The sequence below is a fragment of the Chiloscyllium punctatum genome, chromosome 35 (assembly GCF_047496795.1).
Source record: "Chiloscyllium punctatum isolate Juve2018m chromosome 35, sChiPun1.3, whole genome shotgun sequence".
NCBI classification, from domain to species: domain Eukaryota; kingdom Metazoa; phylum Chordata; class Chondrichthyes; order Orectolobiformes; family Hemiscylliidae; genus Chiloscyllium; species Chiloscyllium punctatum.
In genome coordinates this window covers 9,989,896-10,111,791 of record NC_092773.1, presented here as the reverse complement: position 1 = coordinate 10,111,791, position 121,896 = coordinate 9,989,896, and the positions used below count along the sequence as shown (strand labels likewise).

General features: G+C 49.3%; 2 protein-coding genes across 3 annotated transcripts; both read left to right on the top strand.

Moving 5' to 3' along the window:
* The first annotated feature begins 1,751 nt into the window (after positions 1 to 1,751).
* On the top strand, positions 1,752 to 67,842 carry LOC140459634 (lysyl oxidase homolog 2-like). Its single transcript, XM_072553941.1, has 14 exons — positions 1,752 to 1,929; positions 11,263 to 11,641; positions 13,408 to 13,583; positions 32,583 to 32,794; positions 38,040 to 38,253; positions 41,930 to 42,113; positions 43,782 to 43,930; positions 44,945 to 45,112; positions 49,280 to 49,445; positions 50,602 to 50,845; positions 60,992 to 61,107; positions 61,587 to 61,723; positions 65,626 to 65,737; positions 66,974 to 67,842. Exons 2-14 carry the CDS (start codon positions 11,341 to 11,343, stop codon positions 67,051 to 67,053), a joined length of 2,259 nt encoding a protein of 752 aa, XP_072410042.1. The 5' UTR covers positions 1,752 to 1,929; positions 11,263 to 11,340; the 3' UTR covers positions 67,054 to 67,842.
* A 12,611-nt stretch (positions 67,843 to 80,453) lies between these two features.
* On the top strand, positions 80,454 to 104,730 carry LOC140459632 (mitoferrin-2-like). Of its 2 annotated transcripts, XM_072553938.1 has the most exons (4): positions 80,454 to 80,763; positions 98,976 to 99,204; positions 102,131 to 102,187; positions 103,155 to 104,730. In XM_072553938.1, the coding sequence occupies exons 1-4, from the start codon at positions 80,527 to 80,529 to the stop codon at positions 103,679 to 103,681; spliced, it is 1,050 nt and encodes a 349-aa protein (XP_072410039.1). In that variant the 5' UTR covers positions 80,454 to 80,526; the 3' UTR covers positions 103,682 to 104,730. The 2 variants fall into 2 exon arrangements, with proteins under 2 accessions (XP_072410039.1, XP_072410040.1); XM_072553939.1 differs by lacking the exons at positions 80,454 to 80,763; positions 98,976 to 99,204 and adding an exon at positions 99,335 to 102,030.
* The last annotated feature ends 17,166 nt before the right edge of the window (positions 104,731 to 121,896 follow it).

Here is a 121,896-nt window from a genome sequence, read left to right as displayed (position 1 = left end):
ATAGTGCTTCTCAGGAGTGACTCCAAGTACTTCATTGTGTTGAAGATACGAGAAAATGTAAGTCGTTGTTGAAATAATGTCCTGTGCCCCACCGTGTGCACACAAAGATGCCTACACGTGTATGCTCATGATACATACATACACACTATTATATGCAAACACATGCATATATACACACAGACACGTGCACATGGATATACATGTGTGCACATGTGCCCACGCACATAGAATCACATTTGGAACACAGTTCCTTTGACTTGCCTTGTTAACAAATAGAAGTGTTAGGGTCTGAGCTATCTCCATCATGTACTATCTCCTGAGCTGCTATCTCATTGGCTCTGATCCCTCTCACCCCATCATTGTTTGCCAGTGCGACCCACAGCGTGACTGCAAACAGGTCGTGAAACTTGAAAGGATTCAGAAAAGATTTACAAGGATGTTGCCAGGGTTGGAGGGTTTGAGCTACAGGGAGAGGCTGAATAGGCTGGGGCTGTTTTCCGTGGAGCGTCAGAGGCCGAGGGGTGACTCTATTGAGGTTTATAAAATCATGAGGGGCATGGATAGAATAAATACCAAAATAAATACCGACCACTGCAGTGGACAGCTGGAACTGACAACCGGAAGCGGCAGATTCAAACCACTACAAATGCCGGAGGAAAGATCACAGAAGCGCTTCACAGGAGGCTCCCAAGCACTGAGGATGTCACCTAGACAGGGGACGAAACGTCTGCAACACAAATTCCCAGCTCGGCGAACAGAGCCACAACAACGAGCACCCGAGCTACAAATCTTCGCACAAACTTTGAACACCAAGGTCTTTTTCCCAGTTTAGGGGAGTCCAAAACTAGAGGGGCATAGGTTTTGGGTGAGAGGGGAAAAATTTAAAAGGTGCACCGTTTTCACACAGAGGGTGGTGTGTGTATGGGATGAGCTGCCAGAGGAATTGGTGGAGGCTGGTACAGTTACAGCATTTAAAAGGCATCTGGATGGGTATTTGAATAGTTGAAAAGTGCGGTGCTGGAAAAGCACAGCAGGTCAGGCAGCGTCCAAGGAGCAAGAGAATCGACGTTTTGGGCATGTGCCCTTCATCAGGAATCAGTAACTTTCCTGATGAAGGGCTTATGCCTGAAACATCGATTTTCCTGCTCCTCGGATGCTGCCTGACCTGCTGTGCTTTTGCAGCGTCGCACTTTTCAACTCAGATCTCCAGCATCTTCACTTTCTCCTGGGCATGTGAATCGAGAGGGATATGGGCCAAATGCTGGCAAATGGGACTGGGTTCATGGTTAACGGTATGGAGGAGTGCTGTACATCCCAATGACTCTGTGAACAGGTCTGAGCAATGAAGGCAAGTGTGCTCAGTGCCTCATGAACCACCCTGTCTTCCTGGGACATATACCTGAACCCTGAGGTCTCTCTGCTCTCCAGAGCCCCACCATTCGTCCAGGGACTGGTTCAGAGCTACAGCATCCTTGGTATCTTTGCTTTTATTCCAGTGAGGGGCTCTCCGGACTGGACGGATGCTCTGATCAAACCAGAGTTGAAAATGAAGTTGTGAATTTTATTTTTGACGTGTGTGTTCTCAAAGTGAAATGCAACTCCACTCCCGATCGACTCCCAACAAAGCAGACAAAGGGGACGTTTTTTTTTCTGGGGCAGGAGTTTGTGTGTGTGTGGTTTTTTTTGGGGAGGGGGCTCCTCGCTATTGGTTGGCTGCTGTTTCTGATCATCTCCTGACACACCAATGGGCAAGCGGTTAAAAGTGACAGGGGAGATGGGGAAGGGGGAGGGCACGGCAAGATGCAAAGTTGGGACTGAGGCAAGTGGGCAGTATCCTCATTGAGAGTGGTGAGTTTTTGGGGGACTGATTGCTCGCCTGTCCTGGAACCTCTTTCCCGCATCCCACAGCTCGCTCGGACTTTCTTCTGGGTAAGTGACCGAACAGTTTTGTGGGGACCTGTCTTGCTCCTCTTCCCTCCCCAGCCCAGCCGAAGTTGCTGCCTCTGGTTGCCAGCAAACTTTTGCAGAAGAATTAAGCTGAAGGCTGTATGGGAATGTCTGGTTCTTTGTGTGCGTGTGTGTGTGAGAGAGAGAGAGTGTGGGTTTGTCAGAGGAGGGGAACAGGGATTGCCTTCAGCCCTTGGAATTTCCATGGCTGTTCACTGTGTCAGACAGCTCCCAGTTTAATTTTCCGCTTATCCCAGGATGGGGAGAGGGTCAGGAAAGGTGGGGGGAGGAGGGAGACGGTAAACTGCACAGCTCCTCTAGTTGGGAGTGATTTATAATGAGCTCCTCCGTCTCTTTGTGCGGGCGGATGGTTTAACCGGAGTCCCCAGCTCAGATGTGAAGGCTGCAAGTAGACTTTGCAGCCCAGCAGAGGGAGGGGGGGGGGGGGGGAGCAGTGTGAAAGCTTAACTGAGCGCTGGAGATCCCCCCACTGTGGTCTGGGGGGGGGGGGGGGAGATCGACCACCCGTGGGGCAGCCCACAGCCGTGGGGCCGAATGGCCTGCGCGCTCTCTCTCTCTCTCTCTCGCTCAGCCCAGAGTCGGAGAGGTGTTGCTGGGGAAGATGTTGAGGCTGACTACGCTGCTGTACCCAAACCTGGGGTCCTGGGGCAGAGACCGTGTTCCCTCGCCCAGCAAACGACACACACCTCCCTCACCCGCGTCTTGTCTTCACTGACCCCTGCCAGGTTTGTCCCTGTCCACACCCACCCCCCTGTCAGCCCTTAGAAGGGACCCTCACCCAGACAATGGGGGAAAGGGATCAACTGCCCCTTGTTCCCCCCACCAATGGTGTTTGTGGGATCTTACTGTGTACAGCCACCCCCCTCTTCTCCCCCCCCCCCCGCAAATCCCCAGTCCTCTCCCTTAAAGGAATGATTCCTGTGGATGGGATTGTCACAGTGCTTGAGGATGTGGCGAGCTGGCAGGAAGAGATTTTGAGATCCCAAGTCACTGAGTGTCCTTGGAGTGAGAGTGCAGTGTCTCCAGCCAGTTCCTCATGTCTAGCTGTCCAAGTGGCAGCTCTGCAAAAGGCTGAGACAGTTCAGAAACTGCAATCCTCCCTGCCTTCCCTCTCCCACTCCAGTGTCCTCTCTCTCTCTGCATTTGTCCTGAAGCAGCCACTGAATATGTCCACACTGGGAACAAACTGGGAGGGAGCTTTCCCAGATTCTGTCTCATAATCCCTGCCTCAGAAATGTGCTGTTCTCGCAGTATTGTCCTAATGTGGCATTACCCCTTTGTCTCTGTGTGTGTGTCTCTCTCTCTCTGTATCTGTCTGTTCCTGTACATCAGGGCACTTTGTGAGCTGTGAGAGTCTAGGCTATCCCCACATTTAGAAGCACAGAAAATGTGTGCAGGCTATTCAGTCCTTGGAGCCTGCACCACCATTCAGTATGATCGTGGCTGATCATGCAGTTTCAGTATCTCACTCCTGTTGTCCCTCCACGCCACAGAGAGCTTGCTCACATGCATTGAAAGCTGAGCCCATTGGATTCTTGATCAGACGGGGAAACAAGGGTGAGGGGAAAAGGGTGTGAAGTCAGCTGTGATCCTGTTGAATGGCAGAGTAGGCTTGAGAGATTCAGCCTAATCCTGTTTGTATTTTGTATGGTCTCATTTCTGTTTGATCAGGATGAGCAGTTGTGACAAAATGTAACAGTACCTGGTAATCTTTGATTTGCTTTAGTCTTGTCACATGTACCAGGGTACAGTGAAAAGTTTTGTTTGGAGTGTGATACAGGCAGATCATCCAGAGTGCATGAGGCTAATGGAACAGGGCAAGGAATGCTGTATTACAGCTGCATTGTAGGTGTACAAAGAACGAGGTCAACATTAAATTAAAAATTTGAGAGGTCCGTTCAGAATACAAATAACAGCAGAAGCTGTTCTGGAATCTTTGGTACATGTGTTTATGCCTCTGTATGTTCTGCCTGTGGAGGAGTTTGGAAGAGATCATACCTGGGGATGGAAGGGTCCATTGCTGATGCTGGCTGCCTTCCCGAGACAGTGAGAAATGTGGAGGGAGTCAGTGGATTGTGATGTTTGGAAGGGAGTTTGGATTCTAAAGTCAAGGTAAATAGGACTTTGGTTTTCAGTACCGAGAAGGTCTGATCTCGATTTTTGAAAAGGCGGTCAGAAAATCTGATAGAACAGTGACCTAAAGACGTCCTTTCCAAGAAATCACAAGACCTGAGCTCCCTGATTCAGTGTGCTGTCTGCACATTTGATCATTGCTGATTATTAGCTGTTTGAGTTTTTCTGAGGCACAGAAAAAGCAAATAGCCAGGGCACACAGGCCAGTCAAGTTCAGAGGAAAAGATTCATTTCAACAGAAAGGCGATTTCTTATTGATGGAAATCCTCAGGCTAGCAGAACTGGAAGCAAATTAGTTTACTTACAGTGTGGAAACAGGCCCTTCGGCCCAACAAGTCCACACCGCCCCGCCGAAGAGCAACCCACCCAGACCCATTCCCCTATGTTTACCCCTTCACTAAACACTACGGGCAATTTAGCATGGCCAATTCACCTAACCTGCACATCTTTGGACTGTGGGAGGAAACCGGAGCAAACCCACTCAGACACAGGGAGGATGTGCAAACTCTACACAGACAGTTGCCCAAGGTGGGAATTGAACCCGGGTCTCTGGCGCTGTGAGGCAGCAGTGCTAACTACTGTGCCGCCCCCAAATCTTAAGCTGTTTAAAGTCAGAGTAGAGAGAGGGTGTGAGCTTGTCTGCCTGACCTGGAAAAGGGACAGCAATGGAGGGGATCCTATTCGGTCAATGTGCTGGGAGTCACTGAAGAAAATCTATGCAAGTGAAGATGGGAACAATACCGAACAACCTCGATTATCCAAACAGGTCAGGCGGGGAATATTTGGATAGGGTAACTGATTGTTTACGATCAGATCAGTGAACTAAACAAAGGAAGATCTTGTATCGGATAATCCGAAATTCGCATAGTTGATGTTCGGATAACTGAGGTTCTGTACTGGGGTTGAGTCACTATCCAGCACATAGCGAGGAAAAGGGTTGATTATTTCAATTTTTTTCACTTTCTTCTGAGAACCAGCCTGGGTGGTGATGTCGCAAACGCCCGTTCCATGGCTCACAAGCCGTAGAGTGGGAGTGGGACATGGTGTTCCTGATCATGAGGCTGGAATACAGCTTACTGTGCCACCAGACCTCTGAATCCGGGGTCAGAAACAGCAGATAGTCACTGGTACATCAAGGGAGGCATTCAGGTGAAATGGCTTTCCCCAGCAGAGTGTGAAAAATGTGCAACTTGCTCACACAGGGAATGGACAGGATCAGTGCACTGAAGGGCAAGCTGGGTTAACGTGAAGCTGAAAGGGTCAAGAGGTAATGTTGATGGGGAGAGAATACAGGAGCTTCACATGGACCATCAAGATCTGTTGGAGGAAGTGGCCTGTTTCTGTGCTCTGTCTTCTGTGCGTTCGCTATTGCTTGGACAAGGGAGACAGTGACATGTCCAAGATGCAGGTTTGTAGCAGGGTGTAAGGGACAGGCTGCCATCTTCTCGCCCTCTGTGCCTTAACTGCACTGGGTAGCCTGTACATGTCTGAGTAGTGGTGGATTATCACTGAGAGCCTGTCCTAAGACATCCCAAGTACATTATGAGGCTGTGGGATTTAGAATACAACGCACAGTCTGAATGTTGACACACTGAGAGAGTTATTCTCTCATTGGACCTGAGCCTCTGGCTGGGCCCAGCATTTAGTGCCTGTCCCTATGCCCCTTGGGAAGGTGGGGGTTAGCTGCCTTCTTGAACCGCTGCAGTAGGTTTGCTGTAAGTAGACCCACAATGCCCTGAGGGAGGGAATTCCAGGACTTTGTTCCAGCAGCAGTGAAGGAACGGTGAGAGGTTTCCAAGTCAGGATGGTGAGGGGTTCAGAGGGGAACTTGTAGGGGGTGGTGTTCCCATGTATGTACTGCCCTTGACCTTCTCGATGGAAGTGGTTGTGGGTTTGGAAGGTGCTGTCTGAGGATCTTTTGTGAATTGCTGCAGTGCGTCTTGGAGATAGTACACACTGCTGCTACTGAGGGTTGGTGGGGGAGGGAGGGGATGTTTATGGATGTGGGGCCAATCAAGTGGGGACTGCTTTGTCCCTGGATGGTGTCGAGCTTCTTGAGTGTTGTTGGAGCTTCCCCCATCCAGGGGCAAGTGGGGAGTATTCCATCCCACTCCTGACTTGTGCCTTGTCGATGGTGGACAGACTTCAGGGAGTCAGGAGGGGAGTTATTCCCCACAGTATTCCCAGCCTCTGAGCTGCCCAAGTAGATGGTGGACAGGAGGCTTTAGGGCGTACACGCACACACAGATTACAGAGTGGGAGTATAGGTTGAGCAATTTTAAGTTGTTTTAAGGTACGAAGGGTGCATGTTTTTTTTTGAAGGTTGGTGATTTGGTTGGTTTGAGGTTCTCTGTGGTGACACCTCTGGAGGTTGGTTCCAAGGTAATTGAAACATGTGGATTTGTGTACCTCTGCTTATCCGATAAATTGTCCATTTACATCAATCGCTTTTCTTGGAGGTAATAGCCACTCAGCTGATCCCTTTGGAGAAATGTCTGACTCTGCAAGTGGTTGTGGACACCAAAAATCAAATGGCAGAGAAGGTTCAAAACTTGCAAGATGCCCAGACAGAGAACCATGCAAGAATTTTCAATTTTGTTGTAGTGGTCTGCAGAGATGAGAGTGGTACTCTCTCCAGGGTGTGGGGCAGCCCACACAGATGCAGGAAAGAATCTCTTTACATCGGTATACCGGGCCTGATCTCTACATCACATCTAACTGCGCATTCAGCAATACAACTCCTGGTTTCTCCATGAAAGCCTGGCAAAGAATGAGTTAGTTTAATTCCAGAGAGAAGTTCAGTCAGTGCTCTCTGGATAGGGCAGAGGACTATTGTGTATTGTGGATGAATGTAAAATTCCACGGGCTCCTACAATGGACGTCCTGCACACATGTACATATGCAGATTGAAATGTGCCTTTCACACTGTGGTTCAGTATGTGGTCACACATGCCCTCCTCCAGGTTAGAAGGTTCTTGGTGAGAGGTTAAGTCCAGAAACACGAGCACACGATCTGAACGACTGCCATCAGCAGTGGTGCTGAGGGAGTGCTGAACCGTCAGCGGTGCAGTCTTTCGTGAGATGGCACACAAAAGCCTTTTCTGGTGGGTGTCAAAGATCTCGTGCCACTCTGGTCAAGGAGAGGAAGGTAGATGTGGCTGGCTTCCTTACCCAGTCTTTATCCCACAACAGACCTCAGTGAGTCGCGTTGCTGTTTGTGAAAGAGTGCTGTGGCCCAACTGGAATGGAATAGAATTTGTTGTCGCATGTTACTTTTACATGAAAAATAGTGACCAGTTTTGTAAGTGGACAACCCCGCCCCCCCCCACCCACCCCCCGGCCCCCACCCGGCCCCCACCCGAGGCACCTACATTAATGGAAGAAGACAAATGACCGTGCTGTCACTTTTAAAAGGTTATTTTGTCCTTGGCTTTCTTTGAAGAGATGTTGCAAAGGCAGAGATGCCACGAAGTCTGGTTTAACAATGGAAGGGGAGTGGTTCGTTCTCCCAGTTCAGGTTTCTCTTGGTTTCTTTGAGCTGAAGCAGTTACACGTGATTCCAGGAGAATCTGAAGTCTCTGTCTCTGGATGCTGTTCCCTCCTGCCTGTAAGAATCTGTGTTTGAATTTACCTTTTTTGCCAAGAAGTATGTTTATAGACCAAAAATCCTTGCAGATGCTGGAATCCAAATTGGACAGGCAGGAGGCTGGAAGAACACAACAAGATGCAAAATGTACTAGTACTCCAATCCCCTCCCCTCCATCCAGGGCCCCAAACAGTCCATCCAGGTGAGACAGAGGATCACCTGCCTCTCCTCCAACCTAGTTTACTGCATCAGGTGCTCCCAATGCAGCCTTCTCTACAAGGGGGAGACCAAACGTAAACTTGGGGGACGGTTCATCAAATATCTGAGCCAGGCCCACCAGGGGCCCACCGGGCAGACCGGACCTCCCAGTCACCGGCCATTTTACTTCCCCTTCCCACTCACTCCTCCATTGCCACAATGTCCCAAACTGCAAATGGAAGGAACAACACCTCATCTTCCTCCTGGGCAGCCTACAACAATGAGTTCTCCAATTTCAAATCACCCCGCCCTCCTCCCTGCCTCCAACCAGATTCATCCCTCCCATTGACCAACCAGGTCATACCCTCTGCCTGTCTTCACCTATCCCCACTTCACCACCCTGCTCCCATCACCCCCTTTATTGCAGCTCCCTCTACACCCACCCCAAGTCCTGAAGAAGGGTCACACCCAAAATGTTGACTTCTCCCCCTCCAGGTGCTGCCTGGCCCTCTGTGTTCTTCTAGCCTCTTGCCTGTCTGTAAATGGGTATGTTTATGTCTTGTTACTATATTGGAGCAGTTAATTAGGAATAGTTACTGTATTGGGTCAGTTCAGTTTTCCATTAATGAAGTTATTCTAAATTCAGCTTTATTTTGTTCATGTTTCAAGCAAAGCGTGTAAATAAATTCTGTGTTGCTTAAAGCCGAGTGGTTTGACCAGCTGTATCTCTCCTGGACTATCCACTTCACACCTACCTTTACAATAAGAAAACATTAGGGTCTGGGCTACCTTCTGAAAATATTCTGAGATGATCTGGCCTGGTCCTGAACAGATGAAAAAGTAAAATTTCAGACCAAGTTCATGACGGTTCAGTTCACAGCTCCTGGGTTTGGGGAAAAGTGATTAAGGAACGCCACCTGAAGATGCAGCCAGGATGAGACCAGCACGCCAGGGGGCTGGAATGCTAGACCGGAAGCTTCCGCCAAAGAAGACCACATTCCAGGTGACGCCACCACTCCGGAATGAAATCACCTGCCAGGCTGCTGGAACATGCAGATGACGAAGACGAGGAGGAGCTCCGCACGGGGACGAGACCACCACCTCTCCACCTTCAGGTGTCTGGGCCCAGCCTGCGAGTCTGGGATAGGTGTGGGAGTCAGCCTGGGATCCTGCTGCAAGCTTTCTACACTGTGTCCAGCCTGCCCCTCCCTCACTGCTCTCCAGACCCAAAAGAAATGAAATACAATGAAGAGCCAAAGAAAACAAGTGCTTGTGATGTGGTCAGACTGGTGCTGAGTCCTCAGTGAGAATAAACAGAGTATTCCAGTCCACACTGTGGGTATACTTACCTTTCCACTGAACTTTGTTCTAACTTTGGAGTTTACCACAAGACCATCCACAGAATCGCTTTTCTCCAGAACCTGTTGTCATGTGATCTCCGTAACACCATTGATGTCACCTGACTGTCCACGCCTTTGGAGAATTAGCCTTTGCCCGTCTTTCCAAGTCTCTGAGTCTGCACATCAGCTGAAGAATGCTGGGTGTACCGTGGATCGTGTGGGATATTTACCGAGTCTGCTGAGGGGAGGAGACATGAGCTTCGTTGGAACACATCTAACTGTGAGCCACATCCTGCACCAGGTCTGACAGAGTTTCAGGAAGAGTTCATTGGTGACGTTTAAGGGGCCCACTTTGAACTTTGCGACGTAGTTGCTGTCTCTCGTGTGATCTGGTGTAAGATGTGCCCCACAATAAGATGTGGTCCAGTGTAGTTTGTGTGTGCTGTACCCCGGGGTGACTGCTGTAGATGTTGCCTGTGAGCTGAATAATGCTAACATCTTTACAATGGATTTGGGATGTCCTGAAAAGGCAGTTCTCATTCCTGAAGCCCCTGGGACCTGATCAATGGAATGGTGTCATTGAGTCAGAGAGGTCAACAGCCAAGAAAACGTCCCTTCGGCCCATCAATTATACGCCAGAGAAAAATATCGGCCTAACAAGTCGAATCCATTTTCCAGCTCTTGGCCCACAGCCTTGCCAGTCCGGGCATGGCAAGACATCATCTTAGTCTTTCTACCATGTCGAGAGGGTTTCCACCTTGACCACCCTGACAGGCAGTGAGTTGCAGATTCCAGTTCCTGACGAGTAAAACACTACCTCCAGGTGAATGTGAGGGAGGCTGTACTTCTCAATCTCCTCCTCAGGCTTCAGTCTTCCGTGCAACAGCTGGGACTATGTCGCCAGAAAGAGAAGATAATTTCTCACCAGCAAGCAAGGTTTGGGTCTGCTCTCTCCCTGTCTGTCCACTCTCTCGCTCCCCCCATCTGTCTGCGCTCTCTCTCTCTCTCTCTCTCTCTCTTTCTCTCACTCACTCTCTCTCACTTTGTCTGTCTTTCTCTCACATTCACTTTCACTCTCAGTCTGCCTGTCTGTCTCTTTCTCTGTGTGTGTGTGTGTCACTGTCTCTGTCTCTCTCTCTCTCTTTCTCACCCTTGTTAACATCTCAAACATTGTGAGGGGCAGGTGAGTGGAGGTATTTCAGAGTTCTTTGCCTGTGGTGGGGAGCAATAATCCAAATTGAGTCACAGGATGCTCTGTATTGGGATCTTTCTGTGCAGGAATTAAGTTCTCGATTGCTCATTGATCAAGGTCTGCCTCAGGGACGTGGAACTTGAGTTTTGAAATGTTGCTGTCTCCGTTTCAATGAAACTGCCTCCAAATCTCTCCTTCAACCTGAGGGGAACTGTTTCAGTCAAATCATTGCAGCTTGTTCCTGGCCAAAAACCACTGGGAGCATTTCCATCACTGAGACTCAGCCACCTCCTCCTCCACCCTTCTTCCTCTCATCCACTCTTCCCTCCTCACTCCCTCTTCCTTCTTCCCCTCCTCTGTCTCCTCTCCATCCTCCCTCTCCCACCTCTCCCACGATCTTTCTGTATCGGAGCCTGCAGCCCGGGACAGCTGATGGTGTGCCTCTCACATTGACATGGGCAGTTGTGGGGTGGGGGTGGGGGGGGGGGGCGCAGTTATGTTGAGTTTGTTGTCTGTCTTGACGTGGTGTGGACCCTGTTGAGATACTGGCTGGGTCAGACGGAAATGCGAAGTGTTCTCTGTTGAGCGTGTGTCTCTCTGGCGTGAAAATGTTGCAAATGGACAGCACGGGTACCTTGAACATCTTAGTGCCCATGTCAGACAAACCCAGAGTGAGTGGGGCATCCTTTCTGTCGAAACTGAGGGCACACAACTGCTGGGCTCAGTCCAGTGACAATCCCAGGTGTGAAACCTCTTCAGCAGAACATGTCTGCATTAGCAACACGCCAGTGGGTTCTGCTTTCCGCCCATATTTTCACCTTGGTTTGTGCTTCCCCTTTCTGCAGGAGACCAACAGCATTCTGAAACTCCGGATCAAAGAACACGGCCAAGATTTCCTCGGTGGTTCGCGCAAGTGACGGAGGATGAGGAGCATCCTTTGTGCTGTCCGTCACTGTTTGGCCTGCCTGGTGTTTCTCCACTGCACCTTGGAGCTCCACTGTTTGGCCGAGGTCAAAGGGCAGCAGGTTCCCAGGATTCAGCTCCGATTGGCTGGTAGGAGGAAGAAGGCCAACGAGGGGCGGGTTGAGGTCTACTACGACGGCGAGTGGGGCACTGTGTGCGATGACGATTTCTCCATATCAACGGCCACTGTCATCTGTAAGGAACTGGGCTTCCTCCACGCAGAGAGCTGGGTCCCCAAGGCCCAGTATGGCAGAGGCAAAGGTAATTGGATCTTGGGGAAGCCACATCATGGGGCATTTAGATGCAGACCCAGGTCTTTGCTCTTGGCCAATTCCAGAACCAAAGGGTCACATTCTGAGGGCATGGGGTAGGCTTTAGGAAAGGTTTCTGAAAGGGTGCAGAAAAGATTTACAAGGATGTTGCCAGCTCTTGGAGGGTTTGAGCATGAGGGTGATGCTGAATAGGCTGGGGCAGTTTTCCCTGGAGTGTCCGAGGCTGAGGGATAACCTTATAGAGGTTTACAAAATCATGAGGGACATGAAAGGGTGAATAGACAAAGTCTTTTCCCTGGAGTGGAAGAGTCCAGAACTAGAGGATATATGTTTAGGGTGAGAGGGGAAAGATATACAAGAGATCAAAGGGGCAACTTTTCACACAGAGGGTGGTACGTGTATGGAATGAGCTGCCAGAGGAAGTGGTGGAGGCTGGGACAATTACAGCATTTAAAAGGCATCTTGATGGGTATATGAATAGGAAGGGTTTGGAGGGATATAGGCCGGGAGCTGACAAATGGGACTAGATTAATGTAGGATATCTAGTCAGCATGAACGAGTTGGACTGAAGGGTCTGTTTCCCTGCTGGATGACTCTCGCAGTTGGATATTGCACATGGAGCTAAAGGGATTGAAGGATATGGGAGGAGCAGGAACGGTATACTGATTTGGATGATCAGCTGTGAAGGGCTGAATGGCCGACTCCTGTTCCTCCTATTTCCCATGTTTCCCGGGATATCATGACATTGTTCACTTTTGCAGAAAGGTTTGGGGCTCCCTCACAAGGGGCAGAAAAACCGAAACCCCAGGCTTTTCCTGGGGTGAGGCTGCGGAGCAGGAGCTGAGAAAACGGAGAGGCCATTCGCCTTCTCTAACCTGCTGCACCATTCACTGAGGACAGGGCTGAACCCACAGCACGGTAGTGTTCCCTATATACAGTACCCGCTGCTGAGTTCCATCGGTTCCCACCTCCTCTCCATCCCAGCCTCTGCTGGACTCGGTAATCCAACACATGCTCTGTGGTGGGGGTGGAGGTTTCCAAAGGTTCACAACTCTCACGTTCTCCGTCACCGACCTGAACCATCAACCTCCTTCGACTGGCCCCGAGGAAGGGAGAACGTGGTGTTGGTAAGCCCCCTACACCTCCCCTGGGGTGCCTTCCCTTTCCTCTGCTAACAACCCCGAGGGCTCTCGAGCCCATTCTAAGCTATTTCCCAACATCTGTCTGCAAGAAGAACACAACTTTCACAAAAGCAGCGAGTCCAGCTGGAAGACACCAGCGAGATGGCCTGCCAAGGAGCTGAATGTACTCCCAGTGATGAGTTCACCCTCTGTTCCACTGCCTCTGTTGTCCTGGGTTGACCGGATCTGGAAGAGATGACACTGAGTGTTGGAGAAACTTGGCAGGTCTGTGGGCGGAGGAACTGAGCGAACCTTTGCAGCGCAGCGTCGCTCCGTCCCACTGGATGGAATTTCTGAGCTCCGATTGTCAGATGTGAAGCTGTGCTGTCCGAACTGGAAGCACCAGCTAAGCTTTGCTACAGCAGGCAAGCTGCAGGCATCAGATCAGTTGTTTCTGGATCTCATGCGGTCCATTAGTGAATGGGTCTGCTCGTGCGTCGTGATGCAAGGGGAAGACTGAGCACTTCCTAAGCCCACAGGAGCTCGCCTTGGAGCCCGTTGTGTGGTGGGAGAGTGTGGGACCTGACCTCTGTGTGCTGCAGAGTAACTGGGTTGACGTTGTTTTCCAATACAGGCAGGATCTGGATCGATAATGTCCGATGCACTGGCAGTGAGAAGACTCTGGCAGCTTGTGATTTCAATGGCTGGGGCATCACCAATTGCAAGCACACAGAGGATGCTGGAGTAGTGTGCAGTGAGCAGAAAGTACCTGGCTTCAAGTTCTTCAACACCCTCCTCAACGATATTGAGGTGAGTGCAGCCTTGCCCACCCTTGCTGGGACACACGATGGCTTGGTGATGAACATCTGTGCAGCACTCACAATGTACATTCATTTACTGGTGTGAAAGCTGGTTCTAATAGCTCCCAGGTTGCCAGGAGGTCCACCTCCACTCTAAACCCATTCGAGGTGGGTGGGTTGGGGGGTGTGGTTACCAGCTGTGTCCTGGGAGCATTGCAAAAGGTGCAGCATCGGACCAGCCAATCAGTGAGGCCTCTGTGGCCCCAACATTATTTGTCTTCCCGTTCCAAGGCTGCAAGAAGCCAGTGACTGCTGCCAGTGATTGCCAGGTTTTGGTTTGTGAAGCCAGTCAATACTCACCATGGCAGATGGTGGAATAAATACATGGAGGTGATGGCCTGGCGGAATTGTCACTGGACTGTTCATCCAGAGAGCCAGGTAATGATCTGGGAACGGCAGATGGTGTAATTTGAATTCTGATGGTGCAATCTGGAATTAAGAGTCTAATGATGACCATGAATCCATTGTAGATTGTCAGTCATGTACCTTCAGGGAAGGAAACTGCAATCCTTACCTCGTCTGGCCTACGTGTGACTCCAGGCCCACAGCCAAGGTGGTTGAGTCTAAACTGCCCTCTGGGCAATTATGGATGGGGAATAAATGCTCGCTCATCCAGCGACACACACATCCCATGAATGAATAAAACCAAAGTGGGGATTTGAAAGTTCGCCAAACGATGACCAGGCTTTTACATCATTGTCAATTGTCAGCTCAACGTTCCAGGGTTTGGAGGTTTCAGGCACGATGGTGGGGGGTGGGGGTGGGGGAATGTAAGAGAGGTGGGGTTGTTATATTATTGATTGAGATGATCAAGACTGCAGGAATGAGGGAGTTTGTCTCAGGAGGATCTTCAGATGCAGCCATCTAGGTAGAGCTTAGAAATAAAAAAACAAGGGATGATCACTTTCCTGGGATTATCCTTCAGGCCTCCCAGCAGTCAGAGGGAGATATGAGAGCAAATCACAGCAGAGTGTTAGAGAAATAGGGCTATAACAGTGGGGGGTTTCAACTTTGCCAACAATAACTGGGATTGCTTGTGTGTGAAAGAATTCGATGGGGTGAACATTTTCAAATGCATCCAGGAATGTTTTTTTATGAGAGTATAGAGGTAGTTCTACCCAAGATGGGCAGTGCTACACCTAATCCTAGGGAATGAAGCTGAAATGTAGTTGAAATATCACAGAGCAAGGATTTCAGGGACAATGATCATAACTGTAAGTTTCAACGTAATTGGGGAAAGGGACAAGGATAGTGCAGAAGTTATAATTCTGAGTTGGGAGGATGCCAATTTCATTATCATTAGACAGAATCTGGCAAACGTAGGCTGGGAGCAGCTGCTGACAAGTAAATCTGCATGAGGAAAGTGGGAGTCTTTCAAAAGCATTATCGTGAGAATTCGGGATCAGTGTGTTCCTGTCAGAGGGAAAGGCAAGGGCAGCAAGCTCAGGGAACCCAGGATGTCAAAGAAATGAAGGAAGCACGTGTCAGGGACAGCACGTTAAAGACTGGGGAGGCCCACGAAAAGTACAGCGAGTGGAGGAGGTTGCTCCAAAAGGAAACTAGGGAGAGAAAAGAGGGGCAACAGCAGATAGGATGAAGGAAAACCCCCAAGGCATTTTATCAGTAAATTCAGAGCAAGAGGATTGCCAGGGATCTATTAGAAAACCAAGGGGCAGCCTAGGCTTGGAGCCAGAGGATGGGGGTGAGGCTATAAATGAATATTTCTCTGTATTTACATTGGAAAAGATATTGTAGCTGGGGATTCCAGTTCTGGTGGTGAGGTTCTAGAACATGTTCAGGTTAACGAGGAGGAGGTGATGGATGTTTTAGTGGCCTTTAAGGTGTACATATGCCCAGGGCCTGATCAGATATATCCCAGGTAGCTATGAGAGGCTGGGTTTGTTTTATCTGGATCAGAGGAGTGTGAGGAGTTATCTGATTTGAGGTGCACAATATTATCAGAGGCATAGGCAGAGGAGATCAAAAGAAACCTTTTCCCCCATGACAGACGTGCCGAAGACCACAGGGGATGCGTTTATGATGAGTAGTAAGTACTTTAGAGGGGATCCGAGGACGACGTATTTTTCACCCAGAGGATTGTGGAAATCTCGAACGTGCTGCCTGAGAGAGCAGGGGAGGCAGAGAGTCTCACAGCATTGAAGAAGCAGCTGGACAAGCATTGAAAATGGTCAGGCACAATAGGCAATGGACCAAGGGCAGGGAAATGGGATGGGTGTAGTTTGGTGTTTGTAGGTCAGCATGGACATAGTGGGCCGAAGGGCCTGTTTCCACACTGCATGACTCTAACATTGAAGGGAAAGACACTGAGTTTAACTCCGAGGCAATAGTTATTGCTCTGGGAGGGAAACCATGTGAAAGAGTGACTGTTTTCTTTTTGTTGAGAGGATGGTTTGAGATTGGGATGTTGCAGAAGGTAAACAGCTGTGATGGAAATACCACCCGATCACAGAAACCAGGCAGCGCTGGTGTTCATCCTACCTGCTTCACTGTCATCACACTCTACTTCACCCCACACCCCCTCCGTATATCTTTCTGTCCCTTTCTCCCTTCCTGTATTCCCTGGAATGCATTGAGACCTTTGGTCTTAACGATGCTGGATGGGGGCAGGTTCCATGTGCGTGCCTTCTCAGGGGAATGCTGTTCCTGCTCAAGTCTCGACTCCCATTTGTTAGTGTCCACCCTTCTGTGAGATAGTGGCTGAGGCTGGGGACCTTTCATGCTGTGAGCCATGTCCTGTACACCTTTGCATATTAGCTGCTCTGATATTCCATGCTTGCCCAAGGGCGTGTGGACAAGTGCACTTCCAGCTCTGGAAATGGGTGTGAATCCTGAGGGCTGTGGATGAATGTAGTACACTAGCTCATATAACACATACCACAGTGAGTTACATATCTGTTGAGTCACATATCATCAAATTTATTAACAACACTTGACTATGTTTACAAGATTTGAAAACCAGCCCCCTCATACCTATTGTCTGGAACCAGTACGTACATGAAATAGAAACAGCTGACCTACTCAGCACACTGTACTGACCCCATTCTGACAGGACAGTGCCTGAAAACCAGGGAGCTACCTTGGATAACAGAACATTACAGCTTGTAATGTTAGTGCCTGATCTGGGATCTGTACCCACCCAGCAAAACCCCATCCATCTCGTGCTGAAAGAATCAGCCTGTCAAAGGAGAGCAGGTTTTGGATTTCCGGGAGTGACGCATCCTGATGTCAGTCTGTGATGACCTGGATCTCGTGTGAAGATGATTCCTCAGTGTTCTGGATTTCACCCCCTTCTCCAACAGGATATACAGCCACGTTCTCTCATTGTGTTCCTTTGCCATTGTAAACAAGCTTCCTTGTCAGGTCATCCATCAGGATCAAGGATGCCTTGCTTTCCCTGAGCACCACTGACTAGTCCAGTGTTGGATCCAGCCCACACATGGTGTCTCCAGGGGGGTGGGGGGGTGGGGGAGTCAGAGCAGGGGAGGGGGTGGGGGGAGGTGTGGGTTGGATGCTCGCTGTACCTGCTGCTGGCCCAGTTGGAGACATTCTGTGGATGCTCCTTCTACAGTTTGGTCCTGATTGGGCAGGAGCTTCCCATCACCCCCACCATTGGAAGGTTACATTTCTTCAGGGAGGCTTTGAGCAGACCCTTAAAACTCACCTCTGCCCCACCTTGTGACTGTTCACCATGACCAAGCTTGAAGGAGATAGAGATAGAGAGAGAGAGAGAGAGTGTGATCTCCGAGGGTGGTGATTAGATTAGATTCCCTACGATGTGAAAACAGGTCCTTCAGTCCAACAAGTCCACACCGACCCTCCGAAGAGCAACCCACCCAAACTCATTTGCTCACCCTATAATTATCCCTTACAACTGCACCTAACAGTACAGGCAATTTAGCATGGCCAATCCACCTGACCTGTACATCTTTGGGCTGTGGGAGGAAACCGGAGCACCCGGAGGAAACCCACACAAACATGGGAAGAATGTGCAAACTCCACACAGACAGTCACTCGAGGCAGGAGTCGAACCCAGATCCCTGGTGCTGTGAGGCAGCAGTGCTAACCACTGAGCCACCGTGCCACCCCAGCAGTGTCAGGACCATCTGGTCGACCCTAATGTAGCTCATTGATCAGAACCAGTGAGTTGATGTTGGCCTGAGAGAGGACACTTATCTCCTCTCTGCTCCCATTTTCCTGTTTACTCACTGGGATCTTGTCCTTGCAGTAAGGAACTTCTTCATGACCTCTGAAGATGGTGGTTTCTCCTTGGGCAGCAATGTGTACTGACCCCCCCCCCCCAAGGACAAGCATTGCTTGCCACCCTGTTCTTGTGATTCCTTATTCACTCACCCACTCACTCCCTTGGAAGGTCATGTTTTGAAGAAGCTTCTTTTGTGGATCTGAAAGAGGTCCACCATCTCAGGAATTCTCCAAACCTTGAAATACACATGCATAAGGTGTATTATGAGATGGAGTCATTCCAATGTGAAAACAGATAGGAAGGCTTCTCTTCCTCCCATTTTCCTTGGCATTCCCATGAGAGCTAGCTGCTGGGAAATGGAACGCTGCATTGGGATAATTTCACTTGGAGCATCTTTTGGGATGTGGGTGTCACTGGCTGGCCCAGTATTTATTACCCATCTTCAACTCTCCATGAGAAGGTGGGGGTGAGCTGCAGTCCACCTACTGTAGGTAGACCCACAGTGATATGAGGGAGGAAATTCCAGGATTTCGACCTAGCGACAGTGAAGGAATATATTTCCAAATCAGAACAGTGAGTGACTTGGAGGTGAACTTGCTGGCGATGGTGTTGCCATGTATCTGCTGCCCTTGTCCTTCTTGATGGTACTTGTCATGGACTTGGAAGGTGTTCTCAGAGGAACCTTCTGTACGTAGATCTGACTTCCCTGCATGCCGAGTGTCCGTTGTGGCAAATCTTTAGACCAACACTCTGCATGGTTACTTTATTCATAGAGGAGGTCAGGAGACGACATGAGAGTCAGCAGTTTGGACTGAGGCCCAGGGAATGGGCCAGCAATGATGCATGGAGTTTCTGTCCAGCTGTTTGTCCATGAGAGGCAGTGCATGCTTATTGATGTCTTTGAAGTTTCGTTAACGTGCCTTTGGGTTCCTTTGGTCAGTTAGTTCAGAAACCGACGGTGTTGCAATCCAACATGCTCCTGATTCTTTCACTCTGTCCACTTCTGGGGAGCTGGGAATGTGGAAGTGTCTGTCCTTTTCCCACTGAAGTGGTGGGAAGAGTGAATTTCCCAAGCCGAGCTGAATAGTTTTCTGTCTGGTGTGGGCACTCAGGGCTACGCAATTCAGGCAGTTGGAGTTCAGCTTCCGATCATCAAACAGTCAAGAGAGAAGGGTGGGCTGTTTAGCTTGAGGAGCCGAATTAAGTCCCCCCCTGCCTCGTTTGAACAGACGCAAGCAGCAATCTGGATTTGTGCATCTGCACTTCCCAGTTGTTGCATTAGCTTCACTATCTGGTCAGCTTGCCAGTTTTCCACCACTATCGCAGACAGAGTGATCGACCAAAAGTCATTGTTCTCTGAGCAAACTCCGAGCACCGAGTTACACCTGGGGGGAGATTGTTTTCAGCCCCTGGTTCCGAAGCCATTCACTGGCTGTTTTCCTTTAGATGCCATTCCCGTAATGATTCCCGTGCACAAAAATGTCAGAGGCAACCGCAGCCAGAACTGCATTCCTTCCAAATTGTCTGGTTGCTGGAAGAATCTGCTGTTATGTGCGCTCCTTTTTATCCTGCTCTGCAACAGCATGACAAGTGAGGAATTGAGACAATTAACATTGAACATAATGGCCCCATTCCATGCTCAGAAGCAAAGGGGCAGCACTTGTGACCAACAAAAAACAGAAATTGCTGGAAAAGCTCAGCTGGTCTGGCAGCATCTATGGCATGAAAGCAGAGTTAACATTTTGGGTCCAGTGAACCTTCCTCAGAACTGATGGTAACGAGGAAGAAGTTGGTATTTCTGCAGAAGATAGGGTCAGGGGAAGGGGGTAAGGAGTAAATGACAGGTGGGGATAGAGCCCAAAGAGCGAGAGGAGAGAAGTTGGACAGATAAAGGAGTGGATAAAAATCATCCAAGGAAGGTGAATAGCTACGAATGGTGGCTACAATGAGTTGTGGGTAATAGCTGACCACGTGATCACAAGGCCTGGTGTGTGGGGTTTGAGTTCAAGGACATGGGAGAAGTTGTTTCAAGCTCTAAAATAGTTGAACTCGATATTGTGTCCAGAAGGTTGTAGAGTTCCCAAACAGAAACCGAGATGCTGTTCTTTCAGCTTGCGCTAAGATGTTTGTGACTAACCTTGATGGAAACAAGCCACATTGAATTCACGATCCCTGAATTTCCCTGATAACCTTTTGGAACTGGTGTCAGGTCAAGGGAATCTCAGGCTTGTAGCTGAGCAATGTAAACAGCCAATCGGATTAGAGTAACCTCACAGACAGCACACCTAGAAGTCAAAAGCAATGGTTCTGAAATAGTTTGAAACAGTTTCATTTGACTGAAATAATTTGTTGGTAAGTACAGAGGGGGGTTACAGTAGAAAAACTTGAAAAATGTTTTGAGTTGTTTGATGGGAAAGTTTGACATTGCTCAAGGTTAACATCACTCTCTCCAGCCAGTGAGACTGCTCAGAAACATGTACCTTCTTGTTAAAAAAACTCAGTCACACCTCATTTGATAAGTTCTTTAGTATCATACTGTTGGTTTCCCTCTCACCCTGTATTTGTTTAACTCCATCTGCTCTTTGATCATCATTGTGTCTCTCCCTGTTTGTTTGTCTCTCTCTCACACTCTCTCTCTCTCTCTCTCTCTCTCTCTCGCCGTCTCACTCTCTGTTTCTTTATACGTGGAATTAACCACAGGTCACAGATGCCTCCTGGACTGAAAAGCAGCTGTCTCAAACATTTCCAGTGATCCACCATTGCTTGGTATTGACACAGCTGCACGTGGCCAGGAGGATGGAGGCTCTGCATGAACAGATCTGGCCTGTCCTCTTTCTTCCCTGTGCTTTCACATTGAGTCAGCTCCTGGTTGGGTTCCATCCTCAGAATACACTCCTCCGTTCGGACGTCTCTCCCTCACCTTTCACCGCTATCCAAATCCAGGTGTGACCATGTTGGCATTTTCTCCTCGTCACATCACACTGGGACTTGAATTTCTGTGGGAGCCGAGAAGCTCAACAGATCGGCAGACGACGGTCTCTCAGACTGGAGGCTGGGATAGATGCCAGCAGTCTGAATTGGGGTCTGTATGAGCGGCGATCCACTCAGCAGATTGTTAGTTTGTTTGTGCTGTACCCTGTGACAGTTCTGGGAACAGGACATTATGATGAGAGCGGTGACCCACACACTTGGTCAGATAGGGCCTGTCTGTGACAGACGGAAGCCATCCACGTGCCCAGCCTGCGTGTGAACAGCCCTGAGGCTACAGTGCAAACAACGGTGGTGCCTCTCATCAGATCCCAGTCAGCACTCAGCACAGAAAAGACTGCTTCTTCATGGAGAACGATGTCAACGATAGATGGACATGAGGGATGGATGTGGGCAGATGTCATGAGGAATGGTGACAGAGAACCCTGGAGAAGGGACTTCTGTTAGCTCCAAGAACAGCCCCATCTCAGCATCTGTGTTCGACACTTAGACCCAGCAGAGGCTGTTGTAGTTGGCTGCTTTGTGTGGGCACAGGGAAGGAGAAATCCCCAGCTCCCCCCCGATTTCCCTTTCAACCTTTAACATTTTCCTTGTGTTTCTGGGAAGAGACTTTGACTGGCAAGGTCACTGTTCAATACCCGTCTCTAATTGCCCCTTGAGAAGGTGGGGGTAAGCTACCTCCTTGAGCCGCTGCAGTCCATGTGCTGTGGGTTGACCCACAATGCCCTTAGAGAGGGAATTCCAGGATGGTGACCCACGGGACAGTGAAGGAACGGCGATGTATTTCCAAGTCAGGATGGTGAGTGGCTCGGTGGGGAATTTCCAGGGGGTGATGGGGCATGTGCCCAGTCATTGTTGGGTGGCCTTACGTCAGTGCCCCGCTCACGAGTCAAGCTTGACATCGGCTCTGAAATCACATGTGGTCACTTGAAAAGCAGCATCCTTCCTGTCTCTGAGAGGAAGCTGTCCCCTGAATATATGGGCGCCTAGTGGAAAAGGAATCTCCGGCCGTCGGATATCTCACGGAAGTGGAGAAATGTCGAAGATGGGAGCAGGAGTAGGCCATTTGGCCCTTCCAGCCTGCTCTGCTGGTCAATAAGATCACTCAATCCCACCTCAATCCCTTGATCCCTTTCAGCCTCAAGAACTCCATGTTCCTCGTCCTTAAAAAGGTGCATTGTTTTGCCCTCACCCACCTCTCTGTGGTTGTGAATTGCACAGCCTCAGTGCTGTCCTTGGATGGAGACATTTCCCTCCATCTCAGTCTGAAATGGTTTCCCCCTTGTCCTTGGCTCCTACTTCTGGACTCCCTTCACTTTTGGGATCACCCCTCCTGTCCAGTCCTGTTCGGAGTGTGCTGGAAACACTGGGCCAGTGACCTGTCTCTGACCCTTGTGAAGCCTGGGAATGACTGGGAGAGTGTGCTTGAGGCAAGAGCGACAATCAATCTCCCCTGATGCAGGAGTGTGTCCCCCTTTGGTGTGCCTGCACAGCCGGGTGCAGTCCCTGCAGTGGGAAGCCCGCTCCCACAATGAGGAGCCCGGTGCTGAGTTTAACCTCGGGCTAACAAGCTGGGATTTTCACAGCGACCCCAGCCAGTTCGGGAATCGAACCCGTGAGGTTGGTGTATCCCAAAGTAACCACCCGGTCAGCTGGCTGAACCGAACACCATGTCATGGGCCAGACCTGTGGTGTCCCAGTGTACTGAGAGAGCACTCAGTCTGCGCTGGAAACTGCTGTGGGGGGGAATGTTTGTGCAAACGTGTTCCTGAGAAGTGCTTGGAATGTTCAGAATGACATTTGAGCTGGCTGCTGGAACGTTTCAAGGTATTCCTCACAGCACTGCACACGGTTTCTCAGGGTCAGAGGTCACAGTGTTGAGATGCATTTTTCTGAGCATTAATCATGGAGAAAATGGGCTTTTTCTCTCCATCCCCCACTTCTCCCAAAAACGTTGCACTCATGTAATCTCTTGGAGACTTGCCAGCGAGCATCTGTTTTCCATTGTACAAGGACTCTGGGCTGGTTCAGGCTCCCAGACACTTTTCCTTCATAGATTCGCAGCGATGATGAACTGGCAAATAGTTCAGTTCGAACCGCAGTCAAATCCTGCTATTCTGCAGGGAGGGTTATGTTCCTGCAAAGCTTGACAAACAGTGAATATATACTTTAAGACGGTTGTCAAGTGAAAAGGTTTGACGCTGCCTAAACACTGACTAAAAAAATAGGTGGGATCCCAACTGGTAGCTGATGGTTTAATATGACAGGAAACATTTAATATCATCAATGGCAGGATGCTAGGAAGTGAAGAGGAACAGAGGAATGTTATGGGGAGCTTGGTCACAGATCCCTGAAGGTGACAGCCTTAGGGATCCCTGTGTGCAGTTCTGGTTCCCACACTCTAGGAAGGATGGGATTGGACTGAAGGGGATGCACAGGGGATTCACCAGGATGTTAGAGTTGACATTTTGAGAACCGAATTCTGAGGAAGGGTCACTGGACTTGAAACTGATTTCTCTTCACAGATGCTGCCAGTCCTTCTGAGCTTTTCCAGCACTTTCTGTTTTTGTTTGTGATTTGCATGGGTTGGAGCCATTTAGCTGTAAAGAGAGGCTGGATAAGCTAAGGCTGTTTTCTTCAGAGCAGAGAAGGTTGACTTGATAGAGATGTAAAAGGAGCTGAAAATGTGTTGCTGGAAAAGCGCAGCAGGTCAGGCAGCATCCAAGGAGCAGGAGAATCGACGTATCGGGCATAAGCCCTTCTCCAGGAATGAGGAGGGGTGCGAAGCAGGCTAAGATAAAAGGTAGGGAGGAGGGACTTGGGAGAGGGGCGTTGGAAATGCAATAGGTGGAAGGAGGTTAAGGTGAGGGTGATAGGCCGGAGAGGGGGTGGGGGCGGAGAGGTCAGGAAGAAGATTGCAGGTTAGGAAGGCGGTGCTGAGTTCGAGGGTTGGGACTGAGACAAGGTGGAGGGAGGGGAAATGAGGAAACTGGAGAAATCTGAGTTCATCCCTTGTGGTTGGAGGGTTCCCAGGCGGAAGATGAGGCGCTCTTCCTCCAGCCGTCGTGTTGCTATGGTCTGACGATGGAGGAGTCCAAGGACCTGCATGTTCTTGGTGGAGTGGGAGGGGGAGTTGAAGTGTTGAGCCGGGGCGGTGGGGTTGGTTGGTGCGGGTGTCCCAGAGGTGTTCTGAGAAACGTTCTGCAAGTAGGCGGCCTGTCTCCCCAATATAGAGGAGGCCACCATCGGGTGCAGCGGATGCAGTAAATGATGTGTGTGGAGGTGCAGGTGAATTTGTGACGGATATGGAAGGATCCCTTGGGGGCTTGGAGGGAGATGAGGGGGGAGGTGTGGGCGCAAGTTTTGCACTTCTTGCGGTTGCAGGGGAAGGTGCCGGGAGTGGAGGTTGGGTTGGTGGGGGGTGTGGACCTGACGAGGGAGTTACAGAGGGAGTGTTCTTTTTGGAATGCTGATAGGGGAGGGGAGGGAAATATGTATTTCCTGGTGGTGGGTTCCGTTTGGAGGTGGCGGAAATGACGACGGATTACACGCTGTATATGGAGGTTGGTGGGGTGGTAGGTGAGGACCAGTGGGGTTCTGTCCTGGTGGCGATTGGAGGGGCGGGGCTCAAGGGTAGAGGAGCGGAAAGTGGAGGAGATGTGGTGGAGAGCATTGTCGATCACGTCTGAGGGGAAATTGTGGTCTTTGAAGAAGGAGGCCATCTGGGTTGTTCGGTATTGGAACTGGTCCTCCTGGGAGCAGATGCAGCGGAGGCGAAGGAATTGGGAATATGGGATTGCGTTTTTACAGGGGGCAGGGTGGGAGAAGGTGTAGTCTAGGTAGCTGTGGGAGTCAGTCGGTTTGTAGTAAATGTCCGTGTTGATTCGGTCACCAGAGATAGAAATGAAGCGATGTAGAAAATTATGAGGGGCATGGACTGTGTGTGTGTGTGTGTGTATGCAGTTCCCATTGAAACACAACTTGCTCTGGTGCAGAGGGGGAAATTAATTGGGGAAATCAAGGAGCTGAACAAATGACTTGTCTCAATATTCAGCCAAGTGTCCAATTCATCAAATATTTAGATAGATCCCCGAGTTGTTTACTTGGGAAAGAATAAAGACAAACAGAGATGTTGAGACTCATCTCGAGTTTGCGTGCAGTGTGTAGAAATTCCCACAGATTGATTTCCACCATTTACAAATTTGAATGTGAACACACTTCCCTCCTTGTTGTGCTAACAACCACAATGTTTCAGATGTTTGCCAGTGAGCTCTGGCTGTGCTTTGTAGCAGAGATCTCTGTGATTGGTGCTCAGGGACTGAGGGATCTCGGAGAGTGGTGTGGGCCAACATTCAGCAGAAAGGCTGGGGGAGGGTGGGGGTGGGGGGTGGTCCAATCTGGATGAATTCTGAGAAAGCCAGAGGCCAGATTAGGTTTTGGATTCTCGCAGCTTTTCCACTGGAGTTTCTCCAAGCCGTGTCCCGAAGAGGTAGGGAAGGCAGATTTGGGCATGTATTGCTGCCCCATGCCCCCTCCCCAGGCGAGCTATTCTCCAGGCTGGGAGGACTGCCCATACCTTTCCTGTGCCTGGTAACCCCCTCCCTGAAGCCTGCATCCTTTGTGAATTTGCAATGCTGATCTTTTCATTTGTTCCTGGGAAGTGTCTGACGCTGGCTGGGGTCAGTGTTTACTGCCCAGGGGGCACTTCCAACACTGGAGTCACCTGTAGGCCAGACCAGGTCAGGCTGGCAGATTTCCTTCATTGCAGGACAGCTGTGAACTAGATGGGTTTAAAGGTTGATTGACAGCAGTTGCCAAGTGGTCAGCTTTTGAAACGCCAGCTTTTTGCATGTCACCCTCTGCTTGGCTCAGAGGTGTGCAATCAGAGCTGCAGAGGGGGCCAACAGCGGCAGTCGATGGCTTTGTTCTGAGTGAGTGTCCTCTAACAGGCTACACGCTGACTGCTGTCCTTGTCCCCACTCTCCGAACTGTCTGCGGCTCCCAGCACTGAGTTAGTGACTGTCTGACTGAGCTTTCACCTGGTCACCGTGTGTGCAGAGTCAAGGGGAAGGAGCTTTGGTCTCGTAACAGCTCCTGAACACGTGGGCAAGCAGTGAGGGCAGACCACGTGCAAGTGTCTGCATCTTTCTGTGTCTGTGTGTGTGTGCCCTCTGACCGTTCCGTTCAGTAAATCCAATTGGTGTTTGCCACTGGGAGTGTAGGCCTTGCCTTAGTGCAGTCTATGTGGTTAGAAACGGTACAGTCCTGCGACGTCCCACTTGTGCTGAAGTGAGATCAATTGGTTTTGATCTTTAGAAGAATACGATGGGTCAAATGGCCTCTTGTTGTGCTGTGCACAGATTCCATACACCGTTTGATGTTCTATATCTGAGTAGCAGCCGTTAAAAATGTTTCCCAGCAGCATGGACTATCTGAGGTTGTTGACTTGCTCACTGAATTGATAAGTTTGTTTGCAGACATTTCACTACCATTCTAGGTAACATCATAGGGCGGCACGGTGGCACAGTGTTCAATTCCCACCTCAGGCGACTGACTGTGTGGAGTTTGTACATTCTCCCCGTGTCTGTGTGGGTTTCCTCCAGGTGCTCCGGTTTCCTCCCACAGTCCAAAGATGTGCAGGTCAGGTGAATTGGCCATGCTAAATTGTCCGTAGTGTTAGCTAAGGGGTAAATGTAGGGGTATGGGTGGGTTGTGCTTCGGCGGGGCGGTGTGGACTTGTTGGGCCGAAGGGCCTGTTTCCACCCTGTAAGTCATCTAATCAGTGTGCCTCTGGTGAAATGTTGGTGTTCTGTCCCACTTGCTATTTATCTGTCTGGGTCTGCTGGGGTTGGTGGGGTCATTTCCCATTACATTATTGGTTCTGTTTCTAATGGTTGGTAAATGGGGTCCAACTCTACATGTTTATTCATGGAGTTCTGGGTTGAGTGCCAGGCTTGGAGGAATTCCCTTGCCTATCTCTGTTTGACTTGTCTGAGGATGCCGATGCTGTCCCAGTCGAATTGGTGTCCTTCATTGTCCATGCAGATAGTCCGGCTGGCCTGTGTTAATGCTCTGGACTTGACTGTGTCTTCAAACTCATCCCGCTGTTTGTCGGGTTGGAGAGTCATGAGGCTGTGGTACTTTCAGTGTTGTTGTGTTGGCCTTCCCTGTCAGTCGTTGCTGGGATTTGTGGCCATTGCTTGAGTAAACAGGAGATTTGGCCTGAAGTGTGGTTGGTTAAGTGTGCTGGAGAGTGTGTCACTGGAGGTGAGAGAATGGAAACTCCTGCTCAGAGGATTGCTCAGGGTTAACGTACCACCATGCACATAATACTGCAGAACAGCACCACTGCAAGGCCAACTTATCACCTTTGACCTGCCAGCGTGCTGTCCCATTACATGGGTCACTCATTGCTTCACAGATACACTCACTCTCTCTCTCCCTCACAGACACACTTGCGCACACACACACACATATACTCACAAATGGACACTCAAATAGACAAGGGGAGTATGGGTGTCAGTGTCTGTCTGTCTGTCTCTCTCACACACACACACACACTCTTCCTCTCTCTTTTTTTCTCTCTCTCTCTCACTCTCTTTCTCTCTCTTTCTTTCTTTCTCTCTCTGTCACACACACACACACACACACACACACTGTCACATGCACATGCCCACCTTCTCTCTTTCCCTCTCTCACTCTCTTTCTGCTGGTGGGAGCACGCTGTATGACCCAGGCCGTGGGATTTGGTGGTGATGTTGCCCCCCTGAGCGGGGGAGTGAGATGGGGACCTCCACTAGGCTCAGCGACCCAGCCTGTCTTGGAAATGACGAGGTTGGAGATTTGATTGGAACGTGAGGGCTATTCCACCTGGTCTGAAAGCTGCCATCTCCGAGAGGACAGGTCGGTGGAGATCGTGCCTTCCAGGGAGAACCGTCTTAGTGTTAGGGGGAATGAATGGCATGTCAGAGAGGCCAGGGCAGTTTCCAGCCTTGAACAGCTGGTTTGTAATCTTTCATCACCAGAATGGAATGAGACTCGGAGTCACTGTGTCTCCCGGGTAGATGTTGTTTGTGTCCTTCAGCAGCCCACAGTTCCTGCTGTTGCTGTGAGTGTTGGAGTATTCAGCTTGTCGGTATAGTGAGCAGCACAGACTCCAGAATGTCTTGGAGCCTGTCTGACTGACCAGCTGTGGAACGTGCTGTGCTCTTGTCCAATACTCCAGTCCAGCTCACCTTGCCATTGTCAATATGGGTGGCACTTGTAAGAGTGGGGGAGAAGGAGAACAGCTGAAGCTTTGATGACTTCAACAGATTTGTTGTCAGCGAGAATCAGATAGACGGTGTGCCCACAGCTGAGGAACAGGGCCCTTTGTTTGACCACTTGATGCTTCGTTCCAATTTCTCCGTGTTTTTCTGATCAAGCACAGCCTTCTGCTCATACACAGATCCCCTGAAATGGATTTAAAGTGTTCATCTCTGCTCCTTCCTTCCTCCTTTCTGGGTCAGACAAAACATCTCACCCAGTTACCGCACATGCCCTGTACTTGAGGAGCGAGCGGGCGGGCTGTTCGGCTCTGAGAGGCATCACGGAATAGTTTTCCCCCCCACCTGAGAGGCTGCCCCTTCCTTCTCCTCCCAATGGAGCAGATCCTTGACTGGGAATGCTGCCTAGGCTCTGCCTAGCAGCCCGCTCCATCTCCCCCCGATAATGGCAAATACCAATCCACCAGCCGCCCCACCTCCCCCCCCCCCCCCCTGCTTTACACAGTCCGAATTGGCTGTTGTGAGAAACGAAGCGCACTCACTTCAATAATTCCAGTCCGAGACAAGATCTGAATCAGTAGTGTCATTTATTTCGCTCTTGCAAGAGGGGTGTGGTGTCTACTGTCCACAAGACACACACACACTGAATTCAACTAGTACACAACATTTATGTAATTTGGCTCCTATTCCCTCCTCCCATTGCTCCTCCCCTGATTATATCTCCCACCTCTCTAAGACCAGCGCCCATTACTCTTGTTCATCTCTTGCCTTATCCGGCCTTGTTTGTGACAAAATGCTTATTTCTGGCCTCACAAGGCAGTTTGACCACATCCCGCTGTGGTCCATTGTTAGGTATATCCTCCTTCACTACTATCTCTTTCCCTCACTTGTTATGACCTTATGACCTCATGACTTCTTGATTGTGGTTTGTCCTTGTTTTTACAGAAGTGGGAAACAGATGCTTATAACTATGTTTTGTACAGGTATATCTAGCTGAACCCCCTCCCCTTACAGCACCTTATCGATTTGTCTGCAACATCAACCATTGTTTGCAGTCACATTTCATTCTTGCATGCACATTTTAGCTAATACAAAAACAATTATGTATTTCCTTCACATAGTTTTCATTCTTGTTAACTCAGCTCTTGGCTGAAACAACTGTACACTGGTGTGAGTTCATTTACCTTGCATAAGTAATTATGATTGCAGAAGTAACACCACTTTACCTCTATCCCACAGCTGTGAAGCGCTGCCAGTTGCCCTGAGGTACGGGAGAGGCAGGCGCTATGCAAGTGCACTTTGCAGAATGTGGCTGACAGGTGCTCAATGTCACCGCTGTGCGATCCCACTCGCTGATGTTTGTTCTTAGCCTCCCCCAGCCAGCAGGGGGGATGGGAAACTGAATGGGGAGCTCTCCCAGCACGACCTGGGAAATGTGTGGCACAGTAATCTCAGCTGATCTGCTCCATTCCCCAAATGGCAGGTGGTTTTCCTCAAAGCTACGAGGACCTTGCAGGGCTGGGCTGGCTGCATGCTGACAGGACAGAACAGGCTTGAGGGGCCACATGACCTCCCCCCTGTTGCTCCTTTGTATGTCTCTGTGGTACTCTGGGTTTCCTTGGACACCTCTCCGTCCCTGTTGTGACTCCACTCAACATGTGAGCAGGCACAGCTCCTTGGGGGGCAGGGATTCTGAAGATCCACAAAGATTCTCCGAGGGGAGTAATCCCTCCTCCTCTCATTACTGAACAGTCGAGTCCTTACCCCACCTCTGACCCCTGGTTCCAGAGACCCTCCACCTTCCCCTGAGCCAGGCGAGGAAGCAGCCTCTCAGCACTGACCCTTCTCAAACCATGGAATAAGTATCCACATTCCAATGGGATGGTCGAGTTAGGGAATCACTGCTCTACAGGACGTGCACCCAACCAAAATGGATGAAACCTGGCACTTAACGTTTCGTTTACTTTGGGAGCCAGTCCAGGTAGGAGGCCCTTCAGCCCACTCTGATTGTGCTGGTCCTTTTTGAGAGCACCACCCCAATATTCCCTCCCACCTCTGCACTCTCTCTCTCTCTGTCTCTCTCTCTCTGTCTCTCTCTCTCTCTGTCTCTCTCTCTCTGTCTCTCTCTCTCTCTCCATCTCTCTCTCTCTCTCTCTTTCTCTCCATCTCTCCGCTTCGCTCCTTGGTCTCGTTGTAACTGAGGGTGCAGGACCCTTGCTTGTGCCTGACCCTGTGTTCCACTTTGAACAACCTAGCACTGTAGGTCAGCTCCTGCCCACAGCCCTGGCATCAGAGGATCCGCAAGGACAGGATTTGTGCCTCTCTGCGTGTTCCTGGAGCTCGATCCTTTTTTTTCTCAGAGCAGCCCAATTGCAATTGGAAATCGATAATTCCCAAATCTGGGAGCAAGCCGTTGTTTGGAAATCTGAGTGTTTTTCTCTCCCTCTGAGCAGTGACTTATTGCCCAGCTGTTGAGAAGATGAAGAAATGTTTGGCGCAACAGGAGGAACATCTGTGTGCAGGCTGAAGGACTCTGGGGGACTGGGAATTGCAAGTAAATAGGATAATGTTGGGCTTGTGTGCACAGATGACATTGATCTCTCATTCCCTTTGAAATGGTTCCAGTCCCATTTTATTCTGCATTTCCCTCCCTCTGCCTCATATTGTTTTCATTTGTTGAGTCACGTTGAGAACTACGTCAAATGTCTTCCCCATGTTCTTTTCAAAATATCGTCAACTCTGCTACAGTGTAGATTGGAAGGTTTGTAATGGACCAAGCCAGACTCCCTCAGAATATTTTCAGAAGGTAGCCCAGACCCTAACGTTTTCTTATTGTAAAGGTAGGTGTGAAGTGGATAGTCCAGGAGTGATACAGCTGGTCAAACCACTCGGCTTTAAGCAAAACAGCATTTATTTACCCACTACAGTTGAATCACAAACAAAAGAATACGGAATTTAGAATAACTTAATTATTGGAAAACTCGTCAGGCTGGATAGTTAACTGAGGAGCTGTTCCAATTCCCGTAACATCCCACAAACACACCCCTTGGCAAAAGGTAAATTCAATCATTGGTTCCTCCAGGCAGGAGAGATTTCAGAGACAGAGGCTGGAACCTGTTTGCACTGTAGCAGCTTCTGACTGCCTGCTCCCAGCACCTTCTCTGGTACGGCTAAACCAAACCAGAAATAACCTCAACTGGGAGAACTAGCCAGCGCTCCAGTCAGCTCTTTGCAGACACATTGACACCTCTGCCTTTACAACCTCTCTTTGTAAAAAAAAATCCCCAGGACAAAATAGCCTTGTTCGACTGACAGCACCATCACAGATTGCAAATGCAGGTCAGCCTGATATCCCTATTGGGAGAAATACTGGAAACTGTGACAGACATTGTGCAAATGTCTGGAAAAAAGCAAAGGCTTTTCGGAAACAGCCCTGAATAGACCTGCAGACACATTGAGTTTGGGTCCTTCTGGATAAAAACTTCATCTCAGTTGAACAGACTTGAAAAGCAAGGTCATTTTTAACCTCCAAACGATTTGAGCTACTGGACCCAAAACCTGGTTTGTCTGAAAACCAGCTGATGTTCAGGTTTCCTGGTAAGGGAATCCAGAGACCTGTCCCAATTCCTGGACACTGAGAAAATACTTGCCAGATTGGACAGAGTCACCGTGCCTCATCGGTGGCTCAGTGGTTAACACTGCTGCCTCAGGGACCCAGGTTCGATTCCACCCTGGGGTGGCTGTGTGGTGTTTGCACACTCTCTCCCCGGGTCTCTCTGTGAATTTCCTCCCGTAGCCCAAAGGTGTGCAGGTTAGATGGATTGACCGTGCTAAACTGCCCATAATATCCAGGGAGGTGTGGGTTAGCCGTGGGAATTGCATGGTTGCCAGAATCGGGTGGAATGCTCTTCAGAGGGTCATTGCAGATTTGTTGGCCTGTGTCCACACTGCAGAAGAGAAATTCATATTTGAGAAGCAAAGAGATATGGTGTATTGGCATTTTCAGGAAGGTTTTGACAAAGTCTGAGGCAGCAAGTGGGTGTGACAAATACTGAGAGGTATGGGGGTTTGAGGTTTGGTGAAGAGGCAGAAAACAGAGTGGACGGTGGGTACATGAGTCGTTCTGCACGTTGGCACACAGTGACCAGAAGGGGTATGCTCAGGGTCAGTGTTCGGACACACCACTTCTCCTCAGCTGTCTGATCGGTTGCTAGAATTCATTTGGCCAACAGTGATTCAGGTCAAAAAAACGAGAGGAATGTAAGGCAGTGGGGCTGCTGTTGGGCAGAGCCAGCATGGATTCAGTGGGCTGAATGGTCTGCCCAGATGTGATACGATTACATGTTTCTACACCTTCCCAAGCTGGGGAAGAAGTGGAGGGGGGTGATGATTTGACCCGTGCTGTGAGAGTGTCTGATCCAATTCAGGAGTCCCCTCTAACACACTCGCTCTGTCTGTCTGTCTGTGACCCCAGGACGAGCAGTTACGAGTGCAAGATGTTCGCATCAAGGGAGTCTTTGGCTCGTCCAGGAAGCGGCTGCCTGTCACAGAGGGTTATGTGCAGGTGCAGCAGGACGGAGAGTGGAAACAGATCTGTGGCGCGGACTGGACGGCCATGAACAGCAGAGTTGTCTGTGGCATGTTTGGATTTCCCGCAGAGAAAGGCTACAACATGAGGATTTACAAGTAAGGACAGAGCGTCCGGATGTGGCTGCTTTCAGAGTGGGAGGTCTGAGAATGGTGCCCTGCTGTAGGCCTGGGAGAGATCACTAGGGGTACAGGGAGAGAGGGGGAGCAGAGGAAGCATGATCCTCATGAATGGGGGAACAGCTTCAGGGGCTGACTCCTGTTTTGATCTTTGCCCTGATCTGAGATGTTATTATTTCACACCTCCTGCAGCAGATGGACTTGAACCTAGTCCTCCTTGCTCAGATATAGGCACACTACCACGGCAGTAACAAGAGCCCTGGGCATGCCTTTGATGTTGAGGTGTGACAGTGATCTGCCAAAGGATGCAGAGTCCACAGTGTCCTTCACGAGCTCGGAGGTAGCTCGCTGATGGTGCTGGAACGGAATGATGTTGTTAGATTAAAGCTGGATGCACTCATATTCTCTCTCTCTCTCTCACACTCACACACACTCTCATACACTAACACAAACTCCCCTCATGCGGATTGATCAGATTACAGCCAACATGGTGGCTCAGTGGTCAGCACTGCTGCCTCTCAGTGTTAAGGACCCGGGTTCGATTCCAGCCTCTGGGAGTGACTGTAAACTCCACACAGACACATTCTCCCCATGGCTGGGTGGATTTTCTCCCCACAGGTGTGCAGGCTCGGGTGGGTTGGCCATAGGAAATGTAGTGTTAAAGGGATGGGGTGGGTCCGGGTGGAATACTCTTCAGAGAGTCAGTATGGACTCAATGGTTTCTTTCCACCGATAGGAATTCTCGAGTGAAGTTTTGTGAGGAATGTTTCAATCCTCTTCACTTCTGAAGCTGAATGATTGGAAGGTGGAATAGTTAGATACCAGGAATTCAGGGCTGTGTGGGTAATCAGAAAGTAAACCCCTAGTCAGAATCCCAATCTGCCTCATGATATTATGTGTGTTCAATGGGATGCCATATTGTGGAAATTTCTCCTTCCCTGAAATGGTTTGGAGCTCTGCTTTTGCCCCAGTCCCCGCCCCATGCTGCCATGCAACTCTGTCATGGATTCTCCCCGATGACTCCCTCATTGATTTCCCCCTCAAACCCCTTGTCAACTCCCCTCACTGAATCCCTCATTAATTCCTCCTCCAATCCCTCCTTCACTCCCCCAGACTCCTTGTCACTTCCCCCTCAAATCACTCATTGATTACCCCTCCCACCCACATCTCCCATTTCTCTCGTCTCTCTCTCTCTCTCTCTCTCTCCCAACCCATCCGTCTGTTCCTTCTTCCCCTGCCCCCACCTTATGTTTCCCAACCCCCTCTGCTCTCTCCCTCCCCCCACCCACAGATCCAGACCACCTATCCTGCTGTTTCCCCTCTCTCCCTCATGCCCCACCACCAACTGCTTCCCAAACGTCAACTCTGGACCCCTTCTCTCATTCAGCCCCCTTGACCCCTTCCCTCCTGAGTTGCCCGGTGATGCTTTATCCAGGTTCCACCCCCACCACTCCACCATTCCCCCTTGATAATGCCACCTCACTCTATTAAGTTAGGTCCTGCTGTCGCAATACCTGATGGACTCTGTAACTTGGGAAGATGAAACTATTGCATACACGGGGAATTCCCTCCATGTCAGTCAGGAAAATGTGAATGAACATCCCCTCAGGAAGTCAGTGTTTGTTCCTGAATGGCATGAGTGTTATTCAGAATAAATTTGAGCCCCTTTCTCCACCACCACCCTGTTATGGGAACAAAGGCTGCAGGTCTGTCGGGAAGGCTGGGGGCGGGTGAGGGAATGAACATTGTCCAACAGGTCAAATAACCACTTCCTGTGCTGTGTGCTCCCAGTCTTGGCACTACCATTGTCTGATCCCATGGATTTGTCAGTCAGTTGGGAGGTGGGAATGGTCTGGTTGAGGTTCAGAGCTTTGTTTCCTGAGTAATGATTAAATGTGAGGGGGGCTGAGTCATTCCCCCAGAATGACAGTGTACTGATTGGGAAATACCAGCTTGGTCATTGAGTGTAGAAGCCAGGAGATACTATATCTCAATGTGGCAGTTCACTGGGGTGGGAAAACAAGATCTTAGCTCCATTCACCATGGCTTATCTCACTGTACAGATATCACTGGATACAATGAGCAAAACATGTTGTCCTTGTGGAAGTATACTGGTGTCTTGCTTGTGTGTTGAGTGTCCTGTCCAACTATGTGTGTGCATGTTTCCCTCACAAAGTATTCTCGTTCTGTAGTGTACCTTGTCTCTGGGTGTGTCCCCAGCGCAGTACAATGTCTGTGTGTGCACTTCTGATTGTAGTCCATGAGGCATTGCACACTCTGTACGTGTGTGCGTGTGTGTGTGTTCCTAATGGAGAACATTGTGCCTGTACTGTATCGTGCCTCTCCCAGTGTGTTCCAGCTGGTGTGCTCTTGTCCTGTTGGGTATAAACGTTTGTATGTGTCTCCTGAGTAGAGCACAACAGATCATGTTATGGACATTGCCTTTGTGTCGAAGATGCTGATGGAGTATACTCCTCCTGTATTTTGGAAACTAGCTCCCTCTTTGTATTCTGTCTGTCTTATACTGGTCCTGTACTGTGTATACTGGTTCTCTGTGTGGTGTATACTTGCTCTCCTTGTGTGTTATGCACTGGTCGTACCTTTGTATACTGGTCCTGTATTGTGTGCACTGGCAGTCTCTGTGTGTTGTATACTGGACCTGTATTGTGTGTACTGGCTGTCCCTGCATATTGTATATTCGTCCTGTATTGTGTATACTAGCTGTCACTGTGTGTTGTATACTGATCCTGTATTGTATCTACTGGCTGTCCCTCTGCATTGTATACTGGTCCTGTATTGTGTATACTGGCTGTCCCTCTGTACTGTATACTGGTCCTGTATTGTGTGTACTGGCTGTCCCTCTGTTCTGTATACTGGTCCTGTATTGTGTGTACTGCCTGTCTCTGTGTGTTGTATACTGGACCTGTATTGTGTGTACTGGCTGTCCCTGCATATTGTATATTCGTCCTGTATTGTGTATACTAGCTGTCTCTGTGTGTTGTATACTGATCCTGTATTGTATCTACTGGCTGTCCCTCTGTACTGTATACTGGTCCTGTATTGTGTGTACTGCCTGTCTCTGTGTGTTGTATACTGGTCCTGTATTGTGTGTACTGGCTGTCCCTCTGTACTGTATACTGGTCCTGTATTGTGTGTACTGCCTGTCTCTGTGTGTTGTATACTGGACCTGTATTGTGTGTACTGGCTGTCCCTGCATATTGTATATTCGTCCTGTATTGTGTATACTAGCTGTCTCTGTGTGTTGTATACTGATCCTGTATTGTATCTACTGGCTGTCCCTCTGTACTGTATACTGGTCCTGTATTGTGTGTACTGGCTGTCCCTCTGTACTGTATACTGGTCCTGTGTAGTGTGCACTGGCTGTCCCTCTGTACTGTATACTGGTCCTGTGTAGTGTGTACTGGCTGTCCCTCTGTATTGTATACTGGTCCTGTATTGTGTGTACTGGCTGTCCCTCTGTACAGTATACTGGTCCTGTATTGTGTGTACTGGCTGTCCCTTTGTGTGTTGTATACCGGTCCTGTACTGTGTGTACTGGCTGTCCCTCTGTACAGTATACTGGTCCTGTATTGTGTGTACTGCTTGTCCTTGTGTGTTGTATACTGGTCCTGTATTGTGTGTACTGGCTGTCCCTCTGTACAGTATACTGGTCCTGTATTGTGTGTACTGCTTGTCCTTGTGTGTTATATACTGGTCCTGTACTGTGTGTACTGGCTGTCCCTCTGTACTGTTTTCCGGTCCTGTACTATGTGTACTGGCTGTCCCTGTGTACTGTATACCAATCCTGTACTGTGTGTACTGGCTGTCCCTCTGTACTGTATACCAGTCCTGTACTGTGTATACTGGCTGTCCCTGTGTACTGTATACCAATCCTGTACTGTGTGTACTGGCTGTCCCTCTGTATTGTATACTGGTCCTGTATTGTGTGTACTGGCTGTCTCTGTGTGTTATATACTGGTCCTGTATTGTGTGTACTGCCTGTCCCTGTGTGTTGTATACCAGTCCTGTACTGTGTATACTGGCTGTCCCTGTGTACTGTATACCGGACCTGTACTGTGTATACTGGCTGTCCCTCTGTATTGTATACTGGTCCTGTATTGTGTGTACTGGCTGTCCCTCTGTATTGTATACTGGTCCTGTATTGTGTGTACTGCCTGTCCCTGTGTGTTGTATACTGGTCCTGTATTGTGTGTACTGGCTGTCCCTCTGTACTGTATACTGGTCCTGTATTGTGTGTACTGGCTGTCCCTCTGTATAGTATACTGGTCCTGTATTGTGTGTACTGGCTGTCCCTCTGTACTGTATACTGGTCCTGTACTGTGTGTACTGGCTGTCCCTCTGTAATGTATACCGGTCCTGTACTGTGTGTACTGGCTGTCCCTCTGTACTGTATACCGGTCCTGTACTATGTGTACTGGCTGTCCCTCTGTACTGTATACCGGTCCTGTACTGTGTGTACTGGCTGTCCATCTGTACTGTATACTGGTCCTGTACTGTGTGTACTGGCTGTCCCTCTGTACTGTATACCGGTCCTGTACTGAGTATACTGGCTGTCCCTCTGTACTGTATACTGGTCCTGTACTGTGTGTACTGGCTGTCCCTCTGTACTGTATACCGGTCCTGTACTGTGTGTACTGGCTGTCCCTCTGTACTGTATACCGGTCCTGTACTGTGTACTGGCTGTCCCTCTGTACTGTATACCGGTCCTGTACTGTGTACTGGCTGTCCCTCTGTACTGTATACCGGTCCTGTACTGTGTGTACTGGCTGTCCCTCTGTACTGTATACCGGTCCTGTACTGTGTGTACTGGCTGTCCCTCTGTATTGTATACCGGTCCTGTACTGTGTGTACTGGCTGTCCCTCTGTATTGTATACCGGTCCCGTACTGTGTACTGGCTGTCCCTCTGTACTGTATACCGGTCCTGTACTGTGTGTACTGGCTGTCCCTCTGTACTGTATACCGGTCCTGTACTGTGTGTACTGGCTGTCCCTCTGTACTGTATACCGGTCCTGTACTGTGTACTGGCTGTCCCTCTGTACTGTATACCGGTCCTGTACTGTGTACTGGCTGTCCCTCTGTACTGTATACCGGTCCTGTACTGTGTATTCTGGTTGTGCGCTGGCCATGACCCATGTGCAGCACAGAGCCTGGCCTTGTCTGGGTGCTAGCTGTGAAGTGTTGTGTTTGATGTGTTTTGTGCAGGACCTTTGTGAGCAGGAAGAAGCACACGTACTGGCCGTACAGCATTAACTGCACAGGCAGTGAGGCCCATGTGTCCAGCTGCAGCCTGGACTACTCTGAAAGCAGCACCAACAGCTCGTGTGCCAGCGAGATGCCTGTGATTGTCAGCTGTGTGGCTGGACGGCCCTTTGCTGCTCTGAGTACTACGCGGGTTCGCAAGGCCTTCCAGACTGAGGTGATCACTGCATGTCCTGTATAGCGCCCCCCCCCACCCCCCACCTTCCCCCCAAAATCCAACTCACGTGCAATGGGTCAACCTGGGTGTGTCGTTCAGGGGCAGCCTCACCACCATCTCACTGACGGGCTGAATGGCCTCCCCTGGTCACGATAACACCATTTTATTGGTAGGGGCTCAGTGGGTGATGCCTCACTTATAAGAGGCTAATGTCCCAGACCCGGTCACTAGTGTGCCTGATGACCAGGCCTGTATGCAGACATGTTCAGGAGGAAGCTACGGATGGTACCATTATTTTGTCGTTGGTTAGTATGACCCCATTACGCTCTGAGTTTTGATGCTCACCAGAACAGCGGAGACAAGCGGCAGCTGACCTCTGCGCAGCAAGATCCCACCCACAGCAGGAGAGGCTGAACTTGGAGCTTCAGCTGAGACCCTTGCAGTGGAGGCCCAAGAATGGAAGGTGTGACCCACAGCCTCCCTGACAGAGAGAGAGCTGACTGGAGTAAGGGTACCATCCAGGCAAGTCTGAAGCACCCCTCTCCTCACCACCCCCCCTCCCCTGCCCCAGGCAATTCGAGCAGTGCCCTCACTCAGTGGGAGTTCCAGCCTGGTGAATGTGGAGAAAGCATTCTCGAGTAGCCTGGGAAACTGAAGTTGTAACAGAACTCCCCGAACGTAGCACATTCCACATCATGTGTGTCACGCACATGAGATAATGAGAGCCAGCTGGCTGTGCCTGGCTGCCGAGGTCCGACACGGATCAGTTCCGAGCTACTGGAGTTAGCCCTGACCATCCTGCATCCAGGCTGCACCGAATCCACGTGAATTGGTTTTCGGAGATTGAGAAGCTACACAGCAGACTGTGGGATCCCCACCTGGTCAGGTCGCAACCTGCAAGCAACCATGAGTGGCTGCAGACACAGCGGGGAGGATAAATCAGTCAGCACACTTCTGTAACCCACTGCTGGCTGCTCCCCTTCTGCCCTTTGCTGAATACTCCCAGCATCCTTTTAGTGTTTCCCTGCCCCTTTACTGCAATCACCCCCTCTTGGGCTCCTGTCGACCTCCATTCCCCCTCATTCCCCCTTTCCTCTTCTCCACCTGCTTGCTGTTTCTCTCTTCACTTCACCTGACCCCAGCTCATTTTCTGTTTCTGTTTCTGTGAAAATGACCCCTGTTTCTGTTTCCCCTCCCCAGCCCTGCCCTCTCCATCTCCCTGCTGTCAGTTTCCCTCTGTCTCCAACCTTCCCCCACTCCTGCCACCCCCACCCCCGCTAGTCCAGTGTAACTGGTTCATTCAGTGAGCTCCCGAACCCCACCCCTGCCAACCCACCTCCCGATGTTTGTCTGCTCGTGTTGCTAGGTGTCACACAGTCCTCCTGTGTCCTCCTGTGAAGCACGTTGGAATGTTGAAGGTGCTATGGCAATGCAGGCTGTTGTGAATGCTGCCTGACTTTGCCCCGTTTGTGGGGAGGGGGAGGTGGGCTTCCCCCTGCCTCTGGTGACTTGGCGTGTGGACCCTTGAGGAAGAGTGTGGTCCACAGCGATTCCGTGTTGCTCAGCAACCAGGGGAATCACACCTCCCAGGTCCAGTCCCTTCTCGCATCTCCCTGAGCCACCTGGTGGTCACGATCAGGAATGGGTAGCCCATGCTGATGCCCAGGGAACCTGGGGACACAGTGAACATGTTCAGACACCAGGTGACGATGGGACTGGACCAGTCTGTCAGAGCCACCATCTTCCCTGCTCCCTGAACTTGCTTCCCAACATCCCACCTGAACTCCAGCCCACGTTCCAGGTGAACCCAGACTGGAGGATGGCACCTGGTCTAGTACTCGTTCTCAGGGCCGGCACGGATCCGATGGGTTGAATGACCAGCCCCGAGGGCTGTCGTGACTGAGTGAAGCCAATCTGACAGAGAAGGGGTGCTGCAGTGTCAGTGGAGCTGACTCCCCTGTCAGACGGACATAGACACACCTCACCTTTCACCCCTACCTCCCCATACCCCCTCCCCCCACTCAGTTCCTCTCGACCAAGGCCATTCTCATTTAACCCCCCCCACCCAGTTGATAGTGACGCCTCACAAACCAAAAGCACCTTGTCATGGCATTGCCATCTGTGGGATCTTGCTGTGCGCTGATGGCCTGCTGTTCATAGAGTCATAGAGATGTACAGCACAGAAACAGACTCTTCGGTCCAACCCATCCATGCCGCCCAGATATCCCAACATAATCTAGTCCCACCTGCCAGCACTCGGCCCATATCCCTCCAAACCCTTCCTATTCATATACCCATCCAGATACACTTTAAATGTTGAAATGGTGCTAGCCTCCACAACTTCCCCTGGCAGCTCATTCCATACACGTACCACCCTCTGTGTGAAAAAGTTGCCCCTTAGGTCTCTTTAATACCTTTCCCCTCTCATCCTCAATCTATACCCTCTAGTTCTGGACTCCCCTCTCCTGAGGAAAAAACTTTGTCTATTTATCCTATCCATGCCCCTCATAATTTTATAAACCTCTATAAGGTCACCCCTCAGCCTCTGACGCTCCAGGGAAAACAGCCCCAGCCTGTTCAGCCTCTCCCTATAGCTCAGATCCTCCAACCCTGGCAACATCCTTGTAAATCTTTTCTGAACCCTTTCAAGTTTCACAACATCTTTCCAATAGGAAGGAGACCAGAATTGGACGCAATATTCCAACAGTGGCCAAACCAATGTCCTGTGCAGTCCAAGCTGAGGGTTTTGTCACATCCAGAGTGAGGCCCAATGTGTCACAAAGCCATAGAGATGTACATCACTGAAACAGACCCTTCAGTCCAACTTGTCCATGCTGACCAGATATCCTAAATTAATCTAGTCCCACATGCCAGCATTTGGCCCATATCCCTCCAAACCCTTCCTATTCACATACCCATCCAGATGCCTTTTAAATGTTGTCATTGTACCAGCCTCTACCACACCCTCTGGCAGCTCATTCCATACACGTACCTCCCTCTGTGTGAAAAAGCTGCCTCTTACGTCTCTTTGATATCTTTCCCCTCTCCCCCTAAACCGATACCCTCATAATGAACGAGGTTACAGGGATGGACACCACATGATCTTGCAGCTTTGTGGTCAGATGAAACGATGGTGAGACTTTTCCTCAGTAAAGCCAGAATGTTGAGACCAAGGGTTTGTGAGTTTTGAACGTCGTTAATAAGATGAAGAAAGATCTGGATGCAGAGGTTTGCATTATTCCCAAGTGGAATCTCCCACCGTGTACTCCTGCTGCACTAATGCTGGTGACCAGGATATGGGATCCTATGCCTGGCCAAGACACCGAGGGGAGGGGAGAGGAGAGGAGGGGAAAGCAGCTTTCCAACATAGTGAGGGAGAGGTCGATACCGTGCGGGACGCAGGTCATGACAGGGTTCTGGGGGGAGGGAGAGAGAGAGAGAGAGAGAGAGAGTGTGTGTGTGTCGACACGTGCGTGCAACGGTGGACCATTCAGCCCATCGCTCCCATACCAGTTCTCGCCAAGAGCTTTGCGCTTGTTCCCATTAAGCTGCCTGCCCCCCCCCGCTCTGTTTGTGAGTGTCTGCGCGATTCTCTTCTGCGCGTTCTCCCAGCAGTGATGCCCCCCCTCCCTCTCAGTGTGTCGAGTGGAACAAACTGCTCCTTTTGTCACCACAGAGGCCTCTGATCCGGCTGCGGGGAGGAGCGAAGATCGGAGAGGGCAGAGTGGAGGTGATGAAGAATGGACAGTGGGGGACAGTCTGTGATGACCGCTGGAATCTGTTGGCAGCCAGTGTCGCCTGTCGAGAGCTGGGATTCGGCACCGCCAAGGAGGCTCTGACCGGAGCCAGAATGGGCAAAGGTGAGGCGTTGCCAGCCCGGAATATGACCGAGATACCCGGGGGATACCCAGGGGAGGCAGAAAGGAAGACTCCCCCTTGGTGCAGCGGACAGTGACCGAGGGGGGCAGAGATTAAAGGGATGGGGCAGGAGGTTTCGAGGGGATGTGAGGGAAACCTTTCTCATCCCGAGGAATCTGGAACTCCCTGCCTGTGAGGGTGGCAGAGGCAGGAACCCCCATCACATCGCGGACATATTCAGATGTGAACTTGTGATGGTCAGACAATGGGCCAAGTGCTGGGAGATGGGAATAGCAGAGTAAGCCATTGTTGTTGACGAACACTGACCCAATGGGCCCTTTATTTTGTGACCTCAGCGGCTCCCTGACCCTCTTTTCCCACCCCCCCCCCCCCCCACCCCCTCCTCAGTTCTGACCCCCACCTCTCTCTTGGTCTCTCTTGCTGTTTTCCCATCCCTCTGCCTATCCTCAAGCCTGCCCTGAGGGAGATCGTACACAGAGACAGGACGCTGAATTCAGAGTGTTCCTCTTGGCGTCACTACCATGGTCATTACGTGGGAGATACAGGAGGCAGGTTTGTTGCTATCCCTTCACAGGACATGGTGGCTCAGTGGTTCACACCGCTGCCTCACAGCGCCAGGGACCCGGGTTCGATTCCAGCCTCCGGCCACTGTCTGCATGGACTTTGCCCATTCTCCCTGTGTCTGCGGGGGTTTCCTCTGGGTGCTTCCTCCCACAGTCTAAAGATGTGCAGGTTAGATCAATTGTCCATGCTAAACTGCCCATAGTGTCTCGGGATGCATCGGGTTAATCATGGTCAATGCAGGGTTCTGGCGAGAGGGTTAGGAGTCTGGGTCTGGGTAGATGCTCTTCGGGGGAGGTTGGTGCAGACTCAATGGGCTGAATGGCCTGCTTCCACACTGCAGCAATTCTCTGACCCTGGGATGTGGGTGTCACTGGCTAGGCTCAGCATTTCCTGCCTGTCCCTAGTTGCCCCTTGAGAAGGTGGGGGTGAGGTGCCTTCTTGAACTGCAGTCCATGTGCTGTAGGTTGATCCACAATGCCCTTAGGGAGAGAATTCCAGGATTCTGACCCAGTGACAGTGAAGGAATGGTGAGAGATTTCCAAGTCAGGATGGTGAGGGGCTCGGAGGGGAACTTGCAGGGGGTGGTGTTCCCATGTGTCTGTTGCCCTTGTCCCTTGTTTGGGATGAGGGAGATTGTGTGTTTGGAAGGTCCTTGCAGCTGTCTGAGAAACAAAGAAGAGTCCATCTTGGTGTCTGGATCTGAGATTGCCATCATGCAGTGGAGCTGTTATGGTGTATTGGCAGGGTGTCACTCCCTTTGGGCCAGACACTCTTACACCAGCTCCTGTTGGTCATGGAAGCTATGTTAGCCATGTGGCCCAACTGCAACTTTCTCACATTCTCCCGTCCTTTATCGAGAGGAGATTGGAAAAGGTGAGTATCGTATTCCCAACCAAAAGCACCGGAGTCTGGATTTGTCACAATTTCACTTTGGATGGACAGTCAGTTGTTGCGGGAGAGATGGAGGGTGAGTGCACTGATCTGTGTCGGCATGGCAGCATCCTGTGTGTCGCCGAGTCTATGTTCACTGTTACCCTTCCCTTACGAGGCCCCTCGCTGGCTCCTCTGATTGTGTTTTGTCACAGGCATTGGTTTGACCCACATGAACCAGGTCTCGTGCACGGGCTTTGAGAATTCCCTCACGGCCTGCCAGTCTAACCAGGAGCAGCTGTGTGGCCATGATGAAGATGCTGCAGTTCGCTGTAACATCCCTGACATGGGCTTCAAGCAACAGGTCAGTACCTTCACCTCAACTACAGGCCCACCCGCACCCCCCAGGACGGGCACTGGCACATCACATGCCAACAACACCACAGACCCTGGCACTGCAGCTGGACATTAGCTTTGTATTCAGGAGCAGATTCATTTCATGGGCATTGGGAGATGGAGGGCATTCAGGAGAGGAGTACAGAGAGGGGTGCCAAGGATTCTGGAGAGAGAGAGAGAGAGAGAGAGAGAGAGAAAGGGGGGATTCTGGAGAGAGGGAGGCATTCTGCAGAGAGAGAGAGTGAGGAAAAGGATTCTGGAGAGAGGATTCCAGAGACTGAGAGAGTGGATTCCATAAAGAGAAAGAAATAGAGAGGATTCTAGGGAGAGAGGGGGCCAGGATTCTGGAGAGAGAGAGAGAAAGAGAGAGAGAAAGAGAAGTGCGGGGAGGGGATCAAGGAGGATTCAGAGAAAGAGAGGGGAGGGGATTCTGGAGTGATAAAGAGAGAGAGAGGGAGAGAGATGGGGGGAGAGAGAGAGAGAATTAGTGTTTCTGGTCTGGACATTGGAAGACAAGGTAAAAATGAGTAATAGGATGTGAGGGCTTCTTTTTGTTCAGTGTCTGGTCAGCTCTATCCCTGCCGGGGGAATCTGAGCCCTTCTCTCCCAATTCCCCCAACCATTTCCCCCTCCCCATCCCTGCCACCAACCATTTCTCTCTCTCCCTCTCTCTCTCTCAAACTCCACTCCCTTCTCTTCCCCCACTTTCTCACCACCCCCACTAGAATGTTCCCTCCAGCCATGAGAGAGTAGCCCCATGGCTTGGTATGATGTGGCGACCTGACCGTTTTCTCTAGGGATGGAGACAAAGGGCTGGGCTTACCAACACTGAGAACAAACATGACCCACAAACCACCGGGATAGCCTGCAGCAGGCTATTCCAGGGTAAAGCAGGGTTGTGTTGGAAATGTTGAGGGTGATGGTTGAGGCTGTATGTTTAGTTCTCGCTCATTCCCCTGTTCCGGTGTCATCCCGTGTGTAGATCCGCCTGGTCGGAGGACGTACTCCGTTTGAAGGACGTGTCGAGGTGCTGATGAAGAGGAATGGCAGGCAGCGATGGGGCACTGTCTGCAACAGCAACTGGGGTCTGATGGAAGCAATGGTGGTGTGCAGGCAGCTGGGCTTGGGATTTGCTGACCATGCAGTTCAGGTACAAGTCAGCAGCTTACAACGGCGAGATTCCTAACTCTGTATCCCTGCTCATACCTCAGCCAGGGCACCATCTCCAACTCGTCGTGCTGTAGAATTACGACTGACCCTCCACCTGACAATGGCCAGCAGTGGAACCTAGTTTTACTGTTCCACAGGAGCAGCCACAAACCCTGGCTGTCCGTCCCTAATTGCCCCTGAGCTTAGTGTCTTGCTTGGCCACTTCAGAGGGCACTTCAGGATCAACAACATTGCTGTGGGTCTGGAGTCACGTCTAGGCCACACCAGGCAAGAACCACAGATTCCCTTGACTAAAGGCCATCAGTCTGGCAGGTGCACTTGTACAGCAAGTGTGAAGAGTTGTCACAGTCAGCATGATTGAGGTGAGCTTTCCATTCTAGTGCCATTTCCACTGTGCCCCACTATCTCCCCTTCCAGAACAGGCTGCATTTTGATACCAGCCCCATGGGTAACACCCAGATGTGAGGATAGAGACGTTCCTGTTTCACAGCACTGAAAGAGGCTCTTTGGTCCATTGTGTCAGCACTGGCCCTTGACCATCCATCGATCTGACTCCCATTTTCCCGGACTTGACCCGTAGCCCTGTATGTGATGGTATTCCCAGATGCTCATCCCAACACGTCTTAAATACCTTGAGTTCCTGTCTTGACCAGCCTTTCAGTTCCAGATACATACCACTCCCTGGGTGAAAACAAATTTCACCCAATCCCCTCTCAATCTACTGTTGTTTTTATTTTATTCACTCATCACTGACTAGGCCAGCGATTGTTGTCCATCCCTAATTGCCCAGGGGGGCAGTTAAAAGTCAGCCACCTTGCTGTGGGTCTGGAGTCACATGTAGGCCAGACCAGGGAAGGATAGCAGTTTCCTTCCATAAAGGACTTCAGTGAACCAGATGGGGTTTTCCAACAATTGACAATGGTCATCATTAGACTCCTCATTCCAAAATGCTTTTTGAAACTGAAATCAAATCAAACTGAAACACCATCTGCTGTGATAGAATTTGAACCCATGTGCCCAGAACATGAGTTGTTTATAGTTTTGTGATAATATCAGCAGGCCTGATATTCCAGCAGGCTTTGATATTCCATTAGTGTCCCCTTGTTCCTGATCCTTCCCCTAAGGGGAGGAATGTATTCCTGTCACCCCTATCTATGCCCTTGAATTGTGAACACCTCAGTCAGGTCTCCCCAGCCCAGTTTCCTCTGTTCTGAGGAGAAGAATCGCAGCTGATCCAATCCCTCTTCATAGCTCAGTTCTTCCATCCTGGGAAGTATCCCGTGATTCTCCTCTGCACTGTGTCGAGAGCAGTTACAGACTTCCTGCAGTGTGGTGACCAGAAACAATACAGTGCTCTCACTGTGGTCTAACTGACATTATATACAGCTCCATTATAACCTCCCTGCTAATGTCAGCCAATCTCCCATCTGCCTTCTGAGCCATCTGAGCTATCTGAGCCACCTGTAAGGATCTGTGAACATTAACACCAAGATCCCTCTGATCCTCTGCTCAACCCTTCCAAGAAAACACATGAGCTCACACTTTTCAGGATGCCATTTCATTTGCCCCTGTTGGGCCCCATCTACATCATCCTTCAGTTTAGTCTTTCCACCTCACTATTTCCCCCACCTTCCATTTTCCCATTTCTTGCAATGTACAGATCATAGCGCATACATTCATGTCTCTATCGTCAGTGCATACTACAAACAGCAAGAGACCCAGCACCAAATCCTGTGGAATGCCACTGGACCCAGGCTTTCAATCTCCAAAACACCTTTCAACCATCACCCTCTGCTTCCCATCACAGAGCCTCTTTTGGATCCCATTTTCCAAACTGCCCTGGATCCCACTTTTTAAGCAGCCTGCCATGTGAGACTTCAGAGAGAGCCTGACTGAGGTCTGTATAGGCATCGACTGCACTATCCTCAGCTCCACACCCAGTAACTTCCTCAAAAAGTCCAGTTTGTGAGACCTGAGCTCCCTCTGACCAAGCCATGCTGACTCCCCTTGATGAATCAGTGCCTGTCCTCAATGTTTTCTGATGGTCTCCCAGCCACAGTTGTTAGACTGACAGACCTATCATTTCCTGGTTTATCCCTGGTACCTCTCTTGAATAATGGAACCACGTTAGCTGGCATCCAGTCCTCTTACATCCCTCCAATGCTGCCAGACAGACTTTGGAAATGAATGTCGGAGCCCCTTGCATTATCCTCCCTGGCGTCTGACAGCAGCGTGGGATAGATCCATTTCCAAGGTTGCTGAAACCACCAGGACCTGTCCCCTCTCCATGCTCATTTGTTTAAGTGTACCAAGGCCCTGTTCCTGGATTATTGACTCAGATCATGCTTGTCCACAGTGAATACATATGCAAAGTACTCATTTCAAACTTCAGCCATGTCTTCAGGTTCCACACAGACATTTTGGCCACTTTGCTCCCCAGAGGGTTCTCCTCTTCACCTGGATATCCTGAAACCTCTTGGGGAAATTGGGGAACCAGCTGTTGGATTTTCCTATATTTAACCTGTGCCATGATTTTTCAGGCTGTCACTTCAGTCTCCTGATTGCTTGAAGTATCTCCACTTATGTTTGTATATCATGCGCACGTCTGCTCTCCCGAGTCTAAAGAGGCAATGGAAAATATGCAGTTAGCGAGGATCTCGGGGACGTTGGTTGGAATTTCTCAATTCTTCAAAGTCTTGGACAGGATGCGTTCCATTTCTTTGTCTCAAAATACGTCAATTTTGCGGTAACTGAGAGGGACCTTTCACATGACCAAGGGGAGACTGTTTACTGTTTACTGTTATGGTGAGGCCAAACCCTCAGGTATTCAGGGCAGACAGCATTCCATTGGGGAATTCAGGACGTTCTCCCACAGGGAGTGGTGAGAATGTGGGACTCACAATCTGAGGGCGCTTGGTAGTTCTGAGATAAAAGCTTGGCTAGAATTGTCAAGACAGCAAAGATCTCCATTGATATCTATGGAATATTGGTGCAGAATAATTTAAGGCTTTCATGAAGGATGAGCAATATTTCTTTTCTCTCGGTGAGGGGGAAAACAACCGAGGAGGCTGCGATGGCAGGATCCAAACAAGAGGGTGCACAGAGGAGATTGTGTACTGAATGAAGATTGCGATGGGTGAGGATTGAGGGAGGGAGGGAGACTGAGACAGCGATAGACAGAGAGGAGATTGTGTTCTGAATGGGGATTGTGATGGGTGAGGATTGAGGGAGGGAGACTGAGACAGTGATGGACAGAGGAGATTGTGTACTGAATGAAGATTGCGATGGGTGAGGATTGAGGGAGGGAGGGAGACTGAGACAGTGATGGACAGAGGAGATTGTGTACTGAATGGGGATTGTGATGGGTGAGGATTGAGGGAGGGAGACTGAGACAGTGATGGACAGAGGAGATTGTGTACTGAATGGGGATTGTGATGGGTGAGGATTGAGGGAGGGAGGGAGACTGAGACAGTGATGGACAGAGGAGATTGTGTACTGAATGGGGATTGTGATGGGTGAGGATTGAGGGAGGGAGACTGAGACAGTGATGGACAGAGGAGATTGTGTACTGAATGGGGATTGTGATGGGTGAGGATTGAGGGAGGGAGACTGAGACAGTGATGGACAGAGGAGATTGTGTACTGAATGGGGATTGTGATGGGTGAGGATTGAGGGAGGGAGGGAGACTGAGACAGTGATGGACAGAGGAGATTGTGTACTGAATGGGGATTGTGATGGGTGAGGATTGAGGGTGGGAGGGAATCTGAGACAGTGATGGACAGACAAGATTGCTATCTGAGTGAAGAAGGGGACGATTGTAGTTGGGATTAAGTGACTGGAGAGAGAGAGAGAGAGAGAGAGAGAAACTGGACAGACCAGGTTGCTGTCTTAATGGAGATCAGGATAGTTATCAAAGATTATTGGAGGGTTTTGGGGGAGAGAACTGGACCAAGTAGATGGATAACTTATTGCAGAAAGGGATCAGATTTGGTATGAAACATTGTAATCCTGCTGAGGAGATGTGGTGGAAAGGAGATTGCTCCATTCTGGCTGTGTTCCGGTATTAGCCGTGCTGGAGTCGCTATGCTCCAGCTCCGATCAGAGGTCTCACCTGTGTTTTTCCTGATGAGTTGGTGTTTTCCTTCAGGAGACCTGGTTCTGGGGAGGGGATCCGTCAGCTGATGAAGTGGTGATGAGTGGTGTGAAGTGTTCCGGCACGGAGATGTCCCTCTTCCAGTGTCTTCACCATGGGGAGGAGCTCGATTGCCCCAATGGAGGGGGACAGTTTGCTGCTGGTATCTCCTGCACGGAAGGTATGTCCAGCTGTCTCCTGTTCCCCGGAACCAGCAGCTGCACAAAGCATTCTCTCCCCTTCCTCCTGAACCCCAATCAGCCTCCTGAGAGAGCAGGAAAGGTGGAGACATATTGGGTGGCACAGGGAACAGGAAAGGAGAGTGGGTGATGGGGATTTAGGAGGGGAGGAGAGAATGTGGACCAGAGGGTGAGGTGAAGAGAGGTGGGAATGGGGAGGCTTCGACACAGCTGGGGAAGGGATAATTGGGAGAGAGAGGGATGAAGGAGACAAGGGGGGGACAAGAGTAAAGGGAGGTGAAGGGAAGGAAGGGTTGGGGAAAGTGTGAAGGGGAATGAGAGGAATGAGGATAAGGGAGGGGGGGAAGGGGTGTAGGGAGAATGAGAGGAATGAGGATAAGGGAGGGGGGGGGAAGGGGTGTAGGGAGAATGAGAGGAATGAGGATAAGGGAGGGAGAAGGGGTGGAGGAGAGAAGGTGAAACAGAAGGGGCAAGTTGGAGGTGATGGAGAACTCGGGCAGAGATTGAGAAAGGGATGCAGAGGAGAGAGGCAAATGGAGGGGAGGGGGCAAGTGTGAGATTGAAGGGGTGAGGGAGACCTGGAAGGGGAGGTGGAGGGAGAGTGAAGAGTGGGGAAAAGGGATCGGGAGGAGGACAGTGGACAGAATGAGGTGTTAAGATAGAAAGCTGGTGCAGAAGCTTCTTTGGCCAGCTCAAGATCTCCCCTGTCCTCAGTGGGACTGAGCAGCTAATGTTCACACAGTACGTTCTGACTGGCACTCTGTGTGAGGAGTTGGAGTGAGTGAGAATGATTGGCCAGGGCTTCGGGAGGACTCAGAAACTAAAACAAAAACCGCAGATGCTGGAATCCAAGGTCCACAAGGAAGAGGCTGGAGGAACACAGGATCAGGAGGTGGAGAAGTCAATGTTTTGAGTGTAACCTTTCTTCAGGATCTGAAATGTTGCCTTCTCCAGCTGCTGCCTGGCTTGCTGTGTTCTTCCAGCCTCCTGCCTGTCTCCCTTGGGACGACTCAGGTAGGTTTGTGGGGATGGGTGTGCTGGTCCCAGACCAGTGGGAGGAGATGGAGCTGGGTGGAGTGGGCTCTGGGGTTTGACAAGCCTTAGTTGACAGTAACCCTTGTGCACTCTTGTTCCCAGCTGCTTCCGACCTGGTTCTGAACCCGCGGGTGGTTGAAGAGACCACTTACCTGGAGAATCGGCCTCTGTCCATGCTGGCCTGTGCCATGGAAGAGAACTGTCTGTCAAGCTCAGCGGTCGGATTGCCACCTCTGACCAGCTATCGCCGGCTGCTGAGATTCTCCTCCCAAATCCACAACAACGGGGAGGCTGACTTCAGGCCCAAGGCTGGTCGCCACGCGTGGGTCTGGCATGAGTGTCACAGGTAACAGTGTGTCCTGTCATCACCCTGATGGGAATACACACACACACACACACACACACACCTCTCTCTGTCTGTGCTGGGGACTGCAGCTTCTGCTCTGTCAGGGACCAAACCACAGCTGCAGGCAGAGAGAGATCCAAAGCACTGCTTTCGAGGTTGTGCAGGGAGCCCAACTGGAGAGATGACAGTTTGGACTAAAACAACCCAACTGAAATGTGTTGCGCTGAAGTGACATTGGCAGAAATATTGTGTCACGGTGAAGCAATGCTGAGGTTTCATGGGATTGGAAGCAGTCCCCTTGATCTCCCTATGTGGCCACACCCTGTACACAGGAGCTGACTGGAATTTGGTTTGAGAACACCAAATCACATTGCCTATGTTTCCCTGTCATGTCTTTCTCCATGGGACATCGAGTCATACAGTCATAGAGACATACAGCAGGGTAACCGAGCCTTTGGGTCCAACTCACCCATCCGAACCAGATATCCTAAATTAATTGAGTACCATTTGCCAGCATTTGGCCCATGTCCCTCTAAACCCTTCCTAGTTATATACTCACCTAGATGCCTTTTAAAAGTTGTCATTGTAGCAGCCTCCATCACTTCCACAGGCAGTTCAATCTATGCGTGCACCACCCTCTGTGTGAAAAAGTTGCCCCTTAGGTCCCTTTTATATCTTTCCCCTCTCACCCTAAACCTATGCCCTCTAGTTCTGGACTCCCGTTTGCTGGGGAAAATACCTTGTCTATTTATCCTATCCATGCCCCTCATGATTTTGTGAACCTTCATAAGGTCACCCCTCAGCCTCAGACGCTCCAGGGAATACAGCCCCAGCCTGTTCAGCCTCTCTGTATCGTTCAAAACCTCCAACGCCGGCAACATCTTTTCTAAACCCTTCCAACTTTAACAACATCTTTCCTACAGCAGGGAGACCAGAATTGGACACAATATTCCAACAGTGGCCTAACCAATGTCCTGTACAGCCGTAACATGACCTCCCAACTCCTGTACTCAATACTCTGACCAATAAAGGAAAGCATACCAAATGCCCTCTTCACTACCTGTCTACCTGCGACTCCACTTTCAAGGAGCTATGAACCTGCACTCCAAGGTCTCTTTGTTCGGCAACACTCCCCAGGACCTTACCATTAAGTGTATAACTCCTGCCCTGATCTGCCTTTCCGAAATGCAGCACCTTGCATTTGTCTAAATTAAACTCCATCTGCCACTCCTTGACCCATTGGCCCATCTGATCAAGATCCTGTTGTAATCTGAGGTAACCCTGTTTGCTGTCCACTGCACCTCCAATTTTGGTGTCATCTGCAAACTCACTAACTGTATCTCTTATGCTCGCATCCAAATCATTTATATAAATGATGAAACGTAGTGAACCCAGCACATATTCTTGTGGCACTCCACTGGTCACAGGCCTGAAACTACCCTCCACCACCACCCTTTGTCTTCTACCTACAAGTCAATTCTGTATCCAGGTGGCTAGTTCTCCCTGTATTCCATGTGCTCTGACCTTGCTAACCAATCTTCTATGGGGGAGCTTTGTCAAACACCTTACTGAAATTCATATAGACAATGTCCACCATTCTGCCCTTATCAATCCTCTTTGTTACTTCTTCAAAAAACACTATCAAGTTTGTGAGACATGATTTCCCACGCACAACACCATGTTGACTATCCCTAATCAGTCCTTGCCTTTCCAAATACATGTACATCCTGTCCCTCAGGATTCCATTCAACAATGGGCGGCACGGTGGCACAGTGGTTAGCACTGCTGCCTCACAGCGCCAGAGACCCGGGTTCAATTCCCGCCTCAGGCGACTGACTGTGTGGAGTTTGCACGTTCTCCCCGTGTCTGCGTGGGTTTCCTCCGGGTGCTCCGGTTTCCTCCCACACTCCAAAGATGTGCAGGTCAGGTGAATTGGCCATGCTAAATTGCCCGTAGTGTTAGGTAAGGGGTAGATGTAGATGTAGGGGTATGGGTGGGTTACGCTTCGGCGGGGCGGTGTGGACTTGTTGGACCGAAGGGCCTGTTTCCACACTGTAAGTAATCTAATCTAATCTAATCTAAAACTTGCCCACCACCGATGTCAGGCTCACCGGTCTATAGTTCCTTGGCTTTTCCTTACCATCTTTCTTAAATAATGGCACCACATTAGCCAACCTCCAGTCTTCTGGCACCTCATTCATGGCTATTAATGATACAAATATCTCAGCAAGAGGCCCAGCGGTCTCTTGCCTACCCTCCCACCAAGGTCATGGTTCCACCTGATCAGGTACCCAAGGAATTATCCACCGTTATCAGCTTAAATACCCCTCTGAAATATGGACACTTTTCAAAATATCACGATTTATTTCTCCAAGTTCTCTTACTTCTATTTCCTTCTCCATTGTAAACACTGAAGCAAAATCGTCATTTTGTATCTCATCCGCCTCTTGCAGTTCCACACACATGTGGCTTTGCTGATCTTTAAGGGGCCCAATTCTCTCCCTAGTTCCTCTTTTGCCCTTAATATATTTGTTGAATCTCTTTGGATTCTCCTTAACCCTGTTTGCCAAAGCTATCTCATGTTCCCTTTGCCCCTCCTGACTTCCCTTATAACTACACTCTTACTTCCCCACGTACTCCTGTCCCTGACATATGCTTCCTTCCTTTTTCTTGACTGGAGGCTCAATATCTCTCGTCATCCAGCATTCCCGACCCCCAGCCTTGCCCACCTAGCAGCAGAACCCTGTGTCACAGCCAGACCTGAGTGTTAGTCTGTCTGCACATGTTGGGGAGGGGATCCTTGGAAGTATGAGGGTCAGTCCTGCAGTAAACTGGTTATTGTCTTTCTGTTTCAGTCACAAACTCAAATGTTGGCAGCAGTAGGCCATGCAGCTGTTCAAGCCTGCTGCCCCACTCAGAAAGATTGTGACTGTTGTGATTGTGGTCCCCCAAGTCTGCCACCTCCCCTACCAACCTTCCCTACTCACCTTCGATTCCCTCATCAGCTATGTACCTATTTATTTCCGCCTTGAAAATATTTGGTGACCCTCCCTCTGCAGAAGAGAGTTCCAAAGCCCCAGGACTGTCTGAGACAGAAACCTTCTTCCATACCTCTGCCTGACATGGGAGTCCCACCCCGTCCATCCCTCCGTTTTTAAACCGTCTCCCCTCATTGGAGTTTGACTCCCATCCTTTCAACACTGGCTCTGTGAAGCCTCCTCAGGATCTGGGCGAAAGTGAGGACTGCAGATGCTGGAGATCAGAGTCTACATTGGAGTGATTTGGAGATGCCGGTGTTGGACTGGGGTGTACAAAGTTAAGGGCTTTTGCCTGAAACGTCAATTCTCCTGCTGCTCGGATGCTGCCTGACCTGCTGTGCTTTTCCAGCACCACTCTAATGTAGACTCCTCAGGATCTGACGTATTTCATCAAGTCATAGAAATTCTGAGGATCAGGAGGCCATTTTGGTTCTGCCTTTCTTACAGAACATGGCTGATCCTCTGTTTCAGTGTCATCGTCCCTGTTTCTCCCCATGCCTGTTGATGCCTTTAACAACCTTTTCAGATTACCAGCTTTCACTGCATCGCCCCTTGGTCAGGTGAAGTGAGAGGGAAGCACACAGACCCCAGTATTTATGGATAGAGAGATCCAGGGCAGAGATATCAGAAGATCACACCAATGATGTGATCAAATAATAATTCTCTGCAGGTGACCAAGGGTGTTCGACGGTCTGTGTAAAGTGTCAACAGCTGAATAACAAGCAAAGGGCTGAACTATAATCCAATCAAATGAGGCAGAGAGGCAATTATAAAATATTCCAAATAAGGTGAATCTGGAGACCAGCCATATGACTGGAACAACATAGAATACTAACAGAAGCTTCTGGAAACACCCAGCAGGTCTGGCAGGCAGCATCTGGGGAAAAAAAACAGATACCAAACAATAATTCTGGTCGTTAACTGAACCTCTCCCTATTATCCACTCAGCGAGGATTACAAAGGACTAAGTATAGTGGGGATAGCTCCTTGTGCCCATCTTCCCAAATGACCTCTTTTGCTGCCAGAATAGACAGCGCCCCTGACAGAGTAGCACTCCCTCATTGCACAGTAAATGCCAGCCTGGACTTTGGTGCTGACAGCTATGCTCACAGCTGCATGTTCTGTTGCTGGACAGCATCCCTGCTCCTGACTCGAGAGTCAAATCCTTCCCTGCTCTGCCTTCGATAACCTGGGCCCTTGTGTCGAGTCTGACAAACCCCCCCCGCCAAGTGCTGATGGAATTTTCCAAAGCCTGGTTGTTCCAGAAGGTTTGAGGAGCACTGAAACAGTGAATCCCAGGGTGAACAAAGTGCCTATGAACCATGCAGTGTTCCATTCACCTCCAGAAAGAGCTGACCATGTTCACTCGCAGTCAAGTGGTACATCACCTTGTTCAAAACCAGCCTGTCTGGGAGCAATGGGACTCGGTTCTGGCCGTCAGGGTCAACAGGATCGAGGCTGAGAACCTGACATCAGCTGTTGTTCACTATGTGCCCGTTTGTGATGTTAATGAGAAAGCACAGGTTGCAGACTGTGAGTTAGGGGCCCAGTGCACTCCTACTGCATCAATTTGCTCCCTTACCATGTTGTGATTTGATGTTGAAATGGTGATGATGTATTTGAAAAACACAGAGAAAATAAGAGCACAATGAGGCCATTTCACCCTTTGAACCTGTGCTGCCATTCATTGTGAATCATGACTGCTCATCCAACTCAGTCCGCTGTTCCTGCTTTCTCCTTTTACTCCCTTTCTCCCCAAACACTCTTTGTTTCTTGTGAACATTCTGTGTTTTGACGTCAGCCCCTTGTGGTGGTAGAGAATATCACAGGCTCTCCACTCTGTGGTGAAGAAACCTTTCTTCAACTCAGTTGTAACAGGTCTTATACTGAACTGGTGCCCCTTGCTTGTTGTCTCCTGCATCCACCCATCTAATACTAATTGATTTTTAGAGGTGTTTATAAGATTTCCCTCCTTAGTCACTTAAACTCCTATGAGAAGAATCAGAAGTGTTCTAGCCTCCCTTGAGACATCAGTCCAATTCCGAGATCAGCCTGGTGAATGTCCACTGTCCTCCCTTCCTTAGTTACAGATATTGAACCTGCACACATATTTCAGGGATGGTCTCACCAATACCCAGTACAACAGCAGCAAGACATTCCTGCCCCCTTACTCAAGTCCTGTCACGATGAAAGTCTACAGCATATCCTTGGGAGGTGAATGTGCATCCTTTTAGCCATCTGCCCAATAACACCCAGATCTCCAATCTATTGCCATTCAGATCACCATCGGCCTGCCTACTTTGGCATCTCCACACCTTCATCCACATCATCCTGGCATCAAGTGGCTTCCTCCCTGTTTTTCACAGAGGCAGTTTGTATCATGTACTGAGGATGGAGTGGAATTCAGATGGTGATGGTGAACCTGAAATGTGGACCACCAAGTGCAAAATACTCACGCTCCGCCTCCAAAACTTGAGGCCTTATGATTAATCTTTCATGGCAGAGTAAGACACATGCTGAGGTTTGAAAGATGCTGTGCAGAATGGGAATGTTAAGGTTAGATTCCTTGCAGCATGGAAACAGGGTCTTCAGGCAGTTTAGCACGACCAGTTCACTCAAGCCAGCACATCTTTGGACTGTGGGAGGAAACCAGAGCACCTGGAGGAAACCCACGCAGACCAGTCACCCAAGGCTGGAATCGAACCTGGGTCCCTGGTGCTGTGAGGCAGCAGAGCTAGCCACTGAGCCACTGTGCCACCCCAAATTAAGTTAAGTATGAGCCAATAGGGAGTTACCTGCCTGTCAGTGTGAATGGCTCAGAGACCAGGAGTTCAGGGTTCGCGGTGTGTGTTCTCTGGGAGACAGGAGGCTGTGAGTTGAATTCCCGGTCAGCCTTTTAACCAGTCTTGACTCGAGCAGTGGGATCTACAGGGAAAACCTCCAACAGTGAATGTTGATTGTGTGTGTGTGTGTGTGTGTTGGGGGGAGGTGATGTGGGTGGGGGTGAGACAAAAGGTGTATTTTGCAAATTGCGTGCAGGATGGAAATGTTAAGTCTGAGCCAACATGGCTGAAAGGATGCATTCTCGCATGCCTGTGATCTACCCCCAGTCAGTGGTAGGTTCAAGGCTAGGCAGAGCCACAGGGCATATAGAGGGGGTTTAGAATGAAGGATGGCTAGCGTAGGCTGCAGCGGGGAGTGAGGTAGGGAAGAGGGAGACCGAGGAGCCTAGCCTGTGCCGGACAAGTGGCGTTTTGTGTTTCAGGCAGGGCTCCTCCTGAGGAAGGGAGGTCAATCAAGGAGGAAGATGTCTGACTCAAACTTTTCACATTCTCAAACTCGACTGTACTTCACTCCCCACCACCTATGCTAGCCCTCCTTCACTCTAACCCGCTGACTACTCCCCACTAATCCCCTCTAGCTCTGCCGAGCCTTGAACCTGAATCCACTATGAAAATTACATATCCAGCTTTCACTGTTGGAGACTCAGCTTGGAAATATTGCCTGTGGGTCTCTCAGCTCGATTCAACACTTTGAAATTCATTGCCGTGACACTGAAAATCCCTGGTCCCCTCCATAAAACCAGGGACGGGATCCAAACCAACTACCTCCAACATCAAAAGCCAAGAGTTTGGCCACACCCCACTCACATTGACAAGACACAGGCTCTGTCCCCCTGCCTTGTGAGTTGACATCTCCATCTCCATGCGACATCTTCTCAATGAGAACCCCCTTTCTCTCAGGAACGACACTGCAAACAGCTTCTCATGAGGAAGCTCCTCCAATCCTCTCGGGCCCTCAGTGATTGAGTGAACATTTCACATCTTCCATCTGAAGTGAATCAAACAGGAGCCACAGGGAAGCATTTGACCCCTTTAAGCCTACCCTGTCATTCCCTCTATCCTGCCTTTATGTACTGTATTCCACATTCCCGTCTCCCCCCTTCTGTTGGGAATTGAGCTCTGGTGCTGAGTGAGACTGAAACACAGACCCTTATAAGCATGCACTCCCTCCCAGCTTGCTGAGCTGAAACCATCAAACTCTGTGCAGTGTCTCAATGTGCTACTGCTAGGTGTTTCAGCTCAGTCATCGAGCAAAGCCCCATCCACCCCCTGCTTCACTTCCACATGGAGCTCCAGACCTGGATTTCCCTTCTTCTCTGAAGGTTAGATGTCCTACAGGTTCATTTGAAAATTTATGCTCTACTTGTGTTCCTACGTTGAGTCAGAGCAAATATTAGATTCCAACGACTCCCCACACTTGGTCAGGCTGTGAGATGAGATCAATCTCATGTTCCCTGATCTGGAAGAGTGCTTCCTTCCACTTTGAACTTCCTTCAGTTTCAGAGATCCGCACCTTCCGACAAACAACTGACCTTCAGATGAAAGCGACTCCCTATTCCTCTCTCAATCCGTATTTATTGTGGAGAAATGACAGTGAGGAAATATTGCACGCAATTCAGTTTGACGCAAACACGTTACAGAATTGCAGGGTTGTTCTGGTCCAGAATGAGGCCACTCAGCCCATCAAGCCTACATCTGTCCTTTTCCCTCACCCCAATCTGCTTTCCCCCCCCACCTCCATACTCCTGCACACTATCTCTGTCCAAATGACCATCTATTGTATGCTTCAATTAAACCTGCCTCCAAGTTATCATACCCTGCTAAAATAATGCTATTATTCTTACTTATTTTAATGTTATTATATCTGCGATCTCTTCACATATTTGTTCCTCAGTTTCCCACTGACCATTGGGTGGCCTATAGGATAATCCTAATGGTGATTCTCCCATTCTTATTTCTGAGTTCCACCCAGAGGAGCTTCACTGGACAATCCCCCAGAAATATCCTCTCTACAGTAATAATGTTTTCCCAAATCAAACATGCACTCACTGTCCTCTCTCACCTCCTTTTCTATCCTTCCAATCAGTCCTAAACCCCTGGAACATTGAGCTGCCAATCCTATCCCTCCCTCAGCCATGTTTCTCTAATAACTCTCTCCCAGTATTATCTTCCCATACATGCCCTGAGTTCAGCATCCTTGCCTGACAGACCTCTTGCAATGAGAAGAAAGAGAAACTAAAAAAAAAGAGAAAATAAACCTACCTCGGCCACATTTCCAGACAGTCCGAGACGTGAAATATTCACTGAGTGAGAAAGTTCTTTCTCCCATCCTCCTTGCTTCATGTCCACATCCATGCCCCTGTTGTTCCTTTCAGAAGTCGGGGGTGGAGGGGGGGGGGGGGGGGGGGGCGTCAGCTTCTCTCCAGCCGCACTACCCAACCTGCTCCAGATTTTGAAACTCCCCACCCACCCCCTTCTATGGGGACAGCCTAGGCTTGTTTCTACTGGAGTTTCTGACTATGAGGGTGTGCTATTGACGTGTAGAACAGTCTTGACAAGCTGGATACGGAAAGGACGCTTCCCGGAGTCCGGAAGGTGGGGACTCTGTTTCAGAGGCTGGGATGGTCATTTCATGACTGAGATGAGGGAGGTTTTGTCTTTAGAGGGTTTGCAAGTCCCCGTATCGGAAGACAGTTTGAAGCAGCATTGGATTGATTCTGGTGAGGAGGGGGAGACAAAGAGTGTGGGTGGGGGAGCTGGAAAGGTGGAGTTGTGAACACATCCAGATCAGCCACAACCTGACTGGATGACACAGATGGTTTGAAGGGCAGATGGTACACGTCTCCTATTTTGTACGTTCAAACATTAGGTCACTTCACTTGACGGGTCAAGAGAACTTGTCCAAACGTTGATTTTCATGCAGTTTTGTTTCACGAAACAATGGCACAGATTTGTGGGAGACTGGAATGGAGTCACTCAAAGAAGGGTTTGCATCTGAAATGTTGACTTCTCCCCCTCCTGCTGCTGCCTGGTTTGCTGTGTTCTTCCAGCCTCCTGCTTGTCTACCTTGGATTCCAGCATCTGCAGTTTTGTTTGGTCTCACTCCAAGATGGAGCCCTCGAAGAACCCACACATTGAGGAAACTGGAGGGTATTTGCTGATGGCTGGATAGAGCTGACCTCCACACTTCCTTGTGGAAACGGTTTCCCTGGGGTTTGCTGATTGGGACAGAGCTGGTTGGGTCTTGTCAACTCGTGTTGGTTCTGCTGCTGCCTTGGGTCTAGAATTAGCTCTGGTGCTGACAGCTGTGCTGAAGCTTTGGATCAGGAGGTGGGGCTCAGGGCCAACTGGAAGCAGCCTCTTCTGTGTCTGGCATCGGCTAGCTTTCTCTATCTAGACACCGCTAATCATCTTGGGCCAGCAACAGCCCGAAAGATGCAAAGATTACAGCCTGTGCTGACAGAGAGCTACCCCTTACAGCATCTTACTCAAACCGTGATAGGCAGGCCAGTCCTTGGGAGCTGCTGTCTCAGACCTAGTCAACCCTCTTTGTAAAACAACCAGGCCATCCAAGGAGTCGAGGTTTAATCAGTGCCGAGTGGAGTTAGCATCGGCTGTGCTCAAGAGAAAGAGAGAGGCCTAGTGCAAAGCACAGCTCATGTTTCCAGCTAATCATAGGAACAGACAGGGCCTTCAGTATCACTGTTCCCGAGCAGATCAGCTTTCCAGCATCTGTAACTAAAACTCAATTTTTGTCTGTTGCTGCATCACTCCTATCGCTCAAGGGGATGAACAAATCCACTGGAGGGGGGATTTGCAGATTTAAGGGAACATAGGAACAGGAGGAGGCCATTCAATAAGATCATGGCTTTGTGTGTGGCCTAACTCCACAAACCTGCCTTTGACCTGTTTCCCTTCATAGTTTTGTTTGACAAAAATGTATTTGTCTCACAATTTAAAATTCCCAACTGATCCAGCATCTACTGCCGTCTGTGGAAGAGAGTTCCAAATATCTCCCACCCTTTGTGTGTAGAGGTGCTTCCTAACATCTCTCCTGAACAGCCTGGCTCTCATTCTCACACTGTGTCCCCTAACTTTAGAATCCCCAATCGGTGGAAATCCTTTTTTCTCCCCTGTTTATCGTTGCCTGTTAATACCGTGATTACTTTGACTTGATCACCCTTAACTTTGTACATTGGCAGGATGATGTATGGTAGAGACTGGGATGCTTGAGTGATTTTCTTAACCTTCTGCCCACCTTGTAGGCACTACCACAGCATGGAGGTGTTCACCACTTACGATCTCCTGATGCTGAATGGAACCCGGGTTGCTGAGGGACACAAGGCCAGTTTCTGTCTTGAGGATACTCAGTGTGACTCAGGTACTGTCCTCCACCCTCTCCCAGGATTTCCTTTCTCGCAGCTCTTCTGGCTATGGAAGCACACTCAATGAAGGGTTTTTTTGGAAAGTGTCTTCGGTGATGCCACAAGGGAACCATGTCAGCCGGTGTGTGCAAAGCGAGTTCCCCTGAGCAGCAATGTGACACTCTGTTTCAGCTATGGTGCTTTCCAGAGAAATACTGGCTTTGGGAGTAACGCTGCCAATTGATCCCCAGGACAATGAGGCGTTACCTCTGACAATGTTGCATTCCCTTGGGCAGCAATGTCCCATACTCGAACCTCTGGGTCCAAGGTGAAATGTCACATGTGGAGCCCCCCCTGGTTACTGGATAGTCTCATGGGAGGCTCCCAGGTTGTGTGGGTCACTCTAGAAATGCAAGATCTTTCTGTCGTCTTCCTTGTTCACCCCTTGACAAGGGGGAGGGTTATGTTTAACATGAGGAATGCGTGTGTGTTTCAGAGGATCGTAAGAACTATCAGTGTGCTAACTTTGGTGAGCAAGGGATCACAGCAGGTTGCTGGGACACCTATAGTCATGACATTGACTGCCAGTGGATTGATGTGAGTGACGTCTCTCCGGGAGACTATGTGCTCCAGGTAAGCACCTTCACTTTTCCCGAGCCTTTTCCAGAGACTTTCTCATCTTTGTCACAATCCGATTGGGAAGAGTGCATTGAGAAGCGGGTTTCACTATTCCCCGGGGTGGGGGAGTCCAGAATGAAAGGGCATAGGCTGAGGGTGAAAGGGGAAGGATTTAAAAGGGACCTCGGGAGCAACTTTTTCACTCAGAGGGTGGCATGTGTCTGGGATGAGCTGTCAGAGGATGTGGTGGAGGCTGGTACAATTGCAACATTTAAAAGGCATCTGGATGGGTATATGATTAGGAAGGGTGTAGAGGGATATGGGCCAAGTGCTGGCAAATGGAATCAGAGTAATGCACAATATCTGGTGAACATGAAGTTGGACCTTTCATTCCTTCATTGTTCAAAAAATTATCGATCTTAGCTTTATAAACATTGACTGAGGACGTCTCAACTACTTCACTGGGCAGGGAATGCCATAGATTCCCAACCCTCTGGGTGAAGAATCAAGGACAAAATTCTATTTGCCTCGTTCATTACCTGTTGTACCTGCAGACCAACCTTCTGTGAATCATGTACAAGGACACTCAGATCTCTCTGCACAGCAGCGTGCTGTAATTTTTTTTACCTTTTAAGTAATAGCCCTTTTTACTGTTATTCCTATCAAAATGGATGACTTCACATTTATGAACATTGTACTCCAACTGCCAGACATTTGTCCACTCACTTATACTATCTATGTCCTTTTGCAAAGTTTCACAGTTGTCTGCATGCTTTGCTCTACCATTCAGCTTCGTGCCATCCGCAAACGTTGACACGCTACACATGGTCCCCAACTCCAAATCATCGATACAAATTGTGAAGAAGTGTGGTCCCAACACTGATTCCTGAGGCACACCACTCATCACTGATTGTCAACCAGTAAAGCACTCATTTATCCCCACTCATTGCTTTCTGCTGGTTAACCAGTCCTCAATCCATGCTCATACTTTACCCATAACACTTTGCATCTTTATCTTATGCAGCAGACTCTTGTGCAGCACCTTGTCAAAGGCCTTTTGGAAATCTAGGTACACCACATCCACTGCGTTCCCATTGTCCACCACGTTCGTAATATTTTCATAGAATCCCAAAAGATTATTTAAGCATGACCTGCCTGACCTGCCTTTCATGAACCCATGCTGTGTCTGCCCAACACGACCCTTTCTGTCTGAGTGCTTTGCTATTTCTTCCTTTATAACAGACTCAAGCATCTTCCCCGTTATAAAAGTTAAGCTAATTGGTCTGGAATTCCCTATCCTTTGTCCACCTCCCTTTTTGGTCCAAACTCTAGCCACCCGAGGAGAAACATCTCATCTTCCACCTTTTGAACCCTCCAAATCAACACAGCATCAACATAAATTTCCACATCTCCCCTCCCCCCACCTTATCCCAGATCCAAACCTCTAACTCAGTACCACCCTCTTGAACTGTCCGACTTGTCCATCCTCCTTCCCATCTATCCACTCCACCCTCTGCTCTGACATACCAACATCATTTACCTATCACCTTCCAAACTACTTTCCCTGCTGCCCCAACCCCCTCCAACATTCCTGATGAAGGGCTTATGCCCAAAATGTTGACTATCCTGCTACCTGACCTGCTGCGCTTTTCCAGCACCACACTTTTTGACTCTGATCTCCAGCATCTGCAGTCCTCACTTTCCCTTCCCTTATTCCCTGAGACACCCATGGCAGAGTACCCCTTTTCTTACAGTCCTTCCTTTTCACTGGAATATAATTTTCCTGAGCACATTGAAAAATTGCTTTGAAAGACCTCCACTGCTCGTCAGTTGCCCCGTCATAAAATCTTTGTTTCCAGTCTACTTTAGCCAAGTCCTCTCTCATTCTATCATCGTCTCCCTTGTTTAAGCACAGGACCCTGGTATTGGATTTTATCTTTACACTCCTCATCTGTATTCTAAATTCAATCATACTGTGATCGCTCCTTTCAAGAGGATCCCTAACTATGAGGTCATTAATTATTCCTGTCTTATTACACAGGACCAGATCTAGGATAGGTTGCTCCCTCGTCGGTTCCATTACATACTGTTCAAGAAAACTATCACGGATACACTCAATGAATTCCTCCTCAAAGCTGCCCTGGCTGAGCTGGTTCGACCAATTGACATGTAGATTAAAATCCTCCATGATAATTGCCATACTATTTTTACAGTCGTGAGTGATTTCTTTGTTTATTGCCCGCCCCGATGTGATGTTATTATTTGGTGGCCAATAGACTACCCCTATGAGTGATTTATTTTCTTTTTAGAATTTATAATTTCCTCCCAAATAGATTCAATCTTATTCTCCATAGAGTCAATATCATCTCTCAGCACTGCCCTGATGTCCTCCTTAAATATCAGAGCTACACAACCTCCCTTCCCTTCCTGTCTGTCCTTCAAAATAGGCTGATACCCTGGATATTTAATTCCTTGTGGTGACTATCCTGTAACCATGTCTCTGTAATGGCGCCCATATCATATTCATTCACAATGGTTTGTGCCATTCACTCATTGAGCTACGAGCATTCAGGTAAAGTGCCCTCATGCTAGTTTTCATATCCTTATGATTTCCATCTCCTGAGTTAGTTTTCCTTTTCACTTCTTTCATAGTCTGCCTGTATTTAAAACTTCCTGCATCCATGCTAACCTGCTGCTTACCTTTCTATTTATGATCACACTTCCTGTTGTTTTCCCTTTGACCTCTCCCGTCTCACTAGTTTGAAGTCCTGGGTGCCCACCGTATTTATCCTTTTGGCTAGAGCACTGGTTCCAGATTGGTTCAGGTGGAGACCGTCCCATAGGTACAGATCCTCCTGGTTCCAAAACTGCTGCCAAAGCCTCAGGAAATGGAATCCCTCTTTCCTCTACCACTCCCTTAGCCATGTGTTTACTTCGCCAATTTTCTTATCCCTCAGGCAATTTGCACACGGCTCGGCCAGTAATCTAGAGGTTATGACCCTTGGGGACCTGTTCCTCGTGCTTGATAATCCCCAAACAGGTCCTCCTTGCCTATGTTGTTAGTCTGAGTGGAGACCACAACAACTGGATCCTCCCCCTCTCGCTCCAATATTCTTTTAAGCCGGTCAGAGATGTCTTGTACCTTTGCACCTGGCAGGCAACACACAATGTGGGACTACTATCTATCCCCCTAATTGTAGAATCCCCTATAACTACCACTTGTCTTTTGCACCCCTTCTTGAATGGCCTTCTGCACCATGGTGCTGTGGTCAGCCGGCTCAATTCTCCCCGCAGCCCTTTTTCTCATCCACACAGGAGCAAGCATCTCATACCTGTTGGACAAGGTCAAGAGCTGAGGCTCCTCCATTCCTGAACTCCGGATCCCCCTATGTGCCTCACTCATGAAGGGCTTATGTCTGAAACGTCGATTCTCCTGCTCCTAAAATGCTGCCTGACCCGCTGTGCTTTTCCAGCACCACACACTCGACTCACTTGCAATCACACCCTGTTGTCACTGATCACTAACTGAATTTGAATGACTTAATCTGCCACAGGTGACTGCCTCCTGAAACAAAACGTCCAGGTAACTCTTCCCCCTCCCGGATGTGCTGCAGTGTTTGAAGCTCAGATTCCAGATCATCAACTCTGAGCCGAGTTCCTCCAGCAACCAACACTTGCTGCAGATGTGGTCACTGCCATTCACAATGGGATCAGCCAGCTCCCACATCATACAGCTACAGCACATCACCTGCCCAGCCACCTCAACTTCGTTAATTACTTTCATTAATTTATATAAATTTATGAACTGAAAGGGAAGACGAGATGATTGTTTCTGTCAAATCGTTTGTCTGAAATGTGTGTGTGTCCCTTCTGCTGACAGGCTGTCTGTGTTCCTCTCTCTGCCTCTGTCTCTGCAGGTTGTCATCAATCCGAACTATGAGGTGGTGGAGACGGACTATTCCAACAATGTCGTCAAGTGTCGCTGCAAATACGATGGACATCGCATCTGGGCTTACAACTGTCATGTTGGTGAGTCAGATCGCACTGTTTTCTTTAGGGACTCAAGTTTTCCTTTCTTGGTGCTGAAGGATGCCCTCAACTGCATCTCCTCCATCTCCAGTACCTCTGCCCTCAAACTCCCTCTCCCCAATAACAATAAGGATAAAATCCCCCTGGTCCTCACCTATCACCCCAGCCACCTCCCAATCCAACAGATTATCCTCTGACATTTCCGCCACCTATAATCAGACCCCACCACCAAAACCATGTTTCCTTCCCTACCCCTGTCTGCTTTCTGCAGGGATTGTTCAATCTGAGACTCCCTGGTCAGCCCCACACACCCCAATAACCTCCCCACCACATCTTTCTAACCGCAAGAGGTACAACACTTGCCCCTACACCTCCCCTCTCACCTCTGTCAAAGGCCCCAAGATCCGACGAGAGTCACCTGCACTTCATCCAAGCTGATCCATCCTAACCGTTGCTCCCGATGTGATCTCCTTGATTACCAGGGAGACCAAACACAGACTCAGGTTTGTGGAACCTCTGCGCTCTGCATGCATCGAATAATCCAATCTTCCAGTTCTTCTCGATTTTTTTTATTCACACTCCCAATTCCCGCAAGGACTTGTCAATCCTTGGCCTCCTCCACTGTCAGAGTGAGGCCAGGCATAAATTGGAGGAACACCACCTGATATTTCACCTGGAGAGCTCACAGACCAATGGTCTCCATGTAGAGTTGACCCCAGTTTCAAATTCCCTCCGCCCCTTCCCCCAGCCTGATCCCATGTTTAGCCTTTCCCTTCCCCTCCACCCTAACCTGCCCATCTTGCTCCTCTCTTCCTGCTGACCAATCACATTAAGTCCCTACCTGCATCTACCAATCACCATCCTATCTCCCCTTCCCCTTCCACCCGAAACATTGCCTTTCTTGCTTCTTGGCTGCTGCCTGACCTGCCGTGTATTCCCAGCTCCACGTCTATTCACCGTGACCTCCAGCCTCTGCATGACTTACCATCTCACTGGCTTATAGGGAAACCACCTCCTGCCGATACACAGAGTCAATCCCAGCCTTTCTCCATGATCCGTTTCCCTGAGGTGTCCTCCCCCATCACTCGGAGAGAATCCATCAGATTTCAGCAGCTGCTGACTCAGTCCGTCCTCTCCTGCTCCCGGGATGGGATGGGGAATAAGGAGAGTGTACTCATTTGTTCCCCCGTGCCGTGCAGCTGATCTATCAATAATCCCGCTCCGTCCCTTTGCCAGGTGGCTCTTTCAGTGTGGAATCCGAAGAGATCTTTGAACACTTCCCCGGATTAATCAGTAACCGTCTGTCGAACTGGTAAGGCCACAAGAGAGATGACCACTTCAGTAATACTGACCAAAGACCAAGGGACGCCCGGTGAAGCATGGACTGATAGCCATGCATGGTTGTCAATGCAATATTGGTGCGACTGTCTCCAGTGTAAGGATAGTGTGCTGCAGGAATACAAATCCATCCTCTTATGCTGTCTGGTGATAGCTCCATTGCACCCAACTGCTTGGAGCCACTTCACCAAGACTAAAGATTCACACTTCCACTTCAGTCTGAAGCTATGTCCTTTTATCTCTCTCCTTCCCTCTCTCTCTCTGTTTCTCTCTCTCCTTCCCTCTCTCTCTCTCTCTCTCCCCCTGCCTCTCCATCTGTGTATGGCTATGGCTGCTAGACACAGGCAAAGCCGTTGTCATTGGTGCTGAGGAGAGAGTGAGATCCAGCAGAGAGAGAGAGAGAGAGAGAGAGAGAGAGAGAGAGAGAGCCACAGTTAAGGAGAGCTGCTGCAGTGCTGCTTAAAATGTCTTCAGGTTTCTTGTGACCTCGAGTCCTCCAAATGGCAAGGCCATATCTCAGTCAGTGGGTAACCAGGGGTGGGGACTGCTGTTCACCTCACTGCTGACCCAAATGGTGTGCAGATACCAGCACCTTCTGCAACCAGACTTCACTTAACATTGATTTCTCTCGAGCTCTCTGTAAGACGACTCAATCCCGTCTGCTTTGTATGTGACAGGGCATTGCAGCAACCTGTCCTGAGGTTGGATATTTACCTGAATTTTAATGAAAAAAAACCCTCCGTCAGTAATAAAGCCAGTTACAGTGACTTGGTTTGTCGTTTGATTCTTTGAGAAAGAGGGGCGGATCCTGTGTTCACTGTCGGAGGAGGATCATGCAGTGGTCAGCACTGCTCTTTTGTGAATTTTGGTGTGACAGACAGAACACAGCAGTGTTAATTAAACAGCGATATACTGTATTGGGAAATGTGGATCTGGGTGGCCATGCTCTGTACATCAGTCAGTGAAAATAGACAGGCAGGTACTTGAGGTGGCCTTCATTGCAAGAGGTTGAAGTTCTGAAGTAGGGATGTCTCGCTGCAGTCTTACAGGGACTTGCTCAGACTACCCCTGCTGTATTGTGGACAGTTTTCATCTCCATTACATGAGGCAGGATACCCTTGACATAGAGAGAGTGAATGAAGGTGGGGATAGCTGGATTGTCCTAGCAGTGATTGGTTTGATTGGGCCTGTGTTTATTGGTTTGATTGGGCCTGTGTTTATTGGTTTGACTGGGCCTAAGTGCAGAAGGGGATCTGACCGAAATGTATCCAACTCTAACAGGGCTGGACAGACTCAATGCAGGGAGGATGGTTCCCCTGGGTAGGTGGGGGTCTATAACCAGGGGACATACAGTCTCAGGGGGATATGGGGTAGACCATTTCAGACTGAGATGAGGGAACATTTCTTCACTCAGAGAGTGGTGAGGCAGTGGAATTCCTCACCACAGGAAACTGGGGAGGCCGGCCCACTGAACACAGTCAAGAAAGAGACTGGCAACTTGATCGGTTGTCAAGGGGAGAAGGGGGAAATATGGCACTGAGATAGTGGGTCAGTCATGTTCAGAATGAATGGCCGAGCAGGCTGGAAGGGCTGAATGGCCTCCTCCCACTCCAGGTGTCTGCCTGTATTTCGATGTGTGATCCAGAAGGAGACCACTCACCTGGCCTCCCAAAATCCCCACTCTGCACACCCAGAGTTACCCTGAACGGAACAGATCACAGCAAGCTTTTCCAGAGAGCAGCCTTCTAGCCTGACTGCTCCTGTTCCACAAGCATCTCCAGCCAGACATCTTTATCTCAGCCTCTCACCAAATCTTCCTGTTCCCTTCTCCCTTGTGTGCTGATCCAGCATCAAATGAAGAAGAGCCTCTCTGATGGACCTGCACCATTCCCCATCAGAGTAAGGTCCCCTTTCTCACAGCCATACAGGTGAGGATGGCTCTCTTGAATTCCTCATTGGATTTGTTTTTGACTCTCTGGTTTTGTTCTACAGTCTGCAGCATACTTATCTGTGCGTGTGTTTCTCAGTGAGTGTGTGTCTGTCTTTGTGAGTGTGTGTGGGTTACTGCGGGTGTCATGAGTGTGTGTGTGTGTGTCTCTGTATCTTAGTCAGTGTCTCTGTGCACGTCGGTTAGTCATCGTGTGTGTGTGTGTGTAAGTAAGCGTGTATGACTATGTGTGTGTAAGTGAGTGAGCGTGTATGACTGTGTGTGTTTGGGGGGAGACAGAGAGAGAGAGAGAGTGTGTGCATGCATGTGTGTGCACAACTTTAGTCGGGAGAATGGTTTCCTATCATTCAGGTTCACAGTCCAGGCTTTCCTTTATCACAAAGCTTCAGTGTAACTCGTTTTCTGGGCAGATTAAACAATGTCCAACCCCTGAGAAAGAACCGAATGTGTTCATTCTCTGCTTTAACCTATTCCTTCCCTCCACCTTCCCCTTCCCCTGAACCTCTACACTTCTCCTGACTCCTGTCTTTGCTGCATTGCCCCCTGCTATCCAGGTACCCTGACTCAGTAGGGGCACACACACACTGCTGCCACACAAACCCTCCCTCTGCCCTCTTGAAGAAAACCCATGGTGGGTAGGTCTTAGGGGGGCATTTGGAGGCTGGGTGTCGGCTGGGGGATATTTGGTTCCCTCTCTGTGTCACCTCCATCGGCAGGCACAGCGTTGACAAAATACAAATCTCTCAAATCTCTTGGATGTTAATCAAAGGAGCTGCCAGTCTTTTCCAGCAGAGCTTTCTTGGGAGTTGAATCCTCTTGGACTTGGCTTTCCCACTTCTCTAAAGATTCCCCAGGTTTTCTGTGATCAGGACAGGCCGTATTCATCCAAGATGTTTGTAATTCTGCGGGGAACTGAAGTGGAGAATCACATCACCGTTCATTTTGAGCTCCAATCCAGTCCAGTACAGCAAGGTGTTACAGTGTGGTGGTTTGGTCAGGGCCCATTCACAGCAAGCCTGTGTCTCCAGCATTACTCAGAGGAACATAATGTACAGCCTTAGACTGGCTGTGACCCCCTGCCCTCTATTTCACTCTCCCTTCCTCCTGCCCTTGTTCCCCCACCTTTTGCATCAGTCACTCTCTTGCTGTATCTTGTTTCCCTGTGGGCGCTCTCTCTCTCTCTCTCTTTCTTTCTCTCTCTGTCTCTCTGAGTCTTGCTCCTATCAGTGACAGTGATGGAGCGGTGATACATTTCCAAGTCCAGTATGTTTTTCAGGGGAATTTGCAGGGGCTGGTTTCTGTGCCTCTCCTTCACTGTCTATGGGGATTTTCCTGGGCTTGGCAGGGGGTTGCCAGGCTTCTGGAAGTCCAGCTGTGCTGACCGGCCTGTGCCAGAATCACGGGAGACTGCTTTCAGTGATGTCCAGGTGGTGGGAAGTGCAGTCGGAGCCCTACTGTCCTTTGGAGGATTTGCACTGTGGCCTGACAGCTTGCCAGAGTGCCTCCCCTTTGTAGGAAGGGTCGGTAAGAGCAGGCCCTATCTCTGGAGTGTGTTTTGTACTGAATTAATCATTCCAGCCAGCTGGATAGCAGGACCCTGGCTGGGGTGGGACTGGACCGATAAGTCAGTGACAAACAGCTGAGTCAGCGTGACTGTCCTGTACTGCACAATGTCTTGCTGAGCAAGTCAGCAACATGAACCTCCTTCCTCTGTTCAAAAAAAATAAACACAACTTGTGAAGCTGAGGGAGACAGCAGGGTTGGTGCAGAGGAGCCTCGGCAGAATTCAGTCTGCTTTCACTCAACGTTCTCATTGCTGACCCTCCCTCCACCTGAAGGTACTGGGTCGTTTCACACACACACACACACACACACACACACACGAAGCCCCCAGGTCTGCTCTCAGTGTTTGCTCAGTCACTTGTTCCTTACCTGGGTGAGGCACAGCAAGTGAGAACAGGGTGGCTGGCTGGACCACTATTGAAGTACATGTCCAGCATCATGGCACTGCCTCACAGTGCTTCATCACAGTGCTCTCTGCACCTCGAAGGCTGCTTCATTAGCAGTGTGTGAGTTGCTCTGCAAGTTGTGTCATTCTTGTGAACACAACTCACTTCCCACAGCATTGTAAAGAAATACAAGCCCAGAAATGGCCCACGTCTGAGTGCCAGACACATCACCACACTTTCCGCACTCTTTTTTTATGGGAAGGGGTTGGTGTGCTGTTTGACTATGAAAGGCATCACACACCTTACCTGAGCTCCTCCCTCTGGCCTGCTCTCAACCAATGTGACACAGGAACAGCAGTGCGCAGTGGCACAGAGACTAAATACTGCACATGCTGGAAATCCGAAACAAACAAAGTGCTGGAGAAATTCGCCAGGTCTGGCAGCAACTCTGGAGACAGAGAGAGAAGTGAAGTAACTGCGCAGAGGCCAGTATCCTGTCAGCAAGTGACCCTTTCCTTTCACGTGGAGGATCCTTGACACTGACCCAGCTCCCTCAGAGCCAAGTCCAAGAGTGAGCAGAACCTCAAACACTCCTGTTTCTGTCAGTCAGCCAGGGCTCCCCGATTGGCCCAGGTTAACAGCCCCAACCGGGGACCTCAGATTCTGTGGGATCCATCTGCCTGACCTTGTCACAATCACTATAGGAAAGTCCAAATTGACCAGAAATGAGGGGTGGGAATCTGACCTGATAGATTTGTAGGACGTCTCTGAAGTTGAAAGAGACTGCAGTTTGTTTTTGAAGTTGACAGGCTGTTTAACAAGACTCCACACGATGACCCAGCCTCTGTCAATACACTGGGAACAAAGAGGAGAGAAAGAGGCTCCGAAGGGAGGTAGATGGGTTAGTGGGCAAATATTGTGGGGAAAATGGAAAATTGTCCATTTTGGCAGCACGTGAAAAAAGACGCACGCCATCTATATGGTCGGAGGATGCTGGAACTCCTAGGTACAGAGGGATCTGGGTAGCCTCATATGTGAATCACAAAGGGTTAGTGTACAGCAACAGCAAGTCATCAGCAGGAACACTCATAGAATGTCATCCTTTCTGATGAGGAAATTGAATCGAAAAGTAGGGAGGTCCTGCATTAGTCAGACAGGGCATTGGGTAAGACCATAGCTAGAGAACTACCAACAGTATCAGTCTCCTTATTGAAGGAAGGATATTACTGCACTGGAAGTAGAGAGGTTTTAGGAGACCAGCAGCTGGAATGAGAGGGTTACCTCATGGCGATCCCTTGCACAACCTCTGGAATTTTGAATGCAACTTGATTAAAACGATAAGATCCTGAGGAGAGTTCACAGCCAGATGTGAAAAGCATCTTTCCTCTTGTCGGAGAATCCAGAACAAGGGGTCATTGTTTAAAAATGACGGGTGTCCCCATTGTAAACTGTGAGGGGATCATTACTTACTCACTCACAGCGAAGGGGGGCCCTTTGGAAGGATCTTCCTGAAAAGGTTGGTGGGAGCAGAGGCCTTCAACAGTTTTGGGTGAGCTTGTGAGTATGAAGTCAAACTGGGCTAAATGTCCTCATCTTGGAGGATCTGATTTGTCAGTATGATCCTGAGACCCACATGTCAACAAGAAAACAGCAAGGACAGGAGAAACTCAGCAGGTTATCTGAGGGGAGAGAAACACAATGCATGTCTCAAGTACAGTATGACTTCTTTTAAAACAGTTCCATTGCAGACGTGAAACATTAGCTTTCCAAATTATGTTTGTTCTTCCCCAAATAAGCAAATAACCACAATTAGTTTCTGACTCTTCTTCCTGAAAGAGAGCTAATGCTCTTCAATGGTCATTCTGTTCACGTGTAAAAATCTCCCAGAAGAAAATAAATCCTTGTTATCGCTTCATACAACATAGAACAGTCCAGCACAATCCAGACCTTTCGGCCCTCGATGTTTGTGCCAGTCTTTTATCCTACTCTAAGATCTGACTAACTGACGTAACCTACATTGTACTATCTTCCACGTACCGACGCAAGAGTTGTTTAAATGTACCGAATGCAGGGACCTAATCAGGATCACTCTCATTCTGTTTAAGGTCATGGCTGCAGAAATACTGACAATTTAATCATTAAACCCGTTATACACACGGACCAAAGTGTGGGTGACGCTTATTCAAAATCCAAGATGTAACATCAGTGACATTAATGATCAGATATCACATGGACTGGCTGCAAGGCATGTTGGAACACCTTTGAGGTGGGCCTGAAGTGTCCAGTCTTTCTTTCTGTCAGTATTTGACACTCTGAGAGGTGGCAGGATGTGGATGTGAAGTGCACTGGACATGACAAAATGAGCCAAGACAGGCTCATTGAGGTATACTGACGGTTCAGGAAGCTGAAAGGAAAAGTTGCTCATTCTCAAGGGCTGAAGCTGTGAAAGATAGCAGAGAGTGAGTCTGTGGAGGAAACCCCAGGCAACTCAACAATCAATTTGCATGGCCACTGGGATCTGACTGTGCACCGTGCATCATGACCGGGGGGTTTGGGTACATCATTCTTTGAAATTTGCCTCATGTGTAGTCAGGGTTGTTAAGAGTGCATTTAGCATGCCTGCCTTCATTGCTCAGACCTTTGAGTACAGGGGTTGTTGGTGAGACCTGTTCTGGACTGTTGTGTCCGGTTCTGGTCACCCCGTGACAGGAAGGAGATTATTAAATTAGAGAGGGTTCAGGAAAGATCTACGAAGATGTTGCCCGCACACAGAAGATTTGAGGTGTAACAAAAGACAGGAAAGACAAAGACTCTTTTCACTGGAACCTAGAAGGTTGAGGGGTGACCTTACTGAGGTTTATAAGGGGTCTAGATGAGGTGAATGATGAGAATCTATTTCCAAGGGTGGAAAAGTTCAAAACTAGAGGGCATATTTTTAAGGTGAGCGGAAAAGGTTTAAAAAGGACATGGGGGCAACTTTTTTCCGCAGAGATTGGTTTGTGTGTGAAATGAACTGCCAGAGAAAGTGGTGGATACAGGTCCAGTTACAACACCAAGAAGAACTTTGGATAAATTCATGAATAGAAAAGGTTTGGAGGGATATGGGCCAGGAGCAGGTAGGTGGGTCTCGGTTAATTTGGGAGTATGGGGGACATGGACTGGTTGGACCAAAGGGTCTGCTTCTTTGCTATATGACTGTAGAACTCCACTTGCCACGCTCGAAGGAACGCCTTTGACTGTACTGGGTTGTGTGTCAGACAATGCACCATTCATCTGTGCACAGTCAGGCTCATCACTACCTGGCCTCCTTTCCCACAGCCGTGGGCCCTGGGATTTCCCCTCGCCAGCTCTGGGACTAATTTGCATGATTTTCCAGCCGGCAGAGGCAAGTCTGGGTAGATTCCCTGAGCAGTCACTTCCTGCTAGTGTCACAGTAGGGGACCAGCAACAGCAGCTGAACCCCCCAAAACAAGCCATCATCCTGAGTTGGACTGACACCTTCTCCCCCTCAACCCAGACACCAAATTTTCAACCAATTGTTTGCCAGTTGCTCCACTCAGGGGATAGTTTGAAAGACAGCTTGAGGCAAATGTGGTTAAATCTGCATTCCATTTGTAGCCTGTGTTTGTTTTGAGTGGACACATGTTGAGGTCTTTCTGCAACAAGTCTTTGTGGTTGGTGAATACTCTGAACATATATTTTCCCTTGCTCAGTTCTGATGAAACATTGAGTTTAATCTGTGCCTGGAATGCACTCTCTGGTGCAGATGGGTTCAATGGAGGCATTCTGAAAGGACGCCAGGTCATTGTTTAAAAAAGTAAGAATGAGCAGAGTTACAGAGAAAAAGCAGGAGATATCAGCACATTGTGAACATGATCAGAAAGCCTGTGCACACATGATGGACTGAATGGCCTGGGCACTGTCATTGAGAATGAGACATCAGGCTGCAGACAGGGTGTGTGGGCAGGCACTGTCTCAAACCAGCAGGTTGTACACAATGTCGGAGCAAATGACTGCAGATGCTGGAATCTGAACTGAAAACAACAAATGCTGCAAGTCACAGAGAGTCATGTAGAGAGAGCAAGCTAATACTTCGAGTCGAGGTGATTGATGTGAGATTTGGAGGGGGCAGCATTGATGGAATAGTCGGGAGGGGGTGCATGGGGTGCTGGGGGAGAAAGGATGTTGATAGTTCAGATTATGTGATCAGAACATGTTTATGGCAGAACAACAAGTGCCTCAAACTGCCAGACTTAAAAGAAGACAGTCCCACTGAGGTTGGGGGTGGGGGGGTGGGGGTGGAGCGGGGGGAAGGTGGAGAGGATATGGTGAGAGAATATAACAAGTAAAGCAAAAAGAAAGGCAAGGACAGGGCGTGAGTTCACAATTTGAAGGTGCTGAACTCAATATTAAGTCCAGAAGGCTGGAAAGTGCCGAGTCTGAAGATGGGATGTTGTCCTTCCAATTTGCACTGTGATTCACTGGCACACTGAATCAAAGGCCGGCACAGTGGTTAGCACTGCTGCCTTACAGCTCTGGGGACCCAGGTTCGATTCCAGCCTCAGGCGACTGTCTGTGCGGAGGTTGCACATTCTCCCCTTGTCTGCTGGGTTTCCTCCGGGTGCTCCAGTTTACTCCCACAAGATGCGCAGGTCAGGTGAGTTGGTCATGGTAGATTGCCAAGAGTGATAGATGCATTAGTCAGGGGTAACTACAGGGGAGGGGAATGGGTCTGGGTAGATTACTCTTTGGAGGGTCACTCTGGACTTGTTGGGCCGAAGGGCCTTTTTCCATACTGGAGGGTATCTAATCTAATCTATGTCGGCATGCGAGCAGGATACTGTGTTCAATTAACCATCCATAGGAAAGTTGGGGTGGTGTTTGCACATAGACCGGAGGTATACCTGCAAGACAATCACCCAGTCTGTGTTTGGTTTCTCCAATGTCGAGTAGGCCTCTTTGGGTGCAGTGAATACAATACACCAGGTTGGAGGGGGTAAAGGTGAAATGCTGCTTCACTTGTAAAGACTGTTTGGGCCTTTGGATGGTAAGTACGGAGGAGGTGAAAGGGCAGATGTTGCACCTTCTGCATATACATGGGAAGGGGCTATTGGAGGGGGGGTGGGGTGCAGGGGGATGGTGTTGGAATTCATCGTGGAATAGACGACGGTGCCCCAGAGAGTAGTTTGAAGCTGTGTGTAAGACTAGGGGAAAGGCAGGCAGGTTTAAGGAGGGAATTCCACACCTTTGTATCCAGGCAGACAACTGAGTGCTTTGTAAGTAAAAACTGACAGCAATTGACTGTGTGCACTGGGCCAGAATTGGAGGAGTTCAGTCTTTGAGCTGACATAGACAGAGAGAGGATTGAAAGAGGCTGCCCAGGGATTTGAAAACAGTTTTTTTTTGAGAAAGCTTTTTTTTTATGTTAAAAGGTCCTTTCTTCGTTATCTCTAAGTACATGCGAAAGATTCGAAACAGGAAATAAAAGCAGATTGGAATCTTACTTTCCTCAGAGCTTCCCTGCAGTTGCCAGACAAAGGCATTTTCTACTCATGCAGGAAATTATTTACATTCATTTGGAGGGAACACGGTCTCAGAACTGAGTGGATCCTCATTGTCCGTTGACAGAAAGAACTTAGACATCCCTCAGCACATTGTCTTGGACCTTGGAATATGTCAGTCTGCAACACTCAGTTGAGGTCAGCTGTTTAGTTTGGAAGACCAAGCAGTTATAGTCTGGTGAGCAACCTGGCGAACACCTTGTAGAGCACAGAGTCTTGCATCATGGAGCTGCGAGAGATGAATCTTGAGAAAACCCACTCCCAACAGCGTTGCTTTGCAAAGGCACATTCCAGCAGGGGATGTGTGACAGTCTCTATCACCTGGACGCAGCAGAAGGGTCTCACAGGTCTTCTCACGTCCAGCCAAATGATGTCTTGGTGCTTGTTAGAAAGTTCTGCTGATGAGCCATTCTGCCAAATGACTGTGACAGTCTGCTTGGGGAACTATGCAACAGGATCTAAACTCTCCATTACCCGCGGGGTCTCAAGGATGCTACGTGCTGACCGCTTCCAGACAGACTTGTGGTCAAAGGTGTTTTCCTTTGCAGGATTTTCCGCGAAGGATAGGTGAAACAGAACGGGTCCAACTACTTGGAGCATTCCGCGGCAGAGTACCATCACGCGTACCATCGTTCACAACACGGAGAGATGGAGAACCTCACTCCTATTCTTTAAAACACCTCTCAACTATCATTCACTGTTTCCTGCCACTCAGCCAGTTGTGGAGCCAAATTGTCAGATTTCCTTGGATCCCGAAATAACTGCACAGAGACTGCTATCCCGTCACCAAGTCACCTTTTATTTATAAGTGCAGAGTACACTAGCTGTGGCCAGCCAGCTCTGAGTCAATCCCCTGAGTTGAGGAGATTTTCCCCTCTTACACTACAACCGAACTGCAGTTGCACTTATTATTTCCTCACATGGAAACAAATGGCCTTCTGCTGTGAAGGATGGGAAGGGAAATTTCACCTCGTCAATGAAATGGTTGTGAGGTGTACATTTTTTTAAAAAAGCAAAATACTGTGGATATTGGAAATGTGTTACAAGCGCAGAAAGTTACTGGAGAGACTCAGCAGGTCTGGCAGCACCAGCAGAGAAGGAATTAAGGGCTGGATCCATTACAACTCCTTGAGAATTTGTTTTACTCACAAATGGGATGAGGGTCTTGCAGGCTGGGACAGAAGGTTTTGCCCTGAGTTATCCCGAAATGCTTATTTTCTTTCCTCACATGACCCATAGCATGCGTGCATGTGCAGTGACTCAGTAAAAAGACATCATGTGCGATTTGATGTTTCCACCACCAGGAAAACACCCTTGTGGGCCACTGAACCAGTCACAAGCAAAGCCCAATAAGGGCAAGATCAGTTGTGACACTTGGTGTTTGCATGCCGAGGATCTGTGCACAGCTTGATGCAGCTGCACACAAAGGTGGCCATCAAGATTCGGGTATATGTTCCTCCCGCTCATTATCCAGAGAAAGCAACTGACTGCTGCTGCTGCTGGTGATCCAAAGCAAGGGAAATGAGGTTGGACAGTTCTTTTAGTTTCTGTACATTGTAGTTGGCAGTGGTTAGTACTGCTGCCTCACAGCGCCAGGGACCCAGGTTCGATTCCAGCCTCGGGCGACTGTCTGTGTGGAGTTTGCACATTCTCCCCGTGTCTGCGTGGGTTTCCTCCGGGTGCCCTAGTTTCCTCCCTCAATCCAAAGATGTGCCGGTTAGATGAACTGGCTGTATTAAATTGCCCATCGTGTCCGGGAATTAGATTAGATTAGATTAGATTACTTACAGTGTGGAAACAGGCCCTTCGGCCCAACAAGTCCACACCGCCCCGCCGAAGCGTAACCCACCCATACCCCGACATCTACATCTACATCTACCCCTTACCTAACACTATGGGCAATTTAGCATGGCCAATTCACCTGACCTGCACATCTTTGGACTGTGGGAGGAAACCCACGCAGACACGGGGAGAACGTGCAAACTCCACACAGTCAGTCGCCTGAGGCGGGAATTGAACCCGGGTCTCTGGCGCTGTGAGGCAGCAGTGCTAACAGAGGCAACAGCACTCTGTTCATCTCTCCAACTGGTTTCTCCACTTCGAGCCTTCCCTCCATGGCACTGTTTGTTTCTGTTCCTGAGAATTAAAGTTTCTCTTTTATTTGTGCTCAGCAGTTTGTAGGGGGTGGGAGAAATGGTAGAGGGTGAGGGCAACACCCAAGAAGCAGGTCTGGCTTCAGTGCAACAGTCTTTTGGCTGTGTTTTTTGCTTTGAAGCAGTACATTTTGTTACCTCTGAACCGTGACAGGAATCTTAAGTCCCTTCACCTATTCCTTCAGCTGCTGAATTAGAGGGACGGTCTTCAAAATCACATTCGGAAGTGTGTGATGGGCCAGATGGCCTTCTGCTGTGAAGGATGGGAAGGGAAATTTCACCTCGTCAATGAAACAGTTGTGAGGTATAATTTTTTAAAATAAAAAGCAAAATACTGTGGATATTGGAAATCTGTTACAAGCGCAGAAAGTTACTGGAGAAACTCAGCAGGTCTGGCAGCACCAGCAGAGAGTGAATCAAAGACTGGATCCATTACAACTCATTGAGAACTTGTTTTACTCATAAATGGGATGAAGGTCTTGCAGGCTGGGACAGTAGGTTTTGCCCCAAGTGCAGGAATGCCCTCCATGAGGTGGTAATGATCTGCCTTGTGTGAAATTTGAAGTGCACTATTATTCCTCCAGGGCCAGGTGAAAAACGAAAAACTGTAGATGCTGGAGGTTGAACAATGAACATAAATAGCTGGAAAAACTCAGGTCTGCAAGCATGTGGGGAGATAGAAAAACATTGTTTTTCTGAGTCCAGTGACCCTCCTTCAGAAGATGTTGTCTAACTAACCTTTTCAGGGGAGTTATGACACACTTTCACCTAGCAGAACTGAAATGCAGGCCAACCCTGCTCCTCGGATGTTGCCTGGCCTGCTGTGTTTTTCCAGCACCACATTTTTCAACTCTGGTACTCCAGCATCTGCAGTCCTCACTTTCTCCTCCTCAAATGCAGGCCTACCAAGCTCAGAGATAGGGACACCACCTTGTAAGACCCCTCACCCCTCTTTCAGGATTCAACAGAAGTTCATTAACTCAGCTTTCTGTTGACTTCTGAATATGGGTCACAATAGTGGCAACATTCACTTGTTTTTCACGCTCTTCATACACGAGCTGCTAGTGTGCGCAACTTTTATTTGCTTCAAAGCTCACAGGTGTTCCTTTGGTGGGGCAGTATTTGCAATGTGCCAAGTCACTTCAGTAAACTTCCCTCTCTCCCTCCCAGAGACTGAAACAGTCGAGTCACCATGAAATGCAACATTGAGCCCAGGAGGCGGGACCTTCACCCACAATAGGCCAGCGCGGTGGACGATTGATGGTCCTCCTGGCCAATCGTTGGTGGTGGTCTCCAGCCACGGCTCCGCCCCGTGCCTTTGTGATGCGCGCCACGGGCCGTAAAGCCTGCCCGCTTGCCGCCGAGCCACGCCCAATCAGCTCAGAACCCCGTCCCCCTCGACGCACGTGGCTTCGCCCGCGCGTCCCAAGCCCCGCCCCTTGGGCTGCGGTCCCTGCCCCTTGCCGCACGTTGTCGGGCCAATCCCCGCCCACATCACCGCAGCGCCACCCACCTCCCGCGCGCCGTGACGGTTGGTTACGGGGAGGGGGCGGCGCTTCGCCTGGGGGGGCGGAACCCGCGGCGCCATTGGTCCATCCTGCCATCCCTCGCTGCCTCCTCGAACGCCGATTGGTCGAGCACCCCAGTCGTCAAACGCCCTGGGGAGGGTGGGGCGTCTGTCACGTTGCCCGGTGTAAGGGAGTGGGAGGCTATAAACCGGGGTGATCCCGGGCGGGGGGAGGGAATTGACGGGAGGGGGGCGGTGGGTTTCGCGGAGTGATCGTGAAGCTGCTTCCCGCGCCGTGCCCTGCTGCCGCTCCTTCCCCCCTCCCTCAGAGACATGGAGCTCGGCTGTGTCCGCGCGCAGCCCGCTCTCGCCTCCCGCGCGGACGAGGCGGCGGCGGCGGCGGCGGGGGCGTGCGGGCCCGCGCCCCCCGGGGCCGGAGCGCTGCAGGAGCCCGAGGAGGATGTGTACGAGAGCCTGCCCGCCAGCGTGTCGGTGAGCGCCCACATGATGGCCGGCTCGCTGGCCGGTATCATGGAGCACTCCATCATGTTCCCCATCGACTCGGTCAAGGTGAGTCACTCTACCCCCCCTGCCCCATCTGTATCTGACCCCTGACCCTAACCCCCCCCGATCTGTATCTGACCCCTGACCCTAACCCCCCCGATCTGTATCTGACCCCTGACCCTAACCCCCCGATCTGTATCTGACCCTAACCCCCCGATCTGTATCTGACCCCTGACCCTAACCCCCCCGATCTGTATCTGACCCCTGACCCTAACCCCCCGATCTGTATCTGACCCCTGACCGTAACCCCCCCGATCTGTATCTGACCCCTGACCCTAACCCCCCGATCTGTATCTGACCCTAACCCCCCGATCTGTATCTGACCCCTGACCCTAACCCCCCCGATCTGTATCTGACCCCTGACCCTAACCCCCCGATCTGTATCTGACCCCTGACCGTAACCCCCCCGATCTGTATCTGACCCCTGACCCTAACCCCCCCGATCTGTATCTGACCCCTGACCCTAACCCCCCGATCTGTATCTGACCCCTGACCGTAACCCCCCCGATCTGTATCTGACCCCTGACCCTAACCCCCCCGATCTGTATCTGACCCCTGACCCTAACCCCCCCGGTCTGTATCTGACCCCTGACCCTAACCCCCCGATCTGTATCTGACCCCTGACCCTAACCCCCCCCGATCTGTATCTGACCCCTGACCCTAACCCCCCGATCTGTATCTGACCCCTGACCCTAACCCCCCGATCTGTATCTGACCCTAACCCCCCGATCTGTATCTGACCCTAACCCCCCGATCTGTATCTGACCCTAACCCCCCGATCTGTATCTGACCCCTGACCCTACCCCCGATGTGTATCTGACCTCGACCCTAACCCCCGATGTGTATCTGACCCCTGACACTACACCCCGATCTGTATCTGACCCCTGACCCTGACCCCCCGATCTGTATCTGACCCCGACCCTGACCCCCGATCTGTATCTGACCCCTGACCCTAACCCCTGATCTGTATCTTACCCCCTGTCCCTACCCCCGATCTGTATCTGACTCCCCGATCTGTATCTGAACCCTGTCCCTACCCCACCCCCCCGATCTGTGTCTGACTGCCTGACCCGAACCCCCCCATCTGTATCTGACCCCTGACCCAATCCCCTGATCTGTATCTGACCCCTGACCCTAACCCCCGATGTGTATCTGACCCCTGACATTACACCCCGATCTGTATCTGACCCCTGACCCTAAACCCCCGATCTGTATCTGACCCCTTACCCTAACCCCTGATCTGTATCTTACCCCCTGTCCCTACCCCGGATCTGTATCTGACTCCCCGATCTGTATCTGACCCCTGACCCTATCCCCCGATCTGTATCTGATCCCGTCTCTATCCTCCCGATCTGTATCTGACTCCCTCTCCCTACCCCCCTGATCTGTACCTGACTCCCTTTCTCGACCCCCCTGATCTGTATCTGACCCACTACCCTCTCCCCGATCTGTATCTGACCCCTGACCCTACCTCCTGATCTGTATCTGACCCCTGACCCTACACCTGATCTGTATCTGACCCTTGGCCCTACCCCCTGATCTGTATCTGACCCATGACCCTAACCCCCTGATCTGTATCTGACCCATGACCCTAACCCCCGATCTATATCTGACCCTTGGCCCTACCCCCTGATCTGTATCTAACCCATGACCCTAACCCCTGATCTATATCTGACCCCTGTCCTGACCCCCTGATCTGTATCTGACCCCTTGACCCTACCTCCCTGATCTGTATCTGACCCCTGACCCTATCCCTCTGATCTGTATCTGACCCTAACCCCTGATCCGTATCTGACCCCCTGTCCTTACCCCCCCGATCTGTATCTGATCCCTGACCCTACCCCCCTGATCTGTGTCCGACCCCCTGTCCCTACCGCTCAGATCTGTATCTGACTCCTGTCCTTCCCCTGATTCGTACCTGACCCCTATCCCTACCCCCGATCTGTATCTGAGCCCTGTCCCTACCCCCCTCCCGCTCTGTATCTGAGCCCCTGTCCCTACCCCCGTGATCTGTATCTGAACCCTGTTCCTACCACCCCCGATCTGTGTCCGAGCCCCTGTCCCTACCCCCCTGATCTGTATCTGACCCCCTGTCCTGACCCCCTGATCAGTATCTGACCCCCTGTCCCTACCCCTCTTATCTGTATCTGGCCCCTGTCCCTACCCCCCTGATATGTATCTGACCCCCTGCCCCTTCCCCCCCAATCTGTATCTGACTCCCTGTCCCTAACCCCCCTGATCTGTACCTGAACCCCTGTCCCGACTGCCCTGATCTGTATCTGAACCCCTACCCTCCCCCAATCTGTATCTGACCCCTGATCCTACCCTCGATCTGTATCTGACCCCTGACCCTACCCACTGATCTGTATCTGACCCCTGGCCCTAACCCCGATCTGCATCTGACCCCTGACCCTACCCCCGATCTGCGTCTAACCCCTGTCTCTACCCCCGATCTGTATCTGTCCCCTGACCCTACCCCCGATCTGTATCTGACCCCTGACCCTATCACTCTGATCTGTATCTGACCCCCTGACGCTAACCCCAATCTGTATCTGACCCCTGTCCCTACCCCCGATATGTTTCTGACCCCTGACCCTACCCCCCGATCTGCATCTAACCCCTGTCCCTACCCCCCAATCTGCATCTGACCCCTGACCCTAACCCCGATCTGTATCTGACCCCTGACCCTAACCCCCTGATCTGCATCAGACCCCCTGTCCCTACCCCTCTGATCTGTATCTGACCCCCTGACCCTACCACTCTGATCTGTTTCTGACCCCTGTCCCTACCCCCGATCTGTATCTGACTCCCCGATCTGTATCTGACTGCCTGACCCGAACCCCCCCCATCTGTATCTGACCCCTGACCCTGATCTGTATCTGACCCCCTGTCTCTATCCTCCCTATCTGTATCTGACCCCCTGTCCCGACCCCCTGATCAGTATCTGGCCCCTGTCCCTACCCCCCCGATCTGTATCTGACTCCCTGTCCCGACCCCCCCTGATCTGTACCTGAACCACTGTCCCGACCGCCCTGATCTGTATCTGACCCCTGTCCCTACCCCCGGTCTGTATCTGACCCCTGACCCTACCCCTCTGATCTGTATCTGACCCCTGTCCCTACCCCCCTGATCTGTGTCCAACCCCCTGTCCCTACCGCTCTGATCTGTATCTGACTCCTGTCCTTCCCCTGATTTGTACCTGACCCCTATCCCTACCCCCGATCTGTATCTGAGCCCTGTCCCTACCACCCACCGATCTGTGTCCGACCCCCTGTCCCTACCCCCCTGATCTGTATCTGACCCCCTGTCTATCCTCCCGATCTGTATCTGTCCCCCTGTCCCGACCCCCTGATCAGTATCTGGCCCCTGTCCCTAGCCCCCCCGATCTGTGTCTGACTCCCTGTCCCGACCCCCCCTGATCTGTATCTGAACCCTGTCCCTACCCCCAATCTGTATCTGACTCCCCGATCTGTATCTGACCCCCTGACCCTACCCCCCGATGTGTATCTGATCCCTGACCTTAACCCCGATGTGTATCTGACCTCTGTCCCTACCCCCGATCTGCATCTGACCCCTGACCCTATCCCTGGTGTGTATCTGACCTCTGACCCTACCCCCTGATCTGTATCTGACCCCTGACCCAAAACCCCCCAATTTGTGTCTGACACCTGGCCCTACCCCCCGATCTGCATCTGACCCCCTGTCCCTACCCCTTTGATCTGTATCTGACCCCCTGACCCTATCACTCTGATCTGTATCTGACCCCCTGACCCTAACCCCAATCTGTATCTGACCCCTGACCCAACCCCCCTGATCTGCATCTGACCCCTGACCCTACACCTGATCTGTATCTGACCCTTGGCCCTATCCCCTGATCTGTATCTGACCCATGACCCTAACCCCCGATCTATATCTGACCCTTGTCCCTACCCCCTGATCTGTTTCTAACCCATGACCCTAACCCCTGATCTGTATCTGAACCCCTGTCCCTACCCCCCTGATCTGTGTCTGACCCCCTGACACTCACCCCAATCTGTATATGACCCTTGACACTCCCCCTGATCTGTATCTGACCCCTGACCCTGCCCCTCTGATCTGTATCTGACCCCCAGGCCCTACCCCCTGATCTGTATCTGACCCCTGATCCTAACCCCTGATATGTATCTGACCCCCTGTCCCTAACCCCCATCTGTATCTGACCCCCTGACCCTACCCCCGATCTGTATCTGACCCCTGACCCTACCTCCCTGATCTGTATCTGACCCCTGACCCTATCCCTCTGATCTGTATCTGACCCTAACCCCTAATCCATATCTGACCCCCTGTCCTTACCCTCCCGATCTATATCTGACCCCTGTCCCTACCTCCCGATCTATATCTGACCCCTGTCCCTACCCCCCGATCTGTATCTGACCCCTGACCCTACCCCTCTGATCTGTATCTGACCCCTGTTCCTACCCCCCTGATCTGTGTCCAACCCCCTGTCCCTACCGCTCTGATCTGTATCTGACTCCTGTCCTTCCCCTGATTTGTACCTGACCCCTATCCCTACCCTTGATCTGTATCTGAGCCCTGTCCCTACCCCCCTCCTGCTCTGTATCTGAACCCTGTCCCTACCACCCACCGATCTGTATCTGACCCCCTGTCCCGACCCCCTGATCAGTATCTGGCCCCTGTCCCTACCCCCCCCGATCTGTGTCCGACCCCCTGTCCCTACCCCCCTCCTGCTCTGTATCTGAACCCTGTCCCTACCACCCACCGATCTGTGTCCGACCCCCTGTCCCTACCCCCCTGATCTGTATCTGACCCCCTGTCTCTATTCTCCCGATCTGTATCTGACCCCCTGTCCCGACCCCCTGATCAGTATCTGGCCCCTGTCCCTACCCCCCCCGATCTGTGTCTGACTCCCTGTCCCGACCCCCCCTGATCTGTATCTGAACCCTGTCCCTACCCCCAATCTGTATCTGACTCCCCGATCTGTATCTGACTGCCTGACCCGAACCCCCCCCCCATCTGTACCTGACCCCCTTTCTCTACCCCCCCCCCGATCTGTATCTGATCCCCTGTCTCTAACCTCCCGATCAGTAACTGACCCCCTACCCTCTTCCTAATCTGTATCTGACCCCTGACTCTACCCCCCCGATCTGTATCTGATCCCTGACCCTGCCCCTCTGATCTGTATCTGACCCCCTGACCCTACCACTCTGATCTGTATCTGACCCCCTGACCCTAACCCCAATCTGTATCTGACCCCTGACCCAACCCCCCTGATCTGCATCTGACCCCTGACCCTACACCTGATCTGTATCTGACCCTTGGCCCTATCCCCTGATCTGTATCTGACCCCTGACCCTAACCCCCGATCTATATCTGACCCTTGTCCCTACCCCCTGATCTGTTTCTAACCCATGACCCTAACTCCTGATCTGTATCTGAACCCCTGTCCCTACCCCCCTGATCTGTGTCTGACCCCCTGACACTCACCCCAATCTGTATATGACCCTTGACACTCCCCCTGATCTGTATCTGACCCCTGACCCTGCCCCTCTGATCTGTATCTGACCCCCAGGCCCTACCCCCTGATCTGTATCTGACTCCCCGATCTGTATCTGACTGCCTGACCCGAATCCCCCCCATCTGTATCTGACCCCTGACCCTGATCTGTATCTGACCCCCTGTCTCTATCCTCCCGATCTGTATCTGACCCCCTGTCCCGACCCCCTGATCAGTATCTGGCCCCTGTCCCTACCCCCCCGATCTGTATCTGACTCCCTGTCCCAACCCCCCCTGATCTGTACCTGAACCACTGTCCCGACTGCCCTGGTCTGTATCTGACCCCTGTCCCTACCCCCCGATCTGTATCTGACCCCTGACCCTACCTCTCTGATCTGTATCTGACCCCTGTCCCTACTCCCCTGTCCCTACCGCTCTGATCTGTATCTGACTCCTGTCCTTCCCCTGATTTGTACCTGACCCCTATCCCTACCCCCGATCTGTATCTGAGCCCTGTCCCTACCCCCCTCCCGCTCTGTATCTGAACCCTGTCCCTACCACCCACCGATCTGTGTCCGACCCCCTGTCCCTACCCCCCTGATCTGTATCTGACCCCCTGTCTCTATCCTCCCGATCTGTATCTGACCCCCTGTCCCGACCCCCTGATCAGTATCTGGCCCCTGTCCCTACCCCCCCCGATCTGTGTCTGACTCCCTGTCCCGACCCCCCCTGATCTGTATCTGAACCCTGTCCCTACCCCCAATCTGTATCTGACTCCCCGATCTGTATCTGACTGCCTGACCCGAACCCCCCCCCATCTGTACCTGACCCTCTTTCTCTACCCCCCCCCCCGATCTGTATCTGATCCCCTGTCTCTATCCTCCCGATCTGTATCTGACCCCCTACCCTCTTCCTAATCTGTATCTGACCCCTGACTCTACCCCCCCGATCTGTATCTGATCCCTGACCCTGCCCCTCTGATCTGTATCTGACCCCCTGGCCCTACCCCCTGATCTGTATCTGACCCCTGATCCTAACCCCTGATATGTATCTGACCCCCGTCCCTACCCGCCTATCTGTATCTGACCCCCTGACCCTACCCCCGATCTGTATCTGACCCCTGACCCTACCTCCCTGATCTGTATCTGACCCCTGACCCTATCCCTCTGATCTGTATCTGACCCTAACCCCTGATCCGTATCTGACCCCCTGTCCTTACCCCCCCCGATCTATATCTGACCCCTGTCCCTACCCCCCGATCTGTATCTGACCCCTGTCCCTACCCCCCTGATCTGTGTCCGACCCCCTGTCCCTACCGCTCTGATCTGTATCTGACTCCTGTCCTTCCCCTGATTTGTACCTGACCCCTATCCCTACCCCCGATCTGAATCTGAGCCCTGTCCCTACCCCCCTCCCGCTCTGTATCTGAACCCTGTCCCTACCACCCACCGATCTGTGTCCGACCCCCTGTCTCTATTCTCCCGATCTGTATCTGACCCCCTGTCCCGACCCCCTGATCAGTATCTGGCCCCTGTCCCTACCCCCCCGATCTGTATCTGACTCCCTGTCCCTACCCCCCCTGATCTGTACCTGAACCCCTGTCCCGACCGCCCTGATCTGTATCTGAACCCCTACCCTCCCCCAATCTGTATCTGACCCCTGATCCTGCCCCCGATCTGTATCTGACCCCTGGCCCTACCCCGCTAGATCTGTATCTGAACCCTGGCCCTACCCCCCTAGATCTGTATCTGAACCCTGACCCTACCCCCAATCTGTATCTGACTCCCCGATCTGTATCTGACCCCCTGACCCTACCCCCCGATGTGTATCTGATCCCTGACCTTAACCCCGATGTGTATCTGACCTCTGTCCCTACCCCCGATCTGCATCTGACCCCTGACCCTATCCCTGGTGTGTTTGTGACCTCTGACCCTACCCCCTGATCTGTATCTGACCCCTGACCCAAAACCCCCCAATTTGTGTCTGACACCTGTCCCTATCCCCCGATCTGCATCTGACCCCCTGTCCCTACCCCTTTGATCTGTATCTGACCCCCTAACCCTATCAGTCTGATCTGTATCTGACCCCCTGACCCTAACCCCAATCTGTATCTGACCCCTGACCCAACCCCCCTGATCTGCTTCTAACCCATGTCCCTACCCCCCGATCTGCATCTGACCCCTGACCCTACACCTGATCTGTATCTGACCCTTGGCCCTATCCCCTGATCTGTATCTGACCCATGACCCTAACCCCCGATCTATATCTGACCCTTGTCCCTACCCCCTGATCTGTATCTAACCCATGACCCTAACCCCTGATCTGTATCTGAACCCCTGTCCCTACCCCCCTGATCTGTGTCTGACCCCCTGACACTCACCCCAATCTGTATATGACCCTTGACACTCCCCCTGATCTGTATCTGACCCCTGACCCTGCCCCTCTGATCTGTATCTGACCCCCAGGCCCTACCCCCTGATCTGTATCTGACCCCTGATCCTAACCCCTGATATGTATCTGACCCCCTATCTGTATCTGACACCCTGACCCTACCCCCGATCTGTATCTGACCCCTGACCCTACCTCCCTGATCTGTATCTGACCCCTGACCCTATCCCTCTGATCTGTATCTGACCCTAACCCCTAATCCATATCTGACCCCCTGTCCTTACCCTCCCGATCTATATCTGACCCCTGTCCCTACCTCCCGATCTATATCTGACCCCTGTCCCTACCCCTCTGATCTGTATCTGACCCCTGTCCCTACCCCCCTGATCTGTGTCCGACCCCCTGTCCCTACCGCTCTGATCTGTATCTGACTCCTGTCCTTCCCCTGATTTGTACCTGACCCCTATCCCTACCCTTGATCTGTATCTGAGCCCTGTCCCTACCCCCCTCCCGCTCTGTATCTGAACCCTGTCCCTACCACCCACCGATCTGTGTCCGACCCCCTGTCCCTACCCCCCGATCTGTATCTGACCCCTGACTCTACCCCTCTGATCTGTATCTGACCCCTGTCCCTACCCCCCTGATCTGTGTCCGACCCCCTGTCCCTACCGCTCTGATCTGTATCTGACTCCTGTCCTTCCCCTGATTTGTACCTGACCCCTATCCCTACCCTTGATCTGTATCTGACTCCCTGTCCCGACCCCCCCTGATCTGTATCTGAACCCTGTCCCGACCGCCCTGATCTGTATCTGACCCCTGTCCCTACCCCCCGATCTGTATCTGACCCCTGACCCTACCCCTCTGATCTGTACCTGACCCCTGACCCTGCCCACTGATCTGTATTTGACCCCTGTCCCTACCCCCGATCTGTATCTGACCCCCTGACCCTACCCCCCGATGTGTATCTGATCCCTGACCTTAACCCCGATGTGTATCTGACCTCTGTCCCTACCCCCGATCTGCATCTGACCCCTGACCCTATCCCTGGTGTGTATCTAACCTCTGACCCTACCCCTGATCTGTATCTGATCTCTGACCCTAACCTCTCATCTGTATCTGACCCCTGGCCCAAAACCCCCCAATTTGTGTCTGACCCCTGTCCCTACCCCCTGATCTGTATCTGACCCCCTGTCCCTACCCCTTTGATCTGTATCTGACCCCCTGACCCTACCCCCGATCTGTATCTGACCCCTGACCCTTCCCCCGATCTGTGTCTGACCCCTGACCCTATCACTCTGATCTGTATCTGACCCCCTGACCCTAACCCCAATCTGTATCTGACCCCTGTCCCTACCCTCGATCTGTATCTGACCCCTGACCCAAACCTCCTGATCTGCATCTAACCCATGTCCCTACCCCCCTGATCTGCATCTGACCCCTGACCCTAACCCCGATCTGTATCTGACCCCTGACCCTATGACTCTGATCTGTATCTGACCCCCTGTCCCTACCCCTCTGATCTGTATCTGACCCCCTGACCCTACCACTCTGATCTGTATCTGACCCCTGACCCTATCCCCAATCTGTATCTGACCCCTGACTCTACCCCTCTGATCTGTATCTGACCCCCTGACCCTACCCCCGATCTGTATCTGACCCCTGACCCTACCCCCGATCTGTATCTGATCTCTTGATCCTTCCCCCCCCTCTTATTTGTATCTAACCGCATGTCCCTACCTCCCTGATCTGTGTCTGACCCCCTGTCCCTACCCCCGATCTGTATCTGACCCCTATCCTTCCTCTGATCTGTATCTGCCCCTGTCCTTCACCCCCGATCTGTATCTGCCCTTGTCCTTACCTCTGATCTGTATCTGCCCCGCCCCCATCCCAATATGTGTTTTTGTTCCTGAATTTGCTCTGGTTTAGCTCAGCTGGGTGTGTGGATGGTTGGTTTGCGAAGCAGTGTGATGCTGATAGCATGGGTTCAATTTCTGCACTGCCTGAGGTTATCATGAAGGACTGTCTTCTCAACCCCTCCCCTAGCCTGCCCAATTCTTCTGCTCCTCGGATGCTGCCTGACATGCTATGCTTTTCCAGCACCACACTCTCAGCTCTTTATCTGTGACTGTCTGTCTCCCCAAATATATATCTGCCCATGTCACTGTCACCTCAGATTTATGTCAACCATGCTTCTGTAACTATCTGTACGTTCTTCCCCCGACCACATCTGTGCGGTCTCCTCTATGAGCCACATATCTGAAATGCCTCTGGATCTGGATCCTCCTGTAAATTTGCCCTGGGTCTCTTCATGGAGAAAGTCAGGACTGCAGATGCTGGAGAGTCAGAGGTCAAGAAGTGTGGTTTTGGAAAAGCACAGGTCAGGCAGAATCTGAGGAACAGGAGAGTAGATTCTTCAACTCTGGATCTCTTTCTGCCTGTGCCCTTGGGTGGACGATGTCACTGGACTGCATCTGGAGCATTGCCCATATTTTGGTTTCCTTTTTTGATGAGGGATGTACTTGCATCAGAAGCTGTACAGGGGAGATTCCCAAGATTGATTCCAGAGGTGAGGGGTTTGTCTTATGAAGAGAGGTTATGCATTTGAGTACATGTCTTGCTTGAGTTTGGAAGAATGATGAGATCAAATTGAGATACATAAGATGCTGAAGAGAATTGACACAAAGCTGGGTGGCAGGGTGAAATGTGGAGGATGTTAGGAGAATACAGGGTGACCTGGACAGGCTGGGTGAGTGGACAGATGCATGGCAGATGCAGGTTACTGTGAATAAATGTATGGTTATTCACTTTGGTGGCAAGAACAGGAAGGCAGATTACTACCTAAATGGAGTCAACTTAGGTAAAGGTGCAGTACAACAAGATCTGGGTGTTCTTTTACATCAGTCAATGAAAGCAAGCATGCAGGTACAGCAGGCAGTGAAGAAAGCTAATAGCATGCTGGCTTTCATAACAAGAGGAATCGAGTGTCGAAGCAAAGAGGTTCTTCTGCAGCTGTACAGGGCCCGGGTGAGACTGCACCTGGAATATTGTGCACAGTTGTGGTCTCCAAATTTGAGGAAAGACATTCTGGCTATTGAGGGATTGCAGCATAGATTCACGAGGTCGATTCCTGGAATGGCGGGACTATCTGACGCTGAAAGATTGGAGATACTGGACTTGTAAACACTTGAGTTGAGAAAGTTGAGAGAGGATCTGATTGAGCTGCATAAGATTATTAAAGGATTGGACACTCTGGAGGCAGGAAGCATGTTTCCGCTGATGGGTGAGTCCTTAACCAGAGGACTCAGCTTAAAAATAAGGGGTAGGCCACTTAGAACAGAGTGGAGGAGAAACTTATTCACCCAGAGAGTGGTGGGTGTGTGCAATGCTCTGCCCCAGAAGGCTGTGGAGGCCAAGTCTCTGGATTCTTTCAAGAAAGAGTTGGATAGAGCTCTTAAGGATAGTGGAATCAAGTGTTATGGGGATAAGGCAGGAACAAGATACTGATTGAGGATGATCAGCCATGATCATAATGAATGGTGGTGTTGGCTCAAAGGGCAGAATGGCCTACTCCTGCACCTAATGTCTATTGATGCAGTAGATATAGTACAGATGTTTCCTTTTATGAGGTATATTTTTAGGAGAAGGGGTAGCAGGTTCAAATGATCATGAATCAGTGGAATTCACTAGCTCAGAGTTCACTGGATGCTGGGACACTGAGTAACTACAAGGAGGAGAGGCACATTTTAAATTTCTAACAGATTTAAGAGTTATGAGGAGTGGGTAGGAAAGTAGAGTTGATATCGAGATGAGAACAGCCATGATCATATCAAATGGCAGAGCAGACAGAAGGGGCTGAATGTAGATTAGAGTGGTGCTGGAAAAGCACAGCAGGTCAGGCAGCATCCGAGGAGCAGGAACCTACTCTTGCTCCTGGTTCTTGTGTTCGTAATAGACTGTGATCATGAGGCATTGCATCAGGTTCCCCCTTGACTCTGTCTGCTTGTGAACATCATGGGGTAGTGTGCATATAATCCACTGTGATTATTCCATTATATTCTGAATTGACTCAGTGGTAGTAAGTCAGTAGGCTCTGTCCCTGAATACAGTGGCTCCAGAGTACATGCTGTCTTTAATCAGCACTGGGGCTAGTTTCTCTTATGAACACACTGAGCCTGCCCTTCATGGTCCAAAATGACCAATATATTCTCAATGTTAAACAACACTAGGGCTATAATCTGGGGCAGGACAGTAACCTGTTCATTTTCCCCTGGCGAAAGAGACTTCTACTTGCACATTCTGTCTCATTTGTTGACGTTTGTGAACCGAGAAATTGGTGTGTTTTCACAAACACTTTGGACTGTTATTTGTTCCCGGTCAGAGCAGTACTGGGCCTCCCTCAGCTGTGTTTCGAAGTGTGAAATGCAGGGATGGTCAGCAGAGAGCTTCACCACGAGCACAATGCACAAAGGCAACGCACAGGCTCTGACTGAGGGATGCTTTATGCAAGGGCCTGGCCATTCACTTGAGTTCAAGTCCCACTTGCTGAAGTGGTTTCTCGTAACACGTTAACAAGTCAATTCAAAAAAGCATCTGCTTTCTAATTGTAACTTTGACTACATATTCATTCTTTTGTCAGGAGCAGCTTGTCCAAGTTTGCTAGTGTAAGCTGTTTCTCTGCAGGGGTAGACCACAGATACAACTGGACTTTAACACAGATATGACTCCTTGTTATTCAACTTCTTAAGCCCTACGGTGCAATTCTACTTGGGTCTTCCTTGCGACCTTTTCCATCTTTTGGGTTTCTGTGTGTTACTGATGATACTTGATAGTTGATGGACATATTTGCTTGTCCATAATATAACTTGCATGCAGAATATAAGTAACTTCAATGCAAGTAAATTTCCTGTACTGACAGTCAGCGGCAATGGTTCTGTAAATTTCCTTCTGATTTGTTTTCAAGTCATTGTGGAACCTGTGTCTGAGAATTCACCAATGTTCATTCGACAGCATCTTTCAGACCTACAGCCTCTATCCCTGAGAAGAACAAAGACAGCACATAAATGGGAATCCCACCTTCCACTTCCTCTCCAAGCTGCGTACTGTTTTACACTGTCGCTGGCTCAAAATGGTGGAACTTCCTCTTTAACAGGGGGATGAGGGCTGTTGCACTTTGAGATGGTGGTATGCTGTCACTTTGTCAAAGGACTTGCCTCCTTGTCAAAAAAAATTTCTTTTCAGAAAAATGAAATTGTCTGCTCAATGAATTTGATTGCCCTTGCTAAGAGAAAAGAGCCAGTCTTATGGGTCCTATAAGGATTATGCCCCAGTTCAAACATTGAAGGCCCGATTCCAGAGCTGACTTTGCCCAGGTCTGGTAAGACTGCCAGTGTGATAGCTTTTGTTTTGTTTGCTTTCAGGTAGGAATGATTGGGTTTGAGTTGAATGTTTGGACATGAACAGTGAAGGGAGAGATTGTTCTGCTTATGTGTTCACTTTTTCAATGGCTGTGTTCTGTGTCAGTGTTACATTTCTTATCCTTGTTTTCAAATTTTTCCCAATCTCTATGTCTTCAACTCCACAGGCCTTCAAAGTATCTGCACTCCTCCAATTATGACTTGGTTGCTGATTTCATGTCTATGTCATTGATGGCCAGGCCTTCATCTGTTAAGGATTTGAGCCCTAAAATGCCTTTCATTGCACTGCACTCTCTCCTTTATGACTCTGACCAAGCTTTCAGTTACCTGTCCTCCACTCACTCCTCACTGTGAAGTTGTGTTTTATTTTTCTGTGGAGCATATTGCAGTCTGCTAGGGTTGCTACATAAATACAAGTTGTTTATTTGCTTTCAAATATTACCACATCGAAGGTGAGGACTGCAGATGCTGGAGATCAGAGTCGAGAGTGTGGAATTCCTGATGAAGGGATTATGCCCGAGATGTCAATTCTCCTGCTCCTCAGATGCTGCCTGACCTGCTGTGCTTTTTGAAAACCAGTAACTTCATTCTTGCCTGCCTCCTGCAGAGTTTGTCCTTCATTTTGCTGTTCAATTCATTTTACAAGGCGCTCCTCTTGTCTGGAAGAGTATCTTTACCCACTATTTGTTTTCGTTTTTCAGTCTAATTCCATTGGTACTTAGTAGTGCCAATATTTAGTCCTGCTGGGGGGACGAAAAGAGATGTGCAGGTGATGTTTTTGATTTCTTTCTTGCATAGAATCCCAGCAGTATAGTAACAGGCCATGTGGCTGAACAAGTCCACACTGACTCTCCAAATGGCTAATCCAGCTAACCCACACATCCTTGGACAGTATGGGCAATTTAGCATGGCCAACCTAACCTGCATATCGTAAAGTGGAGCACCTGGATGAAACCCATGCAGAGACTGGGAGATGTGCGCACACCATGCAGACACTCGCCCAAGGCTGGAATTAAATCCGGGTCCTGGCATTGTGAGGCAGCAATGCTAACCACTGAGCCAACATGCCACTATTCCTTGGGTTCGTCCTGAAGATGATAAGATTCCATAGCAAATCTCTCTTCTACAATAATATCCAAACTTGTTGTTGCCAGGGATTGTGTTTTGGCTTGGGAGCTCAGACTGCAGGCAATGGCTGGAATGGTGACTTATGAAGTGTTGTGTAACATGTCAATGATTCGAAACTCAATCATGGCAAAAGTGCCGATCAATCTTCCTCTCTGAGTTTGAGCAGTTGATCCTTCTGCCCTCAGGAATTTAATCAATGGCTGGAGTGTATTGACAGTTTCGTCTTGTGCTTTAGCTCTCCGTCCTGACTATTTCCAAGATGTTCCGTATTATAAAGATTAATGCATTGATTTCATTGTAGTTTAGTGAGAGGTTGATATGGAGATGCTATTGTTGGACTGGGGTGGGCAAAGTTACAAATCTCACAAGACCATGTTATAATCCAACAGGTTTATATGGAAATACAAGCTTTCAGAGCACTCCTCCTTCATCAGGTAGCTCGTGATAGGTTGTGATGACATTCAGAAACAATATTTGCTGCATTGAGGTAATGTTTGGTCAGGTCAGCTGAGGTGCCGACAGCAAAATTTGAGGCTAATACAAGGTTGCCCATCAATTCTGAACTGAGTATGGAAATCCAAAGCTGAACTGGATTTGTTGGTATTCACACCGCTGGATCACCTACCCCAGTTACATGCCCAATATCACAGGATGCCACAAAGTGCTGCAGAGCAGACAAAGTACTTTTGAAATCTAGTCACTATTGAAGGAAATATGCAGCAAGCTGTAACAAATGGGCAGTTATGAAATGCTGATCAGGTAATTCTGTTTCAGTAGTGTTGACTGAGGGATAAATATCCGGCAGGAAACTTGGGAGAGCTTTCCATTCATCTTTGAAAAAGTGCTGGGTGATCTTTCAGGTCTACTTGGGTGGGTAGACAGGTCACCTTTGGGTATTGTGGCATTCCCTCACAGATATACTTCGTATCAAGTGACCTTATTGAGTTTAGGACAAGGGAATGGTTCATTCTGACTTAATGAATGCTGGCCACCTGAGCTGCATTTCACGTCAAGGCAAAAGTTTGGGCCTGTTCTACTGCCCTCCTGCACCAACCAGTACCCAAGATGAAATTGGCAACATGTCTTCTGAGAATGATTGTGCAGATTTCAGTGCGTGTCACTATTTTGTCTTTTAATCTGGAGGCTGAGATTGCGAAACTGTGATGAAAATATCCTGGCCTTAGTTTGATTAAGATGTTTGCTCATGACAAAAGGATACTGTCATCAGGAAATGCCCATTGTTTCAAAACTTCAATAGTACTGGGTTCATGGTTCACAGTAAATCCAATTGTATTTTCTCTCTGTTCCTCCACCCATTGGATTGTAATACCAGTAATAAATCTTACGTTAAACTGTGTTAACTGTTTTGTTTGGGTGCTGAATAGAAAGATTGTTGGACTTGTCAGGTGCAGCAGCCAGCGATAAAATACTGGCCAAGTAGGTAATGCTTGAAGTTGCAAGGGTGTAAATGGCATGTTTTTGAGGAGTGTAAAGTTAGCAGGCTCATACTTATTCATCTGGAGGTTCTCTGGTCCTCTTGCAATTGGAATAACTTGGTTTCTTGGCTTTGGCACCTTGTGTTTTATATAGTGCTTTTTGAAATAGTAAAATATCTCAATGCACATTTAAATATCAGTGGATGAAATGTGAAACTGAGCATGAGAAACTGGCTTTGAGACAGGTGACCAAAGCCATGGCACTCGGAATAGTTTTCAAGAAGCTAGCGAGAGTCTTGTCAGTGGTCAAGTGAGTCAAACATGGCCTCTTCACTAAGGTAGCCAAGATCTTAGCAGAGGATTAAAGGTCAGGCAAGGTTCTAATCACATGGTAAGGTTGTGAAGGGATCTGATGACCAGGGCATGAGCTTACAGCCAGGAGCCTGTGTAAGTCACTGAGTAATGAGGTGTAATAGGAGACTTGGTGTAAACTAACAGGCTGGCAGCAGTGTTTTCGGAGACTGACCAGGAAAGCTGAGTTCGAGATGGAGCTGATTTCCTCAAGCTGCATTTTAGAAAACTGATTTTCTGGGACTTCTTAATGCTGACTTGCCCAAAGTTCTGCAGCAGAATGGAAGAAGTGATAACATCGATTTCACATAAATATTTTGAGCTTGAGGGAGGCTTGGAGCAAATTCTCCTCTTTTCTGATAGACTGCACTCTGTGCTCCTGTCTGTCTATTACAGGGCTTTGTGTTTTCTGACTTTCTCTGTCTGTGTGTGTGTCTGTCTCTGTCTCTATCTCATTTCTCATTTTTCTGTCTCTTCCCCTGCCTTCCATCTCCATGTCTCTTCTTCCCCCATCTGCTCCATGTAAGTGTAGAAAACGCTGGATGACTATTTGAGGTTTTGGTCAAGAAAAAGAAGGAAGCATATGTCAGGTATTGACAGTGGGGATTGAGTGAATCCCTGGTAGTGTATTAAGGCAGTTGAAATGTACTGAAGAGGGATATCAGGAATGCTAAAGAGGGGCATGACAAAGCTTTAAAAGTGTGTTGCTGGTAAAGCGCTGCAGGTCAGGCAGCATCAAAGGAGAAGTAGATTCGACGTTTCGGGCCATGAAGAAGGGCTTATGCCCGAAACGCCGATTCTCCTGTTCCTTTGATGCTGCCTGACCTGCTGCGCTTTTCCAGCAACACACTTTTAAGCTCTGATCTCGAGCATCTGCAGTCCTCACTTTCTCCTCATGACATAGCTTTGGCAAACATGGTGAAGGGAAATCCCAAATCTTGGCAAATGGCACTAGATTAATTTGGGAAACACTTCAGCAAGGATGGGTTGGACCAAGCTTCTATTTCCATGCTCTACAGCTCAGTGGCTTAGCACATGGGGAAGATGGGGCAAATTGGGAAATGGGAGTTTAGTGTAAACATGGTCATTGACTGGTTGTGTTCAGTGGCCTGTTTACATGCTTCATTTTCTGTCTGAATTGACTTGGATCCCCCTCAACATTGTGCTTGGTGAACAGTTGTCCATTTGGTGTGCAGAACAGTTTTGTGCAGCTGATTGAACTGGCTTTCTCATGTCCTTCTCTTCTTCTGTTTTCTGTAGATGTGTAGCTCACTGACCTTGTAGTTAAGAAAGCATGGAACGCCTTTCACCAACTGCCCGTTGGTCCCTGGGACTTGGGCGATAAGAGGTGGCCCTTTTGGCCCATTTTATTTGGTGAGCAGTCAGTGGGTGTTGGCTTATCTTTATCACAGTGCTGAAGTCATGTTCTCGGAATAGTATTCAGCAAATCAGTGGGTGTGAGAGTGCAGTTATTGTTTGGAGAGTCTTGATAAAAATGAGCTGTTGAAAATGTGTTGCTGGAAAAGCGCAGCAGGTCAGGCAGCATCCAAGGAGCAGGAGAATCGACATTTCGGGCGTAAGCCCTTCTTCAGGAATCCTGCTCCTTGGATGCTGCCTGACCTGCTGCGCTTTTCCAGCAATAGATTTTCAGCTCTGATCTCCAGCATCTGCAGTCCCCACTTTCTCCAAGAATGAGCTGTTGCAAATTTTGTGTTGGCTTGAGCTCCCATATTTGCACTTAGAAGAGAGTAATGAGGGAGATATTCCCAACACCCAGTCCACGTTTGTCCTTTAAAGCTAATTTCTTCAGTTCATCTGGCCACTGTTGTTCAGGAGAGCTTGCTGTGCAGAGAAGTTCCTGCCTTGTTTGGAACAAAAATAAAGAGAGAATTTGCTTTGCGGTGTCTTGAGATATTGATAAGCTCATTTAAAATAGGAGTTTTTCCCCTCCTCTGAGGGCTACATGTGGGAGTCATCATTCTCACTTGATTTCTTTTCCCTTCTGCAGACACGCATGCAGAGTTTACAGCCCGACCCGAAGGCACAATACAAGAATGTCTTCGATGGTCTGTTGAAGATTGTGCACACAGAAGGTTTCTGGAGACCTTTTCGAGGACTGAACGCGATGGTACTTGGTGCAGGACCTGCTCACGCTATGTACTTTTCCAGCTATGAGAAAATGAAAAGGACATTAAGTGACGCCATCGGTCAGGGTGGCAATAGTCACTTAGCAAACGGTATTTGACAATTAAGTCCAGTGAATTCTGTTCTTAACATTCCGCTGCAACCCTGGCTCGCCTCTTGTACTTAATCAGCCAGCGAGTGTAAGCTTTTCTACATTGTGTCATTGTGTGTTGTGTGCATGTCTGTTGGATAATATGCCCAAGTAGTTCTTCACATTCTGTTGAGTGGGTCAGGGCTTAAATGGACCTGTGACCTTTTGTTTTGATTTTGTTGTTGTGTTCTGATGTCAATCCACCAGTTGTTAAAAACCAAATTCTCAACCTTTTGATGTATTGAGAACCTAGCAAGTGACATAATGTCTAAGTCTCTGTGCCTGGCACATTGTGTGCACTGGGTATTGATGCAGATGCCTCTTCCTTACTAGATATGCAAGGGTGTGGATCTAGGTCCTGCCAAACTTGCAGATGACTGGCATGGGAGTAAGCGTTTACCATTGTGACCCATTTTTAATGGCTCGAGGGCAGACCCAGGTGACTGGGAAATGAAAAGGACTCTTGATTCAGGGACGTACTCCTTCAAATTAAGATCGAGCCCAGAAATCGAACTTTCTGCTGTCTGTTATCAGACAGAAGCTTTCAGTAAATTGGCCAAAGCTTGTTGCACCTTGGTGTGTCAATGTTCACCCTTTGACGAGAAACCCTGGGGTGGAGCTGGGTGATATGAAGCCAGCAGTGGAGAGTCTGTGGAGATCCTTTGTCACTGAATTTAACAAATCATACAAGTCTTATTCTATGCACTCTTCATATGAACACTGAGAACAAAATATTTATCTTTATGTACTGAGGTTCTTATTATTTTAAGAGATGAGGAGTTGTGATTTTGGAATTTGACAGGAAGGTCAGTCTTGATGGCGCCTATGTGTTTGCTTGATTGAACTATTATGTTCTGTTGATTGATTTAGAATTGCACTGTCAACATAAAATTGCCAGTTTGGTGGAGAGAGAAGGGAAGGATGTTGACTTATCATTGCAGTTCCCGCAACGTCTGAACCTGCCAAACTGATTGTTAGTCACTGAAGTCGGAAGATAGGAACAGGAGGAGGCCCTTCGGCCTATCAGATGTCACCTGTCATTCAAGATCATGGCTGATTATCCCCACACTCTGCCATTTTCCCAAATTCTGGCCATATCCCTGAATGTATTGGTCTCTGGAAAGCTTTGATTATAGTTGAATCTGACTAACGATTGATCTTTCTCAGTTATAGTTGCTGTTGTAATGAAATGGCAACATCTCACATTAAGCAACGTGTCCTGAGGCTGTTGCGATTACACTAACAGACAAGAATATCCACAGCATACATGTACAAGTCCTTCCATGGAACTTTAAGAATTTGAACTGGCCTTGTGAAATCAACTCTTGATTCAGATACAACAGGACTGATTGAGGCCTGACCGACCTTGGTGTATTGGGGATTCGTCATGGTTCCCATACTGAAGCTCACTTTTAATTCCCAGTTTGTTCGTGGGAGTTGAATTGGACCAACTGCCATGATGAGTCTTGAGCCGATGTCCCAGCGCAGTATCCTGGGTCTCCAGGTTATGAGTCCTGCGATCTGAAGCATGGTCTGCCAATTTCCCCCTGCAAGATCCAAAGGAGTAGTCAGATAATGGAATCTTTAGAGACATTAGAAGCAGATTCAAACATCATTTTGAAAGTGGACTTGGACAGACAAGTAAGAAGGCAAGGTTCATGTAGCTTTGGGCAAACAGCAGCATAATGAGTAAATAACTGGAAAACTTTCACAGGCTATGGGGTGAGGGTGATGAACCAAATGGTCACCACCTGTGCTGTCATGTCCTTCCTGATCACTCAAACAAGAAAACAAATCTTGCTTCCGAAGTGGCAATCACCACTTTTGGATGTTCTCTTTGCTAATGCAGTACTTTCTGCAGTGAAGTCTCTGTGGGAAGTGCAGCAGGGAGTTTGTGCAGCAAGCTCCCACTAACTACTGTATAGGAATGACCAGGTAGTTTGTTTTGGTGAGGTTTGGGGCAATATGTCTGCAGGTGCATTGATTTGATGTTTCTTCCCTGTTAGATTGACTTGCAGTGAGTCATTTCGTGCTTACCTTCTGTCTGCTGTGAATTGTTGTTGAAAGAATTGTTGATCAAGATACATGGTTTTGATTTTCAGGCCAATTGAGAAATCTGTCAACAGTCGTCCTTGTATTGGCTGCTGTTGAGTGCACTGAATCCACTAAGTATTGATAACAAAAACTTTAGAGGGGCTGTTCGGTCCCTTGAATTTATCCTGTGATGCCACGAAATCTGAACTGATTTTCGCCCTTGGTCACACACACACAGGCACATAGACACAGTATCTTATCTTCTCGGTCATTGAATAATCAACCATAGCTCAATGGGGTTCACAATTCCAGTGAAGCAAACCTTCAGACTGCATGTTCGGAGGTGGAATGGATGTCTCTTTTTCTCTCTGCTCTTTACTTTGCACCCTCCCTTTAATCTTTTGCACTTTGTTTCTTATCTTGTCTATTTTCTTAAGTCTCAGTCTCCTTTCTACCTCTCCCTGACTTTCTCACTCTCCGTGCTTATGATAATAAGGTGAGTTGGTGACAGGGTCCCTGCTTTGTACTACTTTTGGGAGTGTGTGTAGTTGCTGCAAGACTCGATCTCCCTTTGTCTGCACTTGTTTCTGAGGCCAGGACTAGGCTAGTCATGAGGCAATGTGTATATCTGTTTCTGTCTGCAGGCTTGCAGAAGGTGCTGGGCCAATGTGACTGAAGCATGTCCTTCTTGGTACCTGCTGCCTTCACAGGAAATGGGAGTGAGAGAAGTCACCTGGAATGTTGTGTTGGAAGAGTAAGCATTGGTCCTCTGTGGTCTTTGATCTATGACACTGACGATGACTCTGAGATGTGAGATTCAGACTGACTGACATTGCTTTTATTTGGTCCCACAGGTATAGCAGGAGGTACAGCAACTTTGATCCACGATGCAGTGATGACCCCAGCTGAAGGTAAGGCCACTGTGACTGGGTTTACTGTGGTGGTGGGGTGGGTCTGTCCACATTCCCAGTCAACAAGTTATTAATGATGGCCAGTATCTCGGAGAGGAGTGGAGTCTCCCTTCTTCACCCTGGCCAAGAGAAAGGAGGAGTTCCTGTGGGGCTTGATTGGTTGAAAGGCTGAAACTGCAGATCACAGTACCCCCAGTCAGTTGTGGCCAGGGACTGAATGCAACTGAGTGCATATTTGCTATATCTTCAGAGAGGATCACTTTGAACCAGGCTGCTTACTTATCGCCAGGACTCTGTCATTGTGACAGGATTCCACCTCGACATTTCAAAGAAACATTGATTAATGGTTTTCATTTACATCATGAGGTGGTGAAAGCAGACATTCCGAAAGGAATTAGTTGGGCACTTGAGGGGCATTAAATTCACAGGGCTGTGCGGTTCACGTGAAGAATATAGGACTGATGGAAAAAGACATGGGTCCTGTAGGCCTGGAACTTGCATTATGGTGTAATGATACTGAATAGGAAGCTTATCATCCAAGTGCTATTCTTGGTTTAGGAACAACCGTAGCTTCATTTCACCTCTTTGAGCTTGGTGGTTTGTATGACAGTAGCTGGGTATGTGAGGGGAGCTCCCATTCCGAAAGCGAAAGCTGCTGGACAGGTTGAGCTATTAACATGGGCTGGGGTACCAGCCAAGGACTGCCAGATCTCCTTTTTCATTCTCACTTAGCATCAGGTAGATTTTGTGAACTGACGGTGTTTTGAGCACCACCAGGCTTGCTAAGCTCAGAGCCACACTTGCCATTCTGAGAAGGCAATGTAGAGGGGGGAGCAAGGGGAAGATGTGGGGAAGTCTTCTGCTATTCTCCGGACAGTGTTTGTCAACAGCTTTGAGGGTATTGAATTCAGACTGTGTTCACCCACACTCTGTTTACCTCCTTCCCACCCTTTCCCTGCCCACACAGCTGTCAAACAACGAATGCAGATGTTCAATTCTCCATACAAAGGTGTCCTACACTGTATCCGGGTTGTATACAAAACAGAAGGGATCAGAGCATTTTACTGGAGCTATACAACACAGCTGACCATGAACGTGCCCTTCCAGGCCATCCATTTCATGACCTACGAATTCATGCAGGAACAGCTCAATCCTTGCAGGCACTTTAACCCCTTGTCGCACATGCTGTCAGGGGCTCTGGCAGGGGCAACAGCAGCTGCGGCTACCACTCCACTTGATGTCTGCAAGACCCTTCTCAACACGCAGGAGAATCTGAAGCTGGGAATGCTGAAGACCAAAGGTCGGCACCTCTCAGGCATGCTCAATGCCTGCAGGATGGTTTACAAGCTGGGCGGGCTGCCTGCCTACTTCAAGGGTGTGCAGGCGCGTGTCATCTACCAAATGCCCTCCACTGCCATTTGTTGGTCAGTCTATGAATTCTTCAAGTACTTTATAACACAGCGGCAGTCTCAGGACCTGCCGGCCTCCTCTTGAGGGCAGCCTGCCCCTCCCTTCTGCTTCCAAATGGGGTGGTGTTCTATGAGATGCTCCCATGATTTTCCTAAGAGGTGAATTAGGAAGTTCCTGTGAGTCTGAGGATGTCTACTGGATACTGTCAGTCATGTGCCTGAACTGCTACAAGCTTCCAATCTCTGCCAGATCTTTCCCCATAAGTTCCACATACCAATGTTCAAGATCTGAAGACATGAAAGAGGTTGGTTTCAGCTCCTGTCAGGGCTCAAACCCAATGTCTAAATGTCAGGCAAACAGAAAAATGGTCACTTCCTGGTGCCCTCCCTTTTCTGTGTTGTAGTGCTCACTGATGATTTGAATAAATCTTCTATAAAAACAGGGCAGTTGGAGTGGGTGGTTTCAGAATCATGGGGTAGTCCTTGTCTTGAAAAGCCCACAGTCTGCATGGCACCTTGAAGAATAGGAAACTAAATCAGACAGACTCTTGGTAAACTGTCTCTCTCTTTTTTTCCCCCCACCCCCAAAAAAAAATTAAAACACTTGCAGCTCACTGAGGGAACCTCAGTTCTCAAAGGCTGGGATCTTGCAATGCACGCTGAAATGTTTTTGAGTTTGTGAACTGCCTTCAGACTGTCCCTGCAGCTTGTCAGGTCCCAGCTGAGGACCTCTGCAGATAGATGGGAGAGGGAGCTGGAGAGACATCTGCTGAACCGTTGACTATGAGGTTGGGTGGGGTGAGCTGGGACACAATTCATCCTTCTTTGAAAATTACATTGAAGAGATGGGGTTGGGAGGTGGGTGTTGTGGGAAGCGTAAGGTGTGAAAACAAGGGTTATGTCCCCTGAACACTGACAAAACAACAACACAAGATTGTCAACATTAAGAAAAGGGACAAATGGGTTCAGTACTTGTGATAATATTGCCAGGTATCTAGGATTTGGCTTTTCCAACGGGCAGAGAGCAAAGGTAATCTGTAGTAAATCAGGGTGTATGATTGATAAAGAAAGAGATAGATAGATAGAGACGAGTGAGAGAGAGATAGAGACGGGTGGGAGGGTGAGGGAGAGAGAGAGAGACGGGTGGGAGAGAGAGAGAGAGAAACGGGAGGGAGGGAGAGAGAGAGAGAAACGGGAGGGAGGGAGAGAGAGAGAGAAACGGGAGGGAGGGAGAGAGAGAGAGAGAGAAACGGGAGGGAGGGGGAGAGAGAGAGAAACGGGAGGGAGGGGGAGAGAGAGAGAAACGGGAGGGAGGGGGAGAGAGAGAGAAACGGGAGGGAGGGGGAGAGAGAGAGAAACGGGAGGGAGGGGGAGAGAGAGAGAAACGGGAGGGAGGGGGAGAGAGAGAGAAACGGGAGGGAGGGGGAGAGAGAGAGAAACGGGAGGGAGGGGGAGAGAGAGAGAAACGGGAGGGAGGGGGAGAGAGAGAGAAACGGGAGGGAGGGGGAGAGAGAGAGAAACGGGAGGGAGGGGGAGAGAGACGGGTGGGAGAGAGAGAGAGAGAGAGAGACGGGTGGGAGGGAGAGAGAGAGAGAGACGGGTGGGAGGAGAGAGAGAGAGAGAGAGAGAGAGAGACGGGTGGGAGGGAGAGAGAGAGAGAGAGACGGGTGGGAGGGAGAGAGAGAGAGAGAGACGGGTGGGAGGGAGAGAGAGAGAGAGACGGGTGGGAGGGAGAGAGAGAGACGGGTGGGAGGGAGAGAGAGAAACGGGAGGGAGGGAGAGAGAGAAACGGGAGGGAGGGAGAGAGAGAGAGAGAAACGGGAGGGAGAGAGAGAGAGAGAGAGACGGGTGGGAGGGAGAGAGAGAGAGAGAGAGACGGGTGGGAGGGAGAGAGAGAGAGAGAGAGACGGGTGGGAGGGAGAGAGAGAGAGAGAGAGACGGGTGGGAGGGAGAGAGAGAGAGAGAGAGACGGGTGGGAGGGAGAGAGAGAGAGAGAGAGACGGGTGGGAGGGAGAGAGAGAGAGAGAGACGGGTGGGAGGGAGAGAGAGAGAGAGAGAGAGACGGGTGGGAGGGAGAGAGAGACGGGTGGGAGGGAGAGAGAGAGACGGGTGGGAGGGAGAGAGAGAGAGAGACGGGTGGGAGGGAGAGAGAGAGAGAGACGGGTGGGAGGGAGAGAGAGAGAGAGACGGGTGGGAGGGAGAGAGAGAGAGAGACGGGTGGGAGGGAGAGAGAGAGAGAGACGGGTGGGAGGGAGAGAGAGAGACGGGTGGGAGGGAGAGAGAGAGACGGGTGGGAGGGAGAGAGAGAGACGGGTGGGAGGGAGAGAGAGAGACGGGTGGGAGGGAGAGAGAGAGACGGGTGGGAGGGAGAGAGAGAGACGGGTGGGAGGGAGAGAGAGAGACGGGTGGGAGGGAGAGAGAGAGACGGGTGGGAGGGAGAGAGAGAGACGGGAGGGAGGGAGAGAGAGAGACGGGAGGGAGGGAGAGAGATGGGAGGGAGCGGGAGGGAGGGAGAGAGACGGGAGGGAGGGAGAGAGAGAAATGGGAGAGAGAGCGATGGGAGGGGGAGAGAGAGAGACGGGTGGGAGGGGGAGAGAGAGAGACGGGTGGGAGGGGGAGAGAGTGAGACGGGTGGGAGAGGGAGTGAGAGAGACGGGTGTGAGAGAGAGAGAGAGAGAGACGGGTGTGAGAGAGAGAGAGAGTCGGGTGGGAGGGAGAGAGACGGGAGTGAGGGAGAGAGAGAGAGACGGGTGGGAGGGAGAGAGAGAGAGAGAGAGAGAGAGACGGGTGGGAGGGAGAGAGAGAGAGACGGGTGGGAGGGAGAGAGAGAGAGAGAGAGAGAGACGGGTGGGAGGGAGAGAGAGAGAGAGAGAGACGGGTGGGAGGGAGAGAGAGAGAGAGAGAGACGGGTGGGAGGGAGAGAGAGAGAGAGAGAGACGGGTGGGAGGGAGAGAGAGACGGGAGGGAGGGAGAGAAACACAGGAGGGAGAGAGAGAGAGACGGGAGGGAGGGAGAGAGAGAGAGAGACGGGAGGGAGGGAGAGAGAGAGATGGGAGTGAGGGAGAGAGAGAGAGAGAGAGAGACAGGAGGGAGAGAGAGATGTAATGATGGTGCTACTGGATCGAGAGGCCCAGCAAATGTCTTTGAGGCACGAGTTCAAATCCCACAATGGCAACTGGTGCAACCTAAATCCAATCTATATAGAAGATAAAATCCAGTTTTAGTCAACGTTGCCTTGACGACTATAAACAACTTCAGAAAAACTAACCTGGTACTCTAATGTCCTTCTGGGAAGAAACCCTGTTCTCCTGAGCTGCATGTGACTCCAGGCAGCATAGCAAGGTGCTGGACCTTAACTTCTCTCTCAAATGGGTGATCAGTCCACTTGGTTCAAGGGCAAGTAGGATGGGCAATAAATACTTACCTTGTCAACAATGCTCATCGTGTGAAATGTTTTTGTAAAAATGTGAACATCATATTGATTAAGGTTGTCTTCAGAATTTTCCCCAGGGTGGGTGAGGTCTTCTGGATTGACATTATTTTGAGTGTTACATTAAGGTTGGGGCTTGCAATCTTAAATGTTTGATGGTCTTTCCTTCTGTAAGTGATCCCTCTTGTTCTGTCTTCCACCTCCTTTTCTGACTCACTTGCCCTCATCCTAATCTGCTCTACATCCACCCAGCTCTCTTGATCTTTGTTTTCAGTCTTTTTAGGGAAAAGGTTCCCTATTTCTCAGTAAGATATCAAAAATGTCATTTTATACCTGATATAGGAACTTTGACCGTATATAGACCTTCAGCTGATGTCATGTTTCTCCTTGGATTGTCTTTCTTCTACCAGAGGCAGTTTGACTTGCAAGCTTCCCAAGGATTTACATGAATTTGAAATTGGCACCGAAGGCTATAGAGTCATTGTATGCACACATGCACAGGTAAATAACCCTGTCTTCATTGTCCCCAACATAGGGGGATGGTGGGGAGGCAGGATTGTTGAGTGCCTTGCCTTAAGGTGTGTTCTGTGCCCCACTCAGGGAAACATGATATGTGAAGATGGCATGACCCTTGCCAAGGGAGACTCAAGCTTCTGGCTTTGGCTTCCTGAAGCAGGGTTAACACTGATCACTGGAATAGTGACTGGCAAATGGGATTGTGCCTCAAGTGCAGGTGATCACAAATAGGATTTTGCTGGTCCGGTTGTCCAAACCTCTTTCCCACAAGAATGTCAGGTCCCGGCAACTTGCTCAGGTTGAAGTTCTCATTGCTACCTGGTTGACCAGTTTCAGAGAAAGACACTTCCACACGCACACTCAAATGTTTCTTGTGGCCTTCCGACTGGTACTTGCATTGAATATCATTCGGACTTGACCTCTCAACTGCTGCTGTATTCTTCAGATGCACTGATATTGAAAGAATGTATATTTTTAGATTTTACATTGTGCAGAGTAGAAACGTGATTGTTTATTGGAGAATTACCTTTACGTTGAGGTGTGGCAGTCCATGTCTGCACAAAGTTCGAAAGATTCTTCAAAGCTGAATGTATATTTTTGTAATGCTAAATTAAAAATCATTTTAACCTGGTCTCCTGCAGTGGGTCTTTGAATGCTACTTTCTGTTTTGAGCAGGTTTTGTGATTGGAATTTATTTTTACATGTTTGAGAGAAATGAGTGATACAAAATGGGTTGCACAAGTATGGAAAGGACAGCGTGCAAGTGCAGTGTCAAGCAGAAATCTGACTGGCCAAGGTGTTGTTTGAGGTACTGCCCACATGGTGGCACCTTTGAGCTTCTGTTTCAGCTCCCCACTCACAAGCTGACTCAATTAAAATGTTACAAAACTATTTTGAGGTTTTCATACTGAAAATAAGTGCATTGTTTTAATTTACAACAGGTCACTTATAACTGCAGGACCTGTCAAAGCTCTTGAACTGTCATTGAGCTAGTCCCCAGTCTTGATTCAGTCAGTGTGGTAATGGTTCCAGTGAGTCTGTTGAAAGTAACAGCCCACAGAGTTGAGCACATGATGTGAACTGACACTGTGCTTCAATGTTAGAAAGTGCTGTTTAGTCAATTAGATGTTCAACCATGCCCCAGCTGCCCCCATTTTACATGTTGGAGTTTGAAGCAATAGCAGGCCAACTTAGTGTGGTGTAGTGGGCCCCTGTTCTGTCTCCTCCACCTGAATTACTGTGGGTTTGTGGGAGCTTGGCTCTGTCCTGCTGACAGTGGCTGCACCTCAGAAATTCAGAGGGACCACTTGAGATATCCTGGGCTGCTGCAGTGTACTGAACCAAGTACAGCAGCTGGGAATCGGATGAGACAATTTCCCTCTGCCAACTGCTTCATTTGGAACTGTCACTTTGCTTGGCTGAATATACATCATCTCTATGGTTTGAAACCAAACATGTGAGCCACCTGCAACCACAAACCGATTACAAGTAACTCTGTTGGCAATGCTACCGTCACAAAAATATATCCTGTGAATTTGGTCCTACTTTCTCATGGCTTTATAACACACCACCTCTTCTTCAAAATGAAGTAGTGGTGCATGAATGTCTTAACTTGGTGTCAGGACACTGAAGTTCTCTGCTTCATAGCTACATTGTGTTGATTGATCCCCAATTTGCATTAGTATCTTTGGACACAATGCTGTATCCAGTCCACCTCGCTGACCTTGTCACAATCACAACACTAATCTCCTGCTTCTTCTGCCTCTCCTCAGCCTTCAATATTGCGTGCAAACTGAATCCATTCTTGCTCTCCTTGGTGCATGTTTCAACATCCCATTCTCCCCCTCACTCGCTGCACCCTTTAATATCCCACCCAGTTTTCCCATTGCTTGTTACACCCTTTAATATCCCACTCAGTCTAATCCTGCTCTTTGCTTCACTGTCTACCCTTTCATTACATGTCGATGCAAATGACCTGTTCCTCACATTTGTGCAGGAAGATCCCACAAGCATCAGTCTGATGTGAAGATAATGTACCATGTTTACTGAAGGATAAATCACAACCCACTACATCTGACATTTGTCCCGTGCTCTTCATGAGAGCACTATGCAGTGTTCCAAACAGTCGGGTTCTGAATGTACCATAAGATATAGGTGTAGAGTTGTGTTCTTCTGTCTTATCAATTATAGTGCATAGTTTTGCAACCTCATTCTCCTGCTTTGTCCCTGTAACCCTTGATCCATTTACTGATCCAGAACACATCTGTCTCTGCTTTGCACTACTCTCAATAACAGGCAGCAATGAGTTCCTTCGCTTCCCCACCCTCTGGTTGAAGAAATCCCTCCTCATCTTAGTTTTGTAGGGTCATTTCTTCACACTGACGCTGTGCCCTCGTCTTTCTAATTAGTGGAAGCATCTCTTCCATCTCCACCCGAGCCTGTCCTCTCAATTTCTTATATGTTCTCCATCACCCTGGCTCATCGTTCCAAACTCCATCAGGAACACACCCAGAGTCCTCATTCATCCCATGTAAGACAAACCCTCCATACTGTGAATCACTCTCCTAAACTTCCTCTGGATCTCCTCCAATGCTAGCACAGAACTCAAAGCTGCTCATGATGTACCAAATGCGGTTTGACCAGAGCCTTATACAGCCTCAGTACTATGTCCCTGCTTTTGTATTCTCGCTCTCTTGAAATGCATGCTAACGTTGCATTTGCTTTCCTAACTGCCAGCTGAACCTACAGCCTGATCTAGGACTCCAAAATCCCTTTGTGCTTCAGATTTTTGAAATCTTTCCCCATTTAGAAAGTAGTCTACACCTCTATTCTTCCTGCCAAACTACATAACCTCCCACTTTCCCACATTGTATATCATCTGCCACATCTTTACCCACCCTCTGAGCCTTCTGCAGACTCCCTGCCTCCTCAACACTACCTGTCCCTTCACCTCTGTTTGTGTCATTTGCAAATATAGCAGCAATGCCACCAGTTCCTTGGTCCAGATCGGTAAATTATAATGTGAACAGTTGTCCCACATGACCCTTGTGCAAATCCATTAGCTACAGGCTGCTGTCCTCAAAAAGATTCTTATTTCCACTCTGTCTTCTGCCAGTCAGGCAGTCTTCTGTGCTTGCCCCTACTGCCATGGACCCTTTGGATGGCACTTTGTCAAAGGCCTTTGGGAAATTCAAATACATCTACTGGTTCTCCTTTGATTAAATTGCTTGTTACCTCCCCAAAGAATTCCTAACAAATTTGTTAGGCATGGTCACCTTATGGCGTAGCCATATTTTACCATGCATTTCCAAAAACTCTGCAATCTCATCCTTAATAATGGACTCTCAAATCTTCCAATGACCAAGGTCAGGCTAACCGGCCTATAAATTTCCATCTTCTGCTTCCCTCCCTTCTTAAACAGGGGTCTTAAATTGGCCATTTTCCACTCCGCTGAGACCCTCCCTGACTCCATTGATTCCTGAAACATTATCTCCAATGCCTCTGCAATCTCCTCCGCTATCTCCCTCACAACTCTGGGGCGTGGTCTTACTTGTACTGGTGAGTTATCCAGCTTCAGTTTCAGTTCCCCAGCACCACCTTAGTGCTGGCCACAACACTCAGCTCTGCCCCCTGACTCTTGAAGTTCTGGTATGCTGCTGGAGTCTTCCACTGTGAAAATTGATGCCAAGTTTCGATTTGGTTCATCTGCCACACCTTTGTTTCCCATTACTGCTTCTATAGCCTCAAATTCCAGTGGTTAAAATCTCCCCTCTTGCCTCTCTCATTAAAAAAAGCTTGCAATTTTATTTTACTAGTAAGCTTTTGCTCATATTTCACCATCCCTTGCACTTGCTATTGCTTTTTTAAAATTGTCTTCTGCTGGTTTTTAAGGGCTTCTTAATCATTCAGCTTCCCACAAATCTTCACCACATTGCATGTTTTCCTTTAGGTTTTATGTTGTCCCTGACTTCCCTTGTCAGCTGTGGCTACCTTGTCCTTCCCTTAGTATGCTTCTTCCTTGAGATGAATTTCTTCTTTGCCTTCTGAGTTACCCCAGAAACTCTTAGCATTGCTACTCCAATGTTTTCCTGCAGATTCCCCTTCCAATCAAGTTTGGTCAGCTCCCCTCCCTCATGTCTTTGCAGTTCCCTTTATCAAATGTAATATTGTTCCATCTGATTCCAGTTTCTTCCTTTGGAGTTGCAGGATGCATTGTCTTGTATTATGGTGATCTTCCTTTTGTTGTTCCTGAACTCGAAGCACACAGATTGTCAGCTTTCTGACTGTTTGGCTTCTTACTGTTGGTTTAATTTCTTTTCTTTCTAATGAGGCAACCCTGTCCCCTCTGCCTATCTCCCTGTTCTTTTGATATACATGTATCCTCGGTTATTTCGTTCCCAGCCCAGATCCATCTGCACTCCTGTCTCTGTGATACTTACAACATTGCACTTGCCAATTTCAGTCTGTGCTACAAGCCCATTTACCTTGTTTTGTACGCCATGTGCATTTCTGTTCAATACACCCAGTCTTGCATTGACTGCCCTTTTGCTCATTATTGTCTCCTGATCTCCTGTACCTGAAGTTATATTCCTGACCCTTTCTCGACTCTCTGTTCTAATCCTTGTTCTGGAAAATTTGTAGAACCTCTCCTGAGCCCCCTCTCCCTTGAACATCTTCCATAATTTTCTGACAACCACACATCCCACTCCCAGGCATTTGGTTGAAAGCCCTGCCCTAGGTAGGCAATGTGCCAGGGCTCTGGTCCCAGCAGGATTCAAGTTGAGCCCATTCCACCATAGAAACAGGTTTGAATTCATGGGACATTGACACCAGCTCGGCGATAATGTCCCTCTTTACTGTTGGGCTCCTGAGCCAGGGTTTACATTTATCGTGTGTAAAACAAAACCCTACAAACTATGTGCCAAAAGAAAAGGCAACAAAAAAAACCTCTTCCCCTTTGCAATAAATTCCCACACTGCCTCCAAATTCCCCGAGCTATATATTCACTCAGGCCGTGTCTAACTCTGGCTGTGTGATCTCCTTACTCACAGTGCAAAGTTTACTGATCCACTGTCTTTGAGGAAGCTGGATTTTATTTTCCTCTGTTCACAGAAAGGGATGGCATTGGTTGGATCAGCATTTATTGCCCATCCTAATTGTCCCAGATAAGGTGGTGAGCTGTTTGTCTCCAAGTGACTGTTGATAATTTGACCACTTAAGTTCAGCTGACCTCTTTCAGATTTCACACGAGTGGTCAGTGTGAGTGTGATGACTTTCAGGGTGAGCATTGGCACCTTTTGACATCATGGTTGGCACCCATGCACAGGCCACTGCCACACTGGGCGCTGTCAGGATCGATGACAGTCCTGCTTTCTGTATCCACCGGTGAGTACCTCACTCACATGGCGCAAGCATCCTTTTCAAAAGGAAAAGCAAGTTTGGGACTTGCCCAACCTAAAACAGTGAGAAGTGAACCAATCTCCTGATGTTGCACCTTCATCTGATTCTGTCTGTCAGTGCAGAAAGGTTTATCTCCCTCTCATTCTTTCAATCTCTCAAGAATTACAGTTGCTACTTTGGCTGAGATAACCTTACCAGTTTTGGAGAGAAACAATGGGTCTCTCTGTGCTTCTGCAGCATTTGTGCCTAGCTGTGAAACGTTAAAAGGATATTCAAGATCTTTGATAATGAGCAGCAATGTGTAAACAAGGCTCACTGGAGGGCCCAACAATTCGAGGCAAGACTCTGGGTTTTCAACCTATGACTGTTTGCCTTTTGTGCAGCCCATTTGGGATTCCTGATGTTTTTTTCTGCAAGAGGTGGAACCTTATCAGTTAGCTCTTTAAGATGCCCGCATGCAATCAAGCTGTGTTGGCCTGGCTCTTAATGCACTCCTGTGTTTATGCAATACAAAGCGACATGTAATCTTGTTTGTGCTGGGCTCATCAGAAATGTCAAGCGTGAAGTTCTGCCTCTACATGACAGATAGTCAGTGAGATAAGTCCTCTCAGCTCTTGGTTTGTACCTGTGCCTCAGTGCACACTCAATTACAGTGACAACAACGCCCCTTGTCAGAGCACGCCCTCAATCTCCCAAAGTCCCAGTTCACTTCACAGCAGTCTGAGTAAACAAACACTTACATCCCTTACCATAACAGGTGGGCAGCAGGATTTATTTTTTGGTCAGTGAGGACTGGTTCCAGGAGGAGAGTGAGAAAATGATTTTCCTGAAAACTCTACAACCCAGGGCCCAGGCAGCTGAAGTCATAACCACCCATGATAAAGTAGTTGAAATCTGAAAAGCTCAACTGGGCAGGAAGTTGAAGAACAGGGAGATCTCAGAGCAGGTTGTGAGGCTGGAGGTGACTACAAAGATGTAACGGTATGAAGGGATTTGGAAATAAGAGGGGGACAGCAGTAACACAGTGGGACCCACGTATCTGGAGCTGGCGCAGGTCAGTGGACAGGGCAGTGATAGGTGAATTAGATTTGCATTGAGCTTAAAAACAGGCAAACAGGGTTTTGCACAAACTTGGGCAAATGTCAGTCAAACTCAAGAGGCCAGGCAGGAATGTGCTGCAACATTGTACCATTACGTCACAGCTTCTGAAATGCTTTAGGATATCCTGTGGTTGTGGAAGGAGCTACGGAATTGGAATCTCTTTCTTTTTACTCTCTCTGTGGAGCTGGCTTGAGAGAAAGCCTTTGTTCTTGAGTGTTGAACACTGGTGACTATCAATCCTCTTTTGGTAATATTTCTTCAGGGGATGTGAGCCTGTCTGGCTCGGCCAGCACCTATTGGCCATTCCTCATGGCCCTGGAGAAGGTAATGGTAGTGTGCTGCCTTCTTGAACCACTGACGATCCTCTGCTGAAGCTTGATCCATGGTGCTGTCAGGGAGCAAGTTCCTGACCTGCTTTTGAAATGAAGTCTGTGAACTTCTGCCCATGGTCTCCTGAAGGCTGAGGTGTTCAGTCAGTATCGTGCATTTCTCTTAAACATTCAACTTACCAGTTTTAGTTTGAACTCTTGCTTGATGGTTGAGAAAAGGTTTGGTCTCCACTCAGTTTTGCAGTCACCCTCCCCTCCTGCCTCAGTTCAGTAGAAAAGCAAGCTGCCTCTATCTGTCTCCGCAAGCAGTAAGCTTAGATTAGTTGAAGAGGAGCTGATATGACAGAGAGAAGATATCCTGCATGGAACATACATGGAGTACAGTTTTGGTCTCTGTATTTAACAAATGATACATTGGCATTGGAGGCAATTACCATGAGCATTCATTGAACTGGTATCTGGAGGGAGGACCTTATCCTCTGATGAAGGGTTTGAGTATGTTTACGTAAATCAGAGACAACACAACAATATAGAGGGTTCTGCATGAACTTGACAGGTTGTTTCCCCACATTTCCTCACAGGGTAATCTGGGATGCAGTGCCAATTTTGGTGGAAGAGGCTTGAGTGTTGGTATAAAATGGGGAGGAATGTCCTCAGTCTGAAAGGGTTGTGAATCTTTGAATTCTCTAACTCCTGAAGAAACTGCAGACATCATCTGGTCTCTCAGGGAAATGAGGGCCTGGGGAAGGGGACAGGAAACTGGAGTTGAACCCAAAATCAGCTGTACTGAACAGGGAACAGAAGGACTGGAACAGCTTCCCTCTGCTCCTGATATGTCTTCGATGCCCAGGAATTTGAGATCTGACATTTGTGTACTCGGCTTTGTGTACGTCGTTGACTTCGGTTCTAACTCAGTGAAGGAAATCAGTGGAGAACACTCTTCACAAGGAAATGGTTCAAGAATTAAAAATCTGAAACTTAAACATTGGCTGCACTTGTGACAAGCCCAAAGCTCAAGATCACACCTGCCTTTGAATGGGGAGCAGCCGGTCGAATGAGGGGCCTTCAGGGTGTGGAGCTGCCCTCAGCTGAAAGCCTGTGCTCAAGGGAGGCCCTGAACCTGAATGAATGGGTACAGGACCTGCCAGTCTTGGAGTTTAGACCCACAACCTTGTCAGCTTCTGAGGGATTGTGAAACACAGTGACTGCTTCAAGTCACTCTCTGATCCCAATTTCTTCTTGTGGCGAGTGAGTTGGGGGTTTCAACTGAGTTCCAAATGTCCTCTGTGACACCCTGCAGAAGCATCTCCAGACTTGCTACTTAATGAAGGAGTTTCAACAATTGAGGCAATTGTGCTTGGAGATAAAGAGGACAAGAGAAGCAGCTGTAACTTTAATAAGGGTAATCTGGTCAGTGTTACACATTTCGAAAGCGAGGAGCAGTAGATAATGAACCATCCAAAAGTAGAAGTGAGATTATATCATCAAAAGATAAGAAGTTGAACATGCAAGGAATTGTCAGATCGGCTATCAGCCGGAGAGAAACTGATAATTGTATACAATCGGAGGAAAGTTCCAGAGGGACAAGAGATTCTTTAACTGCAGATGGTGTTAGAAAATATAAACAAGTTGGTTAGTTTACAGATTTTTTATGTGTGTGGGGCACACTGCCAATGCTATCAACAGTCAACACCTACAGCAGGATCTAACCAGCAGGTTTAACATTGCAGCACAGCTTGAGCTGAGACAGTACATGTGACATTAAACCATGAAGGAACTGCAATGACAGGGGTCCAAGGCTTGATCAATGAGGCAGGGTTTCTGGAGGATCAAAAAGGAGGAGAGGGAGAGTGATAGGGAAGGAAAGGTTGAGGGAGGGAATTCCAAAGCTGGTGGGTGCAGCAATCAATATGTGACATGAGCAAGAGACCTCAGAGGGTTAAACATAGAATGTAGGATTATACCACTCAGCCCTTCACAAGCCTATACCTCCACTTCATATGATCATGGCTGATCATCCAACTCAGTACCCTGTTGCAACTTTCTCCCCATAGCCCCAAAAACGCCATCTTGAAAACATTCCGTGTTTTGGTTTCGATCACTTTCTGTTGGAGAGAGGTCCACAGGCTCACCACACTCAGTGTAAAGAAATGCCTACTCATCTCTATTCTAAAGGCCTTATCCTAAGACTATCACTGCTGACTCAACATCTCGACATACATCAATCCTGCTATCCCAGGAATCAGTCTGGTAAACCATTGCTGCACTCCTTCTACTGCAGAACACCTTTCCTGAGAAAAAGACACCAGAACTGCACACAATACCCCAGGTGTGGTGTCAACAAGGCTGATATAATTTGCACCAAGACATCCCTGCTCCTGTACTCTCTCACCATGAAGACCAACATATCCTTTGCCTTCTTCACCACCGACAGCATCTGCATTCTTTCTTTCAGTGAGTGATGTAAGAAGACAGCTAGGTCTGGTTGTGCCTGCCCCTTTCCCAATCTATCACCGTTCAGATAAAAATCTCCCATCAAAGTGATTAACCCCATATTTATTTACATTATACTTATCTGCCAAGCATTTGCCACTGACTTGTACAAATCACACTGAAGCTTCTTCTCTGCATCCTCCTCAAAGCTAACCCACCCACCCAGCTTTGTGTCATCTGCAGTTTTGCAGCTATGACATACAGTTTGATTATTTAAATCATTTATATATTGCTGTATATAGATGGGGTCCAACCACTGATCTCTGCAGTCCCGTGCTGGTTGGAAAAAGACATATATCCTTCACTTTGTTTCCTGTGTGTCAACCAATTCTTCATTCAATGCAGTCATCCCACATAATGCTAACCACATGTCAAGTTCTGGGGATTTATCAGCCTTCAAATACATTAATGTGCCCAGCCCCATCTCTTGTCTAATCTTGATTTAATTTCCATTGCTATTAAGCCCTGAGTTCCCTCATATGTTTGGGATGTTATTTGTGTCTTCCTCTGTGAAGACAGAATTCAAATAGGTATTTAATTGTTCTGACATCTAGAGGTAGAGTTGAAAAGATCTCATACTGTTAACAGAATCTCTGGGGCTGACTTGGTATTCAGAAATTCCTCAAAGGAGAGTCTGGAGTCTAACACTATTGGTGAAGCTGGGATTTTGGCTGGAAGGTTGGAAACAGAATTTGGTTGATTTTAGTTGGGTTTGTACGAGCGGTTACAGAACAAGGTGCATTTATGGAGTTCACATCCAGATCAGCCATGACCAAACTGAATGGTACAACTGGTTTAAAAAGCTGGATGTCTTCCTTTTGTTCCTGTGATACTTCATCTTTCAGGGAGGGGAAAGTGAGGAGTGCAGACACTGGAGATCAGAGTTGAGAGCGTGGTGTTGGAAAGGCACAGCAGGTCAGGCAGCAGCCCAGGAGCAGGAGAATCAACGTTTTGGGTATTCCTGATGAAGGATGTATGCCCGAAATGTTGAATCCCCTGCTCCTGGGGTTCTGTCTGACCTGCTGTGCTATTCCAGCACCACACTCTCAATACTTCATCTTTCACACTAGTCTCAGTGGACACCAGCATCTGCAGTCCTTGTTTTTACCTCGTCGATTTTAACCCTATTGCGAATCCTCTTGCAAGGATGCCTGCCTTGAAGAAGTTTTCCTTCTCTCTCTACAAGAATCTCACTGAGTCTCTCTCTCACTGTAACCCCAAGGTCATACTATCTCCCCACCCCCCTCTCATTTATCTCTTCGCTCTGCAGGCACCCTGCCTCTATTCCTGACGAAGGGCTTTTGCCTGAAACGTCGATTTTCCTGCTCCTCGGATGCTGCCTGACCTGCTGTGCTTTTCCAGCACCACTCCAATCTAGACTCTGGTTTCCAGCATCTGCAGTCCTTGTTTTTACCACAGGAGCAGCTTAACTGTGTCAACTGAAATTGAGTCGGTGATATTCTTGTTTCTGAGTTCTGAGGTTCTAGATTTAATTCTGCTTCCAGCGTTTGCATCACCCTCCCAATACAGTGCTGAAGGTGTGCTGCACTGTCAAAGATGCTGTCTCTACAATGAAGCCACGACCACTCTTTCTGGAGGATGGAAAAGCTGGCCTTGCAGAAGAGCTGGGGAGTTCTCTTGGGTGGTCTGTCCAATATTGATCACTCAATCGACATCACCAGGATGAGATGATCCGACCGTTGATCCCAAAACTCGTTTTGGGAGTTTGCTTTCTGCAAATTGGCTGCTGTGTTTTCCAACATTACAATAGTGACTGACTTCAAATGGGACTCATGAGCTGCTATGCTCTTTGTCACATAGCAGTCAACATGCAACATAAATGCCACATCTTTCTTTGAAATGGAATGTCAAAAGTAAGGATCAGGTTGAAGTAAAAATGCCAAACTCTTACCCATTGCTGAGGGAAGAAATAGTTAATGTTAATGGCTTCAAGAAAGCCCAAGGGATTTTCACCTCTCAAACTCCACATGCTGAAGGTGCAGCAATAGCCAACAAGTTACTCAGTGTGGGGGGAGGGGTGCTGGGCTGGGTGATGTGGGGGTTAAGGAGGTAGCTCTTGGTGGGACAGTCAGTGAAATGTTGGCATGGCAAACTTTGAGACAGTACCAGCCACTGTACAGCTCCAACAGTGTCATAACGCTGTGCTGCCATTATCACAGTCCCCTCCCTCCAGGCACATGATAACTTTTGAGCCTTGCAATCAGATCACAGTGGGGAAACATTTGGCTGGGGCCGGATCAGTTTGTTCATCTGGAGAAATGACCTCAATAAAAGTGATGGGGGAGGACGAGCTGTCAAGCTTACCAGGGACCTGACAATGGAATGATGTGAGAACGTAGAATCTGAGAACTGTTAAGATGCAGAAGGAGGCCATTTGGCTCACCCTGTCCACTCTACTTCTCTCTCAAGATTATCATTGAGTGCCAATCTCCTGCCTTTACCCTATAGCAGTGTGCTTTGTTTTGATTTGTTATCATTGAGTGCTTTCTTAAATGATGACTTTGAACCTGCCTTCACCATATTTCCAGGCGTTCCACTCCAGACCCTAACTGACAGCTCAGTGTGTGAAAAAGAGTTTTCTCACATTGCTGCTTGCTCCTTTTGTGATATCTGTTACTTGATCTGTTTGCGAGTGGGATCTGTTTCTCCCTACCCACTCTGCCCTGACCACTCCTGAGATGCATTGAATCTCCTCTCAGCCTCTTCCTCTTCAAGGAGAGCAGTCGCAGCATCTCCAACCTCTCAATTGGAATGACAATTAGGTTTTAATGTCAAATGTACTCAAGTCTTGAAGTACAGGAATATAGTGAAAGGTTTACAATGTTGTCCCTCACATGGCCATCTTAGGAACAAAGTACAATGGTACAAATCCATGACACAAAAAAGAGAAATAAAGAAGAAAAAGGTTACATTACCTGACAGCAATTTATAGTACAAGTTAGAAAATAAGACATCTCGTTAAAAGGATGAGCATTATAGTCAGATAAACAGATTACAGGTGAACATGACATTGCAGTAGATCAGTGTAGGTGCTTCCACACGTGGTCTGACCAGCCTTGCAAGCCGATAACTGCCTAAGCCTATCTCCAAAGTCCAACAACCATCCCTCTCTGCTCCATGCCTCCAGCCCACCTCTCTCTGACCCATCACAGTCACATCCTTGATGTGGATAAAACCCAAGGGAATAGTGGCCCTGTCTTGGTCAGTTGGTGTGTAGCACTGTCTTGGAGTCCTCAAGTTCCTGGTTCCAATCCCACTGTTGCTATTCCTCGAACTGCCTGGCACGATGAATTCAGACTGATAGATTGAAGAGAGATCTGGAAGTGTTTGTGTATAGGGACAGGTGGCATGTCGTCTGAGACAGATTGGTGGATGTGATCCCCTGGGCCATTTCTTTCACAGAGTCTGATCTCCCGTTGATCTGTGGTGCTAATTTTATCTTCTGGGATCGTTCATTTGAGTACATCAGTAATCCACAGGTTTTGCTTGGTTATGTCACATGCAAGTGATTGAAACGAACTGCATAGAGAGACTGCAGAAAGAGTGGAGACTAATGGTTGTGGCTGTGGAGAGCAGACATGCAAGGAAATTACACGGTGTATCTTGGATGTTCTATAGTCACTTGCACGTGGCCTCAAGTTGATCTTCCCTCCAAGTTGCTTTACCTGGTAAGTGGTAGTTGTTATGACTTTTCTGTTGAAGGTTAGAGCACATTTAATGAAGTGTGGCATCTGGTTCAGTTTATAAACTTGGAGGCTTGACTTTTGAGTCTGACCTTCAGAGACAGGAATTAGTTTATTTGAAGACTCTTCAAAGCTTATGGTAAATGCAGTTGGCTCGAGGCAGGGTGTCATTGAAAGAGCCTTACTGAATTGTTGCACTGAAATTGGACATCTTGTAGATGACACATCGACCCTGTTGCCACTGTGCGTTGGTGGTGAAGGGAGCCCATGTTTATGAATGTGGTGCCAGTCAAGTGAGCTGCTTTGTCCAGGATGGTGTTGTGGTTTTTGTAAGTTCTTGGGCAGTATTTTGTCATACTTCCCCCACATCCAAGTGTTCGATGTTCTGATGTAGTATATAAACAAACTGAGGAGTGACAGAGTAAACCTTGTCAGCATTCTTAATGAAGGCTGTGGTCTATAATTTCTATTGTTTTGAAGGGGTATTGCTCATTGAACAAATTCCTTGTGAGCCATGGATTGCTGCCTCAGTGTCCTGAACACATGTTGGACATGTAGAGATTGCCCCTTCCCACCCACATCTCCCAGTTTGAGCCTATTTCACCCAACTCCACCCCAGGCCTTCTGGATCCAATCACACCTTGGGCCCACTTATCCAATCCTTCCCTGTTGCCTATGCCATAGATCTCCAGACAATGCCAGTCCGTCTCACCAACTTCCAGAATTGTGAAGTGAAGGCTTCCTGCTGCTGTTAACTCGACAACTGGAGTGAGTGGGCAGTATGAAGATGACAGATGAAGTATAATATCGATGAATGAGAGGTTATTCATTTTGGCAGCAAGAAACGAGCAGACAGATACCAAACTAATGCCATTTGCAAGTTCGCTGATGACACCACCATAGTCGGTTAAATCTCAGATGGCGATGAAACAGACTACAGACGGGAGGTGGAAGACCTGGAAAAATGGTGCACTGAGAACAATCTAACTCTCAATGCCAGCAAAACCAAGGAACTCATTAGTTGACTTTCAGCGGGATGTTACTCATGCACCCCCTACACATTAACAGCACAGAGGTGGAATGAGTGGAGAGTGTTAAGCTCCTGGAAGCATCCATAACAAGCTTTCTTGGACTCTTCATGTGGACGCACTGGTTACAAAGGCCCAACAACGTCTCTTTTTCCTCAGGCAGCTGAGGAAATTTGGCATGACGGCAAACACTCTTGCCAACTTTTATAGGTGCCCATATAGAGCATTCTGTTTGGATGTATCACTACATGGTATGGCAACTGTACAATTCAAGATTGGAGACCATTGCAGAGAGTGGT

Bases quoted from the DNA above. Each gene is read 5' to 3' on its own strand.
- LOC140459634 (XM_072553941.1), top strand. From the start codon at position 11,341: ATGAGGAGCATCCTTTGTGCTGTCCGTCACTGTTTGGCCTGCCTGGTG. The intron at 13,584-32,582 runs GTGAGTGCAGCC...CTGTGACCCCAG, and splicing joins CCCTCCTCAACGATATTGAG to GACGAGCAGTTACGAGTGCA. The intron at 45,113-49,279 runs GTACAAGTCAGC...GTTTTCCTTCAG, and splicing joins TTGCTGACCATGCAGTTCAG to GAGACCTGGTTCTGGGGAGG.
- LOC140459632 (XM_072553938.1), top strand. From the start codon at position 80,527: ATGGAGCTCGGCTGTGTCCGCGCGCAGCCCGCTCTCGCCTCCCGCGCG. The intron at 99,205-102,130 runs GTATTTGACAAT...TTGGTCCCACAG, and splicing joins CAATAGTCACTTAGCAAACG to GTATAGCAGGAGGTACAGCA. The intron at 102,188-103,154 runs GTAAGGCCACTG...CTGCCCACACAG, and splicing joins AGTGATGACCCCAGCTGAAG to CTGTCAAACAACGAATGCAG.